This window comes from Corvus kubaryi, unplaced genomic scaffold, assembly GCF_017639235.1.
Source record: "Corvus kubaryi isolate FWS band 111438036 unplaced genomic scaffold, C.kubaryi_AGA036_p1.0 75, whole genome shotgun sequence".
NCBI lineage: Eukaryota > Metazoa > Chordata > Aves > Passeriformes > Corvidae > Corvus > Corvus kubaryi.
In genome coordinates, this window is record NW_024582062.1 from 356,881 (window position 1) to 495,045 (window position 138,165).

A 138,165-nucleotide genomic window follows, 5' to 3' on the forward strand; every position below is an offset into this window, starting at 1 on the left:
GCAGTCATGTTCAGGGACTTCTACTTCTGCCTTCCCATATAAAAATTGAGAAGGATTTAAACTTTTGTCTGTAATTAATGTTAAATCCTCCTTCTCCATTAGGATAGTTCCATATTTCAGAATTCTAGAATCTGTCAGCCACCTCCCAGACTTTTGATTTAAAATTGTCCTGACTGTATCCAGAGTAGCTACAATTAAAGTACCCAAAAGTTAGTTTTCTGCTCTCTTTTACTAATAAGGCAGTAGCAGTTTTCACTTGAACATAGGTGGGTCATCCTCAGGACACTGGATGTAACATTTTTGAAAGGTATGCCACAGGTCTTTTCTGCCCTCCCCATATTTGGGTTAACATTCTGTAAGCTGTCCCCTCTTCTATGTTGACATACAGATAAAGTTTTTCTAAGGAAGGGAGTGCTAAAACAGGTGCTTAGATTAATTTCTTTTCCAGATCTTCAAATTGTTGCTGATTCCTAGCCCACTCAACTTTTTCTCCTTCCTCTTGTAGTTTTTTATACAAAAACTTTACATGCTGGGTAAAATTCTCAATCCATTAAAATGGCAATATCCGAGCAAACTTAAGAATTTTCTTACTTCTCGTTTGGTTTTAGGAAGGTGCATAGCAACAGTGCCAGAAATATGTTCTGGGGTTATCCTCCCTCACCCTTCACTTATCAGATGCCCAAGATATTTTACTTCTTTCTCCACAAATTGTAATTTTATCTTAGAGACCCTTAGTCCATTTTCTCCCAAAAGGTTCAATAGCTTAATTGTGACATCTCGGACTTTCTCTTTCCCTGATATCAGCAAATCATCCACATAGCGTAACAACTTTGCCTCTGGATTTAGATTAAACTCTTCAAGCACCTGTTCTAAAATTTGTCCAAGCAGATTTGGAGACTCTGTAAATCCCTGCGGTAAAGAGGTCCATCATAACTGTTGCTTTCTCTCAGTAGTGGGGTCTTCCCATTCAAAAGCAAATATATCTCTGCTGTTTTCTGCTAGTGGACATGTCCAGAATGCATCTTTTAAATCAATCACACTGAACCACACATGGTTATGGAGAAATCTTACATAGTAAAGTATATGGATTAGTGACTACCGGGCGGTGTACCCAAACAAGTTTATTCAATTCCCTGAAATCTTGAACAAGATTGTATGTCCCATCCGGTTTCCTGACAGGTAAAATGGGGGTATTATAAGGGAACATGAAAGGTTCTAACAATCCATCCTTTAAAAGTTGCTCAGTTATAACTTGTAATCCCCTTTTTCCTTCCAAAGTTATAAGGTATTGTTTCACACAGATGGGTTGGCTCCCTTCCTTCAATTTTACTTCCAGGGGAGAGATATTCAGCCCTTTTCTATTATCTTTAGCCACCCACACCACCAGATTTATTTCCCTCTCATCCTCTATAGTCAATTTAAATAGCTTTACCACCATTCTACCCTCTTCTGGAATTACCCCAATCCTTAATTGCACTTGTAAATCTCTTCCTAACAAGTTGGTGCTGGCCTCTGGTATTATTACAAAACTAGATGTTATTTCCTTACCATTTCCCAAAACTTTTACTTGTTCCATTATGGGGGCATGGAATCCCTCCTCTTTCACTCCAGTTATTCTGGTTTGCTTCATCCCTTTCACACAGCCACAGGGGATTTTAATTAAACTTGCTCTCTCAGTTCCTGAATCAACCATAAACACATATTCTTCTTCTTTAAAATTCTTAAATTTTATATTTATCAAGGGCTCTTCATGCTATTTGAACCCCCAAAAAATAGAGCCCCTAACACCCCTAATCCTGTGCATAAGATTCTGATTCCATCATCTGGAAGTTTTCAACCTCCCTCTGTAGTTCTGGGCATTCTCTTTTGAAATGTCTCACTTTTCCGCAACAGAAGCATTTCTTGGGGCCTGTCTGCCAAGTGGTCACCCCCTGTCCTCTTCCCTGGAGTCTCCTAATGTTAGGCTGAAGGCTTCCCTTGGTTACTCCTCTTCCTCTCCCTGGCCTTTCCAGCATGTGATTTGGTGGGAAAAAGGGATTTTATACAAGAGAGGCTGAGCCCTGTTTGGACAGAGGAAACCTGGAGTCATGGGGCACCACTACAGACAGCTGGTACTAAGGTGCCTCTCTGCAAGGTAGGTTGGGGCTCCCTCAACACCATGAGAGTATCAACACTGATCCTGGCTTGTGACAGATACCCTCACTCATGGAATTGTTTGTGAAGACATTAGTACACATATTTCCTATTAACAGGCTGAGGAAAAGGGCTTCAGCTCCATACGCTGCTGTTCCGTGTGCCTCCTTACTTGGTACTTTGAAGGAGAAGAAAAACAAACCCAAAAACTCCCCTTGCCATTAGCCTGGCTGGCTATAGTGGAACCAGAATGATAATTTTTCCCTGCATATGGAAACTGGGAAGAGTGATTTGTTTCCTCCCTGCATTGGAAACTCCCTGGGTCACAATGATCTGGCAGGCAGCACTGTTTTCTTCCAGCAGCTGCAGCAGATCATTTGGGGGATGGACCTGGGAGCACCTAGCTTCAGAAGGGCTGATAATAGACCTCCTGTTTCTAGTAGTTAGAACTTCTGTTATCATCTTCAGAGACTCTGGGGAGAGACTATGGGCCTAAGCCCACAAAAGCACTGAGGCTCGCAATTAAGGAACTCAAATGGGAGTTTGATGCCTTTGCTGGGGACAGCCTGTGATTGAAAGGCCTTGCCCCTCGATGTTATCTGTAAGTATCTGTCACTTGCTAAGCTTTTCGAGAGTGGGAGATAAAACCTCTGATTAATGCCTCCAGGGAGTTTCTGCAATATTGTTTTGCAAGCAATTGTCATTTAACATTAAGGTAAAATACCTTGCATCTATGAACTAGAAAGCCATCCTTTTGAAGACAGAGTCTTGGCTTTCCAGGCTCTCCAGCTAAAAAGTTAAAACTGTTTCATCTGCCAGTGCTGAACCAATCTGCTGGAACCCCAAGCTGGCCCTGAGCACCACGTGGTCACCTCAACAGGTCGGGTCCTGCTGCCATGGCTGGGAGACCTGGAAGGAGGGGGGTGGGGGGGGGAATGGAAAGGAAGAGTTGTGCTTTTTATGCCCATTTTACCCCTCATTGGAGGAGACTGATGCTTAACTGGCACAGGCTAATGCTGGTTGGCTGGATATGTGAATGAATAGACTTTCATTGGGGATCTTGGCTATATGAAAACACCCAGGCTCAACTGTTAATACCTATGTTTTCCCTGAAGAAGTTTTCCCCCTAAGCTAATAATTTACCAGACTGGTGATTTTTACTTAGGAAAGTAGCTTGATGGGGGAGACACCACTCCTAATGTTTTTCCTTCATGTCTAATTTATGCAAATCCTTTTCATTACTACTGCCTTTCTGAAAAGCTTAGCTTCCAGCTTTCCTTGGTCTCTTTGCCTCATCTGGTTCTTGCTGATTCAACCAAGCTGACTAATCTGGTAGCCAAAACTTGCAACATAATCCTTCCTGCCATTCTCTAATCTAATAAAATGTTTTTGGGGTGGTCACTGCATCATTGCAGGTGATAATGGTACCACTGTGTGCCCTGTACCCCTGTCAAGGTGGTGGCAGTTCTCTCCTATGAAGAACAACAGCCTCTCATTTTTCCAGCAATCCCCAAAAGCCAGAATCCCTCCTTCACAGCAATGCAATCACCATTGCATGAAAGCCACGGCTGCCCATGCTTTAACAGCATTGCAAATTACACTCATAAATTCAGAGTGCAGCTAATTGTTGTTTTATGGAGTAGATGTTTTTCTGGGGGAAAAAAAAAATTAATCTGTAAACACTCTGATGCCTTGCTGAGCAGAGGGCTATATATCTTGGGTGAGGAATAGCCTCCCAGAGCCATGTACAGTGGATCAGACTTTTCAAGGGCACTCACCTCCCCCTGATGTTGTTCTGGGCAAGTGTGATCTGCAAGAGGTTTTTTTTTTAATGTGGGGTTTCACCTGCTGCTACAGTAATATGCCCTGTGATTACAGTGTTATTACTTTTTCTGGAGACTCGTCTGGCCTGGCTGAGATCAGGGCTCCCCTGTGCTGCCCACTGCCCTTGTGAAGGGGAAGGATGCAGTTGGTTTGAAGGATTACACTCTTAAGTGGATGTGACTGGCAGGGGACAGAGGTATCCAGCTCATTCTGCAAGGGAAGTGAGATGCTGGGCAGACTCTGCTTTGTTTACCAAGATACTATTGTGTGGCATTTGTCACCATTAGGAGGTGCTATGAGAAGGTTTCTGCTCCTCATCTATCTTGAGGACTGATGGGAGAGCCAGAAATGAGCTGCTCTGGAGACTTGGCCCAGAGCCCTGATCTTCAGTGGCCTCATCCTGCACATGGGGAAATTGGTGGTGAAGCAGCACCTCCCCCCCTCCCTCCCCCCCCATTTGCTTGGGAGTTTTCCAGGCTTCCACCGCTGCTGGAAAGACCCAAGTTAGGTTTCAGCTCCCCACATTCAGACCCTAACGCTTGTAGGTCAGCCAAAACCTGCCAGTTCTTGTGGTGACAGTCCCACTCTCAGACACTGCTCCCGTATCCTGCCAGTACCGCGCTCTGTGTGCAAATGTAGCCTTTTAAAAAGGCTACTTTGCTGAGCCCTTGTCTCTATTCCTAACTGGATCTTCTATACTCAATTGTCTTCATCTGTGGAAATGTTATGAGGGTGAATTTTCAGCCCTTTTTTCTTAGGTTAGTTTATTGTATTTTAGTTTTGGTTTCAGTGTGTAGTGACTTGGCAGGATATGTGATTTATCAGGAGGCAGGGAGTGGGAGGTTTTATAAATAAAAAATCTGCATCTGTTCCATCTCCCTTCACAACCAGGGGCTGATCTTTGTTGCACCAGGACAAACCTCGAAAGCTTTTCACTAAAATTTAGGGTAGCAGCAGCAATGTGTGAGTGTAGCAGAGATGAGAATCTGAGTGCATGTAAATTGTCAAGGCTGTGGCTCTTGGGGCTCTAAAGAGCCAATGTATGTGTATTTTAATTACTGTAGCCTTTACAGCAAGCACTGTTTCTGCTGAATGTGCAGAATGTAAACCTGCAATACAATAGCTGTGGTAGGTCTTGATAAACTGTTTGGACTGGGCTTTGCTTTGCCCCAGGAGGCTGTAAGGAGACTTTGGAAGATAATGATATGCTAGTGTAGAATTCAGCAAATAACAGCTTTTTAAAAGGTCCTTGTTTGGTATGGTAAGAGATATCTCTAAAAACAACACTTTCACTGGTTAGACCTACGTAAGGAGAATGTATTTACGCTGAACTGGGATGCTGTAGTTACAAGTAGTAACTGTGCTTTGAGCTTTGCAAATGTTCTTTATAATCAAAATGCTTTTGTCCCTTCCTTGTAGCGCTGAGGTGAAGCACATAAGGACAGGAAAATTTCCCTTGCAGTGCATGGAGACAGCTCTGAGAGCTGTACTGAAAGTGCTGTCTTTTGCCCAAGTCCAGCTCCAGAAAAGGACTCGGATGCTGTGAGGAGCTTTGGTGTAACTGCCAAGGTTGGCATATGTCTAGTCCTCAGTGAATGCTGCTGTACAGCCTGTCTAAGATCTGATATTGTGCCAAATGGGGCCTAGTGGGAATCAGACCTTTAAGCACATAATCTGCTTTATCAGGCTCTGTCACCAGGGGGATTTCTATTGTAGCATTACTTGTTTAAAGGGGAAAAGTGAGCACAAGCATTTTGAATGTAAGGGTTGAGCCAGGCTTTCTTGTAAACAATGTGCCTTTCCCCTTCAGTGTGTGGAGGCTTGTATGGAGTGCCCACTTGGCTGACAGCCCTGGAAGAGCTGATGGTGGGGAGGTCTCCTCAGGAAGTGCAGTGCAGTCTCGCTGCTGCTGCTGCTGGAGTCTGATCCAGCTACAGGAGAAGCAGGAGCAAAGAGGAATGAGAATAATAGTGAAGCACAGGGGTGCTTTCCGAGTGCGGGCTTGGCTCTGCTGCTGGAGGACCTGGGGCCTGACCTCCTCTCGGAGGACCTGGACTGGAGCACCTCAGTTCTGCTGCTGAATCAAGGGTTGCTTTGCCACGGGGTGCAGGCAAAGGCTTCAACTGGTGCTATGCTGTGATTGCCAGGCTATGGAGCATGTGTTAGTGTGAAAACTGTAATGCTGGCTCTTGGCAATCAGTCAGAATGACCTGAAGGGGAGAAAGATCTTTCATCCACTCCAACGCCAACCATTATTTAAAGGAGTCAGTGTCTTGGTTTAGAGACAAATTTAGGAGATGAAGTTCTGGAATGAGTGTTTTCTCTAAAATGAAGGGCTGCAGTATTCTCCCCTTTTCTGCCAATGAGAGACGTGAATACCAGTGGGTAAAAGTGAAAAAACCCAGTTTATTAACAAAACAAGGTACCCACAAAGAAAAGATTGAATAAATGCTAGATATTGAACTTTCAGAAGTTTACGCTCCCCCTCCCCCCAGCAGAACAAAAAAACCTCAAAATGCCAGGGGAAGAGACAAAGACTGACTGACAGTGTGGCAAAAAAAGGGGGGCAAAATGGCAGCTGGACCCTTTGGCTCAGTGAAAGGAAAAAAAAGGAGTTCCCACAGCAGCTCGGGCAAAACAGATGGGAAACTGCTGAACCTCTGGGGTTGGTCTCATCCTCACAGCAGATGAAGCTGGTGGATTTTGGTGTCCTTTGTCTTGTTGGTTCAGCTTTTCCGAGGTCTCGAGCTGGCTGGAGCGGCCCCTGCTGGTCCCCCACAGGTCCCAGATCGACTGCCTCGGCGACCGCCTGGCTTCAGACTTAGAAACCAGGCTGAGCAGTTCAAGAGAAAACGAAACAGAAACCGCCAAAAGGATTGCTCCAGGCCAGGGGAAGGGGGGAAAAAGGAATCTTCTTGCTTAAGCTAGCAAAAAACTAATCTAGCGAAAGCAACAATTTAATGTCAGATCTACGCCGCAGCCAGCACACTCCAGAGACAGTCTCTGAAGAAAGCCCGCGCAGGAGCCCAGGGCTCGCTGCCCTTCCCCCACATTCACCTTAAAGCTAAAGCAGCCATTTCTGGACATAAAGCAGATGATTACGGAATAAAGTATCATCATAAATTCACCCCAAGATAGTCAGTATTTATTTCTGGTCTTACGTGAGCTTATTCTGTCACTGTGAGTATGCTCAGCTAAGTTTGCATGTAGTCCCTCTTGCTGCTGTATTGGGACCCCTTGGACTTCCCCTGCTGCACCTCTGCAGCTGAAATCTCAGCTGTAACATATTTACATTTCTTGGCAAAAGTTTTCAAGTAGAGCACCAGGCTTTGCAGGCAGTGTGTAGGTGAATGTGAGCAAAGCCAGCAAGGTGTTCAAATTCAAGTAGGTCAAAAGAGGGAAAGAGAAAGCTGACTTTTGGCAGGGGAAGACATGCAGACAATCAATGATTGATAAAGCAAGCTTTGTTTATTAGCAATACAGAGGCACTTATATAGTATCAGTTTATATACTTGTCAGTTCTTGATTGGTTTAAGCTTACAAAAGTGCATTCTTACTTCTACATAATTAGGTTAGATAAAAGACTACATTTGGCAAGCTTCTATTATTTATGTTTTGTCTTGAGAGATCAAAGATCTTCCTCCTTTCTCATGGTCAGCACATCTTTATCAGAACAGCACTGTACTTCCTAAAAACTCCCTTTTGGTTCTCAGGCCTGTTTCTCACGCAGGCATTTTGTCATGGAGGCTTTTTCTTGTGCAGGCTTTTGCTTGTACAGTTCTGTTATTAATTTGTACCCTTTATCAATAATCCATGTCCCTGATCCTCTAACCATCCTCCAACAATTCCCCTTTTTTCTTTTTGTAAAAGCAACACTTGATTGGCTACAAATGTAGTAACTTTGTATATCATCTTTTGCAAGCATTGGCACAGGCAAGGTAAGCACACTATTATTAATAATATTACTAGCCCTACAGTAATCAAATGCTGCACGAGTGAAACTAGCCATGATCCTAAACCTAGTGACTTTAACCATCCTTCTAAGCTGAGACTATCTTCTTTCTGTAATTGTGTGGTTAATTGATGTAACTCACTTATCTACTTGTAAATTAGGACAGAAAGATTCATACAGCACATACCTTGGAACTCTTCACAGCTGTGGAGAGTAGCAATAGTAGCAATGTCTACTATTCTTCTAATAGTAGAAAATCAATGGCTAGTTAATTTTGTAATATTGTATGTCTAACACTAGTAACATCTACGCTTAACTCATCAAGCATCTGCGAAGTTATGTTTAACTTATCCCTCTCCCAGCAAGCAAGTTTATGCAAAATTGCGTAAGCCCTGGCTACTAAAGCACGAGGTAAAAACATAAATGCTAGCCAAATTGACTGCCTTCACTCGATCTAAATGGGCGGACAGCTGATTGAAAATATCCGCTGATGCTTTTGTCTCCAGACAGTCAAAAAACTAATTCCCTACTCTATTTCTGTGTCTGATGCTATACCTAAAAATTTATGCAACTCTCCTTCTTAGTTTTGTCTTTGGAGAGGGTTCCCCAACACCCACCACAAGTCACTAGCAACCACCCAGGGCAGCTGTTACATTCGCCCCAGAGTCTCGCTATTTCTCCTGCTACGGAGAGTGGTGGATCTGGCAAGTCCTCAGCTCCTTCACTCAGCCACGTCTGCAGCCTCTCCCAAGGCTTCTCGGGATGGAGGTCTCAGAGTTCCAGCTGTTGAAGTAGTGGCATCACTTTCCTCAGGAGCTGATGCTGACTGCGCCTTCTTGCTTCGGGGTCTTGTATGCATAGGACTGCACCACTTGCTGGGCACCCCTCTGGTCAGTGCTGCGGCAATGACTTGTCCCTGTTGTTGCAGGACATTCTGCAGTGTTGCAGTAAAAGCAGCTGTTTGAGATGACTGTTCTGCACGGGTAGCATGTATGAGCATCTCGTCTACACCTGCTCCTTGGGGCAGCACAGCAAGAATTGTCTTAGCTTGCCTATTAGCATTTTCAAAGGCAAGTGTTCAGAACATTTGCTCCTGGAGCTCTTCAGGAGCTCAGTTGCATCCTTTAAGGCTGCTGACAAATGGTCGATGAACTGACCATATAGCTCTGACAGCCCCTGTCGGACTGCTGCATACGAGGGAGAATTCTTCTTTTCAGGTACTGACAACAAGGCTTTGTGGGCAAAAGTCTGTGACAGCTGATGAATGACTACGGGCATGGTCAGCTGTGTTACTGTCGCCCCATAAGCTCCGCTCCCAGTTAGCATGTCAGCTTGGCGTGCATACAGTGAGTCTCGTGTTCAGAGTCTCAGATTATATCCACGATGGGATGCTTGGTTCCTCCCTCTGGGTGGAGCATTTCACAATGGGGTAATGAGTCATGAGGCCAGGCGTTGATTAGGCTCATTAACAGAAGATAGTCCGGAGGGAGTTATCTATGAGTCATGTGGCAGGACAATGATGGGCCATTAACAGAAAGATAGTCTGGGGGGGAGGAGGCAAGGAAACACTGCCCCACCTGATTTCAACAGCTCATGAGGATGGTAATAGAATACACTGCAACCCAGGACATATACATACCCTCGGGCATGTGGTCTGGGTGCTTTCTGAGCAGGACCACAATGTACAACCCCTGGTGAAGTTTATCTGTAGGAACAAAAGGGTCTTTTTCCATCCCCTGTCGCTGCAGTTGCTGCAGTGTGAGTGTTACAGTGCTGTGGGGGTGGGCGGGAAAGAAGTAGGGGGAATGTGCATCTGTGTGATCACAAAATTGAATTCATTCTGTGTATCTATGTGGCAAGTGTCATTTTCTTTGCACAAAAGAGAAAGTTCAAGAAGTAAGAGGTTTAACTGAAGTCATCAATACAAAAGAAATGCCTCGGGTTGTACCACTGTAAACAAATTAAGCTGAATGTCTCTCTAAACAACCAATAGCTCAAAGGCAAGTAAATAAAAACCATTCAGGATGTGACATTTCTTCAAGGGGACCTTAATGTTTTGATTTACCTTCACTAAGGACCCAGAACTTGCTCCAGCATGTTTTTGTGAGCACGGAGCATTGGCTCCAGGGAAAAGGGACTTTGCTGGAGCTGGCTGGTGAGGAGGCTCTGTGAAAATCGCTGCAGAGGTGGCACTGCTTCTGCCTAGCTCCCTCCACCTCTGTGCATCCTTCCTGGGACCTTTCAGGGTTTGGCAGGTTCCTGTGGATGCTGTGGCATTGCACGCAACTTGAAGAGCACAGCTGCATTGCCATTATTGAGAGTCTGTGTGCAGAGAGGAGCAGCTGTAGGTGTAGCTGAACATTGGCACAAAGATGGGATGTGCCCAGTCGCACGATGGGAGTGAGGCTGAGACAGGCACAGGAATTGGAGGGCTGCAAAACGTGCTGGGAGCCCCCAACCTGGTTTCATCCATGGCAGCACTCTGGTTACCTCATGGAAAAAGGTTTTGGCTGACTATCTGTGAAGGCACACATGGACAGGATTGTCAGGGCAGTGTCTGTCTGCTCCATGAGCAGGGACTGGGAAATGCATGTATTACCGCAGGCCTAGGCCCTAGGGTATATCACTGTGTCCCGCAGCCACAGGGAGGAGGAGGAGAGAAGATCCAGCAGGCAGGAATTGTGCAGCAAGATTGATTTATTTAATTATTTTACAAACTCTTCTATAGACTTTTTTCTTCATAGTCTAACTGGACAAGGATCAGCCACCCCTTGGGGGTGATTGGCTAAAGTCCTAAAACATCCATTGTCAAAATATTTTTCTACTGTACCATAAACAAGACTTTTCAAGGTTGCAGGTGGTTTGGTTGTTTACATAACTCTGCTACCTCTTCTGTGAGAGAGAAAAGTCTCTCATGGACTTAGAAAATAGCAAGAAAACCCTTGCCAGCAGCATTTTTGTATCTACATGCAGGGAGCTGAAAAACCAAGTGCCTCTTTGACATTTCCTTATCGTCCCTCCTCAGGCACTGAAAGTGCTGGTTTATGGCTATGAATGGCAGGAAGCACGGGAACCATTTCTCCTTTGACGTTTAAACTACAGGCAACAGTTCCAATTAAATTTCTCCGGTTTTTTAACTAGATGTTGGTTTAGATGTATTAGCCTCTTTATTACTGTTGTTATCTGTCATTGAGGCTGGTCTAGCGATGCAGAATTTGCTGACATTTTGGCAGAAAGACTTCAGAAAGCATTGTCTGCTCTTAACCTTTGGGAATGTGTGAGACTCTGCTGTTGGGCATCTTGCCAAAGCCATGGCCATCTTAAAAGCTCTACGAAGGATCTGCAACCCCAGCAAATTCAACACATTTTGGAAATCCCAGGGCATCTCTGCCTAGCCCTTGGCTATGGCTTATATGCTCTCTGTCCAGGTAGAAGATGGTGGGGCCTCTGGGAAGGATGCACAGGGAAACCCCAGACCCACTCATGGAACTGCCTCCCAGAAAGGTAGAGATAGAGCTGAGCCCAAATATTTCCTGATGGTTTATCTTTTAATCTGTTTCATTCTGCTGGCTAGATAAAGGTTTTCTTATCTTAAGGAGAGATGTTCTTTGTCAGGGTTCTTAATCTCTAAGGCTGTGCAGGTAAAACTACAGACCTGGAAAGACAGGCAAGAAGGAGGATGTGGATAGTCAGGGAGAGAGGAGGATACTGAAGATGGAGCAGTGGGAGGAAAGAGAGGAGGGGGAGAGAGGTTAGGAGAGGGTAAGCTGTGTCACATTTTTAATTTGTATTACTTGTCCAGTCTTCCAAGATGTTGTGAATTGGAACAGAGTCAGCAGAAATTTGGTCTCTCAGCAGAAGCATCATGAGATAGCGTACAGGAATTTAGCCATATGATGCTTTTATTATTATTTTATTTTACAGTGCACTGTGGCTGGGCTTTAGCTTGGAATAGCTTTTTAAAGACACCTGCAAGGCAACAGTCATAGCATTACCCAGAGTGCGCAGGAGCTGCGCTGGGATCAGCTGTGTGGCTGTTTCAGACTTTAGAAGTATATTGCAGGGATTTTGCTTTGTGGAGAGCTGTGTAGTTAAATCCTCTTCAGCTATTTTATAACTGGTGCTGCTCATGTAAGTTACTTTCTCTTCTGATAGCTATGGTCCTTGTGTTACAGGAGAGGAATGCCCATAGCTTCACAAGGTGCTGAGGGCTAAGGCAGCTACCTTTTCTGGTTATTCTGAAGGCATTTGGTTTGCAGGATGAAATGGGCTTGGCTGCCTCTTACCAGAGTGCCAACAGCAGTGGTAGTGGTCTGGATCTGAACTGGAAGAGCTGATCTCCAGTTCCTGGCAGGTCCAGAGGCTGTGTGCTAGGTGGGTATGTGGGAAGATACATTTTGAGGCTCCTTAATCATGCTCACTCCTTACTGATCCAGGGTGAAGGGTAATTGAGAGCAGCACTGCTCCCCAGTGACTCTCTTAGCAGAGCATGCATGGGACTGTGTGACTTCCAGCAGGAGAGGTTTGGAGCTTGTTGGGGTTTTAGGAGCTCTCCTGGTTTTTTTTCTGTTAAAGGAATTTTGCCCATACATGTTGCCAGGGGGACAAATGGCTAGGTACTTAAGAAAAACAAAAGAGCTGGCTGCTCTTTTTTGTTTCACCTGGGTGTGTGGGCAGTTCGGCCTCCGGCGTTCAGACAGAGAGGGAGTCTGTTTTCTTTGGCTGCTTTCCTTCTGCTGGAGAAACCCCGGGATCCCAAGCCCGCCTTCCCTGCCGCACTCGGAGCCGGGCCGTGGCCGCCCTGCCCCACTGCTGCTCTGAGACTTCGCTACGTTGTAGCCGTGCTCACCCTGCCTCCCCAGACATCCGGGGGGGTTCCCCGTTTGGATACATCTCATCTGCGCCCTGGGATTTGTGTTCATCCCTGCAGCTCCAGCCTGCTGTTCCAGCCTGCGATTCCCGAGGGTCCAGCCGGACACCGGGATCAGCTGCCCAGGGGTTTGTGAAGCTTCTTTGTTCCATCCCTTCCTGGGATCCCAGGCCACCAGCACCGCGTGCTCCCCGAGTTTGCTCCGGAGCGCCCCCTGCAGCCGCGGGGGAACCATCGCACCTGCCCCGCTCACCGGGAGCCCCCAGCGCCCCTGCTGGCTGCGAGCGGAACTGCACCTAAGGGGAAAGGGCCTGACAGCCAAGAAGGCTGGGACTGGGTTTGTGATTGTTTGCTGTTAATGCCATAGTTATTGTTGTTTGTTTCACTTGTTATACGCATATAGATATATAATATAAAGAACTGTTATTTCTATTTCTCACATCTGTGCCTAAAACCACCTTGATTTCAAAATTATAATAACTTGGAGGGAAAGGGGGTGGCATCTGCCATTCCAACAGAGGCGTCTGCCTTCCTTAGCAGACATCTGTTTTTCAAACCAAGACAGAGCTTGATATGTGTAGCAAGAATTAAATACTATTTATGAGAGCATAGATTTAAATGAATAGGTTCACTGTCTTGGTTTGAAAGACAGGTGTCTGCCAAGGAAGGCAGGAGTCTCCCTTGAAATGAAAAAAAATGCAACCCCTCTCCCTCTGAATTATTATAATTTTGAAATTAAGGAGCTTTCAGGCAAAGATATGAGGAACAGGAATAACAGTTCTTTACTATTATATATTTATATGTGTATAACCAGTCAAACAAACAACAATAACTATGGCAGTAACAGCAAACAATCACAAACCCAGTCCCAGCCTTCTCAGCTGTCAGGCCCTTTCCCCTCGGGTGCAGTTCCGCTCGCAGCCGGCAGGGGCGCTGGCAGCTCCCGGTGAGCAGGGCAGGTGCGATGGTTTCCCTGCGGCTGCAGGGGGCGCTCCGGAGCGAGCTTGGGGAGCACGCGGCACTGGTGGCCTGGGATCCCGGGAAGAGGTGGAACAAAGGCTTCACAAACCCCCTGGGCAGCCGATCCCAGTGTCCGGCCAGACCCTCGGGAACAGCAGCCTGGAACGGCAGGCTGGAACAGCAGGGACAAGCACAAATCCCAGGGCGCAGATGAGATGTATCGAATTCCGGAGCTGCAGTGGGAACCCCCGGAGGTCTCAGCAGGCAGGGCGTGCGCAGCTACAGAGTAGCGAAGGCTCAAAGCAACGGCAGGGGCAGGGCGGCCGCAGCCTGGCTCCCAGCAGGGCAGGGAAAGGCGGGCTTGGGAATCCCGGGGTTTCTCTGGTAGAAGGAAGGAAGGCAGCCGAAAAAGCGGAAGTTTTCAGTGCTGACGAATTCCTTCCAGTCTCTCTCTCCATCCAAACTCTGGGAACTAACAGCCCACAAGCCCAAGTGAAAGAGAGTAGCCAGATGGACCCCTCCTGCTGTGGCCAGGTCTTTTGTTTTTCTTAAGCACCCAGTAATTTGTCCCCCTGGCAACAGGTATGGGGAAAATTCTTTAAGAGAAAAAGAAAACAGAAGAACTCCTAAAACCCAAACATTCATTTATAAAACCAACTCCTTCAGGCTATTTAGCTTTTTGATGTCTCACCAGTGTTTAATTGTCTTAACTTGGTCTTAAAAGAATTTTTAGGTTTTATATCTCTGTAGATCTTGATTTATTTCCCAGCTCTCAGTTTATTAGCCTGTGGCAACACTTTTGCTTAGCTTTGGTTTGGGGGGGGGGGAAGTTATTAGACCAGCAAGTTTGTTCTGCATTAGTAAAGGGAACAGTTCTTAACCAAATCATCTATGTTTTGTGATGTAGGTTAAGCAGAACTATGGCAATACTTACCACACTGGATGCACTGGATGTTATCTTGATGAGTTAATTATTCTCCTTTCCCATCTTGGAATGACCTCTGTCCCTCAATATTGCATATCTGAGTCTGAGGAAAAAAACCTTTTTCAAGCATACCTGTGAAATGAACTTTTGAGCCAAAGCTGATGACAGGAGGGTGAAGTGAGGCAGGAAGATAATTATTTTAAGTTTCAGAATTTGTGTTTTTCTGAAATGCTTAAGTATGTTTTAAAACAAAGTCTTTATTTTTGTTCTGTTTGATACAAACCAGGATTTTCTGGACTTGAACCAAGAGGAAATTTCACTATTCACATCTTTTTTGGTCAATTACTAAGTTAAAGAAAACAAAGAAATGTAGTCACTAATCAAGTCCTTCCCCAGGCTGCCAAGGTTTTGGCTGAGAAAGGAGAGATTGGTTCCTTATCCTTGGGGATTCTGCTTTTTAGAGAGGAGGGTGGCCAGCAGCAGATTGGAGAAGGCATCTTGGCACACCAATGAATTTAGCTCAAAATAACAGCTGGGGTCAGTGACAGCTCTGTCTGTAGCTGATAAGTAAAAGACCAAGCTCAGAACTGCAGGTCAAGAAACAGCAGCTGTTATTACCTTAGAAGCCCTGATAACATAATCCTTTAATAATACCGACATAATACCAGCAGCTGAGGGCAGGGGAGGGAGGGGAATGCTAGGAACCCTGGCCCTGCATTTGGTGTGGATTGACATGAGAGAGGACAGTGTGTGCCCAAATGGCTGGGGCACACTACGGGTGAAGGTGGGTCTCTCTGAGCACAGGAGGTGGCTTTACTAGGAAGGATGCATGCCTCATAATTGCTGTTGGTTTTAACTTTTTCCCCCCTCCAAAGACAGCAGTAAGACTTGTGCTCCTATTCATGCCCTGAACTAACGCTGCAGATGCCTGCTGGGAGAGGAGGAATCCCCTTTGGAGCTGGGGATCTTCATACTTGAAGACCTTGGGATGAGAGGGCTGTGGTGAACCTTTGCAGAGGAGGGCCGTGTCCTCAGGCATTGCAGCTTTTCAGAAGTGAGGATTTTGTGCAGAACACTGAAAATAATGCAAAAAGTGTAGCTTGGCTCTTATGGGATGTGTTGTCCCTCTGCCCCCACTTAAGAAAATATTGCCCTCCAAATTCAATTCTGTAGCCCATTATTCATGAGGTCATTACTGTTTAATTTAATCACCAAATGTCAGCTGAATCCCATTTGTTCTGCCAGCTCACTAGAGATTTACCTATTTATTTTACATTTCAAATGAATTACTTATTATTCTGTCATTCTGAGATTTTATTTTGTAATTTATTTTGTGGGCCCTGACAAGCTGAAAATGAACCCTGGTTCTCTCCTGTCTTGCATGTTAATTTTCAAGTCCATGGTTCAACTGTTTGCTTGCAGGACAGAGGAACCTGACCCAGTATTCAGGGAGGGAGGGGAGCCAGGCTGTGTAATCCCACAGCTACTGGTGGTGATTCAACTGTGATAAAAAGGAAACACTTTTACTCTTTCCTCCCACGCCTCTTGGGTCAATGTCAAAGGACAAGTTATCCTGTGCAACTTGCCGCTGAAATACATCACGGCAAATCAAAGGTGTGTAGTGTCCTTTATGGTGTATGGGCATGGGTGCGGGTGTGTCATTGAAGTCCTGAGAGCAAAGGCCGTAAAAAGAAATGTTGGAGAGAAAGCAACATTTGGGGTATAAATCCCAATCTTCTTTTAATGAGGTTAGGGTGAAATGGTCCTCAGTAAGAGACAGTCCTTACACTAGCTATTTCTAGCTGCAGTTTTCTCTTCTTTGCTCTTGTTTTTGGCTAGTGTTGGTGCTGGAGAAGACAGAACAGTGCTCTGTTACAGCCAGCCAGGTCTCAGCCTCCTGTGGTGCCCCTTCACCTGGATGAATTCTGGCTTTCTCTGGTAGTTCCAAGCTCACAGATCAGCTCCTTGTAGACAGGTTGTGCTTGTGTGTTTGATGGCTGTCCTAGGTTACAATGTAAGATGTGCCCACAAGCATGTATTCTATCACCATCTTCATGAGCTGTTAAAACCAGGTGGGGCAGTGCTCCCTGCCTCCTCCCTCAAGACTATGTCCTGTTAATGGCCCATCAGTGCCTTATCTCATGACTCATCATTCCATTGTGAGATGCTCCACCCAGAGGGAGAAACCAAGCATCCCATCCTGGATATAAACTGTGATTTTTGAAGACCACAGGCAGCCTTTCCCACTGGATTTCCAGAGGACAAGAGCTACATACCTACCACTGGACCTTCTGAGGAAGACCAGATCTTTCTACACAGGATCACTGCTTCAACAGAACCACATCCATTCACTTCAGGAGGACTGCAGCCACCACCTTATCGGACTGCTACTGCTACCCTGACTAACAGGGTCAGGTCATATCTGACTCTGTCAGTTTAAATCAGTTTTTTCCCCTGCCTTGTTTTTATATATATATATATATATATATATATATATAAGTAACGAACTGTTATTCCTGTTTCCCATATCTTTGCCTGAAAGCCCTTTGGGAGGCTCCTGCCTTCCTTAGGCAGACACCTGTCTTTCAAACCAAGACAATGGTATATACCATGATTGCTGTATACAATCTGAGCCCCATCTAGCCTCTTTTCGTTTTCCTTTTGCAGAATGCACAATATTATGGAAAACCAATTTTCTGTCGGGATTAGTTCTTTATCTGCCAATTGAGTGATCTGTGCTTTTTCTCAGTTGCCCTGTAAGCTGCTGGTACCTATGGGCCCTGCAATTTGCCCCTTTATTATCCAGTTGAAGAGCAGCTCTTCTGTGTTGGAGAGGAGACTTGTTAAGAAAATTCACAAAAGGCCAAAGACGCTGGCATGCACTAGAAAGAGAAGGAGGAGGAATTTGGAGGATATGAAGGGGGATTTCAATCTTCAGGCTCCTTTCTTGGTGGGATATAAACTGAGCATGGTCTCAGTTTGATTTGAACAAATAGCTGAGAAAAAGTAAAAATCCATTGCATTTGTCTTTGATGCTTTCCCTGTCGCTGACACAAATCCCAAGCATCTCATTGATTTTCTGCTTTGCCCAACCTGAGATCAGTAGTGTGACATTGCTCCTGTTTGCTGGGCTGAGTTACTGCCTGCTGCTTCTAGTGAACTTCCCTGGCAGGTTGTGAGAGCTGGATGAAGTAAACCTGTTTGGCTGTTCTTCTGAGATGTTCTTGGACATGGTATTTTCCCACCCCACGCAGCCTGGGCAATCAAGGGCATGTTTTGGAAGTCAGTGTTTACAGGACTGGAAAAAGCTTTCTTGCATCTGCCTCACTGTCTCTGTGAAGTAAGCCAGTGCTCCTGTAGCCCTGCTAGGAAACCTAAGGTACTGTTAGTAGCTCAGAGTGACCGTAGTCAAACTGTGCTTCCTTTCCTGCATGTCTCCACTGCTCAGTGTGTCTCTTCTGGTGTACTGATATCCAGGGCAGTGGCTAATGGATATTTTGGGGCAGGTGGCTCTGCAAGCCAGGCTGGTCCAGCTGGGGTCTTCCATGGTCCCACTGTCTCTGTGCAGATCTGTGCTGGCTGTGGGGTGGGTGAGTGACGAGAACAAGCTCTCTGCCTCCTGATGTGCACTCGTGGTCTAAGCTGCTGCAAGCAAGGAGCACTTTTCAGTCCCACTCTGCAGGAGCAGGGGCTGAAACAGGGCCTTTTGGACATGGCTGGGGTACGAGCAATTGCAAAAGCACACATATTTTATATGTGTGACTTGCTCAGGTGTTGTTTCCTGGGTTTCTTCCCTCTTCCTGTGCTCTGGTTTGACCTGTGTCTTCACTGGGGAGGAAGCCTCCCAGCTGATGGGTAGGGAATTGCCTGGCTTGCGCTTGCTCAGTGCAGGGAGGAATGGGGTGGCCACGTGCTCAGTTCTTGCTCTTGTGAACAATGGCTCAGAAAGCATAATTGTCTATCCAGATGTCAGGCATGTTCATTTCGGGATACTTAAGTACTCTTGACTTGGCCCTAACTGAATTTGTGTCCTAGCATTTTTCTTAATTGGGTTCTCTAATTCCTCTATGTCAGTGTTTAATTTGAGTTTAATTGGGAAAAACAGCAGTACACATCCTGCTAGGGTAAATGGATCATCTGCCTGTCTCCTCCATGCTCCTGGCAGGCTCTGGGGAGGATCCTAGCTAAATTTTGGCCTGTCCTCCCCTTTCAAGGTTATGGTCTCCTCTACTTCCCTCTCTGTTGCCTTGCTGATGCCAGGGAGGATTTCTGAGTCTCTGGATTGGTAGCAGTCCTGAGTGGGGTGGCTGTGCTGAGAAAGGTGACGGGCTGAGCAGGCTCTCCCGTAGGTCCCTGCAGCTTGGCTCTTTGGGGTGTGATGGGGAGGGGTGTTAGATCATCAGTAGGTGTTTGGTGGAAGCCCTGCCTGGTTGGATCCTGGCAGAGGAAAGACTCTGGAGCACTGCTGAGCACTCCTGGCTCTGCCTTCAGTTGAGCACAGGATGATGAATAGAGGTTATTGCTGCAAATGCTCTTTCCACCCATTAACAAGCAGTTAATAGTACAGACATGCAGTAACAATCCCTCAGACTGGCTCCAGAGCTTGTATGGCAGTGTCCCTGCCAAACAGCATCTCTTTGTTTGTCCTGTGTCTGGGAGAGCAGTGAAGGGGATGAGGGAACCACGAGGAGAAGCTTGAGCTCCTCACTGCCTTCAGAAGGTGAGTGTAACCGTGACTGACACAGATGTAGGGGCTGGTGGTGTCTCTGGTAGCCAGGGAATGCAGGTCTCAATCACTGACAGTGCTGCAGGCAAACACTTGTTTTCAGCTCATTTTCCCCACAGCTCAGTGTTCCCAGAGAGTTCAGGGAAGGCAAGGAGAAATCTGCTCAATTCAGTAGGCTGTGCATGGGTTGGGGTGGCTGTTTGATGTTGCAGAGCTCCTTGTACCTTTTAACTGTAAAAACTCTGCTGCTTTTGAAGCTGCATAAGCAATCCTATTACTGAGAGTACTAAGTAGAAAATAAGAGCCCCCTCCAACATCTTCCCTGCCGGTAAGACATTGCAAAACACTTCCTTTCCTTTAAAAAGGAGCGAAGAGCCTTGCTTTACTGTCAGTAGAAGATGAATTTCTCTGGCAAATGGCATAAAATAAATCTATTTAAATACAGGTAATTTGGTGCAAAGGAATCAATTTTGCCATCATGGTATGTTGGATAACGTAATTTCTTCTTTTTTTTTTTAATCAAAAGACTGTGGGGCAGATCCATAGTTTGTTCCTGTGCACAGCTATATAGCTGTTTCCCTCCATGTTTTTGCAGACTGTCTCAGAGGGTTGTTGCTATGTGTCCCTCCTGACAGGTTTTGTTTTTCTGTCCCATTTAGCGTGAGAAATTCCTGGCTAGTTAGTCCAGCCCCATACTCCAGAAATGCTCATCTTGAGGGATCCCATTTCTAGAGGAGATGGAGGGTAGTATAGAAATGGCAGTAGTAAGCCTTTAGACACACATTAATTCTTGGCAAAAGATGGAGGGGTTTAGACCATCTGGTAATTGCTCCACTGGTTACCTGCAGCTGGGCACTAAATATGAGATGTCTAAGGAAAATATATATTTGGTCAGCTTAGGCTGTTGAGCTGTAGAATTGGCTCATTTTGTCTCAGCTCTTTCCCTCTTTATCAATAGGGTGCTGCCATGGTTTAACCCCAGCTGCAACCTAAGCACCACCCAGCCACTCACTGTGGCATCATCCCTCCAGTGAGATGGGGGAAGAATCAGAAAAGGTAAAGCCTGTGGATTGAGATAAGAACAGTTTAATAATTGAAATAAGGCAAAATACCATAATAATTGAAGTGAAAAGAGAAAAAAAATACTAAGAGAAAGAGAAATAAACCCCAGGAAAACCAAGTGATGCACAATACAGTTGCTAAATTCCCAGCCCATCTCTGGGCAGCAATTAGCCCTTCCCAGCTTGGGCAAGAGGCTTTCTCTTTTGCCTCAATGGACACTGTCTGGAGTGAGGGTGCAGAGAGCAGAGCCCTGGCAGGTGTTGAGCAATGGGGATAGTGGGTAGGGATGGAGCTGACTCGAGGTTTCTCCTTTCCTTGTTGCCTGTCAGTCATAGCATCCATCAGACTTTTAAGGGTAGGGGTAAGATGTGAAGGGGAGGATTGAATTATGGCAGGAAAACCACCAGATTTCTCAGTTTTTATCTGGAAACTTATGTTCAGATTTACCTTTGTGGCCTGGGTAGTCTAATAATGAATTGATTTCTCTGTGCCTTGGCACAAATTACAGAAACCCTGTCAATATAACGCACTTGATTTAATCAATAAAAAATGGGCTGGGGACTTCAGTCTCTAATTTAATCATTGCAACATTTCTGGTGACATTTCAAGTGACAGATTCCCTGTGGAAACCCAGAATACAAAGAATACTTCTCTGTCTGTTTTGAAGGGTTCTACCCCCTGGACAACACTGGTTTTGACCTTTGTCAAAAATTGCCTACCCTCTGGGAAGAATTAGAATCTACAGTGGTCTGAATTAGGTGATAGAATACTATGTAAGATTGTCACAGGGTGAAAAATTTAGAGGTTTTGGGTTTATTAATATAGTAAGTAGATAAAAGCAAAAAACATCAAAATGGAGAATTGTTGTTGTTCTCCAGACCTTCTTCTTCTTCTTCATCTACTCCGTATTCTGCAGTAGAAGTAGTCTGGGATGATTGGATAAAGAATTCTGCAGTTCCTGTCTGCGTGACCAGATAACTTATTAAACATTGGTGTAAAAGTGAAAATATCTTTCATTTTAAGTTTTCATTGGGCGATTTACCTTTAAAAGGCTGTGTAATCTTGATAATTTGGCTTTTCTTGCATTCTCCACTTCATGCTATGTCTCGGTCACGTCAGTGGCTTGTATTTCTCTGATAAGACTTAATGAACAACTACAGAAGAAAGAGAAGGTTAAAAGTCCCGTTCGTCTCTGACTCCTGGAAAAGACTCTAAAAAGCCTCCCCCATAAGGGGAGACACAGTTAAGGGGGTGGTTTGTATCAATTCCCCATTAACTTGGGGTATCCTGTTCAGCTTGTTCCTGCAGTGTCCTCTGATCAGCTGATGTTTGGGGGGAAAGCCCTGCACTGACACTACTGTTTGTGAGGGAGCTGAGCAGTGATGGGGAAGAGTGAGACTCCAGACTGGGATGGTGTTGCTGCCTTAGCAGATGTGCTGCTGGCTCTGTACTTACATCCCACTGTTGTGCTGCAAACTTAATAATGTTTGGCAGCAATTAATTAACACGGTAATGAATCAGGGGAAGAGGGGGAAGCAGAGGTTAAATGATTTCCTAAGAAGCTGTTTGTTAAAAGCAATGCATACAGCTTGCTCAACACTTATTGTGCCTACCAAAGCAGAATGAGAAGATATAAGACTATTGATAAAGGGAAGGAATCTTGACCAAACATCCTGTTTTCGAACCTAAAACTAACTTAAACCAGCCTTAAAGTTTGGACTTGGGCCAGGGACATAAAGAGCATGTGCAGGGAAGCAAGGTGAAAAGTTCAGAATGAGGAAGACCCTTTACTTCATCTCAGCGACCCCTGCCCATGACGACCAGACGACACTGTGCAAGCACAGCACAGATGTAAATGACTTTTGGGCTCATTGTAATACGAGGTGAGACTAGGCAGGGCTAGGTAATGAATATATATAGGTGTATTGGGAAACTTAATGAATATGGAGCTTGTAACCTGATATATACCAAGCTGAATGCAGCTGTTGGCATGCATCCCTTTGGAGGAACTATCCCCCATGCGTTCCAGCACTGGAATAAACTTACCTACTTTACTACTTATTCCAGTAGTGGAGCCTTTTCCGTGTATCAGTAATAACTATTTTCTGCCAGGAAATTGCACAGGTGCTGCAGATCAGGATGCTCTGCCCTGCTGGTGGGAGGCTGGGGCCAAGATGGGACATGGGACTTTGACCCCAGTTTCCAGTAACAGCAATGCTGCTATGCACCCCCAAAGCTGAGGGAAGAACTCTCCTTGCTTCTGAGGAAAGGTCACTGCTTGCAGAGGGTACAGCCTGTAGCCACAATGGAGAGTTGTCAGATACGGGAAAGATAAGTGAACTGTCTCTTTCCCTTGCTCACGTTTTTCAGAAGCACTGCATTGTGAGACACTGTTGGTCAGAATTTAGTGTATTCCCTGTATGTGGCCAGTGTGCTGTCTGCATATGGGGTGGTTATGACCTGTCCAACTGCATCTTAGTTCTGGTAGAAATGCTGTTCGGGCTGGGGTTGATTTGTACTTGGAGGCGGAACACAGTTCCGCAGAGTTAGTAGCTGTTCTGCAGTGGTGGATCTCCTGCCAAGCCGGTGAAGTCTATGGAAACTTGAGACGACAGGAGGCTCTGGAGTGTGAGGGTGTCCAGGAAACCACACTTCTCCATCTCCAGTCAGAGCCAAAGGGGTTTGAGGCATTGAGATTGTCCCCGCAAGGACATGTAGCTTCCCTTGTTATGTCATCTGGGTAGGGAGCTGTTGCTTGCTTCACTTCATCAGTGGTATTTCCCTCAGACTTGGGGCTGCCTCTGTGAGGCTCAGTCCAGACCCTATTCCCCATGCTGTCACTGTGCACTGTTCCCTTGGCTGCTGTGGGAAGAGATCACTCTTCGTTGCTCCAGTGGAGCTGAAATGCTGCCAGCTCCTCCTGGGCCTGGAGCAGCAGTTGCTGACAGCTCTGTCTTTCACAAGAGCCCTTTCTTCTCAGCAGGGCAGATTGAAAACACATGACCCCCTCTGCTGGCAGTCATCTCCCATTGAAATATAATTTCAAGCCAATACAAAATTCATTCACATTATCACTGTGAAATGAAAAGGCAAGGGGTTTCCTTGCTTTTCCCATTAAGAATAAATCTGCCCTCTGAGACAGCCTGCTTACAGCCTTAAATGAGCCTCCCTGTCTGAAGTAGGATCACTACCTGCTCTGCAGGATGAGTCATGCTTGCTGAGCACCCTCTTGTCATACTGTTCCTCCTGCTTGTAGGGCTGCTTGATGCCATGAAGATTTTTGCCTTTTCTTTTATACCCCTGTTATACCTTTTTACAGCTTCTGTATTCCTAGTGCTTTTTGCCTACATTCTTGGACTTGTTTGTTAAGCTAAGAGACTAAACATTTTAGAAGCTTCGTAGCTAGGGATCAGTGTGCCCCAGACCCCAAGGTCCTCTCCAGAACATATTCTGTAAACCAAGATAGAACCATCCAGGGGAAGATTCCTTGGGGAGGGGGGGCTCACTTGAGCCTCTCACTGGGGAATCTTTGATAGATATGCTAATTAGTAAAGCCTATAATGTTATACCCAATGTTGGGGGGAGGGGGAGAAGAAAGACAGAGACACAGGGAAAGACTTGGTGGGGTACATCTCGATGCATATGACCTGGACGTGTACACCTAAGGATCCTTAAAAATAAATACCAAGGTAAAATCCCTTTTCCCCTTCTAACCGTGTATGCCTCTTGATTTTAAGGGAAAAGGCATCATGCTGGGACTCCCTCCCTGGGACTGGCAGTATTTCAGCCCTGCTGCTGACACTGGGTGTTTTGTCTGGCTGGGGCAGGCAGATGGTGCCAGGACATAGTGTTGAGACTACCTGAAACTTCAGAAAGAATTTTTGTTGTTGTTGTTTTAGTGAAGAAGGTTATTCTGCTAATTTAATTCAGGGCTCTCAAGGCTATGGGTTGAACTAATCTGTATGTTAGCTGAGGCAGAGACAGCCGGTGGTATGGGGTCTGACATAGGAGCACTTGCATGGGACAAGCTGCAAGACAGTAAAACACTTCTCATCCCTCAGGAGGCCCTGAGCAAAGAGGGTGATGCTGTGGAGCCTTCCTTGGGTCAAGGCTCGGAGGTATTATGATTTGGTCTGGGCTGGCACAGGCAGTTCTGTCAGTTTCACTGTTCAGTGTTCACCATGAAATGCAGAGCCTGCTTGGGTTGACTTTGATGGGTTCTTGTGATATGAAGGGCTTACACTCGAGACAACCAGAGATTGTCTAAATGGCCTCTTCCCTGCCTCACCTGTGCTGGATGGAGGCTCTGCAGAGCTTGGTGTGCAGCAAACTGACAGTCAGCAACTGGCTCTGCAATCTGTGCCTGCCCAGGGCATATCCTGAGGGAGCAGCCCAGTGCTTAGCCCAGGTTTTTTGGGTATGCTAACAAGCACAAGCCACTTTGTGCTTACACTCATATAACATTGTTGAAGGAAACCACTCCCCTTGCTGAGGTGATTTTCCAAGCATGGTCAGTAGGGATGGCCAGCCCTTATCTCCTCCTATCCTAACAGTGAGCTGAAGTTTCACAAGTCTGAAAGCTGCTTATTATCTGTGCTCCTTGGCATTGCCAGGAGAACAAAGGCCTTGTGGTCAGTAAAGTTGTTTCATCTTTGCTCTATGCTATGTTCTCCCTTTAAAGCAGTTCCCTGAGACTGGAAATTACCTGGTCACTGATTATATGGGCTATACAAATTTTCCCTTCTTTGCTAGCACTCAAAGATTCTGTCACAGCCAATCCCGGCAAGAGGCAGAGGGTACTTGTAGGTAACTGGTAGAACTGGAAGAAATGGGGATCTGGGCATGCAACATGTGATGAGATAATCTTCATCCTGTGCTCAGGTCAGAGCTGGAGGAGACAAAGGAGCAAAGGGCTCTGCTCAGCAAACTGCTGGGTAAAAGCAGTGTACATTTTGCTGCCTATGGAAACTGGATAATATCCTGAGCTGGCACTGCTCGGCTGTAAAACACTCTTCTTTGACTTAGCCTGGATTATGAAGGAGGGTGATGCATGTTTATATACCAGCTGTGCTGCTGACCTAGTAACTAGGAAGTAGGGGTTTTGTTTGGGGGGGGGGTTTGTTGGTTGGTTGGTTGGTTGGTTGGGGTTTTGTTGTGGTTAAAGGATGGAATTGGTCCAGTTTGGGCTGTACAAAGCAGCTTTTTAAAGCTGGTCCTGCTGTGTGAGTTGAAAAAGTGTTGAAATAAAAAGAAACAACAGCACCTTCATAAAGAGGAGATCTTGAAGACTTTATCCTAATCATATGGATGCTTTCTGCATTAAAGCATTACCATAATGAAAATGTATTAAAGGCTTTTCTGGAAAAGCCATTCAAACAGATTAGTGCATCTATCTGCACCATATAAAAGTCCTTTTAGTAGGACTGCCCATAATTCCAGCTGCCACAAACAAGAGACTCCTGAAATGCCCTGTGAGCAGCCATTAAAACTGGGGAAGACTCAGCCACATGATCTTGTTTTGATTGGTTTCAGTGCGAAAAGTACTTTGACCTTTGGGCTGTCATTGCTGGGGAACCTCTGCCTAGAGGAATTAATGAACCCTCATTACACCAAGATAATAGTCACCTCATTTTCCAGCCAGCTGTGGGGAGGAGGATGAGGGCAGGGCTATGGGATGTGCTGTATCATGTGGCTTTCCCTTGGTTCCCTGACCTGTCCCCACCTCCCTGAACACAAATGTGAGCTGGTCAGACAAAGGCTGATGTGACTCAGGGCCTGAGAGGGGCAAGCTCCAGCAAAGCTGGGGAAAAGGAGCTTGCAGAGATCCACATAGAATCAGGGACACTAGTCAAGGTGGGATGAGAAACTTTGGAGCTGTAACAATCAGAACATGATTTTTCACTGGAACAACTTTGATGTCTATCCACATCCCCACCTCTAACAAATACCTGTGTTTTCTAAAAATAACCTCCTCCCCCACCTCTGAGACTTTGGCTTAGGTGAAGTTACATTTTCACATGAAAAATATGATGAGGAGAAATATCTTGCCGCATTGGCCATGGTTTCTTCCTCATCCCCAATGAAGTAATGGAGATAAAAGGACAGATGCACAGGGCTAAAGGAGCTGGGGAGTATATGAGAGACCAGAGGCAGGATTATATTAGCATGAATGCATTTGAGTTTCTGTCCTAGTAACAATGCAGACACCAATCCCCAGATCCTTGTTTTGATCCTTTTGAGCTGGGAATATAAAAGGAGTGCTCTTCTATATTCAACAGATGCATCTGAAGAAGGAACAAAGGGGAGAGAAAGTGCCAGATCCTTTAAGTTCTTTGAGAAACTTATTTTAAGGGGGGAGGGGGAAGGAAATTAGCAGGGTTTAAAAATACAAGAAAGAGAGGGAGGGGAGGAAAATCATAATTTTAACCTGTAACTGTCCTCTCTGCTCCTTTCCTTTGCTGAAGCCCCAGGTTGTGTGTCAGATAAAAGTATTTGGGATGATATCTGTCTCTCCATTGTTTAACAGATGTTTATGCCATCTGAAAAATATACATTTCATTCCCAAGCAAATCGCCATGGCTTTTGATGAGTGAAGAGGGGCAACTGTGTTTGGGGGCATCTGTGATCTTGTGATAATAGCTGCTGGTTTAGCAGTGAGACTACATTTTTCTTCAGTGGTTTGACTGTATATATAAATTATAGTCCAGTTTTCTCCATCAAGATTTGTTGGGGAATTCTGTTTTTGTTTATCCATTCTTTTAATGATGGGGTAGGAGGGTGAGTAGCTTTTATAGTACATGCAGCTATGGAAGTGGACACTTAGCAGCAACAAGGTTTGCAAGGGGTCGGATTGTTTTAACAGAGATGCAAATTACTGTTGTTCTTGTATTGAATCCCAGAGCGGGTGGAATCCTTTCTTCCTCAAGAGAAAATGCCAAGAAAAGTCACATCATGGCTTTACTATTACTGCAGAGCACTGAGCAGTGACTGTAAAATGCTGCTGCATTTTATTTGTTTCCATTTACAGTCAATTGGCTGACCTGCACTCTCCAGGAACAGCCATGGGATTAGAATTTAATGAGTCGGTGGCAGGGAGGAGAGAGACAGGTGTCTGTCTCCTCTAAGCATGGGTGAAAGGCCCATTTATGTGTCTTATGAATTATGTTAAAATCGATGGCACTAGATAACATCCAAAGTACACTGGCATTTAAAAGTGTTCTGTGGCTGTTAATGGTCACCCAGACAGGCACCTTGTAGGCCCTCTGGGGCTGATGCATGTGCTCTGAGGGCTCAGTCCCAGTGGGCAGCTGGTGTCCTGGCACAGGTGGGAGGAAGCTGCTTAGGTTTGTCCTGTTTCTGTACCAAAACAGCTTGTGCATATACAGTGATCTGCTGTGGAGTGATTCCAGAGGGACTATTCCAAGGGCAGAAGGCACTGCCACAGACATATCATGTGGTTTATGCCTGTGACAGCTTCATTTGTGAAGTGTGGAGCTGTGCATTACTTCCAGGCTGCCTCTGTTTGGGGAAAAAGCACCAGGTACCAGTCCTTCAGAGGCAATTCACTTTCACAGGACATCCTGCATAGGCACAGTGCCAGGCTGAGGGCTCAGAGCACCCCCATCTCATCCTTGCTAGAACCAGCCTTGTAAGGACCTGCACAGCCCAGATCTGAGAGTGATCCCCTTGGTACAGCTGCTTTGTAACATAAAATAAAAATAAGCCATTTTCTATATGTAGAAGCCTGCAAGGTAATTAATATCCTAGCCATTAAATTCCACTGCAGTATATTCAGTGTTAATAAGCTAGCTAAGAGCTCTGCTTGAAATTAATAAGTTGCAAATGACCTAAGGGCCACTGCTTCGTGCTTGCTTTTTTCCCTGTGTACCCACCCAAAATTACAGAATTTAAATAGAAAGACAATTTTCATTTATGAGCTAGTACCATTATTCATAACTGGAGAGTTTTAAGGAATAAAAAGCCTTTCTGGTTAATTAGAAACTTCTGCATCTCAGGGAAACTAGGAAGGGAATAAAATCTGGGTTTGACTGAGGTGCACAAATATAAAGCACAAATCAAATGGAAGGGTAATGTAATTTCTGCAGAATTTTTAAATGCGTGATCCTAGGGGTCCAGTTGTCTGTGCAGAGAATATGAAGCACGCCAGAGGTACAGTTGCCACATTTCCAGAGTATTTCCCCAACTCCTGGCTGCTTTCAGGAGAGGAAGATGAGGGATGTGCTCCAAGGAGGAAAGGGGGAGAGGAACAGTCTGATCAGTTTCTGATCTGAAAGATCAAGTCCCTTTTGCTCATCCAGCCATGCAGCTCTGGAGCTCTCCTGGCACTGACCTGCTTGGTTTGCCTTTAGCTGAGCTGCTTGGGAGACATGAGAGAGGTGCTCAAAAGGAACAGGAGCAGAACTGGGCAATTGCCCTTGCAGTCACAAAGCTGAGATGACTGGGACAAAATCTCCTCTCCCCTTCAAAAAAGGGGCCATGGTGGGAGAAACTTGGAATGCTTTTATGTATAACTGGCTTTTTTTCTTGCTCACAGAATGGTCAGTCTGCTGTCACCTAACAGCAGCAGAATCTCCAATAAAAACAAATTAGGACAAGAAGACCTAGAAGTATAGCAGTGCTCTGCTAATTATATGGCTTGTTTAGCAGGAGAGCTGGACTGTGGTTTTGTTCCTGTCTTTTCTAAGAGAAGGTGGCATTGCTCAGAGATGCTGAGGAAAGGGAGAGAACAGCCTTGGAAACTCGGGTTATTTGTATCTGTCTTGGTTTGAAAGACAGGTGCCTGCCAAGGAAGGCAGGAACTTCCTTTAGAATGGAGAATATGACCCCCCCTCCCACCAAATTATTATAACTTTGAAATTAAGGGGGGTTTTAGGCAAAGATATGAGAAAAGGAGTAACAGTTCTTTACTAGTATGTATGTGTGTAACAAGGCAAACAAACAACAATGGTAACAACAATTGCAAACAAGAACAGCAAACCCGATAAACCGTTTCTTCTCACTCCTTGAATGATTTCCCCTCGGTGCAGTTCCGGTCACGGCCGGCAGGGGCGCTGCTGGCTCCCAGCCGGGCAGGGCAGGTGCGGTGATTCCCCCCCGGCTGCAGGGGGTGCTGTGGCGTGAGTTCGGCTGTCTCTGTCTCCACATGGCAATGGCGGACGCAGCCGGCAGGAAGGGATGGAAAAGGGGCTTCCTTTACCAACCCGCAGTGGCAGCCGATCCCAGTGCCCCCTCTGGATAGTGAAAGGAGCTGTAGCAGGGACCTCGGAAGCAGCAAGCTGGAACGGCAGGGACAAGCAAAATCCCAGAGTGGTAAATGAGATGCATCAGAAACTCCACAGCTGTAGCTGGAACAGTGGGGCATCCCAGCAGGCAGGGGGTGTGGGGCTACAGTGTAGCAAAAAACTTGAAGCAGTAGCAGAGACACAGTGGGGCTGGGCAGTGGCAGCCCGTCTCCTGGACATGGCAGGGTGAGGCTCCGTTGGAGAGGGAAAGGGCTTGGGGTCCTGGGGTTTCCCCTGAGGCACCCGAGCAGATGGTGAAAGTCTTTTCTTAGTAAGATAGGGTGTTAATAAGGTCCCCGTTCAGTGGTTGCTCTCACAAGCAAAAGCTCACCCCACGGCAGAAGAAACAGGACTGGGCTGGGCTCTAGAGGCAGCAGCAAATTCCACCCCCCAGGCAGCAGCTCCGACCGTCTTATTCCAAAGCCAAGAGCCAGAGAGAGGTAGGAGCTGCACCCAGTTCTTTTTCCCCAGCCCAGTTCTCACAGTATCTCTGCCCTTCCCAGAGAAAACCCCAGGTAAAAAGAGAGAGTAGCCAGCTGCACCCCTCCCCTGAGCTGTGGCCACTCCTTTTGTCTCTCTTAAGTACCCGATCATTATTGTTTCTTAGCAACACATATGGGAGAAAATTCTTTGAGGGAAAGAAACAAAAGGAAAACACCTAATTTTCAACAGTATTCCTTATATGTGTGTGGATTGCCTCTGTGCCAAGATACCGGCATGACTCCTGTTTTCCTGTTTTTTAAGCAGTTCTTTCCACACTCTGGAAACTGGGTGCTTCTACTGTGCCGCTGTGTCCAGAAGCATCACTAATGTGTACAATGTCCCTGTAGCTCCAGATGCTCATCTTTTCTTCCATCCCCACTCTATCTCTTAGGCGCAATTAGGGAAGAGCTTCTAAATTCATAATTGTGGACCTTCTCAAACCTAGATTAGTTCCTCCAGTCTATCAGATGAATACATATTTATAAGTGTTCTTAAAAATGCACTATCCTTCACTCGATGAGGTGTAATGAATGCATCATGTAAATACATGCTCGGGTGCAGAATGGAAAAATCCTTAGGGTATTTTTTAGGATTAATAGAAAGATGTTCTTTGAATAGCTTGGCTTTTTTCAAAAGTGATAATAAAAGTGAATTAACTATATACAGTGCACAGTAGTAAGTTAAAAGAGCTTAAGGAATAACTCACCTATGCTGCTGAGATCAGACTCTGAAGAGTGCACCTTCCCATTATAAAACAAAAAAAAAATCAGTTATTGATACAAGAAATTGTGTTTGGCATATATGAATCTGAAATTTCTTGTTATCTAGTCCATTTTCTGCTATAGTAAGACTTAACCATTTTTGCATTTCTAGTTTTCTATGGAACATGTAGTAAAGACTTTCTGAGGATGCTGAGCTAGTAGAAGTTTTCCCAGTGCTCTGAGTAGGGACATGAATACCTGATGCTAGAGTCTTCTGTGTCTCAGGTAATGCTTGAGGCATGGCAGGTAAAGCTAGGTGTGTTCAGGAGCCTGCTGACCAGCAGAGACGATTTGGTGGTGGCAGGGTGAGAGGAGCAATGTCATCTGGCGCATGGTAGCAGCTGTGGCCTGGTGTCCTAGGTTACAGTGCAAGATGAAACCAAAAGCATGTATTCTATTATCATCTTCACAAGCTGTTAAAGCAGGTGGAGCAGTGCTCGTTATCTCCTACCATGACTCATCCCTGATAACTCCCTCCGGGAGCTATCTCTGTTTAATGGACAATCAAGGACCCACCACATGACTCAGAGAATTACATCAGCCCATTCGGAGATGCTCCGCCCGGGGCAAGGAGCCAAGCATTCCCACCTGGATACAATCTGGGGTTTGGAACAGCACGAGCGGCTTTTACCATGGGACTACCAGAGGACATGAGCTACACCACTGGACCTTCAGGTGAAGACCAGACCCTGTTCTACAGGATCACCGCTTCAACAGGACCACTTCATCTGGACTGCTACCACCACCCTGACTAGCAGGATGTCAGGTTGTATCCTGACTCTGTCAGTGTTCTTGTACTATTACATTTATTTTAAGATTCCTATTAAATTATAATTCTGACTTGAGATCTCCCACTGGTTTGTTTTCAAACTAGCACACCTGGTGGGGCTAAAGGAGGATATGTGAATCCAGAGTATGTTTACTCGTCTGAGCTCCACAAGTCACGTACTGTGTGACTGGGGGGAAACCGCTACTTCTCTGTGCCTTAGTTTCTCTGGTAGAAATCCAGGTCCGTGAACTACACAGGGAATATTGGCTGTGGAATTGCTGAGTCTTACTGGGCTCTGATGAGTGCACTCTTGGCAACATTTTAGACCTCCCTGGGTCTGATGTGATTCGGTGTTGTTTCTGTCTTTGGAGAAGGTGGTACTTGAGAGGGCTGAGGCTGTGGAGGAGAGTTTATAGTGATTGCTGCAAAGCGGGGCTTGCAGTGAGGGTTGGGGTTTGTGACTGTTCCGCTGGTCAGTAAGATTTTTCTTTCTTCCTCCATGTGAGCACTTCTGAGCTCTGCTGTGGGAGACGACAGTGGATGAGTCACCTCTGTCCTAAGGCAGGTGTTGGGTCTGGTCTGATTGGGAGCAGGCTGAGGAGAAAGCTCTGGGGAGATGTCATTGCAGCCTTCCAGGACTTAAAAATGGCTTATAAAAAAGGAGGGAGAGTGGCTTTATGTTGGGGTGGCTCAGCCCACTCATGAGCTGAAATTGTTAAATGCCACTCAAGCCAGAGCCATCCATTGGGTGGATTTCCCCGCCCAAGACAGTGGGTCAGAGGGTGGATCATGGGACGGCTCGGAGGTCTAAGCCAGATTCCCCTGGGTGGTTCCCGGGCCCAAGTTACCTCCCTCTGTTCTGGAAAGTTCTCTTTTGCTCGGTTGTTCATTGGTTCCCTGTTGTGACTCCTGCCTCCCTGTCTCCCTTATTGGTTCTTGTTAAATTGTATCCTCCCCCTTGGCTGTACCCCATTGGTTGCTTCCCTTTTCCCCACCTTGTTCCACCCCCCTATAAAAAGGCATGCACAACCCTCCTTGGGGCCCTTCTGGTCCCTGGACCCTCTGGCAATAAACCTGTTGGAACCCACACCAGAGGCCCCTCTCTGTTCCTTTACCTCTGGGTTGACGCCAGCCCAGACATTGGCTGCCTGTCGTGCCTCCTCTGAGGAGGAAGCAGCATGCGTGTTCAGTTTGTGCCCTGCCTTTCCACCGAAGGTGTTCCTTGAGGACATCGTGGAGGTGACGCTGCATTCCCTCTGACCGAGGCCACGCCAGAGCTCGGCCTATCGAGCCAGCTCGCGTCAGCTTTATACATGGGCAGATAGTGATAGGACAAGGAGGAACGCTTTTAAACTAAAATAGGAGAGCTTTAGATTAGATGTTAGGAAGAAGTTCTTTACTCAGAGCAGGGTACAGGCCCTGGCACAGGTTTCCCAGAGAAGTTGTGGTTGCCCCATCCCTGGAAATGTTCATGACCAGGTTGAAAGGGGCCCTGAGCAACCTGATCTAGTGGAAGATGTCCCTGGCCATGGCAGGGAGGTTGGAACTAGATGGTCTTTAAGGGCTCTTCCAGCCCAGGCCTTTCTATCATTTTGATTTGTGCGCCCATCATTGTCACACAAAGTGGTGCTGACTCATGGGTAGCCTTAGACAACCATGTCTGTTTTCTTTCCTTGTACTGCAATTTCTCTGTCTGCAGAATCAGCTTTTATTACAGTTTTGAGTATTTAGTTTAGCATTTTTCTACTCACAAATATATAGTAGTGAATCTTAAAATAACACCAGGGCATGTCTCTGGGACATACCTGTGATTACAGTTAATCAGGGCTGTAAGTGCTTCATTGGACTGATGCCAGGGCACTCAAGCACACTCAGAGTCAAGCTTGCCTCTCAAATCCTTCTGCTGTGAGGCAGAAGAACACGCTTCCTCCAGGTTACTGTGTGCCAGGGAAGGGAAAATTCAGTATTACAACTGGAAGTGAGCTTTCCTCATCTCAGGTTAAGAAAACTTGCAGACTCTCATCCTGCTCCTAATTAATAGAATCTATTCTACTTTCATTGCATGAAACCTAACTCCTTAGAAAGGAGAAGACAATTATTTTGGAGCATTAACAACTTTCCTAATTTAATGTTGCATGGAATAGCTGATGCAGAAAGAAACCTGAGATTTTATGTCTACAACTCTCCAAAGTCTGCCTACCCAAAGGGAAAAGGCTTTTTTACCTAGGACAAGGGGAGGAATGAGTCAAGAAATAGATAAAGGGCAAAACATTTTTCTTCTATGTCTCTTTTCCCACAGATTCATTAATTCCTATGTGCCAGAAGACAGCAGTTGGTCCTTGTCATACTAGCAGGGGGAAAATTGTACCCTCAGCCCAGATATTTGCAGGTGAATCCTGTGCATGTGGTAGCCTTTGATGCTGAGTTACCTCTATGCCATGATGTAATTTACTACAAACCTAGAGATGCTACAGACAAAAAGTTGTGCATACCTTAGGGAAACTTTGCATGTTCTAGTCCAGACTGAGCTTGTGTGAGTAGTCCTCTCATGTAATCCATGAGGAATTGGGTAGGTGCTGCACGTTACCAGTTGCCACTAGCCATAGGTCCCAGAGGCTTAAAAATAAAAAAACCTGGTGACCTACCCAAGCATGGGACTGCTGGTCAGAACAGAAATCAGTGTGCAGAGTACCTCCTTTCTTGCTGGCATACTTTTTCTCCTAAACAATATACCTGTCTGTTGGTTCTCTGTTTTAAGCCAGCTTGATGGTGCTGTGGTTCTCCTACAAGGCTCTGATACTCCCCTGCTGAGCTCTGATACAGAGAATTACTATTAAATGCCTTTCTAAACTTTGATTGATTGTAAGCACTTGTGGGACTGTGTATTTGGGATGCTAAAGCTGAGGCACTGCTAGGTAGAGATGTTCCAGCTGTTCAGGTGTGGCCTTTCCAAGGGCCCTGTGCCTATTTTGGTGAGACTGGGGTGCAAAGCACCTGTAGAGGGTCCAATCCCTGCCCACCTTGTGCTCCTGGGAAACTGCCAAGACTGTCACTGGGGATTGGCATGTTGCTGATGGCTAAGATCAGCTCCTTGGCACTGACTGCCAGCAGATCCTTCCCCACTGATCTCTTTTCTCCTGTAGTGTCCTTTTACGTTTTTCTTTAAACCATTTCTAATGTTACAGCCTAAAGATATTGTTTAACGCAGTACTTGTGCTCGAGGCACGAGCTCTGGCGAGCCCCTGGTCAGAGAGGGTCCAGCTGCGTTCTTCTGTGTGTCGCTGAAGCGACTTCGGCATCAGAAAAAGTGCTGCTGACTGAGCTAGCTAGCTGGCATCTTTGCAGAGGGAGACATGGCAAAAGCCGATGATATCGGCTCACGTTAGCTCGGAGACAAAGGAAGAGAGAGGCTGTTCTGGTCTGACGCCTAACAGGTTTATTGTTAGAAGTTTTGCAACCCGAACAAGCTCGGAAGGGATGGAATGCGATGGGATGCTCTCCCGAGGCTTGTCCTCAGTTTTATAGAGAGCTTGAAAACCCGCAGTGAAAGGGGGAAAACAACCAATGAGTTACAAGCCAGGGGGAGGATACAATTTAACAAGAACCACTGAGGGAAACCGAGAGGCGGGAGTTATAACAAAGAACCAATGAACAACCGAGTAACCGAGAATTTTCCCAGACCAGGGGAGGTGGCTTGTACCCGGGCACCGCCTGGGGGGGGGGGGTGTGGCTTAGGCTTCTGAGCCGCCCATCGACCCACCCTCTGAGTCTGCCTCTTCAGGAAACTCGATCCAGGGGATGGGCTGGGATTGATTGGCATCATGCTGCCCCAGACCCACAGTGGGCTGGGTCACAGCAACATGGGACCAGATGGAATCCATCCTAGGGGGATGAGGGAGCTGGAGGAAGAGCTCACCAAGCCACTCTCCATTATTTACCATCAGTCCTGGCTCATTGGGGAGGTCTCAGAGGACTGGAATCTGGCCAATGTGACCCCATCCACAAGAAGGGCCGGAAGGAAGATCCAGGAAATTACAGGCCTGTTAGCCTGATCTCAGTGCCTGGCAAGATTATGGAACAGATCATCCCGAGTGCCATCACATGACACCAACAGGATGGCCAGGGGATCAGATCCAGGCAGCATGGATTTAGGAGGGGCACGTCCTGCCTGACCAACCTTTTCTCCTTTTATGACCAGGCAACCTGCCTAGGGAATGAGGCAAGGGCTTTAGATGTCTACCTGGACTTCAGCAAAGCCTTTGACACAGTCTCTCACAGCATCCTCCTGGAAAAGCTCGCAGCCCATAGCTTGGACAGGTACATCTTCACTGGGTGAAGATGAACTGGCTGATAGCCAGGCCCATAGAGTGGTGGTGAATGGTGCTGCATCCAGTTGGTGGCCAGTCACTAATGGTGTCCCCCAGGGATCAGTGCTGGGCCTAGTCCTGTTTGATATCTTTACTGATGATCTGGATGAGGTTGAGTCCACAATCAGCAAATTTTCAGACAACACCAAGATGGGAGTGTGTGTCAATCTGGTGGAGGATAGAGGGGCTCTGCAGAGGGACCTGGACAGGCTGGATCCAGGGGCAGAATCCAACAGTATGAGGTTTAACAAGACCAAGTGCTGAGTCCTGCCGCCCTTTGGCCACAACAATCTCTGCAGCACTACAGGCTGGGGACAGAGCGGCTGGACAGCGGCCAGGCAGAAAGGGACCTGGGGGTACTGATGGACATGAGCTGGCTGTGCCCACATGGCCAAGAAGGCCAATGGCACATGTATCAGGAATAGTGTGGCCAGCAGGACCAGGGAAGTCATTCTACCTCTGTAATGGGCACTGTTGAGGCTGCACCTTGAGTGCTGTGTTCGATTCTGGGTCCCCCAGTTTAGGAAGGATGTTGAGGGGCTGGAGTGTGTCCAGAGAAGGGCAACAAGGCTGGTGAGGGGTCTGGAACACAAGTGCTGTGAGGAGCAGCTGAAGGAGCTGGGGTTGTTGAGCCTGGAAGGAGGGAGGCTCAGGGGAGCCCTCATCACTCTGTACAACTCCCTGACAGGAGGGGACAGCCAGCTGGGGGTCGGGCTCTGCTCCCAGGACACAGCGACAGGACAAGACACAGCCTTAAGCTGTACCAGGGGAAGTTTAGGTTGGACATTAGGAAGAAATTCTTCACAAAGGGTGACTGGGCATTGGAATGGGCTGCCCAGGGAGGTGGTGGAGTCATCGTCCCTGGAGTGTTTAAGGGGAGACTGGATGTGACACTCAGTGCCATGGTCTGGTTGACAAGGTGGTGTTGGGTCATACATTGGACTTGATGATCTCAAAGGTCTTTTCCAACCTAGCCCATTCTGTGTGAAATTACTCTCTATAGCCCCTTTCATTCCCACAGCCCAGAATGCTTTAAGCTTCCCAAGAAGTATAAATGAGGTAATTAAATGACATTGCTCCTTGGAGGTGAGAGAAGGGTATTAAGAGATCTCCTCAGACCCCAGTGAAATAGATTCACCTCTAGATGGAATTAGGAGCTGGGAGTACAACAAAACAGTTATGCAGACACATTTTGCTTCCTAAGACTCCTCTAAGTTTTGACTCAGGACTTTCTCAAACTATGGTATTTGAAATTAAGTTTCCACCATAAATACTATGAACAATTTTTGTAATGTGACTGCAGGAATTAGAACTCCTTGCTATTCTGATGGCAGGTAGGAAGCAACTTTCTAAGTCCTGGGACTTAGATCCACCACAGCTCATAGATGTTAGTAGAGCTGGTATTCTCATCCTGGCTTCATATTGTTCACTTCATTGCATGTCCCTATAGGTCAGCTCATCCCCCCACAAAGTTAAAAATCAAAGCAGTGTTCTGGATATTTAACGCAACCGGGGGCTTGTAACCACAAGCCTCGGCGTGCCCTCGGGCAGAGGGGACGCAGCGTTAGCCTCCACAGCGTCCTCGCTGGATGGCTCAGTGGAATCGGCGTGGGATGGATGCGTGCGCTGGCTCCTCCTCAGAGGAAGCACGTCGGGCAGCCGATGGATCAGGCCTGCGTTAGTCCGGAGGCAAAGAAGGCGGGAGGGGCTTCTGGTGTGAGTTCCAACAGGTTTATTTGCAGGAGGGTCCAGGGACCAGAGAAGCCTCGAGAAGAAGCGGGCTCACCCCTTTATGGGGGGGTGGAGCAAGGCAGGGAAAGGGAAAACAACCAATGGGGTACAAGCAGAGGGGAGGATACAATTTTTCAGAACAAATGGGGAAAACAGGGAGGCAGGAGTCATAACAGGGAACCAATTAATAACTACAAAAGGGAGAACTTTCTGGAACAGGGGGAGGTAATTTAGGATTGGGAGCCACCCACGGGGAGGTAACCTAGATCTCTTTTGGTCCGCCTTCTGATCCACTGTCCTGGGTGGGGAAATCCACCCAGTGGGCAGCCCTGGTTTGACTGACATTTGATGGTTTCAGCCTGAGAGCAGGCTGAGCCACCCCAACAGATATTAAAATTCACCACTACCAAAGTTGTTCACGTGTTTTTCTACACCAAGCTAGTTGCTCAGGAACATACCTCATAGGGGATAACTTCACAGTTTGCTCCTCTTCCTCCTGGCCCCCTTGTCCACTCATATCATGTCTCAGCGTACATCTGCACATGTCAGCAGGGTGTGAGGGACTGGGACACTCAGGCAGGCAGTGCCTCCCCTCCCCTCATCACCCTCTCCCCTTTCTTCTGGAACAACTGCAGGCAAATTTGGCTCACCATTTGCCACAAATCAGGGAGCCAGGACAGACAGCAGGCAATAGGGATGTTCTGGAGCCCAGCTGTGAGGGTCAGCCCAGCCCCTGTGCCATGGAAAGCATCAGCCTTTCAATGGAAATGATCAACTGTGCAAAGCAGTTTCCACAGGGAAGGGGGAAATTAATTCCTCCCTGATCCCCCTTCTGAGCTCAGCTTATCTCTGAAGCATGAGATTCAATTACCCTTATCATTATGGTAGTTTGCCTTGCTAGAAATGTTATTAGCGGTGATGAAATTATCCAGCCCTGTTTTACGCTGGAAAGAAATGCAGAAGGCTCCTCACGACAGCTACAAGCGAGCGAGTGCTCTCTTCAGCAGAAGGGGAAAGGCTCTTCTCTAGGTGCCATAGCAGCCCCTCCAAAGGAAGGACCAGGACCTTGGTCTCAATTTATGCAACACACTACTGTCACTAGCTAAGGACCACAAGCATATGATGGCCAAGTTGTCCTGAATTACACCCTCAGAGAGCTGTGACATCCAGGCCTGTTATGTAAACCCAGGTATTGACATTGCAATTCCCTTTTTGAGCTCTGGCCCAGGCGGGACATTCCCAAATTGTATTACTTGAATTGGGCTTCCTTCAGTATCACAAGTGATACTTGACCTGAAGTTGTGCTGGGCAGAGCTCCAGATGTTTCACCTGGGTATGGAGGTAACAGGAGATGCTTCTGACCTAAGGGACTGTGAGCTCTGCCACGGAGGACTGGAAACACACACATCTCAAGAAAATTCAGGCAGGGTTTCACCCATGGAGATCAGGAAGTGATCTGGAAGATGCAGCCCTGTAGCTTTGTCTTGGGTTATCTTTGTGCCCACAGGCCACTGCAATTCAGAGGGCCAGGCAACACAGGCTTTGGAGAGCAGCATTTCTCCCAGATGTACAACACAACTGGGACACTGCTTCCCTTCCTCTACTGCTCCCTGCCTTCTCTTGGGAGAGACCTGGAGGCAGGGCACTTCTCAGCACAGGCAGTCCCTAGCAACAGCAGCTCCCAGGGCCCATAAGGACATGCAAACAAAGCTCAGTGTATCACCAACCAGCACATCCAGTAACTAATAGGGAAAGCAAGGTAGAGCCAGCAGGGAGACAATTTTGAACCAAATCAGTAATTCCCACCATGTTCTTTATAGTCCTGTTAAGTTTGTTTTTAAACAGAGGTGGAATCAGCCTCAGCCTTGCTTGGAAAAAGCAAGCAGTAAACATTGAGAGCTCATGAGTGTAAGGGGATTTGGGGTGCCCTGGTAAAGTGGGAACATAGATGTGTAAAGGGATAGGAAGGACAAGTGTGGGCCTGTGTGGAGCAAAGGAGTGCAGGCAGGCAGGCATGCACACAGGTAGCTGGTCAGCCACAGGACATACAGGGTGCTCAAGTCCAGCTGTCACTCTGGAAGCAACCGAGTTGTGACTGCATGTCCATGCATGTAGGCACACAAAATGACACCTGAGAGCAGCAATATGATGAGCACCCTGTGCACAGATCTGTGCTGGGGGAGTTTAACATCCACTCAGTCTCTGGCTTCCCCCTGCCTGCTCAGCAATCCCTGAAGGGGCTTCCCATTTTTCAGCCAGCTCTAATCCCTTCTTGGTTTCTTCTCCCTTTAGAGCAAGTTTTAAATTCATCACTGTTTTTAAGGAAACACTTAAAGAACAAAGCAGAACTGATAGCTAAATTAAACCTGCTGAGAGTGCTTGTTTAATTGAAAATGCCATCTGTAATTTAAATGTCAGGGCTGGGGTGGTTATTAAAACCCTCCTTGATTACTGCACCTCATTTCAGAGTTTCAAAACAGACAAGAAAAAGCTGCAAGTGGGTCATGTAAAGCAGAATCACCAAGCAATGAATAAGCCTCCCCAACACACACCAGTGGGGCCAGGCCAGCTTGTCCTCCATGGCAAGGCTGGCTCTTGCCTCTGTCCAGCACAAGCTGTTGGGATATCATCTTCCAGCTGCAGCAGATCATCTTTTCTCTTGGAGGGTGCACAGGAGAGCCAGACAGACCAAGCAGTTCAACTCTTCCAGGCCCAGCGGGCAGGAAGCTCTTGGAACACTGGGCAGAGTAGAGTGCCCTCCAGAGGCTCAGCTGCTGACTGGAGAGGCAGCTCTGTGTCCCTGCACTGGCTCTGCCCAGCTGCCAGGCATGTGCTGTTTGCTGCCTGCTCCCCGTTCCTTCCCTCAGCAAAACCACTGGCACTCATGGGGCGCTACCCAGCTGTCCCCAGTCACTTACCCAGGGTTTTCCTGCTTCTCTATGCAGTGCTCTCTGCCCTATATCTAGCTCTTCCCAAGGCAAGAGGGAGAGCAGGTGGCTGGTGGAGTGGGAGGAAAAGGAGAAAGCTCATGCTGAGATCAAGGTCAGAGAAATCACTGCCTTGTCCTGATCCCAGCAGGCTCTGATGCAGGGGAGGGAAGAAAACAAATCAGCAGCTGCTGAGGTAGCAGCACCAAAGGCAGGCTTGCATTAAAGAAGTGCCATCCATCATTCCAAGACTACAGTTTATTAACCATGGGGCCTCAGTAAACTACAGGAGGAGCCAGAGGAGCATGCAGGCCACCATAAGCACAGGCTGCAAGCCATCCCCTTCCTGCTCTCCTGGGGCAGATGAGCTGCCAGCATCCCCCCCACTGCTTGCTGCCAGGGAGGAAACTTGTCCCAGCAGAGCTGGATTCACTGACACCCAAACTTGGGTACAACAGCACACCTGACTCCTTAGCCACTGGTCAGGCTGGGGGTGTCCTCGTGCCAGCAGGGCACCTGCATGCTATGCACCCTTTTTTGTATGGGTACTGTATGCCATGGCAAGGCTGGTTAAATTAATCAGTACTGCAGTGGGGGCACTGGGAGCCATTAATTAGTTATTAATGGTCATTGTTAGAGTTGGAGGAGATTTTAATGAGTACTTGGCCATGGGAACTAAAGCCAGGTGCCTCTTTTCATCTCCTCTACTCTCTCACTTTACCTCTAGGTTTAGTCAGTGGTTGACGTTAGGGCATGAAATCCATCACTCCTCTGACATCAGGAGCAGGGAAGAGAACAGGGATCAGTTGAACCAGTGCAGAGTTCTGTGCCCCAGCCCTGGATTCCGTGCTGCAGCAACAGAGCAGTAAAGAATTGCAGTTGATGAGGTTTTGCACACAACTCCCCCCACCCCAAACCTTGATCTTCCTGGTTGCTTTTAATTTACTCATTCGCTTCACAATGCAAAGAATGTAAAAAGAAATAATTGAGACATTAGAAAATGTATCAAGAGATGAACTAGGACAAAGGGTAATTAATATTGCCCCTCAGCTACCTCCATGAAGTCCACTGCAATTGGATGGTAAAGCAGTCTGCTTTATGTAATGAAAAAAAGGAAGAACAGACTTGCATTCCAGAAATCTCAGCCCAAATTTAAAATTACAGTAATCAAAGCCATAATGAGCTGTAACATTTCATGAAACTTTTCAACAATTGTTGCTGTGACCCAGCCCACTGTGGGTCTGGGGCAGCATGATGCCAATCAATCCCAGCCCATCCCCTGGATCGAGTTTCCTGAAGAGGCAGACTCAGAGGGTGGGTCGATGGGCGGCTCAGAAGCCTAAGCCACACCCCCCCCCCAGGCGGTGCCCGGGTACAAGCCACCTCCCCTGGTCTGGGAAAATTCTCGGTTACTCGGTTGTTCATTGGTTCTTTGTTATAACTCCCGCCTCTCGGTTTCCCTCAGTGGTTCTTGTTAAATTGTATCCTCCCCCTGGCTTGTAACTCATTGGTTGTTTTCCCCCTTTCACTGCGGGTTTTCAAGCTCTCTATAAAACTGAGGACAAGCCTCGGGAGAGCATCCCATCGCATTCCATCCCTTCCGAGCTTGTTCGGGTTGCGAAACTTCTAACAATAAACCTGTTAGGCGTCAGACCAGAACAGCCTCTCTCTTCCTTTGTCTCCGAGCTAACGTGAGCCGATATCATCGGCTTCTGCCATGTCTCCCTCTGCAAAGATGCCAGCTAGCTAGCTCAGTCAGCAGCACTTTTTCTGATGCCGAAGTCGCTTCAGCGACACACAGAAGAACGCAGCTGGACCCTCTCTGACCTGGGGCACACCAGAGCTCGTGCCACGAGCACAAGTACTGCGTTAGTCCCACAGATTTGTGAGCATCTAAGTGCTTCCCCCTGGATTACAGGGGGGCTATTCTGCTCCCTGTCCCCATCTCCTAGCTCAGGAGGCCAGTTGTATTGAGGATGACCTGTCTTACTGTTGAAAACTAAGGCAAAGAAAGTCTCCGAGACCTTCTTTGTTAAGTAGCTCAGCCTTTTCTTCATCTTCGGTAATTTTTTTATTTGTTAAGAATGAACCACAGAGTGATGCAGCTCAGCCATAACGAGTTTTCAGACCTTTTTGACAGGGTGGGAGCTCCCACTAGAAAGACCTGGCTGACTGAGCTGGAGAGAGCAGATGTCTGGCACACAGTGGGAGAAAAATGTCAGCAGACATCTGCTGTGGGAGACAGAGGAGTAGAAACTCCTGCAATTAAAGGAGGCTTTGATTTACAACCCTGGAAGAGACTAGGTCTGGCTTAATTGACAGAGATTTATAGACTTTAAGCAAAAGGATTACAAGCTTGTATTCCTATAGTTATAAATAAAATTGTACACTGGGTGTTTTGGTGGAGGGTTTTAAAATATAATAGTGTGATTTTATATAGTTTAAGTTAAGAATGTAGATGGTATAATAGAGACATCTGTGTGTACGTGACATGAGAAGTTATTGGTCAAGATACAGCTGCATTGCAGTGGGAAGTGCCACAGGTGATAGGTCATAAATCTAAAACAAAGTGTCATTTTAAGTGTCTATTGGATTAGAAAGTTATAAATTACGATGTTACCCTAAATCTTGGGACTAGTCGCCATTACTTGGAGGTGTTGTAAAATCTCACGCCTGGACTGATGCGTTTGTTATTTTAAACAATAAATTTGTGTAATTGCATAGTCCCATCCCTTAAAGTTATTTTCCTCCGACACATGAAAGCACAAGAAACAGACAATCTCCCCTAGTCCTCTCACTGTACTCCATGACTATGCCTTTAAATGGATTTATTTCCCCCAGTGCTTGATTTGGATAGGAACAGGTGGTAGAGTTGTTTCAAGGTCTGTAAGTGGGCATCGGAGACCTTGAAAGTGAATTGACATGTTCAAGAGCTATGCAGGGAAACCATGCAGAACAACTTTTTTTTTCTTTTTAATTTTTATTTATTTATTTATTTACTTCTAGGAGAGAAACCCCTATGCTCAGCTATGCTAGTCCTGGAGGATGGTGTGGTGTGGGCACAGGGGAAGGGGCTGGAGGCAGGAAAGCATTTCTATTCATTTTTTTCCTTGTAGCAAGTGTGAATTATTCATGGAGCTCCACTGACTTAGTGCAGGGAAAAAGATTTCCTGTTCATTATTCACTGATCTTTTCAGGAACGTGACATCTTTTCTTTTTTTTTTAAACCTGGAATCTCTCTAGGAACAGGAGAAGTTTGGCCCCCTGGACTTTCAAGGAGTCCTTTGTCATGTACCTTAGTTATTTATTCTTTATAATGAAGGTGCTAGAATTAATTCCTAAGGAAGAGAGTGTAAAGAAACATCCCTGTCATTAAACAGTCTTCAGAGCTGTGGTTAAAAGATTTCCAAGTGGCAAATAAATGCCCCAGTGGACTCTATGTCAATTAACTCATTATGTGATTGATGGTGTCTAGTCTTGAATTGAAGCTGTCCTTGATGTCTATCACCTGGTTCCTTCTCTGGCTGTGAACATGGGATGAGAAGACTGCAGTGGGATACACAAAATTCCTGGTGACCATGCTGGGAAGAAGTCCAGCAGCTCAGCCTGGGACTAGATCTATTTGAGGTTACCAATCCCCAAAGTACCAAGGATATTGAAGTAGTACCATCAGATTTTTTGGCATTCACTTGCATTCCTGCACATGCCAGGAAGAACTCTGAGTTTGCTTTTCACTGGAGTTTTGCTCTTTTATCTCTTTTTCCGGCCCTAGCACTCTGTACAAACACAGGTGTTGCAAGCCCTGCAAGTTGTTTCTTTATGGGACATTTGCTGTTTTCTAAAGGTTCTGTTCATCCTTTTCTAGTAATTTGCAGTTACATACAGGGTAATTTCTCTCCAGATCTCTTTCCAGGCAGGACTGTGATAGTATCAAGTATTTAATTGGGCTATGTGGTCTCTGAGACCAACCTCAGACTCCTGATTCCCTGTGCAGGTGAGACAGGTGCTGCTGTGCATATTGATGAAGAAGAGCTTTCTGTGGGAGCAGGCCAGGATGGGTTGGGATGATGAGCAAGGAAGAAAAGACCCAGAGAGAGGAGTGATTGCTGGTGTCATGATCAGGATAGGTCAGAGGGTGGGACTTGCACAGCGGGCATCGCTGCAGATGTGGCTGTGAAACAGATGCTATGTAGCACTGCTCTGGCAAGCAGGGCAGTGTCTGGAGCAGAGCCCTCTCTCTGGGACACTTAAGAGTGGAGAGGAGACACTGTGGCTCTCTGTGTGGGTCTCTATATATGTCTCTATTGGTATGCTCAGGCTGTTGTAAGTTACATCCCATTATTGTGCTCTATCTACTTTGTTTTGCGCTTGCTCTGCAAGCTCTGCCTGCAAGAACAGGACAGCAGGACTTGTTCCCAGGAAGTCTTCGTAAGGACTTTTGAAAGACCAGAGAAGCAAAGTGAATTGAGGCATGAAGCATATGTTCACGGTCCAAAGGAAGGTATCAGTTCATCTGGACAGGAATTGCTTCCAGCTTGGCTATCCCATCTTCTCCTATCTGACATCATTCATGATTAGTGATTAGACTTATGAAGGAGTGAATGCAAAGAAGGGGTTTGAAAGCAGCCTGGTAGAGCTTGGCTGGGGTCATGGCATACAAGTCATTAGGAAAATAGCAGCACTTCTGCCTCTTGGTTGGCTCTAATGCTCTCTGGAGATGCAGGTGAGCTGCCTGGCCAGGCTGCATAGTAGGGAGGACAGGAAAATGGCCATAATTCAGTTATTCAGGTGGGTCAAAGGTCTCTGCAGGCAGCTGCTCCTCATGTATGTGTAGGGGAAGATTGTAGCATTGCTGATGAGTGTCACCTGTAAGGAAGGAAACTCAGAGTGTGTGGCTGAAACCTGGTGGTTCTGGGCCCAGGGTGCTCATTGGCACTGAGCCAGGGGCTGGGCAGTGCAGGATGGGCTTCCAGTGTCTATCCAGACAAGTCCCTAGCCAGCACTGCACTGCTCTCTGACAACAGGCAGTGTGGTCTCCTTTTTTTGCTTCATGTGGCAGACACTGTCCAGACACCCCTGGGTACTTCCTGGCTGTTTCTCTGCCTGCTGGACATAACAACCCTTTCAGAACTTTCTGCCACACAGGGGTGTGCAGCAGGATGTGCTCAGGGAGTGAGAGCTTGTGTGCATTCCCATCTGCCGGGAATTGTTATTGAGGGAGGTAGACCTTGACACTGGAGATATCATGGAAATTACTTGGAAATGAGACGAAACGTCATTCATTTTGCATGCAGGCAAAAAACACAGTAAATGAAAGGATTAGATGGAGTATGCACAAAGGGAGAGCTCTTGTCCTGATCAATAATTTAAACTTCCCAGACAAGTAAGTGTTAGGGCTTGCATGTACAAAACAGTTGAACAGACTTTCCAAGAAATTATGAAAAAGACTAGTTTATTCAGATTTACTGGTTGCAGTTGAGCTGAAGGTCAGAGCTAAATCTAGCTGAAACTTATGCATGTATAGTAATTCATAGTTCTTTCTATTCAAAGTGCCTTAAACTCTGTCCTTAGCATCGTGGCAGGAGAGAGAATAAAAAATTGAATTAGCCCTGTCTGCTTAGAATTGTCTCTGTCGTACTTAAGTCATAACAGTTGAAATACTTTTTCTGAATGTGTGCTGACTGTGACCAAACTTCCATTCCAAGTGGCCTTGTGCTGTGTTGGAGGCTGTACAAAGCAGTGAGCGAGGCTTGAATGGGGAGGCAATGTGGTTCAGGAAACAGGTCTGTGGGCATGGAGGTGCTGCTGTACTCAAAGACTTCCTGTGTGTGACAGGCTTATGTCTCTGCCATCCCTGTTCTTAAATAGGGATAATGGCTCATGGAAGGTAATAAAATGTGTTAATAGTTCAGAAGCACATAGGTATTTCATGTCTCACATTCTTGGAGCATGCACTGTCTAGGTATAGATCAGGGGTTAACGCATCCCTTGTGGTTTTCTTTCTTTTAATAAATATGATCTTCCCTTTTAGGCTTATGTGTCTGTATCCAAGCCCCTTTTGTCACCTTTTTTTCATCCATACTGAATTCCAAACTCTCTGCTAAGAACAGAAGCACTGACCTTCATGACTGTCTGTGAGTAGCATCTCCTCTTTAATGAATGTGTCATACCATGAGTACTGCAGCTTCTCATTTCTTTGAGCTGAAGCACTCAGTGGCAACAAATCAGTATAATTTCCTTTGTTTCATCTAGTTTTCCTCATAAATAGTACCACTAAAATCCAGAGGAATCCTTTGCTTCTTCAAATGTGCCATGTTTTCAGCAGCCCCTGCCCCAGGTGGTGTAGTAAATCAGAGTGCATCAGGAAGGATGAGTGTTCCCTGCCCTCTGTGAAAGGCTGATTTGAAGGGTCTTATCTTAGATATTCCAGGGAACAGCTCCCTGAGGTGTCATCGAGGAGCTGGTTTTGCCTCTGGGGATCCCCAGACCCAGGTCTGCCAGTTAACGCCCCCAAAGAAAGTGTCAGAGCTTCCATAGTAAGAAAGAAGGGTCAGCTAGTGTGTGCTGGTCCAGATCCCGCCCAGACAGGGTGCCATCCTGCAGGCTTGGCCCAAGACAGGACACAAGGAGGAGTGTTTTCATATTTATTTTGGTGATTTTGGATCAGTGAGTCATCCCCCTGCCTCTGTCCACTCCTGCCACTCTCACACCCGAGTGCTGTGTTTCATGATGTGGCCATGGTGTTGTTTGCTTACCAGCAAGAGTTACCTTGGACAGATCATTCTCCATCTGGCACTGCTGGGTGCCCTTGAATCTGATGTGGTCCCTGAAGGCACAGTGGGAAGCATGGGCTGGAGTTGTGCTCTCGGCTCTGCCCAGCCCACTGATAGTGGGTGACTGAGTGCTGTGCAGTATGGGGGACATGAGCATCTTACAAGGGTGACTGGGGATGCTGCCTGATTTCTTAAAATGTTGCCTAGAAACCAAACTCAGTATTGCTGAACTCCACCAGGTCTGCAGTGCAGAACTTGCTGCACAGGGAAAAGGATTTTTTATTTTTATTATTATTTTCTACTTTTTTTTCTCTCTTATGAGAAATAACTCACTTTTCAACTGTTGGAGAAGGTAGTAACTCATCTAGAGCTTTGCAGTTTGCCTTCCAGAATGGTTTTATTCTTAATGTAGGAATAAAATTCTGTTAGGTCAAATACACAGCAATAAATACAAGAAGCACATTAACTCTAATATATTGGATTATTCCACTTAGTGGTGACGGGGAAAAAACCGAGATTTAATTCCCCTGACAATGCAGGCAAAGAAAATCGCTTTCCCTGCCTGTGTTTTTTTCTGTTAAGTCATTTTTGTCTGTCAATGCTGGTGCTGCAGGCTTTGGTGGGGTTTAATTTTACTGGGTTTTTTTTAACCTAGTGTGAAAGTAAGAAGTATTTTCTCCAAGTAAATTGTTCACAAATTCTCTCAATGCCTTTCATTTCTAGCTGTTGCAGACTCCTTCCCTAGTGACATGCGTGGAGCTCTTGGTACTGTCAGAAGAGGTGGGATTGTCATGAGCTGGCAAGGCAAGGGTGAGTTTTAGCTTCACTCTGCTATAGGAGTGGGGCAGTGAGTTCAGCACAGGTGTTCTCCTTTTTCCAGGCATTCTGGTGTTGGTTTCTCTTCCTGCCCTGAAGCTTCTCAGCTAAAACTAGGATTTTCTTTTCCATGCCGACTATTTTTGTGATGTACCACTACCCTTCAATGACACAACATCTGTTGCACCTTTCCTTGTGTCCCACACTCCAGTGCTGGTTTTGGGCCCCCATACAGTGTATGTACATGTACATGTACATATACATACAGAATGTACCCAGCAGTGCATTAATGAATCCCAAGTGATATTCCTTGCAGTGCTGAAGTCTTTCATCAAGTCTCTTAGTCAGTCCTTGTGCTAAGCCTTCCCTCATTTTTCTGGGAGAGCAGTGACATTAGAAACTTTTCCCACAATCCTTGCCTTTTCACAGGTTTCTGTTTTATATTGGGAAAAGGACAGATGAGATGAGAAGAGGCAGGAATTACTTCCTTGCTTGTCATCATGGCAGACAGGTGGCTCTGCTGTGGACCAGGCAAATAGCAGAAAGACTGCAACAGGGATTTTGTCTGGGTGAGAGAGGAAACATCTCAGCATGGAGGAGGACTGTAACAAAGGATTTGCAGGGGTAAAGCCTTTCTAGACAGAAAGCTTTGAAAAAAGGCTGGAGGAATCTCTGTCAGGAGAGATGTACAGGTGGGAAGGGATCTGAGTTAGACAGGAGAAGGAAACGTGGAGCAGGCAGGCTTAGGTTGTATGGCTGGAAGTGTATGTGTTGGTTCCAAAGCATCTCTCTCCTGTGTGCAAGTTGGCAGGAGAGACTGAGGAAAGGCAAGGTAGGAGTGTCTGTGTGGGTAACTGAGTCTTTGCGGTGTTTTTATCTGTCTAGGCAGAGTTACCAATATACCGGCCTCCTGCACCAGCACACAGACTCCATCTGATTGTATTTGTCTGAGAGAAGAAAGACTTCATGATAATCCTGCTGACAATTAATTGGCTTTTGTTCAGCAAGAGTGAACAAGATCTCATCTTAATCTGTTCCATTATTTCGCCTTGTATAGCACAGTCAACACAAGATTAGGTTTAATTTACAAAAAAATGCAAAGTCATTACTCATATCTGGATCAGGATTTTATCTGCTTCATTTTGCAGAGCGTCATGTGTCAATATTAATGAGAGGAGCTGCACTATGTGTGGTGAGGTAGAAATAGCACTTCTTGACTTCAGGACCTTTTGCAAGGATTGAAAGTAGCAGAGCTCTAATACCATCCTTACTCTACTCTCTACTCCTCCCTCAGCTCTTCAGAGAAGAAGCTTTGTGCTCAGGGAAACCTGGGTATATATACCCCAGTGCATTTCAGTGCTTCTGAACATGGTACATCTGCAATGTGCTCTGTGGGAGGCATGTTGCTGCCAAAGCTTCCTCCCCTCCCTGTCAGCGCCCAGCCCGTTCCTGCTGCAGTGAGATGTGTTTCCCCACGATCCGTCAGTCCAACGAGTGCTCTTATGGCTTTATTGGAGCCTCTCTGGGAGCACTGATTGCACTGTGATTAATGGGTCTGCACAGATACCAGCTGCAGATGAGTTGCTCTGAGTGACTGCAAAGGAGGTCAGCCAAGGCCATGTGTGATGTGTCTGGGGCTCCTGCCTGGTTAGGGAGGGCTGCAGAGCTCTGCATGCAGAGGAGGTAGGCAGAGGGGCTGTGAGTGCCTGGGCATGGTGTACCAGGAGACACAGACAGCCCTGCTGCTCTGGTGAGACTCTTCTGAGTCTTGTGGGCTGCATTAAGGTTAGAAAATACTCTGCAAGGAAAGGTGTGTTACTAATTTGAGTGATACTTCAATGCTTTAGGATAGTGTTGAGCAAATTGTGCTGCTTCCACTTGAATTTGAAAGGCCTTGATCTATGTTCAGACAGCTTTCACTGCTCTGATTACTCATTGCAGTTTAAAAGGCTGCCTGCATCCAAGAGAGGTGTGTTGTGTCTGCTGCCCAAGAGACAACAATCCTTCCAGAATGTGTATGGGTGTCCTGGATGGCAGAGATAAGCATTAGGGTCTGTGCAGCAAAGGCTGCACTGCAAACCATGCCTGCAGGCACTGCAACAGGACAAGAAGAAAACACTCATTCGAGCCTAAGCTTCAGCCAGAAGAAACAAGGTGCAGTGCTCAGAAACAGACTCAAAATGCAACATCCAGAGCGGTACAATTACATCTCTTGTGCATCGCTTGGCACGGAGAGAGCCGGCAACCCCAGCAGCTCCTGCCTGCAGCCTGAGTGCCCTCTGCTGTCACCTCCCAGGGACCAGGCTTGGGGAGGGTGACACATCCCCCAGCTGTACCTGCCTGGCTGTGCCTGGCTTCTCTGTTCCTGTGACATCTCTTCCTCAAGTGTCAGTCTTGACCATGAGTATCTTGTTCTGGTTGTCTGTGAACCTTTGCTTTACACACAGGCTGCTGTGTAAGGAGCTCAGCCCTCTCAGGCAGTCCTTGTGCTTGCCAGCTTCTGTGAGACTTTCCAGCTGAACTCACTGTAGCTGTTCCCCCTGTAACTCCAGAGTGGCTCCCCAGTAGCAAAGCATCTTTGGGTCCTTATTTCCCTACTAGGTAAGGAGACTGAGGCCAGGGAAGTCACTGCCTGTTCCGGTTTGGCCGAATTTAGAAATATATCCTCTGAGGGAAGGCACAACCACCCCTCCCCCACCAGGTTCAGGGGAAAAAAAAAAATTTCCTCGAAGGAAAGTGAAGGAGATAAAACTATTTATTTAACAAACACATGGGAAAAGGAAAATAATGCTAAATAATAAAATCTCTCGCTGTGGAGAAAAACCTGGGAAAGTGTTAGAGTCCTCCCTTTGGTTGCCTCGGAGCTGGGGCTTGGCCCAGGGCCAGGCCCTCTGTGCCCGGTGGAAAGTCCTCCCGATGTGTTCTGATATTGAAGCAGTCCAGTGGAAAAGGGAGAAAATCCAAAATTCCAGGGAAGGAAAAAAAAATTCAACTCTCAGTCTCTCTCTGGAGAAAAAGAAGCTGAACCACTGGCCAAAAGCTGACTCTGAAAAAAACCCAGCAAGCTGGGTGCCTCCTCCCTCCCCCGCCGCAGCTGGAAAAAAAAACCTATCTCTGTGTGACCTTGAACAAGCTGCAAACTGCTTTGAAAAAGTTTTGCTCAGTTTTTTCCTTCCCCCTCTCAGGCTCAGTTTAGAGGCATAGAAAGGCACAGAAATTAATTTCTGGGCATAGGCAGCGATATGGGATACACATCATAAGGTCACCCCAAGACATTCCACCCCTTATCCCATATTGTTGGCTCAATGCCCAAACTAAGATATTCTAATTCTACACACACATTAATACATATATATACACACAGCTATATACGAACAGTGACAGTGACAATCAGCAAGCAGGGGTATACAAGCATTTCACACTACAGGTGGTTCTCATAAAATAATCAGATCTCCCTGTGGTACACAACGTGTTGTTCCATCTTTCTGCATTACCCACCATGTGCAACCAGGTCCCTGAGCAAAGACAATCCTGTGGATGGGTTTGTCTGTACTTGAGGCAGAATTCATCCACACAGTCTTTCCTAACAGACCTCTGACATGCACTACTGGGACCTTATCTCCATCTACTGTATGCAGGGATTCAGATTGGGCTGGACCAGCTCTATTGGTGGAACCTCACGTGTTAACTAACCAGATGGCCTTTGCTAGATGCTGTTCCCAATTTTTGAAAGTTCCCCCACCTAGTGCCTTCAAGGTGGTTTTCAACAATCCATTGCACCGTTCCACTTTGCCTGCAGCTGGTGCATGGTAAGGGATATGGTACACCAACTCAATGCCATGTTCTCTAGCCCAGGTATTAATAAGGCTATTCTTAAAATGAGTCCCATTGTCAGACTCGATTCTCTCAGGGGTGCCATGCCTCCAAAGGACTTGCTTTTCAAGGCCCAGGATGGTGTTCCGGGCAGTAGCATGAGGCACAGGATAGGTCTCCAGCCATCCTGTGGTGGCTTCTACCATTGTGAGCACATAGCGCTTGCCTTGGCGGGTTTGAGGCAGTGTGATGTAATCAATCTGCCAGGCCTCCCCATACTTGTATTTGGACCACCGCCCACCATACCACAGGGGCTTCACCCGCTTGGCGTGCTTGATCGCAGCGCATGTCTCACAATCATGGATGACCTGGGAGATACTATCCATGGTTAGATCCACCCCTTGATCTCGTGCCCACTTATAGGTGGCATCTCTGCCTCGATGACCTGAGGCATCATGGGCCCATTGAGCTAGGAACAACTCTCCCTTGTGTTTCCTGTCCAAGCCTACCTGTGACACTTCTATCTTTGCAGCCTGATCTACCTGCTTGTTGTTTTGGTGTTCTTCATTAGCCCTACTCTTGGGGACATGGGCATCTACATGGCAGACTTTCACAACCAGCTTTCTTACTCAGGCATTGATGTTTTTCCACTCTTCAGCAGCCCAGATTGGTTTTCCCCGGTGGGGTATGCCCAGCCCCTGCCCTGGAGGGATCTCTGCTGAGATAAGAGGTTTCGTAATCGCCCAGCAGGACTCCCTGGAAAGGCAACCATTTTCTTTGGTCACGGCGAGAAAAGACAGACCCACAATCCTTTAGGAGACACTATGCAGATCCTTTGTGACCCATTGGTCTTTACCCATCCCAGATCCTCTGTAACCCATTGGTCCTTTACCGATCCCCTGTATCCCTATAAAAGCAAGCCCTCTGGCCCCTGTGTCGCAGAGAGGGTTCTCATCCCTGGCTTTCCCCTTTGCCAGAGGGGACCAACAATAAAGCTACCTTCATGCGGAACCAGCCACACGAGCCTTCTCGTCTCTCTCTCTGGTCTGGCTTGGCCTGGAGGCTGCCCTGCAGAGCTGAGCTGGAATCACGAGCTGATAATCACTAAAGAGCTGACAGTCTCTGCAAGGGCCCTCCTGCCAGCAGCTGAGGGAAGACACGGGGCCTCAGGAAGGCGATTCCTTTCAGGACCATCTCCTCGGACCGGTCACCTCTTCCTGGGTCAGAGCCGCTGACCCCCATCACCAGCTGTAATATTCCCCTACGCTGCCAATTAGCTTTTTCCCACTTGTCCAGCCATTCCCACAGAGCATTGGCTACCATCCATGAATCAATGTAGAGGTAGAGCTTTGGCCACTTCTCCCTTTCAGCAATATCCAGGGCTAGTTGAACAGCTTTGAGTTCAGCGAGTTGGCTTGAGCCACCTTCTCCTTCAGTAGCTTCTGCAACTCGTCGTGTGGGACTACATACGGCTGCTTTCCACTTTCGTTTCATCCCTACGATGCGACAAGGACTGTCAGTGAAAAGAGCGTAGCGTGTGTCTTCTAATGGCAGTTGGTTGTACGGTGGAGCTTCTTCAGCACGTGTCACTTGTTCTTCTTCATCAGCGAAACCAAAGTTTTCACCTCCAGGCCAGTTTGTGATTGTTTCCAAAATCCCAGGGCGATTCAGTTTTCCGATACAGGCGCGCTGTGTGATGAGAGCAATCCATTTGCTCCATGTGGCATTGGTGGCGTGGTGGGTAGAGGGAACCTCTGCTTTGAACATCCACCTCAGCACCGGTAGTCGGGGTGCCAGGAGGAGTTGTGCCTCAGTGCCAATTACCTCTGAGGCGGCTTGGATTCCTTCATAGGCTGCCAAGATTTCTGTTGCAATTACTAAAGGATCGGGGACATGGATCATTGATAGAATTATGGGATCGATAAAAGAACTATACAAGCAATAGGCCTGGAAGCAAAAGGCCTGTGTGTGAGAAAAAACTCTCCATGAGAAAATTCTTGTGTGAAGAAAACAAGCAGGGCTGGGAACAAGAAGGGAGTTTTGAGAAGGTACAGCTGCGTAGATAAGACCGAGAGAGAAGGAGGATAAACTCTGAATTCTTTTAATCATAACATAACTGTAGAAGCTTGCCAATGTAAGTCCAATTATGTAGAAGTAGAAATGTGCTTTGATAAGCTTTAAGCCACTTAAGAGTTAACAAGCTGGTATACTATATAAGTGCCTTTGGATTGCTAATAAACGGAGTTTTGCTCTTATCAACCATATTGGCTGGTCTGCAAGGTTCTCCCCCCGCCGGAGCCGGGCCTCTCGCTTCTTTTTACAATTCCAACAGATTTCCTTCTCTGTTGGGGTGTAGTTGGCTTCAGATCCTCTGTAGCTTCGGCTCCAAAATCCCAGTGGTCGACTTCGAGTCTCACCAGACACCTTCTGCCAAAGGCTCCAGGACAGGCCATGGCTCCCGGCTGCAGAGTAGAGCACGTTCTTCACCTCTGGTCCTGTCCTGACTGGGCCAAGGGCTACAGCATGAGTGATGTCCTGCTTGATTTGGGCGAAGGCTTGTTGCTGTTCAGGGCCCCAATGGAAATTGTTGTTCTTGCGGGTAACCAGGTAGAGAGGACTCACGATCTGGCTGTACTCGGGAATGTGCATCCTCCAAAAGCCTATGGCACCTAGGAAAGCTTGTGTTTCCTTCTTGTTGGTTTGTGGAGACATTGCTGTGATCTTATTGATGACCTCAGTGGGAATCTGATGCCGTCCATCTTGCCATTTCACTCCCAGGAACTGGATCTCTTGAGCAGGTCCCTTGACTTCGCTCTTCTTGATGGCAAAACCAGCTTCCAGGAGAATCCGGATAATTTTCTCTCCTTTCTCAAACACTTCTGTTGCAGTGTTCCCCCACACAATGATGTCATCAATGTACTGCAAATGTTCTGGAGCCTCACCCTTTTCTAGTGCAGTCTGGATCAGTCCATGGCAGATGGTGGGACTATGCTTCCACCCCTGGGGCAGTCAGTTCCAGGTGTACTGCACACCCCTCCAGGTGAAAGCAAACTGAGGCCTGCACTCTGCTGCCAGAGGAATGGAGAAAAATGCATTAGCAATGTCAATAGTGGCGTACCACTTTGCTGCTTTGGACTCCAGCTCGTACTGGAGCTCCAACATGTCTGGCACAGCAGCGCTCAATGGTGCAGTCACTTCATTCAAGGCACGATAGTCCACAGTCAATCTCCATTCTCCTTCAGACTTGCGCACAGGCCAGATGGGACTATTGAAGGGTGAGTGGGTTTTGCTGACCACCCCTTGGCTCTCTAGCTCACAGATCTTGTGGATGGGAATCACAGCATCTCAAGTTGTCCAGTACTGTCGGCAATGCACTGTGATGGGTTCTCTGATAGCCCAGGCAAAGTGTTCAATTGCTTAATGCCCTCTGTCTCCACAGGAGCCATTCCAAAAGCCCACTTGAGTCCCTTTGTGTCTCTAAAATACCCGTTCCGGAGGAAGTCTATGCCCAAAATGCACAGGGCCTCTGGGCCAGTCACAATGAGATGTTTCTTCTACTCAGTTCCAGTCAGGCTCACCTCAGCTTCCACCAAGGTCAAATTTTGTGATCCACCTGTTACACTAGAACTAGAAACACATTCTACCCCCACATGCTGCGATGGGATTATTGCACACTGCGCACCAGTGTCAACTAAAGCATCATATTTTTGTGGTTCTGATGTACCAGGCCAACGAATCCACACAGTCCAAAAAACACGGTTCTCCCCGACCTCTACCTGGCTAGAGGCAGGGCCCCTCTATGCCTGGTTATCTTTCTTTCCCTGGGCCTGCATCTTAGAGGTTTCTTCATGGGAATCAGACATGCCATCGTCTTTTCCATCATTTCCAGCAGTTTGGCTACAGGCAACTGGAGCTACTTCCTTTTTGGTAGAACTTCCTTTCAGAAACTTGCATTCTTTCAATTCACGCACTTGTGCTGCCAGAGCAAAGGTGGGTTGTCCACCCCACCTCTTCACGTCTTCCCCACTGTCACACAGGAACTTCCACAGCTCACTTTGTGGGATGTTCCTTCTCTCTGGGGAATGTCCGCTTTTGGTATCAGAATCTCCAATCTGTACTGTCGAGATTTGGAGAAGGCACTCTTTAATCTCCTGGAGACTCTTCTCCATCTTATCTTCCATTTTCTGCACACGTGTTTCCACAGCTGTGATTCTTGCATGTGTTGGGCCATGCACAGAGTCTGCATACACTCGGAGCTTCACTGCCATATCGTGCACGGTCTCATTTGCACCGTAGTCTGGTTTCATTATTGCTAAAGCAGAAACATATTCTTGTGGTCCAAGTTGTATGAGTTTTCGCCACATATATGGAATAACTCTGGCCTGGTCTGGACTCCTCAATCCTGGGTCATTTGTGAAGACAACCTCTACCACCCCTAGTTCTCTCAGGCGTTGGATCCCTTGTTCTATGGTCTTCCACGGGGTTTGCTGCATGTAGAGATCATCTCCACACATATATCTTTCACCCACGCCTGTCAAGACCCATCTCCAGACACGCAGAGTCAGCCCCCCTTATCATCACTTGGTCGATCACTGGATCACATGACAGGGATCCCAAATGCCTCGCTTCAGCACCGTCCAGCATCACATCATCACCTGCAGCATCCCAAATATGGACCATCCAATTTATTATGGATTCATCAGACCATCGGGTGTAATCCTTTCTTAGGCTGTGAAGGTCCTTTATGGACATGGACTCAGTAATGGTTTCTGTGCCTGAGTCAGTTGGTGGTTTTGAGGTTCCTTCCCCTGCATCCTTTGAGGTTCCTTCCCCTGCATTATCCTCATCTTTCACTGGGTGATCAGTTTTGGTTGTGTGTTTTTTCCTCGTGACAGGAGCCACTGTCAGTGGCTTAGACTCTCCATCTGGTTTGGGCTTGCTGTCTGGTTTGGCTGCAGTCTGAGTGACTGCAGGGGTGTCTGCAGGCTTTGCTGATTTATCTTCCTGCCCCTCTACCATTACCTGCTGCAGTGTGCGATAGGCATATGCCAAAGTCCAACATATTGCAAGGAGCTTGTTCTCATTGGAATTGTCATTGTATTTCTCTTTCAGATATTTTGCCATCTCAGCTGGTTTCTGAACTTGTTCAGGGGGAAAATTGCAAACCATTGGGTCAGAGAATTTCTTTAGGGTTTGGCCTATATCCTCCCATTCCCCACACCACTCAGGATGTTCCACCTCTGGGTCAGGTGTCTCAGCAGTTGCCCGGGAAATCTGAGCTCTCATTCTAGACAAGCTGCGAACCACATAGAGGAAGCTTACGAGATAAAATACCAGGAAGGTGGTCTCTTTAACATCCAGGGGAAACTGAACACTCCCAAAAGATAACCTATCAAATTTAAAGGGAAGGGAAACCCTGTCTCCTCCTCCTCTAACAATCTGGGTGCAATAAATTCCCAAAACAGGCTACCGAAGCTAGGACTGGGGTTAGGACGGAGAAACCACATACCATACACACCTCGAACAGCTGCCTGTACCTCCGTCAACTTCTTATAAATCATTATCACCGAGCACAGCAAGATAGAAATCCTGATTTGTCTCCCTTCTCTGTAAAATTTACATATCAGGGACAAGATTGAAGCAAGTTGTGGATAGGCAAACAACCCTAGGGACCAAAAAAGCACTAGTACCTCAATGAAGCCTAAGGACCAGAAAGACATGAGTACATCGAGCCAGAGAGACATTATGAACTCAACCAGCATGGTGACTACTTTACCCCAACACAGAATAAGTAAATTCAAAACAAAATGTAATTACTACAGGTTTTTTCACTTTCCTTCGAGCCATGCAGTCGGGTGCCACTAAATTTGTTCCGGTTTGGCCAAATTTAGAAATATATCCTCTGAGGGAAGGCACAACCACCCCTCCCCCACCAGGTTCAGGGGAAAAAAAAAAAATTTCCTCGAAGGAAAGTGAAGGAGATAAAACTATTTATTTAACAAACACATGGGAAAAGGAAAATAATGCTAAATAATAAAATCTCTCGCTGTGGAGAAAAACCTGGGAAAGTGTTAGAGTCCTCCCCTTGGTTGCCTCAGAGCTGGGGCTTGGCCCAGGGCCAGGCCCTCTGCGCTAGTGGAAAGTCCTCCCGATGTGTTCTGATATTGAAGCAGTCCAGTGGAAAAGGGAGAAAATCCGAAACTCCAGGGAAGGAAAAAAAAATTCAACTCTCAGTCTCTCTCTGGAGAAAAAGAAGCTGAACCACTGGCCAAAAGCTGACTCTGAAAAAAACCCAGTAAGCTGGGTGCCTCCTCCCTCCCCCGCCGCAGCTGGAAAAAAAAACCTATCTCTGTGTGACCTTGAACAAGCTGCAAACTGCTTTGAAAAAGTTTTGCTCGGTTTTTTCCTTCCCCCTCTCAGGCTCAGTTTAGAGGCATAGAAAGGCACAGAAATTAATTTCTGGGCATAGGCAGCGATATGGGATACACATCATAAGGTCACCCCGAGACACTGCCTTAAGGACATCAGAAGGAACTAACTGGATGGAAGGAGAAGCAGGGATCAGGTTAGCTCAATGTCAAGGCTGCTGACATGTGGACTACTTTGTCCCCTAAGGTATCTATATGATGTGGGACAGCAGTGAAGGAGGTGTGAGAGCAGCTGCAAAGGGAGATGTATGCCCCAGCGAATGTTTCTTCACTAGTCCAATGCTTTCCAGTTCTCGGGAAGGTTTCTGTTCTTGACAGGCAAGGATAAGTCTCTGGTTTTCCATCCCACTACCTGTGACCTTACTGATATCTGACTCTGAGATTATCTCATTTGGTTAGAGAGCATGGTGCTAATAACACTTAACACCAAGGTTGTGGGTTCAATCCCTGTATGGGCCATTTACATAAGAGTTGGAGTCAGTGATCATTTTGGGTCCCTTCCAACTCAGAATAATCTGTCAATCTGTGAATCTCTGCTGCAGCTTTTGGGTTAATGCTCTGCTATCCTGTCTTTCAGAAAGTGTCATTCCCAGCTTCTGTAAGCTGATGTAGAAGGAACTGAGCTCCTAAACTACCCTCCCTTTTACAACTAGAACAGCTGGGCTGCAAGCAACAGGGAATTGTCAGATAGATTACTTTTATTTTCTCCCCCAACTGTCCCATCCCGAGTCTTGAATTGCCTAGTGGGGGAGAAAACTCCTCAATCTGTCCACAACCCCCCAGGTGGGTAATAATAGATGCTTCATATAGAAAAATTCAATTAGACTTGACAAGAGATGTACGATAGTACTTCCTTGCCAGGACCCCATATTGCTCGGTTCTGTTCCTCTGCAGGAGACTTGCTGTAGAAGTTAATATGAAAAAAAACCAACAAACCACAACACCGACCCCCCCCCAGGGCGGGAGCGGGGCGAAACCCCTGCCCGAACCCCCCCCACCCCCAAAACAAAAACAAAACCCCAAGGGAAAAGAAAAAAACCCAGAAAACAAACCCCTTTTAACTATAATGGCATTTATATCCAGGATGAACTGTGGTGGGCTTTGCAGGAAAGGAAATTACAGTGGTATCTTGTACAACTGCAGACACCAAGTCCAATCAGCTACCCAGGACATCAGGTCCCAGCTGGTAAGAACAGGACAGGGCTGTTGTGCTGTACTAGGGCTTCTCTTGGTGCCTCTGAGTAGTATTAAAGCAGCCGGGGTAAGAGGTGTTCATGTAGTGTCTTGGCAAAGAGTGAAAGGTTCCTGTCTTAAACTCTCTAGTCCCATCACCCACCTGTTCCATTCCATTGTGGGTGTTAGGAAAACACTTCTGTGTTCGGTGTAGTTCAGCACTGCTGGGGTGCCTTGTGGGCATGATGTGCAAAGGAACACGAGCCCTTTCTGCAGCACTTGTTGCCACGTTTGAGACTGGGAGGGGACCCTTTTACGTGGTTTTGGCTTTTTGGTGTTTTTTTTTCTCCACCATGAATGTTTCAGCAACACTCAATCTTTGTGTTTTAATGCTCAGATCTCTAAATACTCTGAGTCTGGGGGATGAAAATATCTGATATAAATTACTTGGGCAGACCTCTTTCTGTCTGTACAGCACATGTCTGCATTGGTCACCCATGTTCCCAGAAGCTACTGTGTAGTGTCACACAGCTGCTTGCTGGTGTTGGCAGAGCAGAAAGCAGAAGGAAGTTGCATTGAAGTGGTCGGCGACAGACCCCTATAGCAGCTGGGCCTGCAGCAGCATCTAAGGCCTTTTGCCGCAGTTACACTTAGTTTCTGTAATCCTGTGAAATTGCATCATCTCAATTTCCATGAAGTCTGTAAGGTGTGAGAAGACACTGCCCTCCTGCACTCTGTCTCTGATGGGTGAATTGCATTGCCTTGGAATTGGGTGTATGTGTATGGTGCAGTGTGTTCAGACTTATGATGTTTGATCAAAATTCAAAAGGCATTTGGAACAAAATATTTATAATGAGAGCAAGACTTCCCCCCCGGCCCCCCCCCCCCCATGTACCCAGATACTCACTTGCTTTGGGAGTCTAGTACTGACATGGTTGAATGCAAGGAGTAATTGCTTCTGAGGTCAGCAGTGGCTTTTGTGAGCAGCTCTGTGAAGTAGAGGTGGCTATTCTCTGCAGTGAGGCTGCAGGCACTGAGTGTCCCCTCTCAGAGGGGAGTGGGAAGGTCAGAACAAGCTTTGCAGGATGCCCCTGACAGTCAATGTGAAAATGGGGTGTGCTGGCATAAAGAGGGGGAGTGCAGGGAGAAAAGGCCTCAGGCAGCTGCTTTCATTGTAACAGAGCTGCTGGGGAGGCTGTCTGCGTTTAATGCTTCAGCCTAGATAAAGTGGGGACCACGATCCTACCCTGTATTGTACAAGGGCCACAATATCTGAAGGCTTAATCCTGGGGTTTGTCCTGACTGTAAGATGGTGACTTAGGAAAAGCTCAGTTTAACAATTGCATTGAGATGTGAAATATTGATCCCCTCACTATACTGATTCCTTAGGGACAGACAAAGGGATTGTTTCTTCTGTGGGGCAGAGAACTAGCAGTGAGCTAAATATTAACTAACAGCTGCATTAAAGGCTAAGGGTGGGTAAATCAGCACTGCATGACAGTGTGTGCAGGGGTAAGGGAGGGGAAACAATTAAATTCTGAACCGATTCTGTTGCCTCCTGGGTCAGAACTAAGGTTGAGCTCACAGTAGAGCCCAAATGACCTGGGCAGCAGGGCTGGACTCTGTAGACTTCATGTACTTCTCTGTGCCTTGAATGAATTCCCACTATGTTTGAAGTGCACTTCTGCTTGCTGTCACTGCAGACCCATTGCACATTAAGTGCTGCCCGTGGGTCCAGGGTGCTGGGGAACAGAGCACATAGCTCTTTCAGGGACACCCATGGTAGTATACAAGGTACAGTGACTCCTGCTTTTGGACCAGACTGGCTGACATACTCTGCATAATCAGAAGAGGATGCTTGAGCACAGGGGATGAATACCCAGTATACAAGAGGAAATCCACACAGAATTGTGTCACTTTATTATATTTGCGTGGACTCTGGCATAGCTGTGGTTTGGGAGTCCCATGTGCCCATGGCACCCAGGTGCAGCTGTGCAGGAAGCCTGAGGAAGTAGCCTGCACAGTGCCCAGGTGGGAAGCTCTTTCCTTTAGCTGCAGGCAGTAGCAGTCACTGCACATGTAAGGGGGCACTTTAATTGGGCAGCCCAGGGAGGGAAGACAGACAGATGGACACAAAAATATAAGTACCTTCTGTAGGCAACACCAGCTCTGCTGGGGGATGCTCTTCTGAGTGGAATAACTGGCAGGGACAGTCTTAGTTCAGGGAAGCTTAGGGTTTGTTCAGGATGAGGCTCACAGCCCTGAGTGATATCAAGAAGCACAAGTGGGAGAGTGAAGTGCTGTCTTGTCAGCAAGCATGTGGCAGAGACAGACCTGTACTTCTTGCAGACACTTGTCAGTAGAGATGGAGTGACGCCAACAGCTTTCTGTGTCCTGCTAGCAGAGTCACACTGGATGACCAGGATGCTTGGTACATGAAGCATGCAGAGGCCAGGAAGGGGTAAATGAGTTTGTTTTCATTTGTTCCTGGACCCTATCCCCAACTTTTTCTAACCCATTTCCCTAAGTTGTTGTCATCTCTTTCTCTCCCCCAGCAATTACTCTCAGATGCCATCTATCTGAGGGAGCCAAATGAAGCCCCAGAGTTGGACACCAGACAGGTTTCTGTTCCAGTCACTTCCCTTGATAAATGGGTGCTGGAAATGGTGTAAAAGGATCCAATTGCTCTTGCTTTGCATCATCACTAAAAATTAAACTAATAGCACTTGACAGCCAAGCTAGAGCCCCTCTGTGGTAAACAATGCTACCTGTTTATAAATGGGAGAAGCCAAGGTTCTCACTGCAGTTCATGGGAACAGTTGGGGACAGGGCTCTGGGTTTCCCTGCTATGTTTTGAGACACAGGTTTTCTTTATTCTTTTCTTCCCACTCTTTCAACTTCCAGAAAATAAAGTACCCCTTAAAGTTAAGGAGTGCCCAAGTCTGGGAAGCAGGCAGAAGAGATACCTGATTCAGGCTGGGTGCTAGGGATTAGAGGTTTAAGAGAGGAGGTCTGCAGGATTTTTAGGTGATCTCCTGTCTGATGGAGAACATCAGTGCAAGTGGTGAGGCTGAGTCTTGTGGTGCATTCACAAATTCATTCACATTCTTTGCATAGTTCTCTTGAGGAAGGATGGGTGGTAGCTCCTGGCATCTTGCATGCATGTTCCTATACAGAAAGGCCATATGCTCTACCAGCCAGAAGCAGCACCATGCAGAAACCATCCAAAGGCCATGGGATGCCCTGAGGGAAGTCAGCTCCAGCATGCAGATCCTGGTTCAGCATAGCTATGGCTCCACTGTCACACTGCTGTTGGTGACACGGACACCATACCATCCCTTCCAGAACAGCGTGTCCTGGCCACCATGTTCAAAGTGGACAAAACGGACCCCAGGCCCGTAGTTGGAAAAGGTGTGGGAGATCTTTGGGACAAGAGACAAAATAGCTGTTAGTAAGTGTCAAACCACCACAAACCTACCGTTGTTCAGTGCACAGAGCCTTCAGCCCCACTGGCCACAGTCAGACCTACCAGGCTGGGTAACAGTGGGGACATTTACAGTGGGAGAAGCTTTGAACCCATTGTTCCGAGGCCACTTAATCACTCCCAGTTGGACATCTCCTTCACCTTACGGCTGCTAGTGGTGACTCAGCAAGTTTCCTGTAAGGCAGCCTCCCTTTTTCCTTGTTCTGTCATAGGGCCATGGCTCCAGAGAACACATGACAGAGCCTTCTCCTTCCCTTGGAGAATTCTGCTTAAAAATATTCCTGACTCATGTGGGTTGGGTGTCACCTGCTGAGCCCATAGCTGTAACTCACCTCAGTCCAATTGGCATCACTGTCCTGTGGGATGGTGACAGTCTCACTTTTGTACTCAGCCAGCACATCCTCATTCTCAGAGAGCAGCTTCACGCACAGCTCATAGAGGCAGCCAGCATCACTGCATCCTGCATACCTGCAAGGAGATCCAAGCTGTTGGCATTACCCGTAAGAACTCTGCAAAGGCTCTACTCTCATCAAGTTACTGGGGCCTTGGTTTGAGATGGAAATCTGCAATGGTTCTTAGCTCAGCCCACCGCCTCCCCTCATTCACCACAGGAACTTGGGCTTTGGAGTTCATGTGCTCCAACAGTTTAAAGCTTGTGGGAGCTGCCTGTGAGCCCTGTCCCACACCCAGAATCCCAGCAGCTGAGATTTTAAGGCCCAGTATATATGAGATATATGCCCTCCCTGCTCTTCCTTATCTTTCTTAACCCTCTCCCTGTCCTCGGAGCCTTCCTTAATACTTACCAGTCTCTTACCATGATTTTAGGCTGGGTTGTATCCATCAGCTCTTCCCAGTAGCCCTCAGCCTTAAGGTCAATGACTTGAGCCTTTCGACACCACCTGAAACACAAGACGTTAATTGGTATCACAGTCTCTCCTGGGACTGGGGGAACCAAAAATTCCCCCTTTCCTGAATAAGAGAAGAAAAGCAGCCTTACTCATAAGATGTAACAAAGTATTTATGGACTTCTTCACTAGGAAATTCTTTGCCAAAGTCCCCTGGGAGCTCTTCAATTTTCCAGCCATCACCTCCATTCTCTACCTCTCCCCAGTGCTCCAAGTCTTCTACAAATGGCAGAAAAGAGACTTGTATAAGTCCTGTGGGTGTGGGAAACCTGACCATCTTCCCCCGGAACCTTCCTCTGGCTTGTGAGAGTTTGATATTAGACATCACTGATTTTATATGTGGACTACGGATATGTTTGTTAAGTAAAGGTCAGGCAAAAACCTTTAGTCTGACTGAGTCTAACCACACCAAACTTTAACACTCTACAGCAAAACTGCTGTGTAGGTGTGGGTTTAAGAAACTGCTCCAGGGAAAGAACTTAGGTATTCCGAATAGTGTGTCCGCATTTTCCGTGTCACAGCACCAAAGGACCCTGGGGGGAGATGCTGATTGCTTTATTTCTAAGTTTTCTAAATCACTAAGTGGTATTTTTTGAAGCAGCAAGACCTTAAACATTGGGCTTTTTGAGAGGGAAACCTGGATGTTGGAAAAGCTTGCAGAAGCTCATCTGTAAACAAAATGGGGAAGCTGTGTTGATACTGCTTTGGTCTATATGTGTGAAATTGTTGCTGCTTGGGTTGTGAGGCTTGGTTAATGCTGCTTATTACTAAGCAGCTTATAGTTCTGGCAAGTGAAGTTAATAGATTCAGAATAATGGCACATGGGGTGTGTGCCCAGCCTCTAATATGGGCTGTGGTGAGGAGGGCAAAAACATGATTGGCCTGAGCTGCTCCACAGAAAGAAGCCTGAAGGGCCTGGTGAGCTGAGGGCAGGCTGGCCCCTGGGAAGGGAAAGGCTTCATCTCTCCTGTCATGGCTTGGCAAGAAGCAATGCAGAAACAAACGCCATGGGACATTACTGTGTTGGATGGTTTCTGCAAAGGACATCTTTGTATCTCAAACATGATTTAGATCCCTGCAGAGGTTATATAAAGTTAATGTCATGTAAAGCCCTTTGCAAAGGCTGATAATCAAAGGCCTTTGTGCCCATTAAATGATTTGGCTGCATGGATTGAGTGACTTGACTCTTGGGCAAGGAGAAAATTCTGCAACCTGACAGCAACTAAGATCTATTTTCAAAGACTATAGATACGCAATTCTCAGCGACTGGACATCTCTCTGACACCTTGACGCTTCTTGTGATATCTCTCACCTTCACCACATGGGTTCTTGATGAGATTCTTCCTTTTCTTACTCAGGAAATAGAAGTTTTGCCAGTTCTCTGTATCTGACTCTGCTCTGGTGAGGCCTTCCTCCTGACACTTCAGGATCCAAAGTGCAGCTCCATCAACCAGGTTCTTCCACTGGCAGCAGACGAGGCGGCACACCAGCACCAGATCCACCGCAGGTATGGAAGCCAGGATTCGGATCAGGACTGCTTCAGGGAGGGACTCCATTCCTGGGGCAGGCTGGGTGGAGCTGTCTGAGAGAGAGGGTGGAAAAGAGTGTTGAGGGCTTCCCACCCTCAGCAATGTCAGATACCGATGCAGTAGAAAAAATGGGGAAATAAGTACATTATCTGAAGGCATGATTTTGCTTCCTAGCCTCAAGGTCTCCTGTTCCTTATTAAGTTAATATCATGAAGTAGATTAATATCTTTATATTCTAAGTAAAAGCCCTGAATTAAATCTGCCCACAAAATGTATGTATTTGACAACTGCAATTGTGGGCACTTTGTTCATTTTCCAGGCTGAAATCATTCCTTCCAGAATCTCTGCTGCTGCAAAAATCAGCTTCTTAGTAATGATTTCCTCTGCAGAGGGAGGCACATGGGTGCTTGTTCTGCCTTTAAGAACATCCCTGATAACAAATACTACAAAGCAGTACTCAAATATCAGCATTAAGCATCTCACCAGCCACCTTTGCTGTGGTTCATTCTATGTCTGACAGGCTTTCCCTCAGAGGGCTGGCACTTAATCTCCTTAGTCAGGTGCCTGTATAAAATAAAGGTCTGAGCATAACTGAAAATAACTCAGCTGATATTCTCCAATATTCTATTTTCTATGGCCTTGTAACTGGAGGAATTAAATCAGAAGTGTTTACTCTAACTTCATGTGCTAATTCTGGACTCCAAACAGCTCTCTGCTGCCCTGAGTTGCAGGTCCAGGTGCTGCAGGACTACGGAAAGGTGAGTGTGCAGGTTCATAGCCCATGTCATCAGTGAGGGATGCACTGTGACACTGCTTTTATGTCAGCTGAGTCCCAGTGCTGGGAAGCTGCTAAGATTGCAGCAAACTGCATGGATACAGCCAAACTCCTCAGGAATGACTCATTAAGCCTGGAAGAGTACTAAGAACAGAGGTGAAATACCCTGGCATGCAACTTAACGAAATATAGCAGTGCCAAACCTGGCAAGGCAGGGAAGAACAGGGAATCACTGCTGTAACAGCATCCTAAATCTAGACGTTCAGATACAGAGCATCATGCGTCCTCATCTGCACTGCACCCAGCAGGGGCACTGTCATTTAAAATGCCCTGGCTTTTATGGAGACAGCATTAGTGATTTCCCATTCTCCCCACACTTCCAACCCTCAACCACAGTCTCGAAGGCTAAAATGTAATTTTTAAAAAGTAGACAAGAGTAGGGATCATGCTGGTTTCATCTCGTACAGGAATTTCAGAAGTCTCTCCTGCTCCCTGCCTGCTGATGGAGCACTGTTAGCCAAGCTGCCTCACGCACTCGAGAGAGGGGTGGAAGTACCTTTCCTTTCCCACCCCAGTTAAGCATCCAAGCTGTGAACGGCTTTGCATCACGGACGTGCTCCCGGGCAGCGGCCACCCCTTGCCGTGCTCAGAGCATAGGCGTGTCCCTCCTCTCTCCCCGGAGCTGCCCAGGAGACACCCCGGAAAAGCCGCAGGGGCTCGGGGGAAGGCACCGAGCGCTCTTACCTAGGCCACTGCTGAGCGGGCGGGCTGAGGCCGAGCCGAGCTGCCCTGCTCAAGGTCCGTGTGTCTGGGGAAGGCGGGCCGGGCTCTGATGATAAAGGACCGCAGCCCCGCCCTCGCCCCGCCCCGCGGAAGGGCCGCGGCCCCGCACATCCGTGTCCGGGAGCCGCAGATGGGCGGAGCTAGGTGGGGCCGGGGCCGGGGCCGGGGCCGGGGCCGGGGGCACTGCGGGGAGCGGGCCTGGGCCTGGGCCCGGGCCCGGGCCCGGGCGGGCTGTCCGTGGGTCTGTCCGTAACGAGGGGAAACCGCCTTCGCTTCCGACAGCTCGGCTCGTCGTGCCGGGGATTCCTCATCGTGCTCCTGCGGCCCGCGGTCCGCCATGACAACCATCGGCGACCTCCCCGAGGACGTGCTGGTGGAGCTGCTGTCGCTACTGCCCGTCCGGGACCTGCTCCGCACCTGCCGGCTGGTGTGCACGCAGTGGCGGTACGTGGTGGACCTGACCACCCTGTGGAAGCGCAAGTGCCAGCGCGACGGGTTTTATCGTCAGAGCTTGGACAGAAGCATCTCTGACTGGAGGATCTTCTATATGCTCTGCCACTTGAAGAGAAACTTAATCAAGAACCCTTGTGCTGAAGGTTTGTTTCATTATTTATAATGAAGGACTAAGAGTTTCCGAACAGTCAGAATGAGTCAGTGTCCTGCATGCCTCAACTACTGCTGATGCTGTGGGACTACCCAGCTACTGGGTGGAGCTCTGCTGGGTCAGATTCACAGCTCAACTCCTGCAATAAAACTGCTCTAGGTAGATAGGTGTGTATTTACCAATAGTTTGTGGTTTCAGCTAGAAAAATCTGGAGTCATAAGGCCCCAGTACTGCAGGCAGTGACAATTAATTTGCACTGCAAGTACAATGTGGTAGTGAAATTATCAGGTATTGGGATTAAACATCTGGGCAACTGGAGAACTTTTGTTACCAAAGACCTGATTTATATGACTACAGTAATTCTACTTTATTGCTCCTGCTGATATTCTGATGAGGTCAGAAATCTGCTGCCTACTGTCCTAGATGTTGACAGCCACATTAAAGGTAATGGCAGCATAATGACAGGAGTCACTTACAGCTGTAGGAAAAATACAGTGGATCTGAAAACACCAAGTAGCTTCCTAGAATTCTCCTGCTGTGATTCTAACAAAAGCTGAGATCCGGCTGGTAGCTGCAGTGAGGTCCTAACCCTCACCTTGGACACCTGTGTTTGTAGAGAGCTTCCAGCACTGGACACTTGATGATAACGAAGGAGATAAGTGGAAAATTGAGGATCTGCCTGGAGCTCATGGAAATGATATGCCAGACCCCACAGTACACAAATACTTTGTCACTTCATATGGGTAAGAACTGGATTCCAGTAATCTGGAACTGGGAAACCTGCTTCCTCCCATCTGTCTGAAATGGCACCGTGGTTAGAAGGCTGGTGGCAGGTTACTGAACCTTAGATCACCTGTGGGAAAAGGAAGGAACTTCATTAACCCTTTATGCCAATTAATTTGAAGAGATGGGTACTGCTGAGAGAATTGAGAATTGCTGAGAGAATTTAGCAGGTGCTAAATTTCTCTGCCTACCAGGAACTTCCTGTAACTTTTATAGGTAAGATAATCTACATGCGAGTCCTGCTTCTCCTCTCCCAAACGTGGTAGGGAATGGCTAAGGGTCTGGCAAACTTTATCAACTGCACTTAGATGACAAGGTCAAAAGCCCTCTAACCTCCAGGAGTGGTAGGTGTGTCACACTAACAACTTGTAATAAAAGCTGTTACCAGAGGAGGATCAACAGCTTTTACATGCCCTAGGCACTGGTTTCCTGTTACCAATATGTAAGCGCAGGGACTCCTCTTAATCCAGCTTGTAGGTAACTATTTCTTTTATCTTGGGGTGAAGCTAATTCAGTTCACTTCCTTGTCGGGTTCTGGCTATGGATAAGGCAGGGTTTAGCTGGATCAGCTTTGTGGGCCTTCAGGATTTGGGGTGGGTATGAAAGCTGTCAGGGAAAGGACAGTGAGAGGGAGGAGATGTGTTATGTAGAACTGCATTTCTATGTCTGTTTCAGGCCATGCTTCAAGTCTCAACTCATTACCCTGAAGAAAGAAGGCTACTGGAATCAGCTGATGGATGAGAAACGGCCTGAAATTACAGTCAAGGACTGGTAAGTGGAAGCACTGAAAATAAGAATTTCTGGCACTGGTCTAGAGGCAAGCTAGGCTTCTGGAGGTTTTCATGCTGTAAAATCAATTTTTTATTCTTTGGGGTTGTAGTTCTTGCGTGAAGAATAAGCTAAATCTAAACTTAGTGGATTACAAGGTGGCAATCCTGTTAAGGGCGGGATAGCTGTACGTTCTAGAACTTCTCTATAGCTATGGGGATGACATTCCTTTTCCTCTGCAAACAGGGATTTCCTTGGAGACTGCTTTTGAAAAATAAATAAAACTGAATGCTGTATATAGAGCTCTGCTCCTTGATTCCTCCTGCCTCTCTAGGTATGCTGCTAGGTTTGACTGTGGGTGCCGCTATGAGCTCACGGTGAGGCTGCTCTCGAAGGATTATATCGTCCTGGAGGAGTTCCACCCTGAGCCAGTGGTCATTGAACAGTGGAGTGATGCCAAGTGGAGAGAGGTGAGCAGCAGCTCCAGAGGCAGGAGCTTTACAGCAGTGTTGTGACATGTGTGTTGCCAGTCTTACTTGGCCAAAAGTGCCAGTGGACTTTTCTCTGCTCTTTAGCCTCCTCTACTCTGTACAGAAGGTGAGTCCTTGCTATTGACAATGCTGAAGAAGCACTAGTGTCCTGAATGAGACAGGTGCTATTTTTAGGTGCCCAGCATTTTCTAGAGAGTATCCTGTGGGCTTCTGTGTTGTTTTAGTGCAGTCTTCTTAATTGTTTCCTGGTTTTATGTAAGATTCTGTCTAAATAATTAAGTAACAAGAACACATTTTGGGGTTTTTTTGGATCAAAAAGCTGTTCTAAAACTACTGCATGGATAGCCAAGTATTGCAGACTTAACTTTTCTTAAACTGTTACAGGTGTTTAACTGGTTTGATTTGCTGAATGTACAGCATTAGATGTTACTTATACATGCACTTAATTATCAAGCTTAATGTCAGTTTAACTCAGAGAGGATTTTGAGGAGAAGGCTGAGTGAGAAAGGTTCCCCCCTCCCCCCCCCACAGGGTATGGTGCACTTTCATTGAAAGATACCTGGTCTCAGGAAAAGCTCATTCTAAGACTCACACACTGTAGTTTTCTGAGCTTCTAGGTGAGTGGTGGTTTATTTGGGCAAATTAAGAGGAATTATCTTTTCTGTTCTCTCTAGATTTCTTACACCTTCCAGAATTACCCAGCAGGAGTTCGTTACATCTGGTTTCAGCACGGAGGCCAGGACACCCAGTTCTGGGCAGGATGGTACGGGATCCGTGTGACAAACAGCAGCATCACCATCGGGCCCCAGACGTCATTATGAAGCACAATGTAAGGATTTGCTTTTACCTCAGGACTGTAAGCAAGTGGCCTCAGGTGCACTTTTTGCCTGTACTCTGTGGGTGTGTCCTAGCTTTGTCTTTCAGCTCTTGTTCACAGCAGGACTTCTGCAGGCCCAGCCCTTTGGAAGGGCTTCTGTCTTCATCTTCCATCCTCTTCTACCATGGATGCTATTCCAATTACTGGTGCCCTTCCAGAGAAAAACTGGGACAATTAAATATGAGATCTATCTTTTCTAGTTAATACATTCTTATGCTAACACACACAGTCTAAAAGACACTTTCTTGTTTGTGGAACTTAAGAAAGGTAAGGCGAAATTATTTAATTTCAGATTACCAATGCTATCTACAAGGACTCTGCTACAGATTGTTTTGTATGGTATTTTCTTTTTCCTGTTTCAGCATCAGACCCTTCATAGCATCAGGAAACTGTCACCCCTTGTTCCTAAGTGCTGTGTCACTGGTAGTGAATTCCTTACCCTTTCTCTAAGTGTGTATAATCAAAATGGTACCTGCCTTCCTATCCAAAACGGTCCCTTGGTGTTTGAATAAACAGGTAGAGAAAAAGGAGGTAAGGAGTCCCTTCAGGCAGCTGCCTAACAACACAAGTACCTTTTGATTGTGCTAGGCTTTTCCCACATCACCTCTGTGCTTTCAAAGGACTTGGTTTGTACTGAGCAGTGTAACCCAATATAAAATGTTAAAGCAATGCCCAGCCTTGATCTATAGTGTTCCTACATTTGATACCTGGAGGAAGCAGGAGGTGCTGGACAGGCTGTTGTACCAAATTCTCTGACAAACAAGCTCAGCTCACTATGAACTGTGTCTGCCACCCTTATATACCCAGAACCAATGCTAAGGCCATGTTCCATCTCCTCTGACAGGCATAGGATTAACAGTGCTTTCCTTGCCTGATCTCTGTTAGGAGTAGATACTTGGCAGGTGTCCTTGCTGGACAGACAAATTCCACATTGCTAATGCCACCTCTGGGTGAAAGGGAAGAGAACAAGGTTGTACAGACTTTCATAGGAATTGGCAGAGTCCACATATGGGCCAGAAAAGCAATGGAAGCTCCACAGAAAATAAAAATACTTCCTCATTGAAGAAGGGAGCCTGGTTTTGACAGAACTCAGCCCAGTTCAATGGGGGTAAAACTTAGTATTTATTGAAGACTACTTGGTCACAGTGGACAGACACTACATAAGGCCTCACTCCCCCTTAACACAAGTGTTGCTCTCGTGGATCGTGTGACAGCTCCCTGCTGTCAATCACTGCCTGTGTGCAATGGAGCTGCCCTGTTCCAGTGAGAACTGGCCTGGTAATAAAGCACTGACTCCCCAGGGATGCACTGTAACAACACCTGTACTCTCACATGAGTCCACATGGGAACAGGCTCTGGCTCCCCATTCCAAGTCAGTTCTATATACAGTGGTAAGAGCACTTGAAATAAAGAGGCAGCAGCTGCTCTACATTCACCCAGAAGGCCAGCTGAAGAGATGGTTATCAAGATATGGTTTGTGAGAGATCTTACTCCGCTGGAAGATCAGATGAAGCTTGAAGGCAAGGAAAGTTTGAAATCAGGTGCCTTTGTGAGCTCGCTCTTCTACATAGAGCTGCATCTGGAGAAAGAAACAAGCATCAGTCTTCTTGGTATACAGGTGGGTGAATGGAAAAAAAAAAAAAGCCTGCAACAGGCTGAATAGGAAGTGCTTATACCTTCCCCCATAACCAAGTTTCCTATTTTACTATGAGGAGTCTTGCCCTGCCTTGATTACTGGCACAGACATCTGCAAGACTAAGCTCCTGCTCAGCAGTATTTAAAGTTGTTACACCACAGAAAACTGCAGAGCTGGTGTCAGAGCAGACAAAGTTCTGAACTGCAGCAGGTTCAGCATCTCTCGGTCGAAATGCTCTGCCCACCTTTAAGATGTCAGATGTCATGGTTTTCAGGGGAATAAGCCGGGGGTCATGCATGTGCATATCTTGCTCATCAGCGAGGATCCACGGGAAATCCTGGGGGCAGGAACACAAGATGTTACTGGCAGAACCCAGCAGTGGTGTAAGGTGAGCTCCTCCTCAGCACTTGTTTTGGGTTAAGTTGAAAGAGAGACAGAGGGAAGGAACAGGTAATTCAGACTTTTCACAACAAAACACTTACACACCTGTCCCTGACACTCAGCATAATTATCTTCAGTTACAGCATCAAACTATGAGGTCAGTCCATTTCACTTACTGCAAATGTGACATCTCACTTCTTTAAAAGATAACGCTCTCAGCTGTCCTTAGTTACCATGCCCAGTTCATTACACCAGCATTTAACTGCAACGCCAGAACGCTTAGGGCATGGGTTTCCGTCCTGCCTTGGAAACCTAAAGGTGGGTCTACTACACCACAGGTTTCCATTACTAAGCAGTGCAGAACAGAATTCCATTTTGAAACAATTTTATACTTCACTAGCTTTATTTGTTGTGCCTTAGGACACCTAAAATAAATTGGCTCAGGAAAAAAGTTTCCGTGTATCTAAGCAAGGATTCTTCAAAAATAATCTTGTTTTAGAAAGTGTTTCCTCTAAGATAAAATGTATTTGTGCCCCCAAACCTACTTGTTACTTGAATTTTAGTCTGTCTTGCTCTTTGTACAAAATCAGCCATCTACACCGTGGATGGTGGGTGAAGGCTGCTTTTTTGCTTGATTAAATTCAAGTACCTATTCTACACACCTGAGTATTTCTAAGTCAGCAAGCACTGGGCAGTGATTATTGTTACAATCTATTTCAAGACTTGAAGCTGTCTGCAGGTGTGGCTGTGTGTGGCGAATGTGCTGTCAGCTCACCAGCATAAACCATTTCACCACATTTGAAGTACAGTTATGATGTGCCTCATGTGACACCAACCTACATGTTCAAATTCTCTCTCAACCTTAGAGATGCCAAAACTCTGCACTGCCCAGTCTTTGCTCTGCAGCTTCTCACACAGAATCAGGTGCCCAAGGACATCACTTACCTTTATCACCTGGATCTTTTCCATGTTGCGTGTGGCAGCCTCCCGTGTGTGAACCAGAACTGTGAAGGTGCAACCTAAGAGAAGTGTCAGGTTCCAGCTCAGGGGACAGCTCCCAGAGGATCAGCCAAGCCAAGCAATGCCAGGCATTAGGCTGTTTGGATCCAAGTGACATTTACCTGGGGGGTTGTTGTCCAGCACAGCATCACAGACGCTGATTTTCAGGATGAAGGCACGCAGTAACTGCTCGACATGGGACAGCAGGGACTCAGAACTGTGGAGGAGACAGCAGTTGTTACTGGCATGCAGCAAAGGCCTGAAGTTGCTCCCAGAATGTGTCCCAGGGCTGGCTGTTGGATGCCATGGGCAAGCAGGAGTGGAAACCTCACCTAATAGAAAGAAGAGGTGGCTGGGTGATCTCAAAGACAAATCTTTCCACGGGGTGGTGCTCTTTATCCAGGATTACAACCACAACTTTCTCCACATCGTTCTGCAGGAACCAAGACAGAAAAATCCCTTCCTTAATATGAGCTGTCTGCTGCCCAGTGTGCTTCACATACTTTGATGCAGTGGGAGTACACTCAGTTGTTGGAGCTCACAGCACAAGCCCTCATCCAAAACCTGAGTTCAGATTATTCTTTGCAATCAGAAAAAATGCTTTTGCAAAGCAATTTCTTGCTGAGTGTTAAGCTGCCAGCTTGTGGCTAAGGCTGAGGGTTATGAAGTGTGCTAAACTGTACGTTCCTCTAGATCCCGTTTAGGAACAAAGGAGGAAATGCACAGCCATCTCACTGCATCACTCTGGGATGGACACCAATGAAGTTAAGATACATTCAGACCATTGCCCAAACAGAGCAGCTTTGTACAACCACAATGTAAAACTGACCTAATTCCATTTTCTTCATGTGCATGAAAACTGTCTGTAAAGAGCAAGGCATACAAAACCTGCCAGCAGCCTCCTAGAATGCTTCTTTGGCCACACCTTTCTCTCGCAAAACCTGGAGTCCAGACCTACCTTTGCTTGCTGGCTCACAGCAAAGCATTCAAACTGTTCTGCCACAGCAGGTGCTTAAACTGGGATAGATTGTAAAGCAGAATGGTAGGATGATGTAATTGGAAGTATACAGACATATGTCCTTGTGTGGTATATGAGACAAGCAAGGCAGGGTTTTAACTGCCAGGAAAGGTTATGATGTTTTTAGTTTTGTTAGAAACTTTTATCAGCTAGTATATTTTATATGGTAAATTTGTAAACAAATGTTGCAATTAAGGTAATATTTATGTTCTCTTATTTTCTATCAAATCCACTTGCAGTACCTTTGCCCAGGTCCCTGGTCTGAGCTCACCTTCTCCAGCAGCGGCTTTACACAGTGCAGTGTGTCCTGGATGTACTGGTTCAGCTCTGGGTGGCAGGACATCTGTAGCAAACACAGGGAAGAGTCAGAGCTGTGTTTGATATGAGCCAGGACAATGCTGAAAGGGAAGATTTAAACAGAAGTACCAGTGTGTACAAGGAATTCAAGTCATGCTTCAAATAGTGCTGAAAAATGCTGAGCTGCCCATTCAAACCAGCAATTCTTTCAGGGAAGGGTTAATCAGCAGATCACTGCACCCACACAGTTGTATATCAGGAATGTATACCCACAACAGCATATTTGGAATAGCATATTCCAGCCATCTTTACTTCCTAGGAAACATGCTTTCCTGTTACCTCACTGCACAGAGCTGGGGCAGCCTTCTACTACTGTTGTCCATGACCTGCTTGTTCCATGAGCATTTGCTGTATCCTCAGCTATGGGGCTGTTCTGTCATGACAGGAACTAAGTTCTCCTCAAAAATAAGGCTGTACATTAAACAACCACTTCCAGAGTGTAAGTTTTTTCTGGTGAGTGTTGACTGATCCTTCCTATTTTGCTTGTCCATGTGGCTGTCAGCTTCCAGGAGAATCTCCTACCTGGACAGGTACATTGTACTTTTTCCTCTTCTGAAAGATCCCAATAGGGTAAACTTCTCTGACGTACAAGATGAGGTGAACAGCCACTTCCAGGAATTCTGAAAGAACATCTGCAACAACTGAAAAACAGAAGTAAAGGATGCTGGAATAGGGTGGGGGGAAGCAGAGCAATACCACAGACTCAGGGGAATTTTTTTTTCAGGTATTTTTTTCTGCATAAATTTCACCTGCCTCCTCTTAGTTGCAGGAACTTTAGGGATAGAGCAACCCTACAATAACACTCCCCCAAGCTCAGTCCTAAGGAGGAGCCTCACAAGGACACCAGTTGCAGCTTAGTACAACACATTACCTTGCCCAAAGTTAAGGTCCTGCCGTGTGAGAGTGGTCATCTTCCCCAGGCCCTGGAAGTAACCACAAAAGGGATGGTTATTCTCTGGCTCATTGTAGATACAAAAATGCTGCTGGCAAGGATTTTCTTGCTATTTTCTAAGTCCGTGAGAGACTTTTCTCTCTCACAGAAGAGGTAGCAGTTATGTAAACAACCAAACCACCTGCAACCTTGAAAAGTCTTGTTTATGGTATAGTAGAAAACTATTTTGACAATGGATGCTTTAGGATTTTAGCCAATCACTCCCCAGGGGTGGCTGATCCTTGTCCAATTAGACTATGAAGAAAAAAAGTCTATAGAAGAGTTTGTAAAATAATTAAATAAATCAATCTTGCTGCACAATTCCTGCCTGCTGGATCTTCTCTCCTCCTCCTCCCTATGGCTGTGAGACACGGTGATATACCCTAGGGCCTAGGCCTGCAGTAATAATTCATCTAGTCAGTTCATGAAGCCATACACCACAAGACTCTGTGAGCCCACAGTGAGAAGTGTGAGCACCCCCCATAAGCACAGCACATCCTCAGGGATTACCAGCAGTGCACAAACCAGTGCTCACACCTCAGGATGAGAGATTATTCATAATTTAATTCCTGGGGTTTTCAGTCTCCCTTTCTGCGATACAGGAAAGTTCAGACAAATACTTTTTAGTAACACAAGAAACACTGTTTTGTAAAAGCTTCATAGTACTTGCCTTTTCTAAGCCCTATCTCCTACTATAACACAAGAACTTCTCGGGTCTTTGGGTTAATTCTAACACCACCGTGAACCACTGCTTGTCCAGGCTTGGAGCTCCATCTTCCACGGACACACCATCACACAGGTTCTCATTTGCTGCCACTGCCAACAGCTTCTAAGTTTCTCTCTGCAGTCCCAAGGAACCCAAACTCTGCAGAGCTACATAATTAAGTCAACATGGACTTCGTCACACGGGATTATGGAATACCTCAGGTTAGAAGGGACCCATAAGGATCATGGAGTTCAACTCCCTGCTCCTCGCAGGACCACCTAAAGCTAAACTATGTGACTTAGAGCATCATTCAGCTGCTCCTTGAACTCTGACAGGCTTGGGCCATGACTACATCCCTGAGGAGCCTGAAATTCGTGAGCTACAACGGGCAGCACATTACTGTGACAAATTGAGTTTCACATGCCCACAATCAAACAGCAGACGCTGGAGTTCAGCTTCCAAACAGCTTTCCCGGCATAGTAGACTCCATGCCTTACACAATTTAAGCCACAGTGTACATAATTATCTATTAGAAATTTTGTTTCATTATTTTATCCACACTCTGCATGTAAGCAAATTCTAACCACTAACAGCAGCACTGTTCATGAACTGTAGAGGTCTTTAAATGCCTCTGGAGCATCCACCAGTAACTCAGGTGTCCTACAAAGACTTTTGATGAACCACAGATGTTCCAATCAGCTCTTTAGACACTGATTTTCAAGCTGTTTCGGCTGCAACAAAACATGTCTTTCAGACCTACAAAGAATTTGTTCAGCCTTCACAAAACAGGGAGCTACTCTCACCCCCATTTTTTAAATCAGTTATACCACTGTATATATACAAAGACTTCCTGGAATATTAATGATCTGCTTGCTACACTAAATAAAACTAAGATAGTTTAGCATCCCAGTCACAGTGACTCTCAAATTAGTACAAAAGATCTACAGAGTATCATAAACAATCTGTGTTTTTAGAGGTTTAGGTTCACATCATCACAAAGCTGGAACTAAGCACCACACGCTCAAGGACTCTGCAGGCTGGGAGATAATGGAATCACAGAACAGTTTGGGCTGGAAGGGACCTTAAAGCTCATCTCATTACAACACCCTGCCAGAGGCAGGGCCACCTTCCACTATCCCAGGTTGGTACAAACTCCATCCTTTGGACACTTCCAGGGATGGGGCATATAATGCAACTGTAATCCACCATCCTCCCCATGCCTATCACCAGAGCTCCCGCACTAGCCCTGAACAGCCGGCACAGGCCACCCCAGCAGCCCGGACGTGCCCTGCCTGCGCCTGGGCTCCCAGAGTCACCGCCGCTCCCTCGCCCACTCCGGTGTCTCAACCGCCCGAGCAGAAGGGAGGGCGGACGGGGATGGATCCCTCGAGCGCCCCGGTCCCGCTCAACGCACGACACCGCCTTCCTCAGTATTCCCGAGCCCTGGAACCGCCCGTTCACCGCTGCTCCCTCCCGAAACGGGGCTTCTCGCACGGCCCGCCACCCCCCACTGCCGCCCAGGGCACCCGCCGACCGGCCCCGCCTCAGCACGGCCACCTGCCGCCGTGTCTCCCCCAGTCCCCGTGTCCGCCCAATGCTTACCCCCTCCCCGGTGTCCCCCTCCCCGTGTCCTCTCTCGACCCGGTGTCCCCCCCGGTCCCTACCGGGCCCGTCACACCCCCCAAGCGCGGGGAGCGGTGGCGGCGCGTGCGGGTGACGTCAGGGTGGGAACGGCGGGCGCCTCCCGGCGGGCGGGAGGAGCAGGCGCAGGGCCGATCCCGCTGCCCCCGCGGGGTCCCGGCACCCCCGCAGCTCCCCCGTCACGGCGCGGCCGGGGGCTCGGTTCAGGGAGCGGGGCACACTGAGCCCCCAGCAGGTCTCCCTCCCCGTGACCATAACGCGGGGAAACCCCGCGGGAGCGGGGAGCCCGCCCCGCCGCGCAGGTGAGCGGAGCTCACCCGCCGCCGCCTCCTCCCCCCGGGCTGCCACGCCTTTGTCTCCGGCCTTTGTCTGTCCCGTCCGTGCCCGGGGCAGGGACTGCTGCTGCCACCAGTACCCTGCGCTATCGCACCCACCTCCTCCTTCGCGCCGGGCACCCCAGCACCACGCACCCCTGGCATACCCATGCACTCCCCCTGTGCCCCCCGCCGCACACCCCGAGCCCCTCCCAGCCCCACCTCCTTCCGCACCATGCACCCCAGTCCCTCGGGATTTCCGACGTCCCCGGTTCCTCTCCACATTCCCCCACTGCCTTCCCACTGTCTCCTCCTCCTCCCCCTCCTCCTGCCCCTCCTGCTCTCGGGTTTAGACACCCCTTGCCCCCCGCAGACCTGTCTCCCCTCCGCCGCTCGCACAGCTCTGCCCTGCCCTGCCTTGCCCTGCCTGCCGGGCTCCGCCAGATCGGGACCTCCGGACAGGTAGGCAGCGCTGCTCGTGCCGTGCTCACCCCGCCCCGGGGTTGGGGGTGGATGCTCCGCCGAGCTGATTCCCCTCTGCTGTCGCAGGGACTCGGGAGGAGTAGGGGACAATTTCCCACTTTCCGTGCGCCCCGGAGGAGACAAAGACATGGGGTGATGGGGGACCCCCGGTCCTGCCGCCGTCGGGATGCGCGCGGAGCTCCGGTCACGGCGGTATCGCTAAGCGGTGCGAGCGAGCACCGAGCTCGGACAGCGCCGGTGCCGGGGCGCGGTGCCTTCGGCCAGACCTATTGTCACCCGTGCTGGGGAGCGGGCTCCGGGCTCTACCGCTCCCGCCGTGGTTCTGCCACCCGGGTCGCCTCTGTGCCCTGCGCCATGTGCCTCGCAGGGATGTGCGGTACGGGCTCTGGGGCTCACGTCCCACTGCCCCACTGCGGGTCACTCCTGCGAGCTCCCTCCCCAGATCGCTCTCCCCTTCCTTGGAAGCAAGGTCGCCTCGGACAGAGGCACCGTCCCTCTCGCAGGGCCTGAGCCCTTCGCGCACCCCAGGGGTATGTCCCGGCTCCGAGCCAGAGATGCCGAGGAGTGACGGAAGCTTTTCCCACCTAGTCATTGTGTTTACAGAGCCGTGCGCTGCCATGCACCTAGCCCCTGGGTACCCGAGGCTTGTCCTCTGCTCTTCCTGTGTTGATAAAAGTGAGGTCTCATTTCTGAACTAAATCAATTTGGCATAATTTAATGGTTTATTACAGCTAGTAATTAATCACGTAGAATTTAAGTGACACCAATTCACACCTGAAGTTTTCTGTCAACCGGAGGGTTTAATGGAAGTGGTTTTGTATTCCCGTCTCCTCTCCCTTGAAGAAGGAGGCATTAATTCTATATGTATGGTTCAAAGTGAGAATGTCATGAAAGGAAGAATGTTGAAAGCACAGCCTGCCTAACTGTTCTGCCAGTCAGGACACATCCATGACTCTCTGCCAGCGAAGATCAGGGCAAATCTGCCCCATTCTTCCCTGTCACGCTGGCAAGTACTTTCTGGCCAGGTGAGCAATGACCTTTCCCGTTGATTGTGTCCCATTTGTCACCTGGCATTGTGCACGAAACTGAAGAGTCTTCGCTGCCATGCTGACAGAAGCAACTATATCTTGGATGCTAATCTCAGGTGCATAGCTATTTTAATCTCATTACTGGGTAGACTCTGTTTGATAGCAGGTCGCCTGTGATGGCTGTGTCAGCCACGCCGTGAAGTCCCAGAGGGAAACAGAGCAGAGGGTACTGCATATTCATTCATGGGCTCCTCTTCCCCTTCAATGCGGTGACTTGCTGGGCTGCTCTGTCCCTGGCGGATGTTGTGCTGGGAAGCTCTCAGGGCAGGTCGGGCTAGGCTCAGGAGAAAGGGTGGCGCAGCTGTGGCTAGGGGCATGTAGTGACTTGAAGGTGCCCAGTGTCGACCAAAACCTCGGTGCTGGAGCTCAGCAGGGACTCAGGCAGCTCACAAGCCTGGGCTGCAGGAGAGGGAGTTCCCTGGGTTGTGCTGTGTGAACAGATGACCTCTCTCCTGATGAGGAGGGTAGAGCACAGGCTGTCAGCCAGAGCTGATGGGTGAGGGGAGTCCCAGCTCCAGCCCTTCAACTGATGTTTAGTGGATTAAGTTTCAAGTGGTCACTGGATACAAATTGCCCCAGGGAGAGGCTGTGAAGGCACAGGGGCAGCTACAGCTACTACTAAACCCCCTGCAAGCCTGAATCCTTATGTCCTGTCTCTTGTGCCACTAATGCAATTGGTATAGTACTGAATTTGGCCCTTTCTATAGCTGGAGTGCTGTCTGGGGATGGCAAAAGTGAGAGAAAACAACACAGGTAAAGGAAACCAAATGTTTCAAAGGGCGAGGGGGGGATTCAGGTAGCCTAAATATCTGCAGAGAGGAAATGTCTTGCATCACAGTCATGAGGGACAAAGAAACTTTGGAGTCTGGTAAATATGAAAGGCAAGGTAGGAGGAATGGTGATGATGGAAACAGGAAACCTAAGAAAGCAGGACAGCTCTGAAAAGGAACACAAAAGTACTGAAGATCTGTGAGCAGGGAATTCTGCTGTTCTGTCATTCCAAGGATGTCTGGGACAGCAGCAAAAACAATTAAAATTCTTTACAAATTGAGTCTGCAAGAAGTGTTGGAAAGAATAAAAGTGTTAGTACTTTTGCCCTGGAGAGGAAAAGAGAAGGGTGAATATTACCTGCCTGCTTTGGAAAACCCTAGAAAGCTGAGATTGAGCCTTTGGAAATGGGAAAGTCTCTCGGCAGATTGTTTATGAAGCTTCCCAGCATTTGCCTCCAGAAACAGAAAAACAGATGGAAAGAGACCCAGCAGGGAAGTGAAATCTCATTTATCTGCACAATGCCATCCTCCTGGCTCCAGCCAGCTCTCTGCATGTCAGCTACCATAGAGCCTACCCCATCCATTCTGCTCCAGGCCTTCCCAAGCCCATCCATCACTCTATGGCTTCTTATTTACAAGGAGCCTGGCACATAAAGCTGGGTTTATTGTCTTGTCATCCCTGCCACACAGGCACATACACACAACACCCATGTAGATGCCTGTACACTTTGTGTATTACTGCAGGTTGGGATTGTTTGGAGTCCAGGAAATCTTTACACGTGTCTGCCAAAGTCTGAGCTTTTCAGAGCCAAAAAGAAATCTGGCCCAGCACACATGCTTGGATCCAGCTTGGTTCAGCCCTTGAGCATACTAACTGCATCAAGGATCTTGAAAGTCTCTTGGTTCAAGGGTTTTGTTCCTCTTGGCTGTGACATGAAGAACATATGTGAAAAGTTAAAGCTAGGACTGTCAGGTATCATGTTTTAAATGAGATATGTGAATGAATGTAGATGATCTGATGTTCCTGCTTTGTCAAATACAAAATAAATACACCAGGGGCAGTTTTGGAGTCTATTTCAGAGCCAAGGTGACACAACTGTATTTATAAGGGAAAAACATGCGTTTATTTCTGTGTACCTGCTCAGCGCATGGCTGCCTTGCAGGATTACAAGCAGAGAAATAGCAATTTATATTAGTGAGTCCAGAGAAGGAGGCTTCACACAGGGAAAGTTATCCAAGATGCAAACACCCCACCCCTCCCCCCCCATTTTCTCTTACAGGATTGTAACCATTCACTACTAACCCAAAATGGATCAGAAATAGTGGCTGGAAGACAGCACTACAATTCACTCCCCAGTCCTGAGTCTGTACTCTGGGCAGCTCTAAGCCCTTATCTTTGCTGTACAGGTGTTTTTGTGAGAGGCAGATTTGCTAACTCAGGTGGTTTGTATCCTGAGGGTCTGTAAAGGCAGTGCAGGTAGAGGGGTGGAGCAATAAGGATGTAGGTTTGGTGTTGTGAAGAACTACAGGGGCAGCTTAACCTGGCAAATACTCCATCTATTTCCCTTACTAATATATGAACCCTAAGAAGAGCATGAATTCTGGGGCTTTGTTGTAACACGTGTGTTTGTTTACAGCAATTTAGAAAAGGCAACTCCTTACAAAACCAGACTTCTTTCTGCCTGGTGTGTGTCTCAGGCAGATTTTTATCCTTTGCAGGCTGCATCAGCAGGGTGAGAACCTTGCTGTCACCTACATCAATGAGCCCAAGGCTAGCATGGGCTTCTTTTGTGGACTGTGGTCCTGCTAGAAAAGAGGGTGAAGTTTACTTTGGTGCTCAGCCATTGAGGAACCTGAGCACTGAGAGCTAGGGATGCTGTTATGTTATCTAGCTGTCTTCTGTAAGTGTGAATTCTATAGGGTAAGAAAAATTAAGGAGGTATGAAGAGGTTTCTGGAATTAAAGATAGATCAGGATATGGAAACAAGTGGTTAGGAGAAAGCTGGGGCTGCTTTGCCTCTAGCACGGCAGTGTTGAATTAACCCAAAACTTGTCCATGCACTGGTTTGGTTTAGCAAACAGCTCAGATCTCCCCTGACAACAGTGTAGTACAGGTATTTATCTGCATTATTATTGCAAGATTCCCAGTGGCACTAACGCAGCATGTTAACCTGCCCACTCTGCCAGTGCAGAGATGAGGCAATCTGTGTCTCTACCTGCATTTTCATCCTGGTTCATGCCAACAAGACAGCTGAGCAGCTTAAATAAATGTCCCCTATGCTTTGAAGCAGACCTTCTGCTTAACTACCCTGCAGCATTTAGCTGCCTCCCACCTCCCACTGAAAATCAGAATGTGTCTGTCAGGTTCACCATCAAAGGGCCATGTCTGTGAAAGTGAGATTGGAGACACCCTTGCATTCTCTTTGCACTTGTTCTCTTCTCTTGGTATTTTGCATACAGATGAAAAGGTAAGATGCTCTTTATAGCTCTTTGAGTTGTTCTGAGTGATGTCTTAATCCAGTTGGTTTGCTCTGGTTCTTAAAGAGAAAACCCTAGGCAAAAAACAAGGATCCCATGGTCTGGGGAAAAAACCAAATGACCCCATGCAGAGCTGTGTGTTGCTATTTGTTCTACCAGTTTTGAAGAAAAACTTCAAATGCTTTTTTTAGTAGATTTAGTTGTCAGCATAGATTTTCTTTGTTCCAGGTAGTTGCCAATAAAATAGTATTTCTAGTGTTATGCCTTCAGCAAGTGAGCTTCCCAGTGCCTCCTAAATCAGTCCTCAGGGAACAGTTTTTTGCCTTTTATGGCCAGTAGAAAGACCTGCTTTTTGAAAACTGCATGAAAAGAAGGTCCCTGTGCTGCCTGCCTCTTTCCAGAGAATGGCTGAACTGAAAACTTGTTCCCAGGCTATGAGCAGCAGCAGAGAGGAATCTTGGAAAGTCAGGATTAGCTAGTGGATGCATTAGCAGGCTTTTTTCAATTAACAGGATGAAGGCATCTCTCTCTAAACTCCAGGATGCTGGGCTGCTGTGATGGCAGAGTTTTCACTGACTCAAAATTCTCCACATCTGTCTCTCAGGCTGAAAGAAAAGAGGAAAGGAAGAGCCCAGGCTACTCCTAGGGTATCTTCTGTCAACTCCACAAAAACTGGAGTCAGAATTGGCCTCAAAGGCTGTTACCTGCTGCCCTTCACAGGTGACAATGGCTGGTAAAGCAGAAAATCACCTGGAGGAGGGAGTATGAGCCCTTGTAATTAAGCAGCAAAGTGGTTCTCCTGGTGAACAGATGGAAATCAGGTGCAGCCAAGGGCTAACCTGCAGGAAAGACTGGGATGAGGTTGAGTGAAAAGCTGTGGCTGTAACCCTGTGACTGTATTTCTCAAATGTAAGCATAGGCCTGGTTTTCTGGCAGTCAGTATCCCAGGGAACTCTGTTTTTAAGCATGTCTTCATGCTGCCCAGAGAAAGAGGGACAGTCTGGAAAAGCTGCACTAGAAATACTGCAAATCCCTTTCCCCATTTTGTGGGAAAGGGCAGGGGAGATTGACTCAATTAGAGAATGCTCTGGCTTGTGCAACATCCCAAGCACATGTCTTGTAACACAAGCACATGTAACACAATCAAAAGGATGAAAGAAGACCCTCAAAAATATGACAGTGAAGCACAATGAATGAGAATAGTCTGCAGCCACTGTGCTGGTGGACTCAATGAAACTTGGTCTCAGTGTTCTTGGGACTTAAATTACCCTCCCAGTGACAGCCCTGCCTGGTGACCTGTGCAGGATCAAGGAAGGAAAGTGGGACAAGCTAAAGAAACCTCAGATTGCCTCTCTGCCCCTTGGTCCTTAGGCCAGCATCCCCTGCTCTGCTGACAGCCTTTTTATTTCCCTGCTATGCCATGAGATATCAGCACAAAATTTCTAGTGTTTTTTCTTCCTTTGACCAATTTCAGTCACCCTGAAGCAGTATGCAAGCATGTGTAGAAGTCTCTGTCTTGAGCTGCTCAGGGCTGTTGCTGGTCCTGTGAGGCCATCATTTGCCCCCAGTTCTGTTCATTTTGACATTTTCATTGCAAGGAAACCAGCTGTGAGGAGGGGCCAGTGCCCCTGGCCCAGGATGCCAACCTGGCAGCAGACAGCCCTAGCTGGGCAGCTGGTGTTGTGCCAGGCTCAGGAGCTGTGGGCAGGAGCCAGCCCCCCCAGACCCTCAGATGGTGGCTGTGAATAGGAGGGTAGGGGGGCTAGTGAGGAATCAAAGGGAAGTGTCCTACTGATTAATGGCCTCATTTGCACATGAAACTGGGACCTCTCAGCCCTGCAGGCCCTGCACGCCCTGCACATGTGTCTCAGCCCTGCACATGTGTCTCAGCTGCCGTAACCAGGGCCCCGGAAAAGAGGAGATAAGCAAAGAGAGAGTAACTTGCTTCCAGCTCAGGACACCATAATGGTTTTCATCTAAGTGTCCTAGGATTGAATCTTGATGGCCTTTACAGGTCGTAAGTGTTGGTTGCTTATTTTTTTTTCTTTTTTTAATTGCAGGTGAGACAGAGCACCCATAATTATGGAAACTTCTTCCACCTTCTATTCTTTCCTTTTCCTGTGTGTGCTGGTTCTTTCTAACATCAGTCTTGCAGTCTCCCTCAACCCTGGCGCAAAGCTCAAAAATGCCCCAGAGAAGAACAACCACCTTCAAAACCAAGAGATGTGGCTGCAGCAGCCTAGAACTGGGCACCATCACAGGCAAGGCTTGGCCAAGAAGCAGAGGGTCCATGCCATTCCTTCAGGAGGGCAGCTGGCTGGGGAACAGACCCTCAAGATGGGCAGTGGAGCTTCAGCTGTGGAAGAGCTGGTGGCAGAGAGACAGCCAGCAGCCCTGAAACAAAATAAGGATGTGTTCCTGGGGTTTGAATTGCCATATCCTGAGAGGGAAAACCAGTCCCCGGGCTCTGAGAAAGGAAAGAAGCAGAACCGAGAGCATCGTCGACATAGCCGCAGGGACAGGCTCAAACACCACCGAGGTATTTGAGCTCCAAGGGAAGCTGGGGCTGTTGTGTCACTGGGAAATGCGTGTCTCTTGTGTGAGGGCAAGAAGATGCAGATGTGGTGGAGCCACATGGGTGTGTGGAGGGTGTGGGGTGTGTGCCTGCTCTAGGGAGACATCTGCCAAACAAAAGAGGCACAAGAAGAAAGGGGAACTGGAGAACCAGAGAACTTTAGTGCTGGCTGCAATTTTGTTAAAATGACCTGGTTTGTCTTACAGGGGGAGTTCTGAGAGTCCCTAAAGCTTGAGGGGTTGTTTTGGGGTGGCCTGCTTTGTTGGTTTTTTTTTTTTTTCCTTTTTAGCAAATGGCCCGGTTTAGGAACAAGTATTTCCAAGCCATGCTCAATCTCTCCACTGACTTCAAAAAATGACCAGAATTAGAAAGAACACAAACACCTTATTTTGCTTTGAAGACCAGTTTCTTCTCACCAGAGCTTGTATTCTTCTATGTTTATGCTGAACTACAAAAAAAAATCAGATTTTGCGTATGTGAAATCGCACTGATAACTTTAAAATGTTGCTTGTGTTTGACTGGGACTGCTTTCCTTTGCAGGTCAGGTTGCGGGTGTGTCTCTGTGGTATGAGCTCAGTGTGGTAAACCTTGAGTTCTGTTAAAGCAAGGCAATTTGTGTCAATCAACACTATGTGACAAGTTGGGTGTCACATCCTTGAGTTTCATCTATCACTCCTCCCTGCCTCAGTAAGAAGAGCTCTATTGCTTTTTCAGGGGACTGGCTAAACAGCTTGTGTTAGCAATATAGGAGAGTATACAACAAAGCTGGTTTGAAGCAATATTTGCAGACTACAAACAGGGCTTGTTTCTTGAGGTTAACTTAAGGTCTATATTTAAATTAATACTTATGAAGAAGAGGGATATATCTGTGAAGATAATAATTTCAAGTTAGGTAAGTCCTGACTTGAGATAAATTGAAATAACTCACTACTAAAATCAAATAAGAATATATTCACAGGTATTTGCAACAGCTTAATCCATTAGTTTAAAAATGGTTAAACAGGTATATTTTGTACTCTTGAGACCAGAAAAAGACATCTTTTGCTTCTTAAGCAAGAGATAGACATATCTTCAGGAAGGTGTGATTACGTATGTCTCAAACGTAAAAATCAAGCTGCATATACTCTGGACCCGATTTATCACTGCAATAGCTCATTACTCTGTTTTACAGTGGTCTAAACAGCATCTCAGGGTCATGGAACAGTGGTTAGCGACTGGATAAAATGTGAATTTCTTTGACTCGAATCTGTCACACAGAGAAAAGGGATGAGAAAGGTAATGCCACTGTACCTGTTGCCCTCTGCAGGGAAGACTCCTGATGCTATGCCAAGCTCCCTGTACAAGAAACCCAAAAGCTTTGAAGAACAGTTTCAAAATCTTAGGGAAGAGGAAGCTACAAGTCTGACTCCCACCATGCTCCTCATTGCTGCACTGGACACAGCTGTTTCCACAGAAGAGCCTCCTGTTCTTCCAGCCACTTCACCACGGTCACAGGTAAAGAGACAGCTAGGAACTGTTCTGTACCTCCAAGCCTTGCCTCTCCCTCATCTATCCAACTTCACTGAGCTTCAAGGACCAGAGAGACAGTAGGAGCCCTTGGCTGAAGAGCCAGCATGTCCTAATGCTCACTGCTCACCTTTTGTTCTCACACAGAAGCAGTGGAAACTTCCCTCTTGGCTTCAGCCTCAACAAGGGAAAACTCTTCCCTTTTGAAAATGAGATGCTAGGAATCCCCAGTGGATAAGACAAGAGTGGAGGAGGGAGGGGGAATCATAAAGCCTTTTTAATGTCTAAAAGCACCATGAAAATTTGCAACGACTTCAGTGTCTCTACAGAAGTGTAATCCGTTGCCTGTCTGGTTTTTTTTGTGGTTTGCAGGCCCACCTCAGGCAAGATGGGGATGTGATGCCCACCTTAGATATGGCACTCTTTGACTGGACTGATTATGAGGATCTCAAACCAGAAATGTGGCCATCGGCTAAAAAGAAAGGTGCTAAACCTCCCTGTCCTCTTCCCCAAAAGTCATCCTGTAAGGCTCGTCTACAGGTAGTATTCACAGATGTGCTGAAGGACATGAGATCGTAGTGGTGGGGAAAGACGGAAGCAGCATAATGCTGACTGTGTTTTGTGCTCAGTTTCAGAATGTTTCTCATTTTGGATGCATAGTTGGAGGGCAGAGGAAAACTGATAAATGGAGAGTTGAGAAATAAGGAGGAGATCAGACTATGAAAGTTTAGAGTTCAAACTCTTGAAATTTGAGGCTGTTTCTACCCTGGAACAATACACTCTCCAAAATGAAAACACTAGCATGACATTTTCTATCAGCATCTTTTTTTTTTTCCATAGAAAAGCACCGCAGTAAGAGCCCCAATGGTGGAAATGAAACCATGACAGCTGAAGGAGAGTCATGTGATCACCACCTTGACTGCCTCCCAGGTCAGGATCAGCTTGGCAGAGTCATTTCTCCAAACATGACATGTTTGAAATCATGCCCAGGTTTTAAGACATGCATCCTGATTTCTACTACTGATAGGAAGTGGTATGCATGGGAAGGGCAGAGGCTCTCTAGGTGTGTTGTGAGACCAGGTGATGTCTATACGATGGAGCTGTCATGGGTGCCAGTAGCCCTACAGGTAAGGGGATACCTGAGCTGTGCTGATCCCTGGTCCTGTGTTGCAGGCTCTTGCTGTGACTTGCGTGAACACCTCTGCAAACCACACAATCGAGGCCTTAACAACAAGTGTTATGATGACTGTATGTGCACTGAAGGTGAGTCCAGCTCTTTGCTCCCTGTCTCGGTTTAAAAGACAGGTGTCTGCCAAGGAAGGTGGAAACATCCCTTGGAATGGAAAATATGACCCCCTTCCCTCCAAATTATTCTAACTTTGAAATTACAGGGCTTTCAGGCCCTGTATAAGAGAAAAGGAATAACAGTTCTTTACTAGCATGTATAACAAGGCAAGTAACAACAACAGCAGCAACAACAAACAGAACCAGAGACCCAGTGCCGGCCTCTATCGGCCGCAGGCGCTTTCCCCTCGGTGCAGTTCCACTCACGGCCGGCAGGGGCGCTGCTGGCTCCCGGCCGGGCAGGGCAGGTGCGGTGATTCCCCCGCGCCTGCAGGGGGCGCTGTGGCGCGAGCTCAGCTGCCTCTCCCACACATGGTAACGCCGGGCACAGCCGGCAAGAGAGAGAAAAAGGGGCTCCTGCTGCAAACTCACGGGGGGTAGCTGGTCTTAGTGCCCCTCTGGATGGCAAAATGGACTGCAGCAGGAACCTCAGAGCAGCAGGCTGGAACAGCAAAGGTGAGCAGACCCCCCACAGTGGTGAATCGAACTGTAGCACTAAGCCCCCAGCCGTGGAAAAAGCAGAAGCAGCGGGGGATCCTGGTGGATGCTGCGTGTTGGGCTGAAATGTAGCAAAAATCCTGAAGCAGTGGCAAGAAACTGCAGGGGCTGGAGGGGGGATTACTCCTTTGCACAGCTCACTGGCAAGGAGTGGCCCAGCCGGGGTCCCAGCACAGCACACCACCGGCTCTGGGCTCCCAAGCAACAGAGGAGAGAAGCAAACCAGCAAGCCCTAGTCACAGTGCCGAAGAAAAAAAAAACACGAGGGAAGAAAAGAGAAAGGCAAAAACTACAGGGCGACAGGATCTCACGTCAGACCCACTGTGCTGTGTGGCTGCCGAGCCAATCACCCCCACCGGAAGGAAGTGCAGCCCCTGGTCCCCAACCCCCGCAGGATCCTGGGCTGCCCCTCACCCATCGCAATATTCCTAGAGCCAGGGGAGGCAGTGACCATTTCAGACACAAAACAAAGACAAAACCAAACATGGTTATGGGATATAAACCATCCCCAAGACACTCCCTGACTTTGTAGTTGGCAGTGTTGACTTGGAATAGTGGTTTGTATGTGAAAGTGGGGGCCAAGCTCTGCTGTTCTTAGCCTTTCTCTGCCACTGACTCACAGTGTGACTATTGAGTCTTCTAGGATATCTTGTTTTCGTTCTTGAAAACAAAGATCCTGATGTCTACCAACCTATCAGAAGAAGCCACAATATATTAACATTTCAGTGGTGCTTTCAAGTATCACAGGCTATGAAAACAGACTGTTTTGTATGACCTTGTGCCTAACATGACTTTCCCAAGTTCATTTAAACTGAGATTGTAGCAATTTAGTAGGTGTGGGAAAGACTCAGGCTTTTGTTTCTTAAAACTATTTCTGAAGAGTCCACAGCAGCCCTTACTAGGAGGTGCATTACGAAGGTGTTAAAAGCTACTTTTCTAGTCTGAACATGTTCAGGATCAGCTCCAAGCACTGAGTCTCATCTGCCAGAACAAAGCTCTCTTTGCCAGGTTTTGTGACCTGCATTAGGTACCCAGTGATCTGACCAGGGTGTTCACCTACTTTTTACCCAGTTAAAGGGGTAGCTTTCCCGGAGTTGCAACGTTAAATGATAGTCTTCAACTTGGGCGTCTTGTGTAACACCTCAAGGTTCTAATCAGAGATGACCTTCTGATAGATTAGCCTAGAAAAGTGTTTCTGCAGTCCCTAATGAGGCTGCCCCAGGCCCTGCTTTATCTTTAAGCTAGTTATAAGTTGATAGCAAATGTGCATCCTGTGTAGCATAAAAAAGATCCCCAGAGATGGAAGATCCAGGTAAGATAGACAAGAGGCTTAGATAAGAGCAGAGCTCTGATCTTGCATGCTCTCCTTCTAGGAGGCCAGATTGCCCTGGGGTGATTGGTAATGAGGGACACAAACCCAACTTTTTAAGGTAGCTGATTGTCAATGTAGCCCAGGGACATGATTCCAAGAGACTGCTCTGTGACCTACGACATCATCTGGGTCTCCAGTGTATAATCAAGGACAGTTTTAGGCTGTCTCATTACAAAAGCTATAAATCCTCAGCCTCCCCTGCTCTGGGGATGCTGGCACTGTTGCTATCTGCTGCCTGCTCTGGAAGTTAAAAGAGCTGCAGCTTCTAGAATGATCAAATCAGCTCCTGCCAACCCCAATGACAAGATCCTGCACTACTGAAAAGCAGAGTTTTCATGAGAATTATTTACCCATAGGCTGTACCCTGTCTGGCCCAACTAGCTTTGCATTCTGGTCTAACAAAGTCAGACAAGAAACACCATAAATCAACATATTGGTACGAGAAACCAACTAGTTACCATGACCAGAGGTTCCCATGGTCTTCCACTGCCATGGGAGAATATGTACTCACGGTTTTTACAAATAAAATGCTTTTTTTTTCCCTTCGTATTCACCAATGCTATATTAGCTAGCTTCCTTCAGACCCTGCACATTGAGCATCTAAAACAGAGAAATTAAAGGAGATGAGCAGTGGGCTTTGGATCAGACCTCCCAGTAATAACACTTCCAAGTCTCTTCCCTTCTCTCTTGAAGTTTCAGGGAAATAAATAGCAAGGGGAGGTCCCTACTCATCGCTGCTGCACATTAAATCTATAGTAATTTCCCAATGGAGAGATCATTTAGACAGTAATGGGAAGTAATAGGGGGAAACCAAGCAAGGCTTCTATAAAATCACTGGAAACAATCGGAATAATTCATTGGTATTTCAAGAAACCAGTGAAACCTGCCTGAACCAATGAATCCCAAACCAGAACAGTGAGCGAAACAAAATGCTGGTGCCCGGAGAGCAATATACCCTGTCTGTGTGAGGCATTTCTCTGCCACCCTATTTGAGACAGCACTGGGACTGTCCCCAGTGCAGCAGGATCTGAGGCAGAGAGATAGTTGGTGTTACTGCTGTAGTGAGCCTTGGTCCCTCCTCACTTCTACATGTCTTTTCCATAGGGCTACGCTGTTATGCCAAATTCCACCGGAACCGAAGAGTGACCCGGAGGAAAGGGCGCTGTGTGGAGCCTGAATCAGCCAATGGAGAGCAGGGATCTTTCATTAATGTTTAGGAGGGTGGGACTCCTGCCTGGATGGTCAGGAGTTGGGGTCAAACTGTTTATACCTAGCAATGGAAATTAGAGAAAAAAGTTGAGCAAATGATGGAAGCTGCAGGCTCTGAACATGCCAGGTCCCAGCTAGACTGAAACACATGTTCATTATAAATAGAGTGGCATCAGTCTTTCCTAGAGTGGGACTGCACTCCCCCTCCCTTCCCTCAGCACGTTCCTGCCATTGAATTGAGTCCCCCTCTCCCAGTTAGTAAGCAATGATCATGACTCCCATTCTGATGGTCCTGCCAGGAACAGGCTCTGCAGTTTCATCTCCTTAAGAGAGGCGAGATGTGGAAGATCCTTCAGGGCAAAGGGGATATGAACTTAAACTTTACCCCTTAATTATTGTTTGAGAGTAAAGGTAGGTAGATCCTCCTTAAGGACTGGAAGTTCCTATAGGAGAGGAAATTTGTAACGTCCAGGTGGAATCAAAGATGGGAAATGGATCAGCAGGAAGCTGCCTGCCTAGGTGAGAGAGGACCCACTGGAAGACCTCTTGCTCTCTCCCTTTTTCACTGCTACAGACATATTCCCTAGCTGTTACACACTACCACTTCCTACCTGTCATCTTTGGGACCATCCAGTCCCACTCCATCCTTCCCTCCTTTCTTGCTTTCAGAGAACCACCTGGTTTCTGCAAGGATGTGGCAAGACATCCCAGCCTGTAGCTCTCACTCATTTAGCTGTCCTGCCAGGTATGTTATTTTTAATGATTATTTTTAGGAGCTTTCTGGGGAAGTGATTAGTTTTCCTAGTGAGCCAAAAATAAAGTTTTTGGTAACAGGAGATAGGGACAGGCTGTTCCGTTGTAGTAAATCCTGTGACATGTTGCATGTGTGTTTCCATGATATGTAAATAAAGATATGATGGATATCCTTTGTGCAACTCTTCTGCTTTTTTGACTGCACTCAAGGATGGGGAGGAGCCAGAAAAGTCTGTAAGGAAGTTGGCCAGCAGGTAAAACTGATGACTTGAGGTGATCACACAATTGTGCCACTGGTAGAAAAATTTCTCTGCCCAAGGTTGCCTGTATTCTCACTCAAATTGCAGATAACAGTTTCTGCCTGGTGTAGCCAGCCAGATGTTTCAAACTTCTTTGTATTAATACTTAATTACTGGCTTCCGTGATATATTGGAGCAACGAAGGCTACCTGTGTTAACCTGGAGTAGTGGTAGCCGGTGAAGACGTTCTTTGCTACTGCAATACCCTGACTTCTGCGGGGAGGCAACTATGAAGCTTTTCATATCCCAGAGCCTGGAGATGTATAGTACTTTCTGTAGGAATAGAAATATTAATCGTGGGGCTGTGGGCAGAATCCTCTTTACACAGCTTTCCTAAACCCCTTGTGTTCCATTTAGTTAGTCAAACCTCCATTTTGGAATCCTATTTATGCTGTGGTGCCACTTTGCATTGTGTACTCACTCAAAGACTGCGAGCATTATACTTTACATTTCTAATATAACGAGTGCCCAGTCATGGCCACAGAGAGATGCTGTGAATACAGTGTCACTTCTGACCTGCATGCACACACCTGTACTGCTAAAGGAGGAATTTGTATGGGAGCATTTAGGCAAAACCTACCACAGGGTTGGATGTAGCTGTTTAGGTTTCTGTTTACAGCATGACAGTCTTAGCCCAAAAGACAGAAGTAAAGAAAGGTGCTTTGCCTTCAGCTATCATGATTCCACAGCAGCAAGGATTCAATTTGTTAACCCAGGGAGAGCAATGCAGCCCCTCCTTCAGCCCAGATGCAGAATAGTGGGTGGTGTTGCCAGTGCCATTGTCAGTGGAAGCATAAAGGGAAAAAAGGCTCCTAATTGATCACATTCAATTGCAGAGCTCTCAGCCTCTGGTCTGTGTGACATTGATGAGAACCACATGCACGGGGACCATCAAAAGCAGCTTTGATATCACACTGCTTTTTAGTGTAGGAGCCAAGATCTGGGGGGAACAGTGCAACTGAAAGCAAGCAGGAAATTTTGCAGGGATCTTTATCCTTGGTGATGCAGGTATTCCTTGCCCCTTACACTACATATGGGATCCTTGTAGGATCATGGACAGTGTTTGGGGCAAGACTGTTGCAAATCATGTGAAATACAAGCAAGTCTGAATTTGGCAGAGCTTTTAGACTCTAAAAAGAGACTTACTCCTTCAGCTCGTGCTTTTTCAGCCTTCAATCTACTACTGACTCTGAATATAAAGAACAGATTATTCTTAATTGGTGGGATTAGTTAAATTAGTTAAGGTCAGTGAAAATTCACTTAACTATTATCAGTCAAGTCAGGGATTACTGGATTGATTGCTCACATTGGAGTTTCAGAAGGAGAGCCAGTGACCAAGTATCATTTCTGCTTAGTCAAGCTGTGGTATTGCAGATGTGGAGCAGAAAAGTGAGCAGTGGTACAGGCACATTGCTGCATAGCCACAGCAGCATGAAAAGAATCAGCCTGAATTATGGATCAGCCAGATCAACTACTGACTTCACAATTGCAGTGCAAAGGAAAGCTGTTGAGTAAATAATGTGCAAAGGTGTGGAATGCAAGAGCAGCCTGTGATATAAAACCTCAGGGCAGCATTTGTACAAGAAGTCCAACCCACTTGTGAGCACAGCAAAGCTTTTTAGTGCCGTTCTGTGCGGCATGACAGCAGCTGCAGAGCATCACCATCACTGGGTTACTTTCAGCAGCTTTCCCCTTCCTTCCCAGTATCTCATAGTCACAGTGCAGCAGTGACAGTTTTGCCTTTGGGGGCATTAGGCCTGAACAAGAGAGAGATACAATATCAGGCAAGACTTGATTTATAGGTTCTTCTCAACTGATTATTTAAGAAACTCAAATTAAGAATTCACACAAGCTCAGCTTCTCTGCTGCCCCCAGAGAATTTAAGTCAGATCTCTTGCAAGATTGTCTATTGTCTTGAAAGGACTTTGGACTAGGCCCAAACCAGCCATAGCAGGGTTCTGTGCAATAATTTCTAAAGTTAATTGCAGGGCATGCATGCAAGAAAGGTGAGCGACAAAATACCACCCAAAGTCCTGTTCTACAGCTACTGCTGTTAGTAACCTCCAAGAGTCCAAGGGTTATGCATCACTTTAAACTGCTTCTCCAAGGGTAAGAATCATTAAACATTGAAAAGAGAGAACAGCATGCTGATTTGACATAATCATTTCAGCACTGCCTGCTCTGCAAATGCTGTTGAATCTCAGGGATGTTGCTGGTAGTTGCCAAAATTATGACTGCAAGAGAGACAAGGAGTGGAAGCACAAATTAAAACACTTGGGAATCATTCTGTCTCAGGTCTGTAATAGTCTGCATTCATTTTCGCCTGGAGGTGTTTTATCCAAACCCTCTATCTTCCCTCCCCCCCTCCCCCCTCCCCCAGTAATTACCCTGTTGTAAATCCACAGTGTGTGAAAGTGCTTCAATTTCAAACCCATGCTATACCAAATTGTTCACATCCATGCCAGTCATTCTCTGCTACATAAAGCTTGGAAGAAACATTGCTTTCATATTTTTATCAGAAAAAAACCCGAGGGCTGTTGTTTTCTTGGAATGTTCTGAGTAAGCACATGTACTTCATAAAACCACGTCTGGTGTGTAAGTTCATTTTCTGGAGTGTCAGTGAATCTTGAAGAGTAGTCTCTTAATGTTATCTCAAAGCTTTATTTAGATTTTAGAAAATCAGAGGAGCAGCTTGTTGCTGCTGAGATTGGGAAGGACTTCCAAGTGCATTTGTCAAGATACCACATTAGTGTGACCCTCTTCACTCCTCAAATCACCTTGCCATAGTCTGTTTCACAGTTCAATTGCTGGAGGAGGCTTCCTGCCAGCATTTCAAAATGCCTTGTTTCCCCTCCAGTCCAGGTAAAGATTTTGTTTGCTGATTTCCCATTGGGATTTAAAAGGGAGTTTGTAGAGCCAGGCAGCTTCTATATGCCCTTCCTTACTACTCATTCAGAAAGGCTCTGTGGCTAATATATGTATTTGTGCTGAGTGGGTGCCTTCATTCCCCTCAGCTCCATAGCCAGGGGCAAAACTCAGAGACAGTGGTGTCAGCTGCAGTCTTTAGTTATCTTCAGACTAAACCCCTAGAGAGGGGAAGAAGGGCAGAACTATGAGTGGCGAGCTTGTCTCCACCCCCATGGGCCAGACAAGGGCAGCAGGAGCAATTGTATTACCTCCTTTACCTTCCTAGGGAATTGCTATCACCTTACCCACCAAGGGTACAGTGTCCTGAAAATGCAAAGGAAAGCATTTCTGCCTTATTAGCCTCACTTTTATGCTGTCAGGAGGGGATCCAGCTGTGTGTTAGGCTTTTACTCAGTCTGCACAAGGCAAACCAATTGATTTTTAAAAACAATAGATTTCGCATAAAGCAGCTAATTGCTGGGTATTGGTTGCAGTGAGCTGAACTCACCTGGAGCAGTCTTCTAGTCACAAAAATCTCCATATCCAGTCTCCTGGGTCACCTGCTTCTCCCTGCAGGTCTTCTTTAACTTGCTGCTTATCTTCGTCTCCATGTTGTGTTGCTTTATCAAGCTTGGGGAAGGGAAGAGAGACAGTGGGTTACACAGAGAGGCAATTTTCAAGGTACAAGCAGCACAAAGTAGAAATAAAAAACAAGCAACCTCCAGATCTCACAGGTGTGAGAGACATGCAAATGCATAATGTCTGTCATGGCTCTCATTGTTTTCATATCATTAAGACATTTCTAAGTCCCTTGAGTCCATGACTCATGACTCATGCAAGCCCAGGATATAGTAAGCAGGGCTGAATTAATTGCACGATACATTGATGAACAAAATGAAGTAAAGTGTTTTTACTGTACAAGGGAAAATACTTTAAACAGCAGACACAACAATTCAAATTATGGCTCACGCTGCATAAATGATAATGAGACTGTCTCAGTCAGAGTGAGAATGCTGAAGGGTGCAAAGACACCCACATACTGCTGCATCCAAACAGTGCTTATCATTCAACTAGGACAGTGGAATTTGTCTTCATAACAGTTCTCCTTTGATAGATACCTGTCTTGGCAGAAGGGCATCCTAGTGCACTTCACACACAGCACTGAGCCAGCAATATGGCTATTCAGTCTCTCTATCTTTCCCCCCCATCCCAAGTGTCATATATTTTTGTCATTTACATTGAAATCCAGTCATTCCTTGACATTACTGGAACCACTAGCATTGATCCCATTTGATACCACTGCTTCTGTAAATAGAGGCAGGACTTCCCTGTAAGACATGTAATGTGTCCCTGCAAGATACAGTAATGGAAGTGAAGTCACAGCTCATGTGTCATGTGGCAATAGATGAGTTATATTTCAACCTTTCATTTGAAAGTGACACATTCAGAGATTCCTGGGGGGACTTGCACAGCCTTTTTGGGTTTTTTTTACTGCTGTTCTGAGCTACACAGCCAGTCAGTTTTATTCTGATGCTTCCTAGCCATTTTCTAGGTAATTTCATCTTGGCATTTAATGCTTTGCCTTGGGAGATCTTGAAGTGTGCTGCATACAAGCAGTCCATAGCACTCAGGACATTGTCAAGGACAGGCTGGATAGCACTGTATTTGTGGCTTGTTTGAGAATGTCTGACGGTAGGTTCAGCACTGCACAATTCTCACTGCTTGAACTGGAAATGAGACGGAAGGATGACTCATGCATTTCCACATCCAGCTTCTGCAATGAACCTCTGACCCAGCTCATTTCTTAGTGGGCCCATCTTTTCTGTAAGAAGGAATAATGACAAGAAAGGAACTGAGCTAGTAAGACATTGCAGTCTTACACTGCAGACAGCACATATTAGGCAAGGAAGGGAGGGTTTGAGAAGTGTCATCCTGACCTCCGGGTTCTGTTACTTCATTTGTCAGACTTGGGGAGAAGGCTGCTGGTATGAACCGGACAGGAAATGGTAAGTTATAGCTGAACTGTGTGGGGTTGAATTGGTCACTTACCGACTTCTCTAGCTCTAAAATGAAACCAGCTTTCTTTTGGAATGAGAAATGAAGACTTTGTTATTTGTACCAGATTTTAAGGCAAAGGGTTCAGTCATCTAGTTCTAGGGAAAAATCCAGGGAAAAATCCAAAGGAAGCAACTAAGTACCTGCCAGCCATCCTTAGCTACCTGGCTCAACCAGTAAGACTGACCTTAACTTGACTTAGCTGTTGGGTGACATAGCTGAGCACAGTTAGCACCTTAAAATAGCCTTTTTATTGGTGTCTATCAACAGTTTCTTTGTCATTCCTCACTTTTTGGTCACAGCACTGACTTATGCATAAAAACTCTCTTCCTGCAGAAAGCTGCTAAGTCCTTTGCACACATTAGCTTTCCTGGACACTGGTTACAGTCAAAGTATAATGTCCAACCTTGTCTCACTCCATTGCATGTGCAAGCAGCAGGAAGAGTTTGACTGGGTGTTTGGAGCCAACAAACTGTTCTGTGCATAGTGGTGGCTTTGGAAACAGAATCCCAGGGTTGTTAGGGTTGGAAGGGGCCTCTGGAGATCATCTAGTCCAACTCCCTGCCTCCCCCTCCCCCGTCAAGGAATGTCTCCAGAGAAAGAGAGTCCATGCCCTTCTTGGGCAGCTCTGCCACCCTCAACGTAAATAAGTTCTTTCTCATGTTGAGCTGGAACTTCTGGTGTCTTAGTTTATGCCCATCGTCCTGTGACTGGGTACCACTGAGAAGAGTCTGGCACCCATAGCACCCGCCTTCGACGCATTAACGAGATCAGAAGCCGTGCGGTTCACATCACGTACGCAGAGCACCCGGACTGCCTCCTCCGCTGGAACACTTCTGACCAGCTGCCACTCAGCAAACTCTAACAAGCGCACCCGAGCCGCAACCCGACGAACCCCAGAGCCGCCGGGCACCGCCCGATGTGTCCGAAGGCACGGCAGGGCGGGGCCGGGGGCGGTGTCCCGGCTCTCCCCGCCCCTCGCCGTCCCCGGGCCCGGCCCTGCCCAACGCGAGCGGCCCCGTCGGCGGTCCTGGGGCTGCTGCTATGGAGCTGCCGGCTGTCAGCCTCAAGGTAGGGGCTTCCTCTGCCCCCGGGGCTCGGGAGCGGGGCCAGGGGAGTGGGAGGGCGGCTGGGGGCTTCCGGGGCGGGCTGAGCCGCGGGCGCTCGGATCGGCCCTCCCTGTATCCCTCCTCTCGCATGTTCTCCAGCCCTGTGCCTGGTCCAGATCCTGGCTGAGGCCCTGCTCGGAGCTGCGGAGCCCTCTGAGGAGGAAAACCTGATGTTTCTGCTTTTTTCATCACATGGGCAAAGGCTGCAGAAGTTGTGAATGCCATGAAGCCGAGTCGTGGGAGGTTTAGGTTGGATATCAGGAAAACGTTTTCCCCAGAGGGTGGTCAGGCATTGAACAGGCTCCCCAGGGCAGTGATCACAGCACCAAGCCTGTCTGAGTTCAAGGAGCGTTTGGACAACGCTCTCAAGCACAGGGTGGAATTCTTGGGGTGTCTTGGTGCAGGGCCAGGAGTTGGTGATCCTGATGGGTCCCTTCCAACTCAGTGTATTCTGTGATTCTTGGTTAAACCCACCAGGTGATGACTCCAAAGTTTGCTCTTACTTCAGGGATATTGCTAAAGTGGCCAAGGACTGGGCAGAAACAACAGCTGGCTATTAACTAGTGTCCGTGGAGGTTTCCAGCTCAGCTGACCAGAGCTAAGCCAAGACAAACACCGCACAAGATCCTGAGGAGACAAAGTTTTCGGTTGTCAGGCAAAGTGTCCTAGACAGATAAGCCCGCTTACTTTGGGGTTATCATCTGATAGATAACTGCAATTGCTTCTCTGCTGGAGAGGACAGGCTCCAGTTGAGGGCACTTTGGAAATCTCAGTGAATATCTGATAGCTAGAGACAGGAGATATAAGTGACTTAACCACAGTTACTTTTTTCACTTTTGGGAGAAGCACTTCCTTGCGGACAAGCCAGTGGATGTTAAAATCACACTTTGCTTTTGATGTTGGTGTTTGATACTGTTGTCTTCTGTGCTACCAGACAGGTGACATTTCCTCTATTTTTTTTTGTCTTTCACATTTTCAGAGCCCTGAGATTTCTAGGTGTGTGTGTCTTTTCCCAGCTTCACTGCTTTGTGATCTCATTTAATACAGTATGGTTTAGGTGGTTTCTTTGGTTAAAGCTTTGCCCAGAGAGTGAAAGCATCACTCATCACATCAGGTTTTTCTGCTGGTGATTCGTTAAGCTGTGAGCAGTGGCCTTCGACCAGGCAGCCTATGGGTTGGATGGGAGAACAGTATTATCTCAGCTACCCTTATTAATTCAGCTTTGTACAGGACAGCTTTCATGTGGTTGGGTTAAACAAAAGATTGGTGTTCATATAATGATGAATACCCCTCTTACTAGTTCACCAAGAAAAGCAACTTCCCTTGTTAGAGGCAAGTAAGCAAATGGATTTTTCAAGGCCTGGCAAGTGGATTATATTACATTCTGGAAACTAGCTGATACTTTGCTCTGACAAGTTTGGACTATTGTGTGATTCCCAGGGCACTAGGAAGATTAAAAGATCGTGCCTTCTGCTTCGTTTTTAAACTTGGCTTGATTATTTTTTTGCCATGCTAAAACAACAGTGAAAACTAAGGACATTTAATTTAAAAGTTGGCCAACACAAAATACATGTTCTACCATGGGAAATGGAGATAGGGGAGCTGAAAAACACTGACTTTTCAATGAATGAGTCGCAAAGACAACAAAACTAAAATGTTGCCTTTCTTCTCTTGTTTCAGACAACCATTCCCCAATCTCTTACGAGATAAGTGTGAGCTTGTCCCGGGCAAACTCTTTTCAGCATTAAGAAATTCCTTGTTGTTGAGTCTGCCAGTTCTGCTCTGAGCTGAAGAGCCAGGAAATAGGGAGTTAATAGTTGTACCTACATCTTCATACTGTTCCTGAGTTAGGGCCCGATTCCCTGGAAAATACCACAAAGGTGGGGAAGATTCTTGCTCAGAAAGGGCCTGGAAATAACACACACTGCTACTATTCATTGGCATGATCTGCTTATGAGTTCTATGAGATTATAAAGACGAGCCTTTTGATAGAAGTAGCTCCAAGAAAGCTGCATGACTGAGCTGTGTTTGTGCCAGAATGTAGCAGTATCTTAGCCTTGGGGTCTCTCTTTAAGCTACTTGCAGAGCTATACAATTAATGTAGCCCTGGAGTGGGTGGGGAACATGCTCATGGAACAGGATCTACTGGCTCGGTTCTAACAGCCATGCTCAGCAAAACATGGGGGAAACAGCACAGCCATATTTTTGCTGTGACAGCTTGACACCTATGATTACTGAAATAATCATGCAGAGCCTCGAAATACAACGTTTGACTTTGATCAAGTCTGGACAATGCCCTACAGTCCATGTGCCTGGAAACACACATTTTGTGCTAAGGCATTTTTAAATGCTAAGTCACAGCATCAAGGAATAATAGAGATGTCTGTATGTCATGTGGTTCAACCTCCTGCTCAAACCAAGGCAAACTGAAAAGTTAGATCAAATAGCTCAACTCGAAAATCAGCTGAGTTTTAAAATAAGAACAGAGGCCATGACAGCCCCATTGGATAGCCTGTCCCACTGCTTAAGCACTCATTATTATCACTCTCTTATAATAATGAGCAGCATCCTCACAGATGGCCACTCAGATTCACATTTTGGTTTTGTATGTTCTCAGGTGAATGTCACCCATAGAGTAGATGAGCTTACTCTAAACTAAAAAAAAAGTAAGTAAAATAGAAATTTAGATACAACAAGAAAATAATTGTAATTTGGAACTGTTTAATTTTTAACTTGGTTGAAATTCAACCTTGTGCTAAGTTCTGTGCTGAAGCATGTTTAAAGGAGTTCTTGTTCCAAAGAGTTTCCTATCAAATGAGACCCTGGCAGACCTAGGCTCTTTTTATGCTTGGCAATTAGTTTCATCACATGCTGGGATTTGCAAAGGAGGTAGGAATTCTCCTTAGCTCTTCCCAGTTTCCAATGGGATGCTTCTAATCACGTGGCCATCCTTCTTCCCAGAAGAGATGGGGACAAAGGACCCACCTTTCTTATTTTCTGCTCTCACCACTAGTTCAAGTGTTAGGAGTTATTTTCTCAAAAGAAGAAATGTATGTCTGTCTTAGCTACAGACTTAAATCCTTGGACAGATGGAAAAAATTTAAATTTTTCTGCTGTCTTATCAGGAGACTGCCTGCAAATTAACTGATCTCACATAGTTACTGTAGCTTTTCATTAACACTATATTTTCTATGTTAAAGCATACCAACACCACCAGCCAATTCAATAGTGCGCTGCAAAACTGTCAGGTAAATTGGACTAATAACTAAAAAGGGAATATCTTGGTTTTATTTCAGCAGTCACTCATAGTATCAGCCCTAGTTTACCTGACTTTATGCAGATGACTAAAAATACTTCATAATTTAATAACTGCAGTATTGATGTAGACAGCTTTAAAAAAAACCCCTCTCTGCCTAATTATGTTAACTGGTGAACCTTGAGGGGTCTTGCGGGTGTGTGACATGCAATTAAATACTACCTAATTAAGAATTTTCCTGATGTTATGATAGTCTCTTGAGTAAATGCTATTTGCATGTCTCCATTCTTATCCAGGAACATCTTGTATTTTACTGATTAGCAGTTTTTCCCCTGTGTCTGCCATACAGTTGGGGAGAAAGGGAAGCGTGGGGAGTGGTGAAGCATTTTGTAAGCTTTCATGAACAATTTAAAAAATTAATAAAAATATGTCTAAACAGTGTTTGAAGTTACAGCAAAGTCTGGTGAGTGCTCAGCAGCTGTGATGGGGCACTGCAGTGAAGGAAGAGCAGGAAGTAAGACATTTGCCTTGTGGTGTCATGGCAGAGCAGTGTGAGCCACAGCAGCTGGGCCACCCCTGTGCTTTCCTGACTGTGCTTCACTTATGTCACAGCTTCACTCTCTTCTCCAGCAACTAGTTTTGTTTTAAGTTAGAGCATGGAGAGATGTTTTTAAGTCAAGGAATCTAGCAGGGTGTCAGTAGATCTAAATTTCTTTTTAGTGTCTTAATGCTCCTATCTGCATACAGCTTCCTGTATCCACTGAGTAACTTAGGCTTTTACTACATACTTAGTTCCCAATTTTCTTTTTTTTTCCTTTTGGGGGGAGTGTGCTTCAGAGGGGTTTTGGTAATGTGGGTTTGGTTTTTTTTTAGACCAAGGCCAGCATAAATGCCAATTTAGAGCCTTTCTCACAGCTAGGAAAAAATGGAAGCGTGGCTGTATCCCATGGATCCTCTGGTATGTCCAGGCTTCAGCCTTTCTTTAGTGAGGCTGTTAATAGAGCCTGTCTTCCATATTCTTGTTTTCACAAATGTTTAGAGAGCAAATATGAGTGATCTCCCTTTGTTGGAGTGACCAGCAGGGTATAGATGTAGAAAAAGCCTGAAGTGATATATTGTTGTTCCCATTTGCTCTCTGAATAAACATGTAGGGTATATTTCCTTGGTTACAAAAATGGCAAGTGGTGGTGAAGAGAATCCTTGTATCACTTATTACAGTATGATCCTTTTTCCTTGATTTGTCCCCCTGAGCACAAGGATCAGGATCATTAAGGACACGTGCAAAGTACAGAATTTGTGGCAGCATTTTCTGCTACTCAGGGCACTGCTGGCCTTTGGACCTGGTGGCTTCATTGGGAGTGAAAAGAGCTGTGTGCTCTGTCAGGATCGGGTTCACAGAGTCCTCGAAGAAGCCTTCAGGTCTGTTAATACTGCAGTGAGGTTGGATCACTGCTCTGAACAGACTGGAAGGAGGTAAAAGAAGGATTTGCTGAGGACTGGAGTGAAATTCCGGGAGCTGCAGGCATGGCTATCCATGGGCTTTTTGGTGATGGGATGCCAGATTGGTCATGTATAAACTGTGCTAGCACAGTGTAAATCAGATTGTCTGGCTTTCTGTGCAAACTCTTCTGGAGTTCCAAAAAATAACCCACTTAGAAAAGGCTAAGTGGTCCCTGCATCAGCTGTCGACAGAGATGACAAGAAGAATGAATGACTACAGTGTAGCACCACAGGAAATATTCCGCAATAGATGTGGAGAAAAATAGCTTTGTCTTCACTGTCCCAATTGCCTCACCATCTTTCTGCACTGGTTCATGGGTCCAGGCCACTCTTCCACCCATCCCTTGGGGACAAGATGGTGTCATTTTGTGTTGATCCTCCCAGAGTTCTCCCAACATTCTGACCTGTCTTCCTGTTTTGTTTTTTTTTCACAGGCTATCATTCTGGTACATTGGCTGCTCACGGTTTGGTGAGTGATAAGTGTCTGGCCTGGGGGAGAAGAGGGTATTCCTTCAATCTAGGAATGGGGTGTTCCCTGGGAATCAGCACTGCCTGTTTATGCCTGTGTGCAAGAAGATCCTAAATCTAAGAGTGAGGTGTTTGTATGGGAACAGGGATGAAAGCAAACTGTTGCAGGCTTATTGTGAATGTGAGCTGTTTTTTTTTTTTTTTGTGTGTCATTTGGCAGGGGATGCATGAATTACATGTTGCCACTCTCCTATGCCTGGGGAAATTTCAGTGTCCTTGCAGTGGGGATCTGGGCCATTGTGCAACGAGATTCCCTTGATGCCATAATGATGGTGAGTGTAAGAATATTGGTCTCCCCCAGGCTGCTCAGGAAGAGGGTGGAGGGCAGAGCCTTTGAGCCAGTGATGATTTTCAACTGTTCCCAATACAGCAGTGAACAAGTCAATTCCCTGTTTGGGTGAGTTTGGGGATTTTTAAGAGAGCATATAAATCTGTGAGCTCTGTAAACCATGGTGAGAAGCATTCACTGTCAATTATTCTTCTTCTCCGAGATGAGGCATACTTGATTCTTGTTTTTTTTACCTGCTGTTGTGACTTGTAATGCCAGATGAGGACTCAAAGTGTTTAATATGCTTGAGTTGGAGAGACTTTGTAAAACCCTTTTCTGAACACTGAATAGATTGGCAAACAAAAAGAAACAATTCTAGAATATATTATGAGAAGGTATCTGACAGATGTGAAGAAAAGGCATGAAATACAGGATCATTCATCCAGGAGTATCTGTCTGCCTGGGGCAGTACCAAGAGTGTTGTGTCATTCTGGGGTGAAGGATGATTGTGTAACATAGATCTCGTAGGAAACAGATGCTGACTGTTACTGTCAGTGGTTAAACGCTTCATGTCCCATTCTCTCTCCTTGTTTCCAGTTCCTGACTGGCCTGCTGCTCACAGTCCTCACAGACATCATTCACATCTCTATCTTCTACCCTTCACACGACTTCCTCAGTGATGCGAAGCGTTTCAGTATAGGCATGGCCATCTTCAGCCTCCTCCTCAAACCTGTGTCCTGCTATTTGGTGTATCGAATGTATCAGGAGCGTGGAGGAGAGTACACCTTTAACATAGGTGGGATGCTTTCTCTGCTTCCATGTCAGTGTGGGCCACTTCCTCAGGTGTTAAGGGGACAGCCTTGCACTTTGGACCCTTCAGCCTGACCTCTCTGCAACTGGATTCTGCCCTCCTTTCTAGGCACATGGGGTGCTTATTCTCTCTTGCTCATATTTGTTCTCCCATTTTGTTATTTTGATGTGTCTTTGGCCTTAAATTTATATTCTTCCTCTCTCCTCTTGCAGACCTGAAGTTTTTGACAGCCACTTTGCCCACAATGGTGTTGTGAGAGGCTTTCCTCTCTTCCTCCTCCTACATTTGTGTGTGTTTGTTGGAAATTTTTGGGTGTCCTTTCTTTGTCAAGCCTTTCTTTTCCTTCTGGGGGAAAGTAGAGGCAGTATTTCCTCTGGCTGGATTATGAACAGGAGGGAAATAAAGCTGGATTTCTACCTCCATGCTTTCTGTGGGCCTCACATGTCCTATTTACCTCGATTGCTTTGGACTTTGTTCCTCACATGGAAAATGGGACTGATGTTTACCTCATGAGAGTTTGCTTGGAGACATGTAATTTTTCCCCTGGTTGTACTTGATAATGATAATGTGGAAGATTTGCCAGAGAGGATGGGCTGTGGCTAGATGTTCTGGGTCTTGGTCAGCTTTGCCAAGCATACCTGGTGCTAGTTCATGCCTGGGCAGCTGCCAGGGATTGATTGTTTGCCAGGGATTGTTGTTTGAGTTCATGCTGGCAAAACCTGCAGCTTGGCAGAGTTCTGTTTGTCAGCCTAAGAAGGCTGTGCAGGACAAAAGATGGCGTACCTGCATTACAGTGTCTGGAAGCTGTCTCTTATTCTGCTTTGGTGGTAGCAAATATCACACTCCTGTGAAAAGAGGTGGAAACCTGCAGAGGAGGAGAAGCCATGGAAGGAAAGCATGTCTTAGGGCACTGTGTGCTATTTGCATCTCTCTGCTAGTGCAGCGTGGATGTCATCTCTGCCAGCTACTTGTGAAAATCCAGACAGATAGGTCTTACCTGGGTCAGGAGGCATATGAGTCACCTGCAGTGCCTTGTTTGTGCCAGTTTTTATTAGCTGCTCACTGTGCCTGTCATTGGGATACAACATGTGTATTCAACATGTGTATCCCATAGAAAGTGTAGGTATCATTGAGGAGTCCATCTCTTTGCTTGGAAATTGGGAGCACTTCTTTTCAACCACACTATCCCAAACCAAGAATCTCCTCTGAGGCACAGGTGGGAATTCAGACACTTTGTAGTTTCATATCCTCTCCTGAAGTGTCTTTCTTACAAGATTTTCAGTAGTGTGTTATTTTGTGCTGAATGTGCTTGACAAATTTCCTCTCATTTTCCTGCTATCTGGCATTTTCTTTAGAACCCAGCAGTGTTGAAATTTTCCTGGCCTTTTCTGTCTTGTTTTCCTTCTACACGAAATCCCTCTTTGTTGCTTGAGTGCATCCTTGCTGCTCAGAACAAATCCCTCATAGTCTGGTGGCTATCTGTGATTCAGGTTGCTTTCTCCCCATGGCAAATACCTGGCCCATAGATAAAAAGCTGTCCATGCACATTCTCTGCCTCCACTTTCCCTGCTCATCCCCTGGACAGTAACATGATTTTGCACAGACAATTTTTTCATAATACATTTAGGAGCGCTGTTGGATTCAAATTTGGTGCCATACTGGAGGCATAGCTGCATTGTTGGAAAGAGTGGTTCATGGATGTATCATGTCTTTAAATCTATGCTGTCAGCTAGCCACAGTTCCTGTAGCTTCTGGCTCTGTCTGTTCATTTTTCCATGAGCTCTCATACACTTTATCTTGCTGAAATACACTGTTGTGCTGCTACGGGGTATTGTGGGTCTTGCTTTCCACACAGCCATGTGGCTACAAAGAGGGCAGTTCTCAAGGAAAGAATAGGTGTGTTGGAAGGATGACTTCTCTTACCTCCTGCCTGTTTAGTGAGGATCACAGATCACAGGTGCTGGGAGCTGGTAAAATGTGTGCTCCCGAGCTGTTGGTTTCTTCTAGGGCATTCAGTTCTTGTGCTTTTGCCTTTGTCCCAAGCTTGTTCTCTTTCATCTCCATTCAGGTGTCACCAGTGCAGGCCAGGACCGCAGCACCTACGAGCCCATCGATCAGCCAGACGTGCCTCCACAGTGGCCTTCCTCAAACAAGGCAGCCCAGCCGCCGTACTGAGGCACCCTGCAGCCCAGGACCAACACTGCCCTCACCCAGCTGAGCCTTCCATTCTTCCTATGGAGCAGCACCTGCTACTGGGCAAACAGAAGATCTGATATTTCTTTTGCTTCCCTAAAGGTTAGGTAGATGGGTTCTGCAGTAAATCCAGAAGATCCTGGAGGTGTCATGTTAAGCACTATGACTCACTGTAATCCCAGTACTTTCCTTTCCTCCTTCCCTCTAAACCCCACCTCTGTACATGTGACTGAATGCGCCTTCTGCACTCTTCTAAGTGTTTCATTGTGCTTCCTCTTCATTGTAAGAGAACCACTCAAAGTACTCCTGCACAAGCAATCTTTAAAAGGCTTATGGACTGCCCTAAAACAATACAGTGTAGCCTGATTTTATCCAGATATATTTCCAGGAAATATATGGTGTTGCGATAACAAGTGATGCAGATTCCCCAGGCAGGTGCAAAGGAGAGCCGCTTTATTGCAAAAACGCGGCCTTTTTAAGCACTTAGCCGGTTATCTGTTTACATAGCTTTAAAGCACAACAAACATAACTCAACCAACCACCACGATGTGAGCACACGATGGTCACACAGCGTGTTTTTCTACCCTTAATTCCGCTGTGTCTCTTTCCCACAGTCCTTTTCTACTTAGCCGAAGTAACAGACCTGAACCATGATTTTACAAAGGCAGCAAGGCCTTCATGCAACAATCTGGGAGTTCCCAAGAGTTGTTTTTGATGGCATTATTTAACTTCTTGTGCTCCCAGGATCTGGTATTAGGTTTTATTAACTGATGCTTTTATGCAAGTTGAATGTCCTTCAGGATACTTAAAATGACTGTTGAATGTAGATTATAGATCCTTTGTGCCTTGAAATACCCTTTTGCCTTCAGCTGCCTGTCTTAACAGAACTTAACAGAAAAATGTTACATTTTTCTAAGAAAACTATAAAATGAGCACAGTTTTTCTGTGTTAGAAAAAGTTACACTGGTCACTTATGTCTCATTTGAAAATGTAGTTTTCCCTGAGGGCTTGGGACTGTAGCCAGGCAGTCTGGGAGGTTCATTATGGGGGAAGGTTTACAGGGCTCTGATGGCTTTTAGTCTAAGCTTTACTCTGAGAAGTAGAAGATACTGCTTATAATTGTGTGAGTTGGAAGGTGGGCTAGTAAAATGGGGATTAGGGAAAGACGGATTTAGTTACAGTGTAGACATGAGTTCCATTGGGTGTGACAAACTATAGACTGTCTTGTTACGCACGATAAATCTGTCCTGCTGTGGCTTTCAGGTAAGATTCTAAAAAAAGAAAACAAACCAAACAAAACCCCAGAAGCAAGCAAACAAATTCCAACAGGATCATTTACAAAAGAAAAGGAGTTAGCTTTGGCAGAATTCTAGTGCTAGGAAGATATGTATTTTCCTGAAGCAAGTAAATTTTCAAAGTTTCTATCTGTTATTTTACAACTGCATTTCTCTTGACAAGACCTGCTGCTGTGTTGATTCTTTGGTAACCAAGACCCCTGTTGACTTTGCTCTAACCTCCAGAACCATTCCATTTGTATTTTTAAAACCAAGCAGTTTTCTCCCAACTTTGATCACTTCAAACATAAGCAGATGCTTCCTCTACTCTGCTGCACAGGCACTACAGTGGCCATAGAAGTGTGGTAGTTGACTTTACTCTCTCAAAAGGAGTGTTGGGCATTCATTTTACAGGTTTTACATATAATAGGGCACAAGAATAGGAATTGGTCTGTTCTTGTGATTAGATGGCAAAGAAGGAAAGAGTAGGCAGAAATTGCTGGGGCTTGTGGAGTGCAGAGCCTTTATGTGAATGGGTTTTTTCAGCTCTTTAGAACTGTACAGTGACAGCACAGATCCCTGAATAACACATTTAAATACTCAGGTTTTTGTGGGGTTTTTTTAGCTAGACCTATGTACCACAGACTGAAAATGACTGCATTAAATGCTGTGGGTTTTGGATATTGGCACAGTCAGTTATATCTAGCGAGGCCTTCCCAGATGTTGTACATTGGAAATACCTATGTAGCTGACCTGCCATGCGTTTTTCTGTGGAAAATTTGGTACATTTGGGAGCTCTGGGGAGCAGAGCAAGGCAGGAGTAACACTCAGCTTAGAGTGCCTCAAGGATACCTATTTTGAGGAATAAATCAGAGGTGATGCTAAAAACAGACCCCTGTCCTGGCTGAGGAGGAAGAGAGTGTTTGTACCTGGTTCAGGAGGACGTGAGGGGATTCACGGAGCTGCTGTGCCAGAGCATGGCCTCGCTGGCTTCCTGGTGGGACTCTCGTGGGGTCTCGGCGAGATCTCCTCACCCAGACAGGTGCGATGCTCCATTCGGCTGGTTTTGCTTTTTTTTTTTTTTTTAATGCTCAGGTCCCGCTGTGCCCCGGGTTTTGGTGGTGAGCGGGCAGATCCCCAGGATTAAGCCTAGCCCGCCCAGGGCAGGTGCCTCCCTCAGCGCTGACGGCTTCTGGTCCGGAGGAGGAGGGGGAAGAGGAAGACGTGGCGCGTGTCCTGAGGCGCTGCCCGGGAGAGGCACGGCTCCCGCCCGGGATGAGCCCCCCCTCTCCCTGGCCGGGTCCCGGCTTTAATTAGCCATGGCCCCGAGCGGCTTTCCCCGGCCATCTGTAGCCCTGGTCACCAACCTAATCGCGGGGATAAGCTGCTTACGGAGCCCCAGCTGGAGCGGGCGCGGGGCGCGGGCGCTGAGGGGGCCGAGGCTGGTTATCGCCGCGAAGGACGTGCCGGCTCAGACGCGTGTGGTTAGTCCCCGGGGCCCAGCAGTGCAGCCGGTGCCTCTCGGAGTGGGTAAGTGGAGTAATGGGGGTTGCTGAGCGGGGCCTGGGCCGTGGGCGAGGGGCTTCTCGCTCCCACTACCGCATCCCGGGACACCGGCCGGTGCTTGGATGGCAGCACTGGGGAGGGAAGACCACCTGTATGTGCCTGTTGATCTCACAGGCGTCATGCGACAGCAGCGATGGTTTGTTTGGTTTGTAACGCTGAGCAGTGTTTAGGAAAAACCTGCTTTTAAGGCACTTGAAGTGTGATCTCGGAGTAAACACTAGCCCTTACGTGGAATATGAAATGGGTCAGCCTTGGTCTGCAGGGATGGGAAAATAAGCACTCTGTGCAGCGCATATGTGCTTATTATGGGTCTGGCGTTGTTACCATATTGCTGAAATGGCATTTGCTTGAAAGAGCTTGATTTACTTTTCATGAACTGTGCTATTTACTTCCTTTTGCTTGTAACAACAGAAATAACTTGATCATCTTAATTTTTATTTGCTTAATTGAATTTGTTTCAGGTTTTAATGCATTGGTGTGTTGCTGCAAAGTGTGTATATAGTAAGCATGCATTGAAAGTTTTAGTTGGAATCATAAAAACTAATATAAAATCCATTGGTCATGGATTTTGCAGTTCATAAAATGTGCAGTTTGCCTTGAGTATCTCTTTTGGCCTCAGAAGAAGTTCTAAGAAGATCTTCATAAAATCGTGTTGTGAGTGAGATTAACCCTACTGCTTAAAAGAGGTTATGTTAAAGTCCTGAGCATCAATTTCAGAAGGCACACAAACATGATTTTGAAAGGATGCTTTTTCTTCCAGATCTCAATGAGACTGAAATTAGGAATGGGTGAGGTGAAGGACACCACCTGAAATAACCATGGTGATGTGTTGAGAACCTGGTACCTAGCACAAAGAACTGAAATGGAGAGCTAAAAAAAAAATCACAAGTTATCAAAAAAAATAGATTATTATCAAGAAAATAGATTATGTCCAGATTATTGAGCATAAGGTAGTCCAGAGCCAGGTTTTGGGTGTTCACAGAGCAAAACAGCACTGATAAACACGGTGGGTTTATGTCGTTTTGCAATTTAAATCACCCTTTTGTGACACATTACTTGTCGATTGGGTATTTCTGGGATGCAAGGAGTGCACTGCATTTTGTGGTTATACTTCATGCAGTGATAGGCACTCTAAGGAAGGCAGCTGTGCTTTGTCTGTTCACTCTGTAGTTGCCAACTTCAACTTGTCTGGAAAAAATAATGGGATCTTTCCATTCACGGCACCCTCGGAGATATATGAAAGGCAGTAACAGCAGTTTCCAGGGATAATTGCAACACTGCCTGACTGTCTCCTGCTGCTTTAGGAACTGTGTTTGCTCCCCAGATTGTGGTGATTACTGAAGGAGTTTGCATGTGAGAGGGAAAAACGAGCTGTTACAAACGGAAAACAGCCTCAAATGCTCTCTTAGAAGAGAATGAGATAAACACAGCTTGGAAACAGAGTGCAATTTGACAGGAGGCTTTCTGGGATTAGAGTGTGTTTGAAAAAGACAATGGGCATTGATTTCATAGGCCGCTGCTGTCTCTTCTCAAATTGATCTGGGGGTTTTAAGATGATAGAGATGTGTGTGTCTTTATACAATACCATTTTCATTTTTTAAAAGAGGTGGAAAAGAATTGTGGTTAGAATGACAGTGATTGACAACTTGCTTTTAAAATCTGAGGGAATGGAAGCACAGTCCTCTCAAATTGCACTTACCTGTTAGCAGCAACTTAAGAATCCATTCTCAGCATGAGTGTTATATGTATAACCATCAGACTTAGTGGCTAGATTGCAAATTAGGTCTCCCAGCAATGCTGTAAATCTTCCAGATTAGGGGACAGTCTGGCTTCTCTGGATATGTAAACGTGGTTTCATCCTTTAGTGCAGACAAGAAGAAATAAGTCTGTGTAGCCTTGAACCTTTGCAGGGCTGTAGCATGTGAACAAATTTTCACTTGTAAAGCAGTTAAAGAGAATTTCAAGTCAAGGCCCTACCTTTCCCACAAGCCCTGAAGAAAATATGAATGTGGAGGAGATCTGAGTTGGATTTCCCGTAAGTGATGAGGGGTAAGCATTGTACTCCAGCTGGAATCATGTTGCTCTGACTTCTGTGAAAACTTTTTTTTTAGACCTGTTGTTGGTTGGTGTCATGTAGATCTGGATATAGAACATCCAGGAAAAGCTGCTACATACTACCTTGTCTTGGCAGCAGGATAATTCAGCCTTGCTAGCAACAAATTCTTTCTGAGGCTGCAGGTGTATAATGCTGGAAGTCTTTGTTTTCCAGGTTTTTTGTTGAGAACTGAATCAGTCCCTTTCAATCATTCCTGCTCTGCCAGATGTGATTGTCTGCTGAAAAACAGGAAGAGAATAGTGTCCATAACACTTTCAGGACTGAGGCTGGTGGATCAGAGACAAGAAATTCACAAGGGAGGTACCCAAAGGCTTTAGCAAACTAGGCGAGATAGGAAGTACACATGGTGTTTTGCTTATATTTCTTCTTCTTTTTCTTCAGAGCAAAGAAACATTCAGAAGAACATGAATTTCAGTCTGTATTTGGGCACTAGAAGTCGAGTAGACATTTCTCATCCCTGGCCTGAGGTTGCAGCATTCGGTGTAAGCCCAGAGACAGCAGCACAGGGCTAGCTGTGTACCACACCTCTGTCAGATGGGAAGAGACCCCTGTCTGAGACAGACTAATCTCTCCTGCCCTTCTCAGCTGTTCCTGGACACTGCCAGCCAGTTCTCCAGTTCCTGTTTGCTGCAGCAGAATAGTCTGTGCCCTAGGCTGCAGCAGCACAGGTCTAAGTGTGTGGCTCATAGAGTCCCCCATCTTGCTTTGTCAGTGCTCTCTGCTGTGAATCTCCCCCAGAGACCTTGCACCTTGAGGTTTGTGGTTTAGAAGGGAGAAGGAGTGAGAGTATTGACTTTCCTCAACAACACCATCAGGAAGCAAAGGCAGTTGGTAGCTGCTCCATACACACTGTTCACCTTCACTATTCAGAAAGAAGAAACAAGAATTGTGACTATCCAGTAGAAAACAAACAGCATCAGCTTTATGCTGCTTCTTGTATGGATCCTGTGAACCCTTTACTGGTCAATGCATGTTTGTCATCTCATGCTGCAGATTCCCCTCTTAGGCATGAATTAGTGGTGGGTCCTTCTTTAAGGCGCTCAAGTGAAAGTGTGAACACCTGTGATAGTTCAGCCCTGACCCTGGGGAATCTTGATCCATCTAGTTTGGAGTCTTTTCAGTCTCTTTTGCAATCCTCATGGATTTCTGCTAGCTTGTACTGTTCACTCCAGAGGCTTAAGCAAGAAAGTGCATTGATGGGGATACGGGGCTCCCTCCCTCTGGAGCCCGAGTCTTCTCCAGTCATTGGTCATTCAGGCTTTGCTCCTGATGATTTAGGTCCCAGTATCCTGACCATGGGAGAACAGCTAGCTGCAGTAAAAACCAGTGCTGATCAGGCAAGATTGAAATGGGGTGTCCCATTTGCTAAAGTTTGGAGCCTTAGTGCAGTGACAAGGGACTTCAGTCGTGCTGAGCCTCTCTCTGTCTCTCACAGATGTGGATACATTGGCTCAAACACATGGAGAACCAAAATTTCAGGTGGCATCCAACCACAAACCTTTGCTTCTGGAGTGGGCTCTGGCAGGCTAGTGGACACAGAAGCAGATTCCTCCTTCAGTTGTTCCCCTTTCTTCAGATGCCAGTCCCTCATAAAGCCGTCTCTGGAAACTGGCAGTCTTTATGTTCACAGAAAAAGTAATTCTCCCAGAAGGGTTATTAAAGGAGAAGAGACATCTAATGGGGCGTCTCCATGTGTTGAGTCTTGGAAGAAAGACCTTCCAGCCAGTCTCTATGCAGAGGGTCTGCAGGTGTTACTGGAGACAGATTTGGGAGGGGCTCAGATGAATGTCGGTTTAGGCATTTGTGGGACTCCTACGGAAGTGTGTGTGAGCATCGCTTCTCCTCCTGGAGATAAAGAGTTTAGACCAGGCCAGCAGCTTAGTGTTAAAACTGTAGAAGTCAACAACTCTTGTGTTAAGTGCAGCAAAGAGTCAGAAGAGGTGTGTGACTCCAGACCACAAGCAGCCAGAAGAACAGCTGCAGTGGGCAGCAGCCAGTCCAGTCCTTTGGGTATGCCGGCTGAAGAAGGTTTTAATGAACATTCTGATGTAGATTGTATGAACATAAGCAGAAAAGGAAGGAGAAACAAATACTCCTACCAAAGCAGCTGGAGGAATTTGGAAGCTGATGGCAATCTCGAGCAGTCTGAAGAATGTTCTGTAGAGAGGAATGCCAAAGAGCCACGGTGCTGTGAAGAAGGGAGCCAGACACAGAAAACTGTGCCCAGAGAGGTGAGGGTGTGCTCACTGTGAAGCATCCTTGTTCACAGGTATTACTTGTGCTTGTTTCTGCCACTTGCTAGAGGTGCAGAGTTGAGGTACAAGTGATGGGGATGCTTGTCCTATAGTTTTATCTTGTCACTGAATGGCCAGATCTCGTCTCTTACAGTCCTGCTTCAGCCCAGTGTATGCATCTTTCCATCTCACATGCTTCTTCCTAAAGACCAGCTTGTCAACTTGGTTGTTTTTGGGAATGTAAACACCTTTTTATATTCTCTGATCTGCATGCCAAGGGAAAGCATTAAACTGGTTTTTACTCTGTGCATTGTTGCAGGGCCCTGAGATTTCAGGCTTTTTGTGCTTTTTCATGACTGAAGTATGTAAGAATATTCACAGAGCAATGGTGTGGGAGCAGTATCCAAGGCATCTGACATAATACGCGGCCTTGAGGCAGCCCTGCTCCATCCAAAATGATGTGTGCCACAAAGACAAATTCTTCAATAGAGTGGAGCAGTGTGAATAATTGTGAACTACTGTCTTTTGTCTGTTTGCAGATCTCAAAGAACAGCTTCTGGTCATTGAAGGTGAATGAGCAAAGGTAAAAAGACTCTGTGTTTGAGTGTGCTGGTAGTTAACAGAGGAGCACTTCTGGAAAGTGGCTAAGGAGCCATGTCCCTGGGAACATTTGGGTTTAGGACTTAGCCTACATTAATCTGCCGTGGTTGGCAGAGGGGCTGCATCTGCTTTTTTTCAAGGGGTTGCCATTTAGAATGAAGCATGATCTAAAAAATAATTTCTGTATCTTTTCAATTCTATCTTCTAAATTCAGCCTTCGTTGTTGCTAGCAATGAAGAAGTGTTGGTACCATCAATGCTACTGTTCAGTACAGCAAATTCCAGTGTGCTCACTGCACAGATAGTGAAAATCAAGAGCTAGACTTATCTATGAGGTGGAATTCAAATTTGTGGATAAGATGTGAATGAGGTTGTTACCAGTTTAGCAATAGTGATTCCTTAATTTGGTGTGAGATTGCATGTTTTCCATTCTTTAGAGAGAATGATTTGAAATAACCTCTTTACAATGTGATGGCTGAACTCTGATTGCCACCTCCTGGCTGGTTTAACTTTCCTTTCTGTTAACTGGAACTCACCTCTGCTTTTTGTTTTTAAGTTTCCAGCACTTGTGTGACAGACAAATCCTAACAAGGTGTTTTCAAGCCTGGAGGAGACATATCCTTTCCAAGAGGGCAGCCAGGAAGCTTTACAGACACCAGCTGCTTCAGAAGGGCCTAGGTGCTCTGCAGTGGGCTGTGCACCAGAGGAGGACACAATTGGAGGTGGGCCAGCAGAGACATGCTTCAAGTCTGCTAGCTGCCAGCTTCCAGAGGGTGAGCACTGGCTAGGGTCAGTGGTGCCATGAGCTTTCTGCTGTGCACTCAGAGAAGGCACAAATCCTGTTTGGATAGGGAGGAGGAAGGGGTACCCTGTGTGAAATTCAGTGATGTAGACCCTGGTACCCATACTCTGTCTGCAGGTTGTTCTAATAGTGTGGTTTCTTCTTCAGTGGAAGGAAGCTGTGGCAAAACAAAGCAAGAAGGAAGCTCTGCAGCCTGAGCCTTACTCCTGTACCCAAAGTTCATCAGCAGGGATTTTTGGACTAGGAAGATCAGCAACTATGACAACCTCAGCTCGGCATCAGCTTACAACAGGATACTCAAAGGAAGCGGAGCAGGCTCGTAGGTAAGCATAGAGTGTTCTCTTTCTGTTATCTTGGACGAGGGGAGGTTCACAAACACAGGGAAATCTTTTTTCAAATGATAGCAGACTTGTTTCCATGTCCTTGGATGCGTTGCTGTGGATGAACACTGCAAGAATTAATAGTTTAGTGTTAAAAACCAAACAATCCTATTTCAGAGCTTCTGTGCACCAGTGTTTGCAGTCTGATTTGAGTGTCTGACAGAAATACTCCTGTACTAATTCTTGGCTTCAGCTATCACCTGCATATGTGATACTGGTGTAAATGAGGTTGGAATGAGGCAATATTGCAGTCTCTAGTAGTAGTTTGACAGTAGAGGTGTCAAAAGCCTTTTGTTGAGCCTTCTGATTCTGAAGGCAGAAGAACAAGTTGAGACAAAAAGAGAGAGGAAAGCCCTGGATTCTGTTCTGAGTGCCTCTTGGGACAGCTGGATGTGAGGCATGCTTGTGGCTCTTTCAGGATGGAGGGAGAACTGTGGACACAGCTTCGTCATAGGCAGAGAGGAGAGGAGTTCTGCTGGAGAGCTGAAGCAATCAGAGACATCAGACGGCTGGCTGGTAAGCACACATTCCATAGCCTTGGAACAGCTTGGAGATAATTGCTGTTTCATCAGTTTTTTTGGTTTGTGTCTAGTTGTTTTGAGCTCTTTCAGAACGTGATCGTGCAAGTAGCTGGGCTAGTATCTGTGATGGTGAGAGGATGGCCACTCACCATGTCATACACCTTTTGCCTTATTCCTTGTATGAATTAAGCTGCAGCATGTGTTGCTCCAGCAACGTGAGCTGCCTTCCTTAAGTGTCCTTTCTCTGGCAGCTTGGAGTTAAGCTAGGGAATGTTTGCTGTGTGACACTAAGTTGTTGAAGTTCTATTATTTCTCTTCCTGTCAATCTCTTCCTGCCCTGCGACACAGTAGCTTTCAGACTGTGGTGCCTGCAGAAGGAGCTGCTGAGCAAAGAGGAAGCCAGGCTTTTGGAAGCCCGTGCTCTGCTAGAAAAGAAGAAGCTACAAAACATTTTCTGGCTGTGGCATTCCCAAAGCTTGGAAATGAAACAGATTCTAACACTGACAACTCAAATCCAAAGACACTTGGTCTCCCGGTGAGTTGATGAGGTCTGTTTCTCATGTGAAAAATATGTTCGCTGTGAACAAAGAATAACAGAGCCAACCCAGACAGTAATAGTTGTTCCGTCTTAAAGCCATCTATCCTTTTGTTTTAAGAATTAGTAAAGATTAAAGTAGGGGTAGAAACATGAAAAGGAACTCCTGTGGCCAGAGATGTTACGACTTGCCTCCTGTGCACTGCCAAAAATTTCTTGTCCTGACTTCTGATGTCCTGAAAGGCCAAACCCGAGACCAGTCACTGTGCTGCTGTGCTCTAAGCATGACAGTGGCTTGTTACTGAAATAAAGGAACAGAAGCTCAGGGGACAGCTTCTGTCTGTCTTTCCTGAACTAAACCCAGCCTCAGGAAGACACATAAGCTTGTAGAAGTGTTTTTCAGCATTTTCTTTTTATATTCTCAGGTGCTTCAGTACATGGAAGGAGACTGTTGAGCAGAAGGCACTTGACAGGAGCAACCTGGCTTATCTCAGAGCAGCATCACTGAGGAAGCACTTCCAGCAGTGGGTTGTGATGCTGCAGACCAGAGGAGGTGATAAGCAGGCAGTGGTGAACCTCTTCCTCCTACAATGGAGGCGGCATTATGGTGAGCAGCTTGGGGTTTGTGCAGAATCTAAACTTTGGAGGTGCTTAGGCTCCTTCTTCTCTTCTTCTACACTGAAAACAGCCTGAAAACAGAGGGGCTCAGATGATACAGGATATGAACAAACCAGAGTGGGCTAGTTCTGGGCATGTCAGTGAAGCTAAAGGTAGATTTGTTGCTCTGCTTCATAAACCAAACAGAAACTCTTAAACCTTGCTGAAAAGAAGCAGTTTGAGGGTTGGAATGGGCTGAGTTGGAATGCCTGGAGACAAACGATCTCTTGTTCCTTTATGTAACTGGTTCAGGAGCAGTTATAAGCTCAGTAGCTGACAAGACTGTGACAAAGAGGCATGAAGATCAGACATCATGGACTGGAGAGAGACAGTTTCTGGAGAAAACAGTCTACTCTTTTGATGACTTCCGCCAAAAACTGAAGCTGCAGAGAGTGTATCTGCTGTGGAAAACAAGGCTGTGTGAGCATCACAAAGCTGAGTGAGTGCAGAAGAGCCAGTCACTGGAGCCCTGGCCCCATTAGTAGTGTCCACTTGACTTTCTGAACCTTTTGCAAGAACCGCTTTTACCCCATCTATTGTCCATCATGTCTGTGCTAGTCACCCCCTCTGGTGTTCTTCTTCTGTCACTTTACTGTCTCAGTATCTTCTGTCTCAGTTCTTTCTCTCAGACTTTGGAGCAGTGTAAACTCAGAAAAACTCTGAAATTATGGCACCAAAAGTATCTCATGCTGAAGACAATTGAACAATGTTCTGAGCAGTTGCATAGATCTGTCTATGAGGAACCTCTTGCCATGCTGTCTTCTGAGGACCTCTCAACATCATCTGGCTTTGGCAGCAGTGCACCAGCTACTCTGACCTCTCAAAGCTCACTGGAAAAGGTGAGAAAATCTTGATACACCCAGACTGCTCTGAGATATTAAATTGCTGGGATTTTTCAGGGGAAAATTTCTGCTTCAACATGATACTGTCATCAGCAAACTGTGCTTTAAACTTAGTGCTGAAGAGCACTGAATCTGTGGGGTCCTGAAGCTGAAATGTAATCTGAAAGTGTAAAGTCAATGCTCTCTGTGCCTTTTCTGGTTCATCAGTTAGAGATGTGGGAAGGTGCTGAGCTAGTGAGGTTCCCTTGTACACTTGCTTCTGTTTGTGGCTGCAAGGTGGAAGGGATGAGATATAAAGAGCTTCCTCACTGAGACAGTGCATATGCCCATTTCCCCTTCTCTCAGTATAGAAATACATGTATTTCTGCATTCAATATGGAAATTAGTAGTATAGAAATAACTTTCCCATCACTTATATGTTCGCACTCTAGAGGTGTCCTTGCTAGCCTGCAGTTCCTTTGGATGCATTCTGGATTTGCCTGAATCCTTGATGAAAAAGGGCGTAAATTGCATGGTCCAAACTGTTAGCTGAGTGCTTGCACTGTGAGAACACTCACCTCACAGCGTGTTCCTCCCTTCATACCTGCAGGAATGCAGTCTTAGTGACAGCAGCCAGCACAGCTTCTCCTCCCTTCTGACTGCTGAGGACGTCACACACATGTTGTGTCACAGTTCTTTCCTGCAATTCCACCAGTGCACAGAGCTGCCAGCTGAGCTGGGTGGGGAGCTGTGCTTGCAGACCTCCTTCCCTGGATCTGGGTGAGTTGGAGACTGGTTTTTTGGGATGCTGGTAGGAGCGACCCCTTGTTTGGACTGTCTGAATCCCTTGCCTCTGGATAATCCCTCATGTCATTTCACACCATCCTTCCAGGAGACTTTATCTTCTTCTTTCTTTCCCTCCTCACCCGACGCTTTCGTCTTGCAGAAGAAATTGGTTTGTGGGGAATCAGTTCCAGTCTTTGGTGTTGCAGAGTCCAGATAATAATTCCCAGCCTCTCACCAGTTACTCTGCATGGGAAGAGGTGAGGCTCGAAAGTGTTGTGTAAAATGTAAATATACAAGTGTTTTCTGCATAGCCAAGTTTAGCAAAGAGCCTTTGGGTTTCCATATCAGCATATGGAAGGTCTCACTGCTGTTTTGTCTTTTTTGTTCTCTCTCAGACAGAAGAGTTGGGAGATTGAAACTTTTCTCAGGGTAACTCTTCCCTACCATTTGTCATCTGAGTGGAAGTGGGGCAGGTGTCAAGGATTTAAAAGGGATGTGTTAGAGCCTCATGTCTGGGTGTTCATGTGGGGTTTGTGGGTTAGCAACAGAGCCGAGCAATCACAGAAGTCCCAGTGGCAAGGAGAGGCAGCTGAGCTGTGTGGAGTAACTGTGATATAACAGCAGTTCAAGGCCCTTTTTGGCCTTTCTGGATTACAGGGCTGCAGTTCTGACAAGAAGGTGAGGAGTTGTTGGCAGCAAGAAGAGAAATACTGCCTGCAAAGGTGCTTCATTGTCTGGTCAGCTCGAACTCGACATCATGTAAAGGCCCAGCAGTACTGCAGGCACATTCGGCTGTCTCGGTAGGGATTGTGCTTTCCATAAGTTTCCTAAAGCTCTCTGTTTCGAAAGCTTTACACTTGCTTTAATAAAAAAAAGGAAAAAATTCTTCCTCTAGCTATCTTTTTGTGTCTTCAGTGGGAGTTTTGCAGCCCATTATTTTGGGGTTTTTCCAGCTTCAAAATGACTATGTCAGAACACAGTAATTTCTGGTTTGATGGGATGCCTCACAAATTAGAGCAAGCCCAGCTCTGCTGATAACAAGTCCTGGTAACTTCCTGTCCACTGAACTGGCCTTGCTCTCTACTGATTCCAAAGATGAAGAGCACAACAGCCTTGGCACAGCCAGGACAGAACACCTTACTCCCAACAGCTTGTCCTGTCCATCATTTCTCCTGACATTTAAAAGGGAAAGGATGTTAACAGATCAGATGTGTTTCCAAAACTCCCTCGCGTATATGTTTGTTGTTAAATTTTCCGCTACCAGGGTGTGTATCTCTGTGAGTTGTTCCTACAGTCAGTGCAGTGACCTTTGTCCTTCTCAGAGCCTTTCTCAGCTGGCACCACTGGGTCATGGAAAATAAGAACCAAAAAGCAGCAGCAGCCCTAAAACATGGAGTTCATTGTTTGCAGATGGCTTTCAGCCTGTGGAAAAGGAGACTGGCCCAGAAAGTGGAAGTTGACCAGAGATTCAGGTGTCATGTTCACCAGATGACTGCTGATGCTCTGTGGCGTTGGCATTCTTGCTGGCAAAGTGAGTTACCCCATCCCACTGCATCGCTTGTGTCTGTAGAAGAGGGAAGCTCTGGGAATGGTTGGGATGAAGAAAGTCACACTTTTGGCTGTGATTATATGCAGTGCTCTTCTGGAAAGGCACATAACTACTCCAGGAGTCAGTAGGTGCATGTGTGACTGCATTCTTCTGGCTATCAGCAGGACCCATGCCCTACTGTTTTGTAGTGCTTTATATTAGGGAAGATGCTCCTTTGGCACTTCTCTCTGCACTACCAAAAGAGTGTTCAAGCAGTGTATTTTAGCAGCTGGGGAGTTAAATGGAGTTCCATACAGCATTCCAAGTTTGAACACTTCTCCTCAGACCAAGCAGTCAGGTTTTGCTTCAGCGGAAACAGGGTGTATCTTTTGGGGTGGCTTAAACTTAGTCCTGATCCCTCAAGGAATTCCATATGCTCTTAAGTACTTAGGCTGTGCCAGGGAAGAAAAACTCCCAATTTTTAATGGAAAACTGCCTTGCAGATAAGAGTGGAAGTGATCTGTGATCTCTTGCAGGGAAAATTTCAAAGAAGGTCTGACTGCCTTGCAGGCAAAAAACTACAAGGTGAATTGAAAAGTCTCTTTAGCTGGTAAAGAGAGGACAGGGAATCTTAGCAAGTTTGGTCCCATTTGGTGTTTGCAGGAGATGTATTCTTTGCTCTTGTCTGGACTCTGCAATGGAGACAGTCATTGGGCTGAGCTCAGGAAGGTGTGTTCTCTCCCAGGGAAGCGTGTTCTGAGAGAACTGCAGCGGCGATGGGCTCGGCACAGCTGCCAGGAGAAGAAGAGGCTGGTCCTGCAGACATGGTATTACCAAACAAGGAAGCAGAGATATGCTGTTTTATTCTGGGAACGTTTTCTCCTGCACAGGTTTGTTTCTTGCTCTCAAAGCATTGCTAAAGGAAGCTCTGCTTGAAGAACAATTTACGTAGTAGTATCCACTGTATTCAGAGCAGAGCTTGGGTTTGAAAGTGTGCATAGCTGATATGTAAATGGAGCTTCTGTAGGAGCGCTTCTCTGAGGATGTGTCTATTTTAAGGGATCTCTTACTTATAGCCTCACACCCCACCTCATTTTTGTCTTTCAAAAATTCTTTTCTTTCCAGAACTTGTATTCAGTCTTAGTTGTGCAGGGTGGTATTTGTACACTAAGTGAGGGAGAGATGCAAACAAATTTGTGTAGTTTAAAAGTTGAAAGCCTCATTTCACTTAGTATTTGCTGGAAGGAATAGTGGGCAGAGGTCTTACAGAGATCTGATGTTTACGAATCTGAGTCTCTTAGGATTCTGGACGCAGTGTGTTGATTTTATTTAATGTGAAAAATTGAGTTCAGTTTGTTCCTGCGGCAAAGCAGTATAAAGCTTATGAAGGGAGAACCATGATATTCAACTCATCTTGGTGTTATTACAGTATAGGTGAAGCTGTAGTCTGTCTTTGAATCTTATGTTGCAGATCCTGAAAACACAAGAATTAATTGTGTTCAGTGGCTTTCTCATTGAAAACAGTTTTGTTTGTGGTTTATGTTGTATGAGACCAGTGCCTGCCTGAAGTGCAGAGAAGTGTCCAGCTGTAGTGAACCAGGATTGTTGAGGTGTTTCTTTGAAATAATTCAGGAGGATAAGAATGAATAAGATTATTTATGCCAAGGGTTCATTTGAGGCATGAGAAGTGCAGGTTTGGCCCTAGCAGGTTTTCTTTGGAACTGCAGGTTCAGACTGAGAGGACACAAAGATCTGCAGAGGAAAGAGCAACTAAAAACCCATTAAAACTTTGGTGGCTGTGATGTTTAAACTCTGCACTTATGCCACCCAATTGCATTTTCCTCTGCAAATCCATCTGTGTGGCTCCCTCGTGGGAATTGTATTTGGGAGAAGCCCATAATGTTGCTCCTTGCTGTTGAGTCTGTCTCCCCATTAATCTTCCTTCTGAGTCTCCTTTGATGAGAGAGTGCTTCTAATTTCTCACCTGTATATGGTACAGGCCCTGTCTCTTCTGAGGGGGGCATTTTTCATGCTAGGATAACCTGCAATAGCTTCTCTTGATCTTCCAAAAAGCCTGCCAGGCACAGGATATTTACACCTCTGCCTTATGCTGCAGTGGGGTGATTTGCATAATGAAGGTCCAAATGGAACAAGGAACCAAAAGGATAAGCCAGGAGTTAAAAGCAGATTGGATTCTCTGGTTGCAGAGGAAGACTGGCTTCTGGTGCATCAGCCTGCAAGATACAGAGGGATTATTGTGGGTGCAGATTTACAGTGCTGGTAATAGTAACTCCTGAAGTTGTTGATTTTTTGGAATAAAATTGTCTCCATAAAGATTCTAGTTGTACATCCCACATACATAGGGCCTTACAGGGCCTTAGTTTGTGACAGCCAAGAAACAAAATCTGAATCTTGACAACAAGCTGCTGTCATAAATGCTGCAAGCAGACTTAAGGCATCTGCTGGGTTCTATGCTGAAGGAGATTTTAGCAGTTTTGTTTTCAACCCATAATGAAAAAGCCTTCATCAAACACCATCTTTCAGGTCAGCTGCTAGCACAGAAATAGATTGAAGACTGACTAATTAAATTCTGGGTTTTGTTTGGTTTTTTTTTTGAGGGATCCAGTATGTGTAGTAGCAAGGCAGGCTAGGAAAAGCATTTGTTTTGTAGGCAAAGGAAAAGCACAGTGTAAGATTGGATTCAGTTTGCAGACGCCTTTGAAGAGGAGGAAGTGCTAAAATGGCCAGAGGGAAGCAGACATTCTCTTGGGGTTTGAGTAGGTGTGAGGTAGCAGTGCTGGGAACCTAAAGTAAAATGATGGCAGGTTTTCAGCAGAAAGACACTGTAGTTGAAGAGTCTGAACTTGCACCTCCCAAAGATAAGGCACTGGAAAAATAAGTGGCATAGGGAACAATGCATAAATCTTCATTGCAGAAGGAATAATAGGAACAGGCATTTTTCTTGTTGAATGCTCTTTGGCTTGCTTTGATCATTTATGTGGGACACTGCGGGGCAGGGGAGAAGGTGGAATTTGGTCTGACATGGAATTGTGACTTTAGGCATCTGTGTCTTTTCTGTGCTTTTAACTGCTTTTCAGGTGCCTTGTCACTTGGGCCCAGGTCACTGCATGTAGACTGAGGCAGCATGAAGCTCTCTCTTATTTTAAAAGAGTCAGAGAGCACCGTCTCCTTGTTGTGAGCTTTACTAAGTGGAGGGACAAACTCTTGAGAGCTGAAAAACGGGTGCCAGGAGGGAGAAACCACAAGTGGCAGGAGCCCTCTCCAGGTAAAGCCTGTCACCGCTGGCGAGTGGCTGCAAGAGGACAGCAAGCCCTGCGCCTGGGATCTGTGACTACTGTCAAACAAGTAAGAGAAGATAAAGTTCCCTATGAGACAGTTACTATTAACTGTCTGTTCCCTCATGAAGACTCAGTGAGTCATGAGGCACTGAGATAGTGTGACAAGGCTTGTATAAAAACCCGTTCTGATTTGTGGTGACTGCTTAGTCCCTGCTGTGAACTTCTTCACAGACTGCGCACACAACTTCATCACCATAATCTGGCACTGATTGCAGCAACCATATGGAGTACAGCAATAAGGAAGGGAGACATTTTGACCAGAGAGATGAGAGCACTCCTTCCTCTCTGCTCTAAGATGAGATGGGATAATCACTGTCCCTGCAGAGCAGAGTGAGCTGTCAGAGTTGCAGCTTTTTTCAAAAGACTCACAGCTAGCAAACTACAAAGAGGTCGATTGATTTGGAAGGGCTGAGTCAGTCCTGCTGGGATCTCATCTGTGCAGTTTCCAGCCTGGGGTCTAGCACATTAAGCTACCTGCAGAGTTGTGAGCCTGTCTCTCTAAGACTGGTTTGTGTGAGTGCTGTGTGCATTGTGTTTACTCTTGGCTGCAGCTGTGTTATTTCTGTTTGCAGGCGTGCAACTACTGGACCAGAGCAGCTGCCTTTTCCCAATGCTTACGGCAGTGCAATACCCTCATAGGTTTTAGGAAAAGCAGGAAGATGTCTCTCTCTCGGTCCACGAGTAAGATGATTTTCCCTCCTCTCTTCCTTTCACAGGGCCATGTGGGGAGTGTGAGTGAGGAGGGAAGGGGATTAGTGTTTACCAGCTAAATGACTGGGATTCCTCTGTGGACTAGGAGCTCATGGCAATCAAACTCAGTGGGTTTCTTCTGTGTTCAGGAGTCAAAGGACTAAGGCCTCATGGCAGCTTTGATCTCTCCCTCTCTAGCTCCAAGGCTAGCTCCTGTCCTCTTTTGTTTCTTAGAAAGCAGAAGAGGCAGAGAAGATTCAGCACCAACTGGACTTTTTCCCAGTACCATTCAGCGCTGGCTGGTGATCTACAGGAACCAAAACAGGGCTGAAAGGCTGCTGGAGAGACGTGATGTGGTAGGACCCTCTCGTGCACATGCAAGGATCCAGGAGAACACAGCAGAGGTGGACTTGGAGGAGTGGGATAAGAAGTGGCTTGGGTAAGTGGAGTGGAGGGCTCTGGGCTTCCTCTTGCTGATACCATCAGGGAAGGGCTCCATTGTATGACTGGTAAAGCTTATTTGCCTCCTTTGCCTGCAGGAGGAAATACCTGAGGTGGTGGCATCACACAGTGGTACTGCACCAATGCCAGCATGACAGGAGACTGCTCTGTCTGGCAAGGGGATGGCATCAGTGGAGGGAAGCTAGCAGGGTGGTGATACTGGCTCAGGTGTTGGTGAGTGTCTGGTGCCACTGGGGTGGCAGTGATGGGTGTTACTGGGCAAGCCTGCTCTGCCTGTAGCCTCACATACATCCTGGGAGATGAGACCTGGTGTTGCTGCCTGCTCTGAGTTTCCCCTCCCAAAGACACTTGCTTCTGCCACGTGCTCTGAGCTCCTTTGTTCTAAGCAGGGGCAAAACCAAACGTAACTCAAACTCTTTAGCAGTGTCTGATTGGCCGGTCACCCCGGGTCCGCCCCCAGTCCTCCCCTGTCCCCTTCTCCTAATAAAAGAGATGATCGAGGAAGACCCCGCCCTCTCTTGGCTCAGCTATCTTCCTGTGAACGTCTCTTGTTGTCTGCTTCTTTTGAAAGCTTCTAACTGTGGGAAATTGAGCGAGTAGAGAGCTATATTTCTCCCTCTTTGCTTCTGCTGATGGTATTTGCTTTGCAGCTGATACAGGTACTGATTTTAGAGCTACTAAAGTGCTAGATTGCCCGTGCTACCTCTCTAGGCTGCTCGAGGCTTTCTAAGGCATTAAACCACTAGCCTAGCCAGTAAAAAGCTGAAAGATACCATCCACATTTGGCGCCCAACGTGCTCTCTCTGAGCCCCGGTTCTGAGAGACTTTTAGAGTGTCCGGCAGCTGTGTCTGCTGGAGTTAGCTCTGCACGTCCTGCTGTGCCAGCTCTGTGTTCCGAGCTGTTACTTTTTGTGTAACATCGAGCCCAGAGCCTCAGCCTGTACCCTCCCCCACACCACGTGGCGAGGGAACGGCTGGAAAGCAGAAGACCCTTCTTGCATGTTTTTTTTCTCCGGACCTGCTTTCCTGTGGTAAATCCAGAATTCTGGTGAGTATTTCCCTGCTGGTTTAGGGGCTCCTGTCTTAAGCTGGTGCCAGTGCAATCTTTCTTTTCTCTCCTTTTTAACGATTTGGGGCTGAGGGTTTGTGGTGTTGCTTTCATAATGGGATCTGACGTTTCTGCACACCATAGAGAAATATACCACCAAGTTCAAAGCTACCTTTCTTGTACTGGGCATGAATACCCTAAAAATCCAGTTCAATCTTTTGTACGATGGCTTTTTCAGTACTTTCCTAATCTGACCTCCGAGGACATAAGATCTCCTGAATTTCGGGATAAGGTGGGGAGAAAACTCTCCTCTCCTAGGCGTGCAGGAGACGAAAGTTTCTGGTGCCACTGGGGTGGCAGTGATGGGTGTTACTGGGCAAGCCTGCTTCGCCTGTAGCCTCACATACATCCTGGGAGATGAGACCTTGGGGTTTCATAAGTACCAGTGTGCACCAGAAATCCTGGTTTGCTGCTGTGGCTAGTTTTTTCATTGTTCTTCCTAAATGCCAGCTTGACAGACTGGCATATCCACAGACTTAGTTGTGCTTTGCCCTTACAGATGGGAAGCTGGAACAGGATTTGTCTAGATTGTCTGTAGACTGTGCAAAAGGTTCACAGGAATTACTATTATCTTTGTCCTCATCTGTGTTCTTGGTACATCCCACTGGTGTCCACAGTTTACCAAGAGCTGTCATTTGGCTTCCCCTTCTGCTTACACCCATATTCTGCCTGGTTCCTGGGCATTAGCTGTGTGAGATGTGCTCTAGCCCAGGTAACAAGATGATGCCTGTATAATGTGGGCATCTCCATAGTCACTGAGGAGCTGTGCTGGAGCACAATGGGACATTGTTCTCTCCCCAGGGTACTGGGACTTAATTAGCCACACTATCTGCAAGAGACAGTAGTTCAGCAAGAGCTCTGTTATTAGTCAGCTCTGTTTGTTACCAATGCAAAGTCATTTAAGAGGGACCCAGGAAAGCAACTGGAACAAGGTGGGACTGGAGGGAAGGTGAGGTAATTTGCCTGTCAGAGCCCAATTAATCTGTGCGCTGCCTCTTTTCCGGGCAGGACCAGGAGCAGCTGATAGAAAAGGCCTGGAGGGTGTGGAGACGGAGATATTTGCAAAGCTGCGTGGTGCAGAAACTTTTGGAGGAGGAAGCCAAGAGCCTCCTGTCTCAGGTAAGCATTTATGACTGCTTCAATTCAGTGGACCTCAGTGGTACAAAAAGCACCCCAGATGGACAACTGGTGTTCCCTGTATCTCTCTCCCTGCACAATGCACTTGCTTAGGGAGAATTAGGGAGAAGTTGAATACATCAAGGAATGGGACTTGCCAGTAAAAAAGGAAAAAAGCTTCCAGCTTTACATGGGTTCATCTATGGGTGTTTTTCAAAGCTTTGTGTCAGGAGTCAGTTCCCCTGACACGTGCCCCCTTCCCTGCTGTTATTAGTGATGTTAATCCTCTAATCCCCTGCCTCTTGAGACCCCACTCAGGGAAGAAACAGGCTCCACACTGGTGCAGGAGGACTGTGCTGATTTGCACCCAGGGGCAAGCAAATCACTATGAATTTCAGCGAGCAAAGCCTAGAACTCATATCCAGTGTGCTCCTCTGCCTGGCTCTGTAAGGGTCATGCAGGATTAGGTCCTCCTTTAAGGAGACAGGAGCAGGTACTGAAAATAGAGGGCAGAGGAAGCATTGGTCTTTCTTTTCTCACATTGATTTGTACTCTGCATGCCCCATACTGGCTCCAGGAAAGACAGGGAGGGGTTTTGAGTGAAGGGTTAGGGAGCTGGCAGAGCCCTTGCTAGAAGGAAAGCTGTATGTTTACGGGTTCTGTGAGAATGGCTGCAGCCCCCCAAGGGCAACTCAAGTGTTTGATTTGTCCACTTTCTTCTTTCAGGCCTTTGGAAGGTGGCAGCAGCTCACAGCATTCCAGTGCAAGGACAAAGGATCCTGCTGACTGGAGTAGGCCTGCCTGCAGCTGCTGCTCATTTAAGGACATGTGGAGGATACGGCTCCTGTCACAACAAAGAGCTGGTCCTGGGCCATCAAGAAAGAGAACACTCTGCTCTTATGACAAAAACAGTGCTGCAGGCCAGAAGGATGACAGCCAAAGAACAACCAGGAAGAGATGGTACCTAGTGAAAGGTCCTCTTTAAAGGACTTGTATCCTACCTCCGTAGCAGCACAAATGGAGAAGTTACTCCCAGTTGTTGTGAGGTTGCATTCTCTTCTCCTCTGGACCCTGCTTTTGCTGGAGTTCTGATTAAAGGTCAAAAAAACACCTTATAGGCTTTCCTTTTACTCAGTGTTTTTTCCCTGGACAGGAGCTTGGTGTCAAGGGGGGAGTATGCAAATAGAGTCTTAGAGATGAGCAGGAGTTTATGGGTGCTAGGTCCTGTTGATTCCAAAGTCTGGATTGGGTAGGTGCAAACACAGGTCTTTAGTTTTAGATTTGGCTTTTACCCTGGGGGAGCAGATTTCCACATGGCTCCCACCTCCTCCCCCTGTCTAGGTCTATCAGCTCTTCATTAAGCCTTTCAGTGGGTGGCCAACCTCCTGGCTGCTTCCTGCTGGTTCATTTCTGTGCTGAATGGGCAAGGGATGCAGAAACCTGCTGGGAACAGCTGAGCACCAAAAGCTTTGCTGAGGCAAGACAGGCGTGTCTGATCCCCAGCCTTCCCATTACTTGCCTCTGTGATTGATGCCCTGTAATTACCCTGGATATATGAGCCAAGTCTCAGCCAGCTGTAACAAGAGGGTCTGAAGAATCTGGAAAAGGCTTTTCTTCCTTGGCTTGTTTGAAAGAGATGCTCACAGCATGGTGGGGATCTTGAAATCCCACTGGGAATTGCCCCAAGGTCATTTTCCTAGCCTGTGGCAGCTTTGAAGGATTGTCAAGTATACAAAGGAGCCTCAGTAGCTTCCCCAACCCCTTATTCCAATGCCATTAGGCCTAAGGCTGTTAAGAGTCATTAGGCCAGGAAAGATAGGTTATCTTTCCTGATCTAAGCTTACCTTTCCCTACAGGCACTGGAAAAGGATCCTACAACTCCTGTGACCTTGCAGAACTGAGCCAAATAGTGTAGGTGGTTGCTTTTGGTAAATTCTAGAATTTAAGCTTTCTCTGCTCTACCATGGAGCTTTGGCCATACTGTGGGGCATGCATTGAAAGTGAAGGCAGAACTGCCCCAGAAACAATCGATTTTCTTAAAATTTTCCCTTGTGCCAGGTGATTAATTAGCAAACATGAGTCTCTGCTAGAGCATGGCCTAGTACAAGAGACATTTGTATGTGTGTATTTTATTGTACATAATCTAGAAATAGTGTGATTCTTACTTAGTCTTATCCAGAATGGATATTCATAGTCCTGTTAAAAAGAAAACAGAAAATATAGTACAAGGAGAAAAGTTAGGAATAAAATTTGAACCTTCTTCTGGAGTGACTGCAAAAGAGCCTGATGATCAACTATGAAGAAATACATTTTAGGAGTGCAATATAAAAGCAATTTGACCTTTTCCAGGTTGGTAATTGCTGAAATAATCCCCTTGCATAGGTACAGCTGACAGGAGTGTTTCTGTCCCCATGCCAGCATTTCTGGCGTGCAAAAGTTACCAGAAGCTTGTGTTCTCCTGTTACTGTAGTTAGCATAACCATGATTAGCAGCTCTTCATCCTGCAGCCCTGGCCTTTGGGCTTAGTCTGGAGCCTCAGCTCAAAGGTTCAGGTAGTTCTGGCTATTGTTCATTAAGAGCAGTCAGGGAGCCTTTGTGTTGGGGACAGAAGAGCACATAGTGTGGGTAGGTCAGAGCACCAGTGTGGTCACTGGGTTTAGGAGTGTGATCAGCACAGGAGCTGCTGCTTTCCCCGAAGTCAGTGAGGGGAGGAGGAAGTAAGAGATTAGAAGAATAATTTTCACTGCTGAGTTGGAGAGTTCAATAGCTCAAAAGTGTCCTCCACAACCTGCCAGAGGCAGTTTTCTAGTGGGAAGTCATTGTCCACCAGGTTGACCAAGTAATAGTTGTCATGGATGTACTGGATGATCATGCGAGAGGGTGACTCCTCTTCATACAGCTTGGCCCATTGCTCGATCCACAGTGCAAAGGCCTCATCCTGCCACAGGAACAAAAAAAAGTTGGCAGTTGTGTAACATCTTCATGTTACTTAATTTAGGATACCCAGTGTTACACATGACTGGCCCTAATGTGGCTTGTTTCTTCTCAGTAAAAATGGCAAGAATTGAGCAAGGACCCTTGTGCTTTCCAGTCGGTGGGATGTGCCCAGAGCTGAAAGGAGACAAATTTGCAGTACAATGGATGGCTCAATGCTGCCCCTGTGTGCGTAAGAGGGGAGGAAAAGCCACTGTCCAGCACTCTTGAGGCCTGGTACAGTGACAGTAGTGGCTCTCAATCCCCATTACTGGGTGCTTTGTGCCTGGGAACAACTCTTGCTGGAGCTGAGAGAGCAGGAGGAGCAAGACCTGTACCTCTGCAAGCCAATATAGCAACAGCCGTCAACTGTGAGGGTTGTCAGAGACTAAAACAAAACTAGACACTCTGAACTTCCAGGGCATCACAGCAATGTATCCAGCAGAAGGGAGGACTCACCTTCCAGGAGAGGAAGCTTACAGGATCCACCACAGTGGGCTGGATGATCTCTCTTCCCGGGAAGATGCCCCAGGTGACGGCATTGGGTTGCAGATCTGGAGCATTGGTGATGTTCTGGCCCTGCCAAAGGAAGGAGAACCTTTCTGAAGCAACTTCTGGTGGAGGGACTGAGTGAGTTGGAAAAAAGTGTATTTACTCTCCTTGTTAAGGGACCAGACAGCTGCTGCACACCACAGCTGACTTGCTTTACTTTCTCTTCATCAGCCCTCATGTCTGAATATTTGGTATTTGTCTCTCTCCCAAGGTGGTGAAAGGAAAGTGTCCTGCGAATAACAGCCTACCTTGACATTGACAATGTGGTAGTTCACTCGCAACTCGTATTTCTTCAGCACTTTGAGCAGTGCTGTGACAATTTCACTGGAGGTGAAGAACTCTAGGTATGCCTGCAGGGAGGGATGGAGAAGGAAGAAGAGAATCAGAGCCTTAAATCACAGCAGAACTGAGACAAATACAGGTAAACAAGGACAGTTGTCGAGTCTGGGCTGCCTTGTACGTTCATCCCCAGAAACACATACTACACAGGCTTGAGCGAAGGGCAGAGCAAATTAGTAAGCGAGCTAGGTAAAAAAATAATTGGGGAGAGCAGAGGGAACAGCCCAGGAACAGTGCACTCAAGAAAGCTACATGCTTCCTGTTTTGCATCCACACAAGCAGACAAGCTGGAATGAACTCCAGTGTAACCACAACTGCTGCACAAGGAAGCAGTCTGTGCCAGAATGCTTGGAAGAAGCCTGAGCTTAACCTTTATTTTACAGCAGTGTCTTGCCAAGGCAGCCCAACCTGGTGAATGCAGAACTCAAGGGGTGTCAGCTGGGCTGTCCCAAGCACCACTCCCTGTCCTCATCTTTTGTTCACAATTCTCCCTATGTGCTTATACAACCAAATTCTGTACTTGTCTGTGCTTGGCTGCTCCAAACAACTGCTCTCCCTCCCCCCATTTCCTGGCTATTGTGTGAGATGATGGATTTCCCTCACCTCAGGGGAATTTTTTCCTTTGAAAACATAACTGCATTTGCCATCTGCTGGTCTCTGGCTTTACTGGTTTGGATCCCTTTTGAACAAGGATGCTTTTTTTTCCAGTATGAGCTACTTCCCTGGCATTTACCTTGATGGGATATTCCTATCACAGCCATTAGTGGCAAGGCTCTAGGGCCTGAAATGCCTGACAGTGGGAATCAGGCATGACAGGCACGACTGCTTGCAGGCCAGGGAAGGAATGTGACAGTTGTCCGAACAGCACAGCATAGTGCATGGGCTGGGGGCAAGTGTGGAGAACTCTGCCTTACAGAAGGACAGAGGAAATTTTTAAATACCCCTTTACCACCATGAGATGCTGGGTGGTAGAGATACTACCTCACTGATTCCCATTTTATGAAAAATCTGGGTGCTTTGTGCATCACTGAATCAGATGCAGGGGGCAGGCACATGTGTATAAATAAAATGTCACAGCCCTGCTCTAGAAATAAGTTACCAATAATTACTTGCTGAGAGTAAAACCATGAAACTCTACAGATGTTCAGTAGATGTTTTGAGGTGGGGGAAAACAGCTGTGAAGTCAGCCATAGAGATGGCATTGTGGCTCTTAAGATACCAAAGGAGCTTTGCCTCATCTCACCAAGAACGCATTAAGATAAGGAGCAGGCAGAAAGATTATGTGGATGTAAGCCTGGGACCTCCCAACCTAACAAAGACCAAACTGGGTCATAACTCTTTACTGCCTGGCCCAGAGTAATACAGTACCTTTTGGAAAACATAACCTCCACTGGGCCCCCAGCCTACAATGGGGTCTGTGGATGGTTTGCCATTGATGTTTGGCTGGGAGTTAATGGTCAGGATTCCTCGTCTGTTGACCTTCTCCAGTTGGTCCTTCAGAAGGTTGGTTTCAGTAGCAAGAGGGTCATCATTCCAAGGCATACACGTAACCTACCATGAGGAGAAATGATGGCTCACAATGGATCTAATAACCCTTTGATTACCATCTGGATGTTGAAGGAACTCAGGAGTGCCTTAATGGTCTCAAACATACCTGCTTCAGGAGAGAATTCCCATGTTTGGTTCAAGGGTTAGGATATGCTCAACTGTAAGAATGACTGCTGAAGTCAATTGATACTGGTCCTGTCATACTGTAGCACCTTTCCTTTTATGCTGAGCTCTAGCTCTGGCTGCTGGGCCCCCTTCAACCAGTGTGCCAGCAAATCCTTTTGGATACAGAAGTGCCAATTCTTCTTTAGAAGAACAGTGTGGTAGCAGAGGAAATGTGCACTACTGTTTGTGCCACACTGACCATCCCTTCATGGGCTCTCACCTTGTACCCATTCCTGTTGGGTTCTCCAGTGATGTAACATGTGAACACCTCAAAGACACTTTCCTCACAAGTAAGTTCTTCTCCCCACATCTTCAGAAGCTCCTCCCGAGGAGACTTGCTCTTCAGGTAGAAGAGGTAATAGTCCTTCAGTTCCCCAAAAGCTGGAGAGGAGGAGTTACCCCTGTAAGAGGAGAAGAACTGAAGTCAGAATTGAAGTCACTGAGAAAGATGAGTTGATTTGGTGATGCAGGAAGACAGCCAACCACCAAGAGAAGTACACAACAAAACCCCACCTAGACACCAAAAGTCTCAACATCTTGGCGCCATTTGCCTCACCTCACTCAAATCCAAGCAATGGGGAACCACCTTGTTACGAAGCCTCCTAAAGTGTGCTCAGGACACCGGGCTTTCCTACTGCAGCTCTGCCTTACTGCAGGTGACAGCTTACCATCGGCCATTGGGGAAGTCATCCCACTCTTGAGTTCGATAGATGTAACTCTTCGGCCTGGAGGCCCAGAAGATTGGCCGGACATCTTCCACTCTTCTCTTGGGGTGAGCGCTGACTGCCCAGGGAAGAGGCCGCCTGCATGGGACGAGCAGATGTTAACACAGTTCCTCTGCTGACTTTCCACTAAAGGCTGGAAGCCTTTCCCATGGTGCAATTTGCCCCTGGGGAGAAATAACAGGGGGTGAGAAGAGTTCTGTTTGTCAAGAAGTAGGACAGGAAACTCTTCTTCCTTTATGGAAAATATTTCCTACTCAGTTCCCTCACAGGATGCTCAGTAGGGGTCTATTTAATGTTAAGGTAAAGGACTGACACCTGAAATTGGAAAAGGTAAGGGCAAAGCACTATGGGAAGCTACTTCAAGGGAAAATAAAAAACAGCTGTCAATTTTCCTTTGCTTCCTCTTGTCTGTGGACTCAGAGAGGAGTCCACATTCCCTTTCTCAGCTGCAGAGAACCCTAGAAATCCACACTGGGAGTATAGCCCTAGCCTGTAAGCATCAAAGACATGCTTCTTCCAAGTGGCAGCTCTAAGCTCTGTGTTTTTGAAGTCCCAGAATAGCTACTTTAAAGCTACTTGACTAAAACAAACTCCTCCTTTGGCTGTCCCCTCTATTCCTCCCAGCTTTTGTTGGAGATATGTGGGAAGGGTGAACTACTAAATGCAAAAAAGGTGATAAAAGAGAAAAAAAAAAGAAAAAGGAAAAAAGGAGAGTAGAGGTATTAACCCATCCATCGTTTGTACCTTCCGTGGATGGATGGATGGGAAAGTGGAACTAACAGAAGCCAACACATTCTGCTCACCTGGGGTCCTCTTTCCATATGCCCAGGCGCTTCAGGACTTCAGTCGTAGCCACTTCCCGATTGAGGGTGTAAAAGTGGAGCCCGTGCACCATTCCACTGTCCAGCAGCTCCCGGCACATGGACACTGCCAGCTCCACCCCGTAGTTCCGGATAGCTGCATCGTTGTCCTTGATGGGTTCAATCACATCTTTGATTTCCTGAGGCACTTCCAGCTTGGAGAGTTTCACCAGCTGGCGCAGAGAGTGGTAACCCTGGATGAGGATGCAGATTGTCATTTTTCCAAGACCCTTTTTTGCCATCCCAGTAACACAGGTACTTGATCCCAATTTTGTGGCAGGAGATTTAGAACTGGGGCTCCTGGAGTCTATTCCCAGGCCCCATCTCTAGGATGGTAACACTGTCCAAGTCATGTCACTTTAGGTGATTTCTCCCCAAGGCCTTGCCTGAGCCCAGCATGCTGAGAGTGACCTCAGGACTGGCAGGCCATTGTGCTTTTATATCCCTTTTTGCCATATGGGCACAAGAAACCTTTTCAGCTTATTAGCTGCCTAAGAGTTTAATTTGGCAAACCACCTACAAATTTATCACATTTGATGCCTTGTGGGACTACCTAAAAACAGAGGCTAGACAAAATTAAGAGAATAAGAAGCAGTTATATTTATTGAAGGGCCTTCAGGTGCATTAGGGCAGACAAAGCCCACCCAGGGGCTACACCCAAAATGGCCAATGGGTCACGGGGTTTTCATACTTTTATAAGTTTGGTCCATTTGCATATCAGGGTTAATCCTCCAATTACAGCTTCAGGTAATGAAGTCATTTACCCCAAGTGTGCTCCCCCCAACTCACTTCTGTTTACATTTCTCGGGGCCTGAGACAGTAAGGTGTCCTTGAGTTTCAGGCCTAGAGAGGAATTGTTTTGTCTGACCAAAATGGGAGAACAGTAGCTAACAGTCTATATGGAGTTTAGAATTATACACTAAAGAATTACTGAACTACAAATATAAGAAAAATATAAAAGCTGAAGTCCTAAGGCATTACATTCAGCACTCTCTCTTCCCTGAAATTTTGTGGAGGATATTTACAGACCTCTCTGAGGCCCTGACCCACAAACACCTAACACCCTAGATCCTCATTACCTCCCCAAATCCAAATTACTGGATTTCACCTGTATAGGGAAGATGCCAGGAATAATGGGGCAGGTGATGCCAATGGCTTGACAATCCTTCATGAACTTGAGAAAGGTTTCTGGTCGGAAGAAAAGCTGCGTAATGATGAAGTCTGCTCCAGCAAAGACTTTCTCCTTCAGGTGCCTCAGGTCTGCCTCATAGCTCTCTGCTTCAGGATGACCCTTGGGGTAGCCTTTGGGGAGAAGACGAGAAAAAATGAAAAATGTGGTGAGGACAACATGCAGAAATTAGGAAGTATCCAATCTGATTGTACTGTCACAGCCCAGGTCCAGGGAGGGACTGCTGAGCTGATTTCCCTGTCTCAGACCCTACTGCACACTCTGCAATAGAAGCCATTTACCTGCCACACAGATGTCAAAGTAATCATCAAATTCATTGCGAATATGCTTAACCAGGTCAACAGCATAGTTGAAGCCATCTACTTCTTCCTCCCATTCCTCACCAGCAGGATCTGAAAAGAGAACAAATCCATAGCTCTCTCCAACTGTTTGCTGAACTACGATCTGCTAGTTCTGTAAAAACCTCCTGCTATCAAAAGAAAGACAGAGATGAACTCCCAAATCTGCAGTTTTACCTATGGACTGGTTTTGTCTGCCCTTGAGCTGGAGGGACTGCTAAGAAACACAGTGTCAGCATTTAATTCCTGCAGAAGGAGCCCCTAAATCTTACTTCTCTGTTTTTACCCTGGAATTGAACACCACAGCAGCACAGGCTCCACACTACACATCACAGGACAGAAGGATTCACCTCCACGGAGTGCCATGATGTTCTTCAACCCAAGCCGCTTGGCCTTCTGCAGATGCCCTGTGATGTCATCCTTGGTCTGGTTGCAGCATGTCATATGCAGGATGGTCTCCAGGCCACAGTAGTTGACTGCAGTGTTGGCAGTAATCATGGAAGAGGTTTCCTTGTCAGATCCTGGGTCCCCTGCAGGGTGCCACGTCACATCAATGAAAAGGGGACCACCTGCTCCCATGCGGTCAAACCTGTGGGGTTTAGAGCTGTGTTAGCCTACACCAGGTAGCCAAATCCCCTCCTTATGCCTGGAATATCTTGCTCACTGCTAGAATGCCAGCAGCAGGCAGAGAGAGCTTGGATGACAGCAACAGTATAGACCATAAAAGTGTTGCACTAAGAGTTTAGCAAGTGGCTGATGTAAATAAGGAAAGCCGTCCTTTAAGGCTCTATGGAGAAGAGCTTACAATCTCTTTGAAGAAGAGGCAACTGAGGTGTTCTCTGTACAACAAACTTTCTCCCTTCAAGCTCTAATAGACTGGTACAGCTTCTGACAGACAGCAATGCAAGTCCCATTCCTTTTGAGATGGTAGACTATGCTGCAGCCCCCTGTTGCCAGCTCAAACTGTAGAGGCCACAAATACAAAAAGATAGACCAGAACTCTGTTGTGCTCCTAAGTGTGCCTAAAAGAGAAGACAAGGGCTTCCCTAACTCGTCTCTCTTCTCCTCCAAGGTGGAACAGGCCCTTCTGTTTAACATATGGCATTGGCATACAGCAATTACAAAAAGAATTATGAAATACCC

At 46.6% G+C, this 138,165-nt stretch overlaps 7 protein-coding genes across 25 annotated transcripts in view; 4 read left to right on the forward strand and 3 right to left on the reverse strand.

The window, feature by feature from the left end:
- Positions 1-29,459: 29,459 nt before the first annotated feature.
- Positions 29,460-67,349, reverse strand: LOC121675734 (F-box only protein 2-like). 4 transcript variants are annotated; one of them, XM_042051408.1, is made up of 7 exons: positions 67,233-67,349; positions 65,497-65,766; positions 64,277-64,403; positions 64,083-64,178; positions 63,612-63,747; positions 30,944-30,977; positions 29,460-29,748 (listed from the first exon to the last, which is right to left on the reverse strand). In XM_042051408.1, the coding sequence occupies exons 2-7, from the start codon at positions 65,738-65,740 to the stop codon at positions 29,666-29,668; spliced, it is 720 nt and encodes a 239-aa protein (XP_041907342.1). In that variant the 5' UTR covers positions 65,741-65,766; positions 67,233-67,349; the 3' UTR covers positions 29,460-29,665. The 4 variants fall into 4 exon arrangements, with proteins under 4 accessions (XP_041907342.1, XP_041907343.1, XP_041907344.1 ...); XM_042051409.1 differs by lacking the exons at positions 29,460-29,748; positions 30,944-30,977 and adding an exon at positions 43,784-45,658 and having other exon boundaries at positions 67,233-67,348; XM_042051410.1 differs by lacking the exons at positions 29,460-29,748; positions 30,944-30,977 and adding an exon at positions 61,693-62,963 and having other exon boundaries at positions 67,233-67,346.
- Positions 67,350-67,364: 15 nt separating this feature from the next.
- On the forward strand, positions 67,365-75,628 carry LOC121675731 (F-box only protein 44-like). Of its 3 annotated transcripts, none has more exons than XM_042051398.1 (7): positions 67,365-67,415; positions 67,554-67,867; positions 68,492-68,618; positions 69,334-69,429; positions 69,761-69,896; positions 70,592-70,746; positions 73,795-75,628. In XM_042051398.1, exons 1-6 carry the CDS (start codon positions 67,402-67,404, stop codon positions 70,736-70,738), a joined length of 834 nt encoding a protein of 277 aa, XP_041907332.1. In that variant the 5' UTR covers positions 67,365-67,401; the 3' UTR covers positions 70,739-70,746; positions 73,795-75,628. The 3 variants fall into 3 exon arrangements, with proteins under 3 accessions (XP_041907332.1, XP_041907333.1, XP_041907330.1); XM_042051399.1 differs by having other exon boundaries at positions 75,068-75,628; XM_042051396.1 differs by lacking the exon at positions 73,795-75,628 and having other exon boundaries at positions 70,592-71,324.
- Positions 71,893-79,233, reverse strand: MAD2L2 (mitotic arrest deficient 2 like 2). Of its 7 annotated transcripts, XM_042051403.1 has the most exons (9): positions 79,000-79,018; positions 76,057-76,108; positions 75,708-75,826; positions 75,100-75,171; positions 74,143-74,243; positions 73,933-74,027; positions 73,757-73,830; positions 72,675-72,767; positions 71,893-72,373 (listed from the first exon to the last, which is right to left on the reverse strand). In XM_042051403.1, exons 1-9 carry the CDS (start codon positions 79,012-79,014, stop codon positions 72,332-72,334), a joined length of 663 nt encoding a protein of 220 aa, XP_041907337.1. In that variant the 5' UTR covers positions 79,015-79,018; the 3' UTR covers positions 71,893-72,331. The 7 variants fall into 7 exon arrangements, with proteins under 7 accessions (XP_041907337.1, XP_041907335.1, XP_041907338.1 ...); XM_042051401.1 differs by lacking the exons at positions 76,057-76,108; positions 79,000-79,018 and having other exon boundaries at positions 75,100-75,226; positions 75,708-75,925; XM_042051404.1 differs by lacking the exons at positions 71,893-72,373; positions 79,000-79,018 and adding an exon at positions 79,153-79,233 and having other exon boundaries at positions 72,681-73,830.
- Positions 79,085-93,023, forward strand: DRAXIN (dorsal inhibitory axon guidance protein). Its single transcript, XM_042051395.1, has 7 exons — positions 79,085-79,239; positions 85,657-86,135; positions 87,478-87,665; positions 88,050-88,161; positions 88,518-88,607; positions 88,851-88,940; positions 91,996-93,023. Exons 2-7 carry the CDS (start codon positions 85,679-85,681, stop codon positions 92,106-92,108), a joined length of 1,050 nt encoding a protein of 349 aa, XP_041907329.1. The 5' UTR covers positions 79,085-79,239; positions 85,657-85,678; the 3' UTR covers positions 92,109-93,023.
- A 6,054-nt stretch (positions 93,024-99,077) lies between these two features.
- Positions 99,078-108,740, forward strand: LOC121675740 (angiotensin II receptor associated protein). Its single transcript, XM_042051423.1, has 5 exons — positions 99,078-99,185; positions 104,414-104,448; positions 104,668-104,779; positions 105,373-105,571; positions 107,655-108,740. Exons 1-5 carry the CDS (start codon positions 99,159-99,161, stop codon positions 107,759-107,761), a joined length of 480 nt encoding a protein of 159 aa, XP_041907357.1. The 5' UTR covers positions 99,078-99,158; the 3' UTR covers positions 107,762-108,740.
- A 1,745-nt stretch (positions 108,741-110,485) lies between these two features.
- Positions 110,486-129,448, forward strand: CUNH1orf167 (chromosome unknown C1orf167 homolog). The gene is made up of 20 exons (XM_042051415.1): positions 110,486-110,583; positions 115,509-115,552; positions 116,125-116,341; positions 116,518-116,693; positions 117,169-117,266; positions 117,620-117,806; positions 118,232-118,413; positions 118,716-118,902; positions 119,080-119,302; positions 119,895-120,064; positions 120,177-120,327; positions 120,728-120,870; positions 121,393-121,601; positions 122,344-122,488; positions 124,697-124,964; positions 125,530-125,638; positions 125,882-126,086; positions 126,187-126,322; positions 128,226-128,336; positions 129,060-129,448. Exons 4-20 carry the CDS (start codon positions 116,629-116,631, stop codon positions 129,117-129,119), a joined length of 2,649 nt encoding a protein of 882 aa, XP_041907349.1. The 5' UTR covers positions 110,486-110,583; positions 115,509-115,552; positions 116,125-116,341; positions 116,518-116,628; the 3' UTR covers positions 129,120-129,448.
- A 972-nt stretch (positions 129,449-130,420) lies between these two features.
- The window catches only part of MTHFR (methylenetetrahydrofolate reductase), an 11,154-nt gene continuing 3,409 nt past the window's right edge, over positions 130,421-138,165 (reverse strand). For 7 of the 8 annotated variants that reach the window (XM_042051420.1, XM_042051417.1, XM_042051419.1 and 4 more), the window contains 10 exons: positions 137,373-137,611; positions 136,966-137,076; positions 136,604-136,797; positions 135,439-135,689; positions 134,579-134,713; positions 134,131-134,311; positions 133,566-133,748; positions 132,107-132,208; positions 131,766-131,885; positions 130,421-131,271 (listed from right to left, as the gene is read on the reverse strand). In XM_042051420.1, coding sequence (XP_041907354.1) covers positions 131,074-131,271; positions 131,766-131,885; positions 132,107-132,208; positions 133,566-133,748; positions 134,131-134,311; positions 134,579-134,713; positions 135,439-135,689; positions 136,604-136,797; positions 136,966-137,076; positions 137,373-137,611 — 1,714 coding nt within the window. In that variant the 3' untranslated portion in view covers positions 130,421-131,073. Of the gene's footprint in view, positions 131,272-131,765; positions 131,886-132,106; positions 132,209-133,565; positions 133,749-133,851; positions 134,048-134,130; positions 134,312-134,578; positions 134,714-135,438; positions 135,690-136,603; positions 136,798-136,965; positions 137,077-137,372; positions 137,612-138,165 lie in introns of those variants that run through there. The other variant, XR_006020205.1, reaches the window with a different exon arrangement.

Coding starts and splice junctions, on each gene's coding strand:
- CUNH1orf167 (XM_042051415.1), top strand. CDS start 116,629: ATGACAACCTCAGCTCGGCATCAGCTTACAACAGGATACTCAAAGGAA. Junction 120,871..121,392: donor AGGCACATTCGGCTGTCTCG/GTAGGGATTGTG, acceptor TGTCCTTCTCAG/AGCCTTTCTCAGCTGGCACC. Junction 124,965..125,529: donor CTGTGACTACTGTCAAACAA/GTAAGAGAAGAT, acceptor TTCTGTTTGCAG/GCGTGCAACTACTGGACCAG.
- MAD2L2 (XM_042051400.1), bottom strand. CDS start 75,925: ATGCAGAAAAAAATACCTGAAAAAAAAATTCCCCTGAGTCTGTGGTAT. Junction 75,227..75,707: donor AGTACAATGTACCTGTCCAG/GTAGGAGATTCT, acceptor CTTCCCTTTCAG/CATTGTCCTGGCTCATATCA. Junction 73,831..73,932: donor GCTGGACAACAACCCCCCAG/GTAAATGTCACT, acceptor CACTTCTCTTAG/GTTGCACCTTCACAGTTCTG.
- LOC121675740 (XM_042051423.1), top strand. CDS start 99,159: ATGGAGCTGCCGGCTGTCAGCCTCAAG. Junction 104,780..105,372: donor CCCTTGATGCCATAATGATG/GTGAGTGTAAGA, acceptor CCTTGTTTCCAG/TTCCTGACTGGCCTGCTGCT. Junction 105,572..107,654: donor AGAGTACACCTTTAACATAG/GTGGGATGCTTT, acceptor ATCTCCATTCAG/GTGTCACCAGTGCAGGCCAG.
- LOC121675734 (XM_042051407.1), bottom strand. CDS start 65,740: ATGGAGTCCCTCCCTGAAGCAGTCCTGATCCGAATCCTGGCTTCCATA. Junction 63,748..64,082: donor AAAATCATGGTAAGAGACTG/GTAAGTATTAAG, acceptor ATCTCCTTGCAG/GTATGCAGGATGCAGTGATG. Junction 63,218..63,611: donor GTGATGCCAATTGGACTGAG/GTGAGTTACAGC, acceptor CTTGTCCCAAAG/ATCTCCCACACCTTTTCCAA.
- LOC121675731 (XM_042051398.1), top strand. Junction 67,868..68,491: donor CAAGAACCCTTGTGCTGAAG/GTTTGTTTCATT, acceptor CTGTGTTTGTAG/AGAGCTTCCAGCACTGGACA. Junction 68,619..69,333: donor TACTTTGTCACTTCATATGG/GTAAGAACTGGA, acceptor TGTCTGTTTCAG/GCCATGCTTCAAGTCTCAAC.
- DRAXIN (XM_042051395.1), top strand. CDS start 85,679: ATGGAAACTTCTTCCACCTTCTATTCTTTCCTTTTCCTGTGTGTGCTG. Junction 87,666..88,049: donor CCACTTCACCACGGTCACAG/GTAAAGAGACAG, acceptor TGTGGTTTGCAG/GCCCACCTCAGGCAAGATGG. Junction 88,608..88,850: donor CCACCTTGACTGCCTCCCAG/GTCAGGATCAGC, acceptor CCTGTGTTGCAG/GCTCTTGCTGTGACTTGCGT.